Source organism: Phyllobates terribilis, unplaced genomic scaffold, assembly GCF_046119375.1.
Source record: "Phyllobates terribilis strain yellow unplaced genomic scaffold, ASM4611937v1 Scaffold_108__1_contigs__length_5656254, whole genome shotgun sequence".
Lineage (NCBI taxonomy): Eukaryota > Metazoa > Chordata > Amphibia > Anura > Dendrobatidae > Phyllobates > Phyllobates terribilis.
Genome location: NW_027362868.1, coordinates 5,496,827 through 5,641,005, shown reverse-complemented (window position 1 = coordinate 5,641,005; position 144,179 = coordinate 5,496,827).

Sequence of the window (144,179 nt, the reverse complement as noted above, 5' to 3'; positions counted from 1 at the left end):
TCTAATCTGAGCTGCTGTTAAACTGCGATTTCTGAAGCTGGTGACTCGGATAAACTTATCCTCAGAAGTAGAGGTGTCTCTTGGTCTTCCTTTCCTGGGGCGGTCCTCATGTGAGCCAGTTTCTTTGTAGCGCTTGATGGTTTTTGCAACTGCACTTGGGGACACTTTCAAAGTTTTCCCAATTTTTCGGACTGACTGACCTTCATTTCTTAAAGTAATGATGGTCACTCGTTTTTCTTTACTTAGCTGCTTTTTTCTTGCCATAATACAAATTCTAACAGTCTGTTCAGTAGGACTATCAGCTGTGTATCCACCAGACTTCTGCACAACACAACTGATGGTCCCAACCCCATTTATAAGGCAAGAAATCCCACTTATTAAACCTGACAAGGCATACCTGTGAAGTGAAAACAATTTCCGGTGACTACCTCTTGAAGCTCATCAAGAGAATGCTAAGAGTGTGCAAAGCAGTCATCAAAGCAAAAGGTGGCTACTTTGAAGAACCTAGTATATAAGACATATTTTCAGTTGTTTCACACTTTTTTGTTAAGTATATAATTCCACATGTGTTAATTCATAGTTTTGATGCCTTCAGTGTGAATGTACAATTTTCATAGTCATGAAAATACAGAAGAATCTTTAAATGAGAAGATGTGTCCAAACTTTTGGTCTGTACATCTAGCGGCGAGGAAGTGCCAGAAGGGCTGAAGGCTCATCCCACCCCACCCCTCCTGGGCTGAGAAGACAGGTGTCTCGATAGAAGACATATGTAAGGCTGCTACCTGGTCCTGTCCCTCTACATTCCATAGACACGATAGGTTAGATATAGGTGTATCGGCTGACCTCACCTTTGGGAGAAGAGTGTTCCAGGCTGTGGTCCTTCAATAGATTACTTCATCTCTGTAATTCTCTCGTGGTGCTGTCATGGTCGACCGATAAAATCTTAAATTACATACCGGTAATGGAATTTTTCGGAGACCATGACAGCACCCTTATATTTCCTCCTTTCACGTTTGTGGGAACACTCCCCTTTTATTAATTATAATATCACACTCAATAGGTGTCGTCTGGTATGGCAATTTTGTGATTGTTTGCTGTGTTTATTAACCTGGCAGTCCTCTCAATGCTCTGTAATCCCAACTGAGGCGGGAGAGAGGTGGCGCCCTTTTAAGCCTGTAGGTTTCCTCTCCTTGGTGGGCGGATCCCCTCTCTCGTGGTGCTGTCTCTGAAAAATCCCGTTACCGGTAAGTAACTTACGACTATACATTTGATGGAGCAATCAAAAAGTTGTACCCCAAAATGGTATTAAAAACGGTCTTAGAAAATTGAAACACGAGCCAAACAATTTGTTTGCAAAGTTTAGAATTTTTTAAAAGCAGTAAAATGTTTTCGTTTTCTTCTGCACCATTTCACTTTATTTGGAATTCATTGCCCTTTTTTTTCTATATGTTGCACAGTAAAGTGAATAGCGTCTTTCAAAAATGCTGTACTTTTGTCCCACAAAGTACACCTCAACCCTGCTGTATTGAATAGTGTCTGTGTTATTCACTATGTGATATGTGTTTTTTTATTGTATACTAATGTATAGTGAATAGTGATGATTGAGCGTGTTCTATGAACCCATTCAGCGAGCACACTGTCTAACAGCCGTGACACTTGCAGGCACGGCGACCTTAAAAGAAATGCCGAGCATGCCAAAATACTCGGCGAGCACCTGAGCGTGCTCGCCGAAGGGGTTGATAGAACACGCTCAATCATCACTAATAGTGACCAGATGCCTCTAAGGAATCTTTTTTGGCCTCTGTTTTACTGGTGCTTGAAGTGCAAATTTTTGTAGCTCTAATGATTAAGTAATATGCAACTATGTGAACTGCAATTGCCAATTAACAATTTAAGGGTATCCATCAGATATACCCCTCCCTCCAATTCCCATTCATGACCATGCAGGATTTGGAAAGCTAAATCCATAGACACCTCTATATCTTTTATCTGTTGCTGCATTTCTGAGTGCTCTGGGTGTAACGGAGCACTAACCAAGCCTCAGCCTTCCAAGGTTGCTTCCCTGCCCAGCACCAGCCTCTGTATCTTGATTGATAGCTCACTGTCAGTTTTTTGGGACGTCAGGCACCAAGCAAGGAAAATCAGTGAGCTAGACACTAGCACTGGGAAGGTAAGTATAATGTTATTTTCTCCAATCCCCTCCATGACAGCACACCTGGAGGTAGCCTCCCCATCCTAATTAGGGACAGGAAAACAAGAGGTTAAATAGCCCCTTCCCGCTACAATCCCCAGTGTTTTCCTGTCCCTATGGGATGAAGAGGTTACCTGGGGTGCCTGCAGCCGGCAAGCAGGGCCCTATTAAATTTACCTGCCGGGCTGCAGGGAGCGATCGCCTCCGACCTTCCTTCCTTTGCAGCTCCCGTGTCTCCTTGAGAGCGGGACCCCCCACACACACACTCGCCTGCGTGTAAAGCCGAGTAGGGTTTTGGGGGCTGGGGGCCTCCTGTAGCTCCCCGGCCGGAGTCTCCTCTGTCCTCCATGGCGGCGTGCCGGAAGTCAGGCTTTTGGCCAGCGGGACGTCACTTCTGGTGCGTTCCACCGTGGAACGCATGGAGCCGCGGCTGGAAATTCAAAAGGAGAAGCCGCGGTTTGCCCTGAAAATGAGGATCCTTCACCAGATAGGTGAAAATTTGGCACTGGATCTCGGTCTCCCCTATAAAAGACCCAGATGAGAAGACTCCATTAAGGTAGGACAGAATATTCTGCTACTATGGAGGGTGCTGTTCCAAAGCCTGCGTCTGCAGAGCCCAGCGCTAACCCGGCCCCAGTAAGTACTAGGTCCTAGGTTATTCCCCACTCTCTTTTGAGCAGGATCCTAAATATATTTTAAATCTCCCCTTTTTTTATTTTTAATTTAGGGAGACAAGGATCCGGCACCGACAGTGGGAGAAAGCACTACAGTTCGCAAATGTGCCATCTGTATAAAAAAGCTGGCTTCAGGGCATAAGAAACCCCTATGCTGGAAATGCACTGACAACATTGTGAAGGAAGAACAGCCTTCCCTTATGGAAGAAGTCAGGGGAATGGTTCGGCAGGAAATACAATCTTCCCTAGCCTCCTTCTCACAAGCCAGAGCTGAAGGTCCATCTCCCCCCAAAAGGAGAAAATATACGGTTAGGGAGACCTCTGATTCAGAATTAGGGTCTATGGAGGAACCGGAAGAAGGGGTCCTAAGTGAAGATCATGAGGAAGATAGGAAATATTACTTTTCGTCTGAGAATATGGAGGAATTGTTGTCGCAGGTGAGAGACACGATGCAGGTGGAAGAGGAGAAGGAAACCCGTACAGTTCAGGATGAAATGTTTGGCGGTCTGAAATCCAAGAAGAAGGTAGTGTTCCCTGTGCATGACAACATTTGGAGTCTTATTTTGGATGAATGGGAGTCACCTGAGAAAAGGCTTAGTATGGCAGGAGAAATGAAGGATAGATTCCCTCTAGATGAAAAGGCGGCTAAGCTATTGATGGAAGTCCCGAAGGTTGATGTACAGGTGGCAAGGGTTGCGAAGAAAACAACTCTTCCCTTTGAAGACTCGTCACAGCTCAAAAATCCTATGGATAGGAAGATGGACAGCCTTCTAAGGAAGGCATGGGAAACATCGGCGGCTTCACTGAAGACTAATATCGCTTCAACTTATGTAGCTCGTTCCATGTTCCTCTGGCTCCAACAACTAGAGGAACATCTCTGGAAAGGTACCACTCAAGAGGACCTCCTAGCATCTCTTCCTTTTCTGCAGAAGGCCACTGGATTCCTAGCGGATGCCTTGGCGGAGTCGGTCAAGATTGCGGCAAGATCGGCAGCATTATCAAATTCTATGAGAAGAGCTCTGTGGTTGAAGATGTGGAGTGGGGACAACGCATCAAAATCTAAGCTTTGTTCCATTCCATTTAAAGGAGAGTATATGTTTGGGGCGGTGCTAGACGAGTTGTTGGAGAAAGCATCCGACAAGAAGAAGTCTCTGCCAGAGCCAAAGAATCCAAAAAGTTTCAGAAAGAGACCATTTCTTCTCCCTCAACAACAACAGCAGCAAGCATTTCAGTACAGAGGCAAGGGTAAAACTGGTCGCTGGAGTTACACAAAAGGGGGAAGAGGTAGGAATATCTTTCAAGGTTCTAGGCAGGACAGACAATGACGCCAAGAAGGTAGGAGGCAGAATTGCGAGCTTCCTTCCTCAATGGCAGCTTATTGATTGGAAAAGGATTTGTCGTGGCAACAGTAGACCAGCCAGAGGCTTACTACCACGTGCCAATTCATCCGGATTACAGAAAATTTCTCAGATTTGCTGTAACTCAGAACCGAGAGGTACTTCATTTTCAATTCAATGTACTCCCCTTCGGCATTTCGTCAGCACCCCGCCTGTTTACAAAGATCATGGCAGAGGTAGTAGGTTTATCTAAGGAAACTGAATATCTGCATCGTCCCATATTTAGACAATTTTTTGGTGATGGTTCCCTCGGTTTCAAGTTTGGAAAGAGACCTCCAGATGACCCTCCAGATCCTGGAATCCTTGGGATGGTTGATAAACTACCAAAAGTCAGATCTGATTCCCTCCACCAGGAAGACCTCCTTGGGAATTCTCCTGGATTCTCAGCAACAAGCCTCTTTTCTGCCAAAAGAGAAGCAGATTCAGTTGAGGTCGAAAGTTTATGCACTAAAGAACCAGAGAGGAGTGTCATTAAGATTCGCCATGTCCGTCCTCGGGTCCATGACCTCATTTATTTAGACGGTACCTTGGGCTCAAGCGCATTCAAGGGTCCTTCAAAACTACATCCTTTCCTGTTGGGACAGATCTCCAAGTTCCCTCTCCAACAGAATTCATCTGCCAGAGAAGGTGAAAGCATCTTTAAATTGGTGGCTCTGTCCAGGAAATCTGGAGAAAAGTTCAGCATGGATTCAACTTCCCTTGTTATCCGTCAAAACAGACGCAAGCAAAAGAGGATGGGGAGCAGTAGTCTCCCACGTGGCCTTCCAAGAGGTCTGGTCGCAAGAAATAGCAGAGCAGTACTCAAACTTAAGAGAAATTAAAGTGGTGGAAGAAACCCTATGGGCAGCCACTACTGTGCTTCAGGGGTCGAATGTCAAAGTCTACTCGGACAATATGACAACTATAGCCCACTTGAGACATCAGGGAAGTACAAGAAACAGGAGGTTACAGATGATCTCCGAAAGGATCTTCCACTGGGCGGAGCATAATCTACTATCCTTATTGGCTCTGCATCTGAGGGGCTCCGACAACTATCATGCAGATCTTCTGAGCAGAAAATACATTCATCCAGGGGAGTGGAGCATGAACTCGAAGATATTTCAGATGATTGTTCAAAAGTGGGAATACCCAGATGTGGACCTGTTTGCGAACCAGGAAAACGCAAAAGTAAGAGCCTTTTTCTCTTTGAAACCCGAGGATTCAGCAACAGGGATAGATGCATTCGCTCACCCTTGGAAAGTTGGGCTCGCTAATGATTTTCCCCTGATTCTGTTAATACCAAGGACTTTACAAAGAATCAGGTCGGAAGGGCTCAAGACTATCCTAATAGTTCCAATGTGGCCAAAAAGAGCATGGTTCGGAACATTGAGCAGTCTAAGAATGGATGATCCATTGATGCTTCCTCGAATCCACGATCTGCTGCATTAGGGCCAGATTTTCCATCCGGCCCCTCAGAATTTGGCTCTAGCAGCTTGGCTTCTGAGACCGCCCTCTGAAAAGCCAGAGGCTTCTCAGTACAGGTGATCCAAATGTGGCGCCCTGCTGTGCATTGGTGCCACAGAACCCAGAAGGGTGCATGGATGGATTTCTCCACAAGAGGCCCTCACTAGATACAAACACCTCTACCTTCCAACTCATACCAGCAGAGCCCAGATAGGGATATATATAGGGAAGGTGGAGCCAGGCAGCTCAGTTGATTAGTGAGTGCTCAGAGTCAGAGCAGAGCAGGCAGGCTGAGAGAGAGCCTGAGAGCGTGCCGACACTCAGCGGTGAAGACGCAGCACGTCAGCTGCCTAGTAGTGAGGGCCCCGAGTGTGGCCGACGGCAAGGAGAAAAAGGGGAGTGAAACCAAGGGGGCAGAGGAGCACAATAAGCTCACCCCATTATATCTACCGGACACCGGATCCGCGCCTACAGGGACCCTTTACACCCAGTGGGGATAACCGGAATCCCAGGAGGACTACAAGTCCCTGACAAACCTGAAGGCTAGACACACACAGGATCAGGAACCACGAAGGCCCCGACGTCCAGGGAAAGTGGTTACCAACCAGAGGTCCTATTTCTGAGCATCTGGTGAAGTAAAAGCAGGACACATAAGCTAGGCCCAGTTGCAGGCTGGCCAGGAGCATACATAGGGACAGACACGGATCAGGAGGCCCTATACCTGCTCCCTGGGGAGAAGTCCAAAAGTGCGCCCTTCATCTGGAGTACCCTGGACCGTACCTAACAGCTGTACCAGTAAAGGAAATGAAGCAAATCCCCTGTCTCTGTCCGTTACTCCTGCTGTGCCATCGCTTTCCCTGCACCACAATGCTCAGCGCAACCTGCATCATTTATACTGCCCTGATGCCTGCTCCACCTGTGGGGAGCCGTTCCATCTCAAGCTGTCCTGACATCTGCCTCAGAGGACTGTTGCAGCGTTGGTGATCCTTACCAGACACCACAAGTGGCGTCACAACAAATTCCCTACAAATAATTCCTTTTGGCACTGACTGCCCTGGGCCAGCCACCGCGATAATCCCCGCAGGCAGTCTTAGGCCCGGCTGCCGGGTGCCCCGCGACACCCCTGGGGGCGAGTCACATACACTGCAGAAAAGCAGAAAACCAGTCACAATTTCCATCTATGGAAAAATCTAGAAAGCTTTCAAGCTATGGTATGAGCCTCGTCCATTAGATCCCTTTCGGCCTGACGTGGCCAGAATCTTGGATTTCCTACAGAACGGTCTGTCTAAAGGATTAAGACCAAGCACGCTGAAGGTCCAAGTCTCGCCTTTAAGTTCCTATTTTGATGCTGATTTGGCCCAAAACAGATGGATTAAGAGGTTCATGATAGTTGCTTCTTGGATTAATCCAACAAGAGCTAAAATAGTTCCACCTTGGGATCTCAACGTAGTTCTTAGAGGCCTAACTATGCATCCTTTCGAGCCAATAGCCGAGGCACACATAGACAAATTGTCTTGGAAAGCGGCATTGCTTATAGCTCTGACTACAGCCAGAAGAGTGAGTGAAATCCAAGCCCTGTCTATCAGAGAGACTTATTGTCGTATTTTGGAGGACAGGATCATCCTCCAGTTGGATCCTTCTTTTCTACCTAAAGTGTCGTCTAATTTTCATATGTCTCAGCCAATAATTCTTCCGTCATTCTGTCAAAATCCATCAAATAGCAAGGAAGAAGAATTCCACGCGTTGGATGTAAGAAGGACTATAATCCGCTATTTGAGGCAGACTGAAACCTGGAGGAAGGATCAGAACCTATTTGTCCAATATGGAAGCCCCAATAAAGGAAAGAAAATTGCAAAAATACGCTAGCAAATTGGATTAAGAAAGCAATTTGTGAAACATACATAGTTCAAGATTTGCCTCCTCTGAAATCCTTGAAAGCTCTTTCTACTAGAGCTATGTGGGTCTCCTGGGCGGAAAAAGCTAGTGCATCCATTGAGCAGATTTGCAGGGCAGCTACATGGTCGTCTGTCCATACCTTTGCTAAACATTATAGACTAGATGTAATATCTAATAGAGACTTAGCATTTGGAAGGAAAGTCCTTCAGGCTGTTGTCGCTCCCTAAAATTCATTCTTTGGTATTACTCCAGGTGTGCTGTCATGGAGGGGATTGGAGAAAATAGAATTAGACTTACCAGTAATTCGGTTTCTAAGACCCTCCACAACAGCATGGGTAGTTCCCTCCATTTCTTTGATTGGAAAAATCCTTAGTGTTAATAAATATTTAGAGCATTCATACTGTGTGGTCCTTTGAAAACACTGGGGATTGTATCAGGGAGGGGCTATTTAACATCTTGTTTTCCTGTCCCTAATTAGGATGGGGAGGCTACCTCCAGGTGTGCTGTCGTGGAGGGTCTTAGAAACAGAATTACCGGTAAGTCTAATTCTATTTTTTTTTTTTACCATTTTTATTCTTTTTTTCAACTATTAACTTGTTCACACTATATAAATACATGCCGGTTGCAAGGATTTATATAGTGTGACCAAGTTGTCAAGCACTTTCCAAGTGATGCTAAAATCGCTTGGAAAGCGGTTGACAACCCGCTTGCGGACATGCATGTGAAAAATGCTTCACTTACGTTTGTCCCTGGCAGGAAAAACGCATGTAAAATCTGCATGCGTTTTTTCTGCCAGGGAGATGCAGAAACACTCAGGAAAAATCCGGAGCATTTCTGCATCGTGGGCATGTGGCGCCCCTGAGGGTTCAGTCGCCACAGAGGTACTGCACCTCACCCAGAGGTGTGGTGTCTCCCTTCACTCAGGTAAGATGGGAGTGCTGCAGAGAACCCCCCAAAACACCTGCATCCAACATTACACTGCTTCAGACCGGCTGGAAGGGCAACATGCAGAGCGCAGCTGCTGAGCCCTGTCCCTGGCTGGAGTGGGGGAAACCCAAAGGTAGGGGGAACCAGTAGTGGGTGTGGGTGGAGGAAGCAGTTAGAAGGAGCACACAGTAGGTATATAATGGGAAGCAATCTTAGGGTGGCAGTTCAGAACAGAATGGTCAGTCAGTACAGTACAGACGGTCAGTGAGGACTGTCTGGGAGCAGAGGCTCAGCAGGAGCTCTGCTCCACCAGAAGGGCCCGGGATAGAGGCCCCGGAGGGGAGAAGGGAGTAGGCTCCATTCTAAGAAGGGATCCCAGGGGTACGGCGCGTGCAGGACAGCACCCATACGCCCCGCATCTGTCAGAAGACAGAGGGATCGGTTGCCCCATTCTAATCTCCAGGGGGTCAGGTTGGTCCCGGATCCGACGTACAGGAAGGACTTCAGCATACCCGAGCGGGATTGAGAGTGGGCAGCGCAGGGCAGCAGGGAGAAGGACCTAGTGTGAAGACGGTCAAAGTAGGAACACGAGAAAGTGGGGTTCTGCCAAGCATTCCTAAACTTCCTGAGGAAGGATTGAACCCCTGCCAGGGTGAACACGGCGCAACATGGGAGGCCTTCACCTGTAACTTGCACTTTTGTGTTTCCTGAAGAACTGTGAATTAAAATCTTGGACGACTGCACTGAGTTGCCTCCATCTATTCCTTCACTGGTGCCATTTCCCTCCCTGCACTACAACGCCCAGCGCACCCTCCATCTATTTACACTGCCCTGAGGCCCGCTCCACCTGTGGGGAGCCGTTCCATCTCTAGCTGCCCTAACATCTGCCTCAGAGGACTGTTGCAGCGCTGGTGATCCTCACCAGACACCACAGGTGGCTTCACGACAAATCCTATAAATAATCCCTTTTGCACTGACCGCCCCGGGCCAGCCACCGTGATATTCCCCAAAGCAGCCATACGGCCCGGCTGCCGTGTGCCCCGCGGCCCAGGGGGCAGCGAGTCACCACTTGGCGTCACGAACAGGATACGTGACCAGCCTGCCATCTGCGGGTAATGTGCGCCTAAAGAAGTGTTTTCTGCCTTGAATGTGGCGCCCGCCCCAGAAGAACGGGCGCCATTATGTGCGTGCTAAAGAACAACAGAATGGAACCTCCCGTCGTGGGCCGGGTCCCAGAATGGCTCCAAAAGCAGGCCCTGCCCCTTGCAACAGTGACTGTCCGCATAGATGTGTCCGTCAAAGCGGGGAGGCCGACACAGGGAGTGACCGACAGCAAAGTGCCATGGGACCGCCCCCGAAAGAGGAGAGGCGGTGGAGAGAAGCTGCGTAAAGACCGGGAGGTGTCAGGCCGAGCTGACGCAGTCGCGGGAGCAGGTCGGAGTGATGTCCCTGTCCCAAATGCGGCTGGCGCTGCTCCATCCCTGGTCCCCCTGCAGCCTGAGGCTGATGACCAGGCTGGGTCAGCCTGCAGAAACCAGGGGTTCCCCCGGAGGGGGCCCCACTGTTAAACTGTTTTAGTTAACTGGACTGTACATAAGTTGCCCGGAAGGGTGCAGTTGACTTCATGTTTGCTACCCAGTTACCCGTCAGGGTACAGAGACTGACAGGCTGAGGACTGTGAGAAGCCGGACGTTGACATTGTACATAGTTTAGCACTTCTTAAAGTGCATCCTATTGGTTTTATAATTACAAATATACCTCAGAACAAAAACCCGTTTGGCGTGGCGGAAGACGAGGTCCAGGATTGGATCGTCTATGCCCTGCAGCCATGCCCAGGGCCTACGTTGAGGGTTTGTGGACGGGTCCCTCATGCTGCTACTGTTGCACCCTGGTGCTGGAACTGTCTTGAAAATTGTTTTATATGACAATGCTCTTATGATGTTTTATAATGTAACCAGTAACATTAAAAGAAATGTGCCTCCCATAAAGGGAAGAAATGTTGTTTTATGGTCAAATATGCTGATGCATCTTAAAAATTTTGCATGTCAGTTATGCCTGGTTTTGCTCTGTTCCAGCCCGCGGACGTGCTGTGTTTTACCGGGGCGGGGGGAATGTGGCGCCCCTGAGTGTTCAGTCGCCACAGTGGTACTGCACCTCACCCAGAGGTGTGGTGTCTCCCTTCACTCAGGTAAGATGGGAGTGCTGCACAGAACCCCCCAAAACACCTGCATCCAACATGCAGAGTGCAGCTGCTGAGCCCTGTCCCTGGCTGGAGTGGGGGGAACCCAAAGGTAGGGGGAACCAGTAGTGGGTGTGGGTGGAGGAAGCCGTTAGAGGGAGCACTTATACAGTAGGTATATAATGGGAAGCCATCTTAGGGTGGCAGTTCAGAACAGAATGGTCAGTCAGTCTACCATTGGGCCCTATAAGACGTTCTTCATCTCCCGTTGCAGTGGGGTTTTTATTTGTCAAAAAAAAAGACTGGGGGTTGCGCCCCCGCCTTGATTTTCGTGAGTTTAATCGGATCACGGTCTGGGATGCATATCCTCTCCCTCTCATCCCCGACCTCTTTAGAAAAAAATTTGGCTCCTACGATTTGATTAAACTAGACCTCAGGGGGGCTTATAATCTCATTCACATTGAGGAGATGAGTGGAAGATGGCCTTCAATACTCCTGAGGGGCACTATGAAAAGCTTGTGATGGCATTTGGGTTGACTAATGCTCCCGCTTTCTTTCAACACTGTTAGTGACATTTTTAGTCATCTGGCAGGTAGATCACAACAAACCAATCTTGATGACATATTAATTTACTTACCTCCAGTCACATCAGGTACATATCAGGCAGGTCTTACAGATACTCAAAGATAATAAATTATTTGTCAAACCAGAGAAATGTATGTTCTCCATTCAGGGTTAGTTCTTATCATTCACCGTTTTTGCATGGATCTGGCCAAAGTCCGGACGGTACTGGATTGGTATTATATTCAAGACTTAAAGGCATAACAAAGTTTTTTGGGTTTCGCCAGCTACTACTGTAAGTTCATCAAAAACTTTTCGGTAGTGGCCAAACCTCTGATGGACGATTTTGCCAAATAGAAAAAAAAAATTAAGATTTTATTATTTTACTTTCCATTCTTGTAGCTAAACACAATCCAGCTAAGTTTAAAATTGAAATGAAGCCCCTGTACCCCCCTCTCTATGTGCTTCTGTACCAAGTCTTCCCTGGTCCAGGATGGTCTCTATATCACAGGCTCCAGCAATAACCTATTGACACATGATTGTGGCAGCCCTCACGTGCTGATATATCACAGTGCCAATAGAAGTGGGAAGCGGCACAGAAATCACAAAATAAAGGCAGTGTTTGTGGTAATGCAAGAATCCAGCAAGCAGAGTAATCCACACGTCATACAACAGCCCAACATGGATGATGAAAAGCTGCGTCTTCAGGCGTCTGTGTAAGAACATCACATTTTTGTTTTCCTTCCAGAATAAGCACCAAATGGAATAGCTGAATGCCAGGATACAGAGACCGGCGGGGGGCAGGGAAGCGCTGTCCGCTGGATTTTGTGCTGGTTTCACAAGCGGTCACCCTGCAGTTTTCTCCGGATAATGCTATGGAGACTTTTCACAACACATCTAATAATTGTGAACCTTCCACTCACATGTTTATTATCTTGTCCGCTGGTCAGACTGGGGGGGATGAAAGCTGGACAAGGGATGAAGAATGATCCTTATTACATATAATGGGTGCACTGAGCGATTGTGAAAAGTCACAGAGGACTGAGAGCAGAAGGGCAGAGGGTTTCCTCTTCCTCACAGGGACCAGCACAGAAGCCGGAGCAGAAGGGCAGAGGGTTTCCTCTTCCTCACAAGGACCAGCACAGAAGCCGGAGCAGAAGGGGAGACAAGGGCTGAGCCACTTACACAGACAGAAAGCTGAGGAGAGGAGGGCATGTTATTACTCCAGGATCCGCTCCATTCATTCCCTATGTGGCATTCAAGCGCTGAGCTCGGCTTTTCCGGAGCCCCATAGAGAATGAATGGAGCAGCAGTTGATCCCTGACTTTCCACTCCTTCCCGATCAGACGATGGCTCGCAGCGGTCAGACCCCACGATCAGTAAGTGATCACCGAGCCTGTGGATAAGTGATAACTTGTTTTCTACAGACATCCCCTTTAAGTAATGGAGCATGCCAGCAGAGAAGGTGGGAGGAGGCGCTGGTTACAGGGGAAACTTTACCTCTGGAGGCCGCATTTAGGGCATGTGAGGGGCGGACACTTCCCATATTCATCATTACTGAACCCCCGCTCTGTGCGGCTCTTATCTGAGCTGCAGGAGATGCAGCAGTTACTAATCAGCCGCTCTCTGTTCACTTGCAGCCGTCCGAGCTCTGCTGTGCCTGTTAGGGGTGAAGTTCGGGTCCTTCAAGGCAGCCTGCACAGCAGATCACAGCCCGAGCACAGCGTCTCCGGGTAAATCTCCACCTTGTGAGTTGCTTCTTGTGCAGCAGCCCCATGCAAGTTGCTCTGCTCTCCTCGGCCAGCTCCTGCTGAATACTGAGCTCCTCTGCCCAATCTAGGAGCTCAATAGCCCTGATCACGTAAGTGGTAGCCCAGCGCTGCTGGATCAGATTTACAAATGGCAAACTAATCAGCCCTAGGTATTTCTAATATGTGCAGAGCAGGTGACATAAGTCTGACCGGTGTCCTCATAGACCTTTCCTCAGCCGGGGTCTAATAGGAGCAGTAAAATGGCCGTCATGGGGTCCATTGTTAGATCTCAGCTGCCATAGAAACTCATTGGCACCATGATCATGCCTCCCTCTCCTGTCTAAAGTGCCTAAATGCTGTGGAAGCCCCCTACTGTGTCATACAATGGATTAAGCTGCCAGGATCAAGGTTGGCTCCACTGTGGGCAGCTGAGGCAGGAGCAGGACTGTGTTACACAGCCACACTTCTGCCGCAGATCTTGTAAGGACCTGCCTGATGATAATGTGTCCTATAGAGCAGGTCTTGGTACCGGACTGCCCTGTACATATTTACCACTAGCTGGGAACCAGTTACTTACAAGGTCTAGTTTCGAATGTGTTTCCAGGATCTGTAGTTATCAGCATTTTATCCTTAAGGCCGAGTTATAATATCACTGTAACACTCTCGCCCTGTACCTGTATACCTGCCCTGTGTGCTGCACAAAAGTATATAACAAAATGTGTGTACACAGATATCTCCTGAATGGTATTACTGCTAGATCTCCTGTACATAGAAATATGAGGTTCTTAGCGCACATTTTGAGCAAATTGTGCGAGCCCATCTGCCAACGTCAAGGCGACCTCTTCAGATGGGTCCCTACACTAACATTACACTAACTTACTAACTGGGACTAGTTTTTTGTATTATTATTATTACCACCATTTTTACTATTTATTATTACTGCATTAATGCAATTAATTGTAACTGTTATAAAACGAATTAAAAAAATGTAATTCTAATTTTTTTTTATTAATCTTGTGATTCTAATAATGGTATTACTAAAATCCCTATGCCTAAAGCTGTTGATCCAGAAGAAGGCAAAAACCCCAGGACACCTTCAGCCAATTTGTGTCACAGGGGAAAAATTCCTTCTTGACCCCGGGAAAAGGCGATCAGTCCTAGGACCCTGGATCAAACCTAATAATGTTATTACAAGTTATATAATATTACACTAATTATTGTACTACTGGAGTTATTTTAATTTGTTTTTATAAATCTATTTGATATGGTTATTATTACATTGTGCTATCTTATTACAGTATTATTCTTCTTTCCTATCACTACTAATACTGCCCTATACCTACAGTGTTGATCCAGAAGAAGGCAAAAACCCCAGGACACCTTCAGCCAATTTGTGTCACAGGGGAAAAATTCCTTCTTGACCCCGAGAAAAGGCGATCAGTCCTAGGACCCTGGATCACACTGCTATTCTACCTACTACTATTACTACTGTTATTTTATTACTTTCTTACTATTATCACTAGTATTATTACTCATATTACACTAATACGGATATACTACCACTATATTACTACCATCCCTTTCCCCCTAGGGATCTTAAGGTGCAGTTCTGTCCTCCTCCTCCTATTCTGTCCTCCTCCTCTTCCACCCTCCTCCACTTTCGTCCTCCTCCTCTTCCGTCCTCTTCCTCTTCCGTCCTCCTCCTCTTCTGTCCTCCTCCTCTTCCGTCCTCCTCCTCTTCCGTCCTCCTTCTCTTCCGTCCTCCTCCTCTTCTGTCCTCCGCCTCTTCCGTCCTCCGCCTCTTCTGTCCTCCGCCTCTTCCGTCCTCCGCCTTTTCTGTCCTCCGCCTCTTTCATCCTCTTCCTCTTCCGTCCTCTTCCTCTTACGTCCTCCTCCTCTTCGGTCCTCCTCATCTTCCGTCCTCCTCCTCTTCCGTCCTCCTTCTCTTCCGTCCTCCGCCTCTTCCGTCCTCCGCCTCTTCTGTCCTCTGCCTCTTCCATCCTCCGCCTCTTCCGTCCTCCGCCTCTTCCGTCCTCCTTCTCTTCCATCCTCCTCCTCTTCCGTCCTCCTCCTTTTCCGTCCTCCTCCTCTTCTGTCCTCCTCCTCTTCCGTCCTCCGCCTCTTCCGTCCTCCATCTCTTCCGTCTTCCGCCTCTTCCGTCCTCTTCCTCTTCCGTCCTCCTCCTGAGACGTAATAAATAGCATTAAAGCTGCAGTAATTATTTATATTATATATACACACTGCTCAAAAAAATAAAGGGAACACTCAAATAACACATCCTAGATCTGAATGAATGAAATATTCTCATTGAATACTTTGTTCTGTACAAAGTTGAATGTGTTGACAACAAAATCACACAAAAATCATCAATGGAAATCAAATTTATTAACCAATGGAGGCCTGGATTCGGAGTCACCCCCAAAATTAAAGTGGAAAAACACACTACAGGCTGATCCAACTTTGATGTAATGTCCTTAAAACAAGTCAAAATGAGGCTCAGTATTGTGTGTGGCTTCCACGTGCCTGTATAACCTCCCTACAATGCCTGGACATGCTCCTGATGAGGTTGCGGATGGTCTCCTGTGGGATCTCCTCCCAGACCTGGACTAAAGCATCCACCAACTCCTGGACAGTCTGTGGTGCTACGTGACATTGGTGGATGGAGTGAGACATGATGTCCCAGATGTGCTCAATGGGATTCAGGTCTGGGGAACGGGCGGGCTAGTCCATAGCTTCAATGCCTTCATCTTGCAGGAACTGCTGACATACTCCAGCCACATGAGGTCTGGCATTGGGCACAACCCCCATCTGTGGACGTCTGGCCCTCATCCCACTCTCATGGAGTCGGTTTCTAACCGTTTATGCAGACACATGCACATTTGTGGCCTGCTGGAGGTCATTTTGCATGGCTCTGGAAGTGCTCCTCCTGTTCCTCCTTGCACAAAGGCAGAGGTAGGGGTCCTGCTGCTGGGTTGTTGCCCTGCTATGGCCCCCTCCACGTCTCCTGGTGTACTGGCCTGTCTCCTGGTAGCGCCTCCAGCCTCTGGACACTACGCTGACAGACGCAGCAAACCTTCTTGCCACAGCTCGCAATGATGTGCCATCCTGGATGAGCTGCACTACCTGAGCAACTTCTGTGGGTTGTAGAGTCCGTCTCATGCTACCACGAGTGTGAAAGCACAACCAACATTCAAAAGTGACCAAAACATCAGCCAGAAAGAATTGGTACTGAGATGTGGTCTGTGGTCTCCACCTGCAGAACCACTCCTTTATTGAGTGTGTCTTGATAATTGCCAATAATTTCCATCTATTGTCTTCCATTTGCACAACAGCATGTGAAATTGATTGTCAATCAGTGTTGCTTCCTAAGTGGACAGTTTGATTTCACAGAAGTTTGATTTACTTGGAGTTATATTCTGTTGTTTAAGTGCTCCCTTTATTTTTTTGAGCAGTGTATATTTTCTCATGTCATGTATTTACTACTAAAAGTAATTTTTTACATTTAGGTTTCATTAAGTGTTTTACACCGACTATTACAGACTTATTGTTTCCCTGCACATTCAAGTTTTGTGTTTTCTTTGGGCATAGATCAGCTAATAGGCACTCAGGAAAAAAAAACAGATTAAAGATCTACAAACTCTCCCTTAAGACTAAGGAGCTCACTGATAGATTCTCAGTTAGCTAATTTTGCAGCCAGTAATAGACAGTGCAGCACAGATGCTACAGAAGGCAACATTTTTAATGAAACTCAATTACAGAAATCGATTTTAGCCCCAAATACTTGCATTAAAGTAAAAAAAATGGCCCCAAAGCTGGACAACCGCTTTAACTCCTTACCAACATCTGCCGTACATGTATGGTATAAGTCAGTAGCGGGTGTATGGAGCAGGGTCAGCTCGCCCCGTACATGGCAGATAATGGCTGTGACAAACAACCAGGACCTGCCTCTAACAGCTGCAAGTGGAGCGAAGATCTGCCCACCACTGTTAACCTGTTCAGTGCTGCTGTCAATCTCTAACAGCAGCATTAACAGCGCGCCAGCATTGGGACGCGTCGTTCCATACGCCCACCGGCGCTCCTGTGACGCGATCATAGGGCGCCGATGGACTGCTATGACATCCGGGGGTCTGCTGAAGCCTCCGTGCCTGTCATCATAAAGCTTCATTTGGGCTGTAAAGAAGACCGTGGTTTTGCTATATGGAGCATTACTGTGGTATCGCTGTATATAGCACAAGCAATCTGATGATGTATACAAATACAGTGAAAAAAAGTATATATATATTTATTAAAACCCCACACGTTCAACTCACCTCCCACTAAAAATAAAGATAATAAAAATATACACATTTTGTGGTATGGTCTCTTTCAGAGAAATACAATCTATCAAAATATAAAAAAACAAAACGATCAGTGAACACAGAAAAAAATTCAAAAAGACAAAATTGCATTTTTTCGTTCGCCTCAATACTGCAGAAAATCCTGTAAGAAGCGATGACCATGACATATGTGTCCCAAAATGTTATCAATAAAGTCCTCTTGCCCTTCAAAAAATAAGCCCCCACACAGCTCCATCAACCCGGAAACTGAAAATGTTTCGGGTCTCAGAAAAAATGGTGACAGCATCAAAAAAAAGTTTTTTCTTTTGCCAAAACTATTGGAGAAGTTTGGTCTTGCTGTAATCACACTGAGGAGTAGGATCCTATTACCAGGTCATTTTTACCACACAATGTGCGCCGTTAAAACCGTTCCCAGAAAAACAATGTCAGGCTTTTTTTTTTCGCACTTTTACTGCACTTGGAATGTTTTTCCCGTTTTCTAGGACTATGTGGTAAATGAATGGTGTCATTTATAAGGACAGCTCATCCTACAAAATAACAAGACCTCACACTATGTGGACAGATATCAAAAAGTTATAGCCCTTGGAAAAAGCGGAGGAAAAAACAAAAAAAAACATAAATTGGTTATGTCGGGAAGGGGTAAAGCTGAAGAAACGCATGTAAGAGCAGAATATGGAGGAAGGTCAGATATCACAGACTGGTGGATACTACCTGCTCCATCGCTTGCAGAATACTCCACCCCCATGGTGTCCGCTGATATCTTCTCTTGTAGAAACGTCTCCAAACTCTATAAAACATCGGGAACAGTCAGCAGAGGGTTTGATGATTGGCTCATATTGGCGATATACTCAGGGGCATTACTGGGGCCAGGGAAGATTGGGAATGAATAGCGTATTGACTGTTAGAGATGTGATCTCTTCCATTAAAGGGGATGTCTAGTTGGAACAAGTTATCACTGATCTCTGGATAGGTGATGACCTGTCCCAGTGGGAGCACCCCTTTATTATGTGGTATATATGGAGGATGTGATATCATGCAGAGTTCTAGCAGTATTACACTTCGGTCCGTTCTGCGTGCATCTGGGCCATTCCCTATGGAGGAGCGGAGCTGGGGGGAAATATCAGGATCTCGTCGCTGGATCCATCCAGATGGGAGATGTAACGAGTGCGGCGCCCCCCACTGGTGTCTCAGCGTATTATGTGTTGGGGAATAATAACTTATTGTCTGGTAAATGTGCTGATTCCTGTGAGTTGTGATCGCTGAGTGCGTGTGATGGGATGTGGCTCCGTCCGTTATATTATATCACGTCTTATACCTATAATCTCTCGCTGATCGCAGGTGTCTGTCTTCACACTCAGATGAGAAGGAACAAACTGACGATATAGGACTTTTTTTTTTTTTTCCAAATTCAAACCGAGCAATCCTATTGGCCGAGTATGAATGCAGTTACCATGGTGACAGAAGTAGCAGCAGATTTAAAGGGACAAAACACTAATATTGTACTAAAGTGTATTTTATTATATATTTCACATAACTGACTGGGTACACCTTGGTGTGGGTGGGATGGCTTTTTTTAAATCAAAAACCATGTTTACTAAGTACCCTATATTATATATATTCACTATTGCTTTTTACTTACTTATAGCAGGGTATATGCTCATATTGTTTCTATCCTAAGTTTATCTATTTTCTAATAGAGACATGACCAGTCCTCTTTAGAATTTTATAGTGACCCCATTGAGGTCATGGACTGATATTGGGGATTGCAGAGTTGGGGCAAGGTGACAGGTGACAGTAAGTGACATCAAATGAAGGCTATGGTGCATACACAGTAAATCAGTCGTGTTATTCCACAGAAATGCTGTTCTATAAGGCTGTGTGCCCACGTAGCATTTTTCAAGCGTTTATGCTGCGGAATTTCCGCAGCGGAAACGCTTGTAAAACGCTAGGTAATCCGCCCCCCATGGTCCCCAAGGGGATTCCGCATGTTCTATGCACATGCTGCGGATTTTTCCGCAGCGTTTATGCTGCGTACAAAAATCCGCAGCATGTCATTTAATTTTGCGGAAGTGCAGCGGAATTCCCGCCATTGACTTGCATTGAGACGCACAGAAACCGCGACTGTACATTTTTACAAGCGGCTTCTATGCGTCTCTAAGTGCGGATGGTACCCAGTTCTGGAGGAGAGGAGACTCTGATCCAGACCTGGGTACCATTGTACCTGTAAAAAAAAGAATAAAATAACAAATAAAGTTTATATTCACCTGTCCGGCGTCTTCTCTCTGAATGCCAGCAGCGCTGATGGACCTTCGGTGACGTCACAGTCATGTGACCGCAGGCCCTTCACCGCTCTGTCTCGCGATATGCCGGCAGCCGGGAACCAGCCAGGAAGCAGCGCTGCAGCCACGCCGGGGCCTCGGGGGTGAGTATAGCTTTATTTCTTTTAATTTTTGCGGTTCACACTGTATAAATCCATGCTGTTTCCATGGATTTATACAGTGTGACCGAGTTGTCAAGCACTTTCCAAGTGATGCTAATCGCCTGGAAAGTGCTTGTCAATCTGCATGCGGAAATGCATGTGGATCCGCATGTGGATCCGCATGTATTCTGCAGGAAAAACGCATGCACAATCTGCATGTACAATCTGCATGTGTTTTTTTCTGCCAGGGAGATGCAGAAATGCTGCAGAAATTTTCTGCTTCATTTCTGCATCGTGGGCACATAGCCTAAAACACAAAATATCTTCATATGGTGAGGAGTTGTGTTGTGTTTTCATCATTTACATTCTAGCGTGGTGATCACATAAAATGTAAAATTCCTATTAAATAATTACTGAATGACAGTAGCCTGTATCCCTGGAGGACAAGTCATTTACCGCTTCACCAGGTTTGATGTTCTAATGCATTTAGATGTTTCAGTATTTGTATATATGTATATTTTTTTTTTCCCCCCTTAAGGGTATTCAAGCGCAGACAGTGACCAACTTCTTCCTCGCCTTTGAAGCACAGCGTTCAATTATTCCTGTCGTAAACAAGGTAAAAAGCTTAGAGCCGAACACTATCAGACTCCTTCAGTCCCGCAGCAGGTAAATCTGTGAACATCGCCGGCACTCCTGCTGTTCCTAGTACCGATCCCTCTATGAGCGGCTGTGCAGTAATGAAGGCAGGATTCACCCCAAACTTGCTTGTCGTTTTTTTCGATTTCCAGTTCTGGTAATTAGTTATACACATGTGTATATCCAGTGGTCAACTCACAACCTGTGTATGGAAAATGAATTGTTTGCTGTATGCATCGCATTTGTAGGATGCACACTGTTCATTTCATTATGGAGCGGAGTAGGAGGAGACTTTCATTACTGTTCCCTTTACTTCCTCCCTGCTGATAGGAAATGCCATGCTGTTTGCTTGTGTCCTGTGATTACAGCAGCCTGCAACAGTTTTCAAGCGTGCACTTCCCGGCTCAGGCATCAAGCAGTAAATGATCAAATTAAAACGCTGCTATCCCTTTGTTAGTCACTTTTTTATCTTCTTCCCCCTTCTACGAATGCTGTAGTCCGTTATTCTAGAACTGCTCTGAAAATGGTTCTCTCTGGAGTGTTGGGATTTGGGTTTAGGGTGGGTTAGGGAATTGAAGTTCAGATACTTTGTTCATGTTTTATACTATGGAATTACTATGTCATGTATGTTATTTGAAAGATGGAAAATTTGTATTTGGAGTTTTTCAATAAAAATTATTTGATTAAAAAAAAATCATGAAATTAAAATTCCTCCCGTTCTTGAGAAAGAATAGGATTTTTACTAAGAGGTAAATTGCACGTTCCTTGTTTTACAGGCACTTTACATTTTTGTTAGTTTTGTGCGATTACACAATTCCTTTTAAAGGCCAGTGCCAGTTGTACATCTCTCCCTAAACTCTTGTTCAGCACTATATTTTATGCCAGTTTTATTATATGGTTTCTAGATTTTGTCCAGCTTTGATAAATAATTAGTATTTATACTTTTGCTTTTAGGCTGCGTGCCCACGTTGCGCATTACAAGCGTTTTTGATGCGGAATTTCCGCAGCGGAAATGCTTGTAAAACGCATGGTAATCCGCACCCCATGGTCCCCAAGGGGATTCCGCAAGTTCTATGCACATGCTGCGGATTTTTCCGCAGCTTTTATGCTGCGTTCAAAAATCCGCAGCATGTCAATTAATTTTGCATTTCCGCAAGCGGAATTGCCTTGTGCAATGCATTAAAAACGCAAGGCAATTCCGCATGTGGAATACGCGAGAAAAACGCACGAAAAACGCGCGATAAATGCGTGCGGAATTCCGCATGCGTTTTTCCGGGAGAGGACTTGCAGAAATGAAGCAGAAATTTTCTGCTTCATTTCTGCAACGTGGGCACATAGCCTGAGGCTGAGTTCACACGATGCGTTTTTCATGCATTTCCGCGGCGTTTTTGCAGTTGTGTAAACGCTGCGGAAACGCATGAAAAAAGCATGGTAGAAGGGCAGCAATGTTCCCCAATTGAAATCCGCATGTGCAGGTTTGCCTTGGTTAAAACTGCACAATCCTTTACTGGACTGGTCTACTAATGAGATTAAGTCTTGGAGTCCTAAGTGCTATGATAAATGTTGTAATGGTCGCATTGCAGCTGTGGAAAAAGGGGAATTATCTGTACCTATTCAGGATTTTTGGAAGGTTTTTTCAGAGGAGGAGTCGCAAGTTTTACCTCCTCATAGGGACTATGATTGCACCATTGAGTTTGTTTCTGGAGCTACTCTTCCCAAGAGTCGCTTATTAAATCTGACTATCCCTGAAAGAAAGGCCTTGGAGGAATACATACAGACGAGCTTGGCTGCTGGTCACATTAGACCTTCTAAGTCGCCTGTGGCCGTTGGATTTTTCTTTGTTAAAAAAAAAGATGGTGGTTTACGTCCATGTCTGGACTTTCGTGAAATTAATAAGATTACCGTACGCAATTCCTACCCATTGCCGTTAATTCCAGACTTGTTTAACCAGTTAGTGGGGACCAAGTGGTTCTATAAAATTGATCTCCGGGGGGCATACAATTTGTTACGAATGAAGGAGGGTGATGAATGGAAAACTGCTTTTAACACTCCGGTAGGTCATTTTGTGAATCTGGTGATGCCCTTCAGTCCTACCAATGCACCCGCGTTTTTTCAGAACCTTATTAATGACATCCTGAGACCTTTGATTGGCAAGAATGTGGTTGTGTATTTGGATGACATTCTGATTTATTCACCAGATCTGGATTCCCATTGGCAGAGCGTATGTGAGGTGTTGCAGTTATTGAGTGATAATTCACTTTTTGCTAAGCTGGAGAAATGTGAGTTCGCTGTGCAGAGAATTAGTTTTTTGGGCTACATTATCTCCAGCGAGGGCTTTGAGATGGACCCGGTGAAAGTTCAGGCTGTGCAGGAATGGCCTAGGCCTATTGGTCTGAAATCGATACAGAGATTTTTGGGTTTCGCCAATTATTACAGGAAATTCATTAAGAATTTTTCTATAATTGTTAAGCCACTGACTGATCTCACCAGGAAAGGTGCAAATACGGTCCAGTGGACTACTGAGGCCATTGAAGCTTTTGTGTATCTCAAGGAGAGGTTCAGTTCTGCCCCTATCCTTATGCAGCCTGATGAGACCAAGCCTTTTTTGGTCGAGGTTGATGCTTCTTCGGTGGGGGTCGGTGCAGTTTTGTCTCAGGAGAACAAGGATGGAGTACATCCCTGTGATTTTTTTTCAAAAAAATTTTCAGAAACCGAACTTAATTACGATGTTGGTAATCGGGAATTGTTGGCTATTAAACTTGCGTTTGAACATTGGCATCATTTCTTGGAAAGTGCTAAATTTCCTGTTCAGGTTTTCACAGATCATAAGAATTTGATCTATCTGGATGCTGCCAAACGCTTGAATGCCCGTCAAGCTAGGTGGGCACTTTTTTTTTCTCGGTTTAATTTTTCTGTTACCTATATCCCTGGTACTAGGAATGTTAAAGCCGATGCTTTATCTCGCAGCTTTTCCCCCATGGTTGGTACCGAGGAGGATGAGAGCATTTTACAGGAAGGAGTTGTGGTAGCAGCATTAGACTCTGTTTTGGAAGAAGGGATTCTGAAAGCCCAAGAGGATGCCCCATCTAACACTCCTCATGGGAGATTGTTTGTGCCTAGAACCTCTAGGAGAGATTTGTTTGTGGGGTATCATGAGTCTCGGTTGGCAGGTCATCCAGGAATTTCTGGGACTAAGAGACTTATCAGTCGCAGTTTTTGGTGGCCCGGGTGGCAGAAGGAAGTCATCAAGTGGGTGCGTCAGTGTGCGGTGTGTGCTAGGTCAAAGGCTTCCCATACCCCTGCTGCGGGGTTGCTTTGACCTCTGGAGGTTCCTAGTGCGCCTTGGACGCATTTGGCAATGGATTTTATTACTGACCTTCCTGTGTCCGAGGGTTTCACTGACATCTGGGTGGTCATGGACCGTTTTAGCAAGATGTGTCATTTGGTTCCATTCATTAAGCTACCCTGCGCTAAGACACTCGCTAAGGCGTTTGTTAAGGAAATTGTCAGGCACCATGGCGTTCCCACCCACATTGTTTCTGATAGGAGACCTCAGTTTGTGGCTCGCTTTTGGCGTGCTTTTTGTGACAGGTTGGGAGTCCATTTGTCATTTTCGTCTGGTTATCATCCTGAGTCTAATGGACAGACTGAAAGAAAGAACCAGGATGTGGAACAGTTTTTGCGTTGATTTGTGGCAGACAATCAAGAGAGGGGGTCTGAGTTTCTGCCACTCGCAGAATTTGCTCTTAACAACCATACATCCTCCTCTGCTGGGTGTTCTTTTTTTGTTGTACTGGGAGACATCCGTCTTTTGGTTCGTTCTCCAAATTGCGGTCGGCGGTGCCGGAGGAGGAGAATTTTTCCGGTGATTTGGAGAGAGTTTGGACTAATGTACGTTGTAACCTTCAAGAGGCTAACAAAAAGTCCAAGAAGTATTTTAACAGGAAATGTAAAGAGGTTTTGTTTACTGTGGGTGACATGGTTTGGTTGTCCTCAAAGAATCTGCGATTGAGGATTTCCTCTAAAAAATTGGGTCCGAAGTTTGTGGGGCCTTTTAAGGTGCTTCAGGTGGTTAACCAGTCTGCTGTTAGGTTGGAGGTTCCCTCCTCCTGGAAGATTAATCCTGTGTTTCATGTTTCCTTGTTGAAAAAGGCTGATGTATCGGATAGGGAGGCCACTGTCACAGTTCCTCCGGTGGTGGAAGACGGCGAATATGAAATTTCTCGTATCCTGAATTCCAGAGAGCATAGAGGGAGATTGCAGTATCTCGTCGCTTGGAAAGGTTTCGGTCCCGAGGAATAACTCCTGGGTTAAGGCGGATGATGTCTCTGCCCCTAGACTTGTCAGAGCTTTCCACAGGAGATTTCCAGATAGGCCTGGGCCTGGAGGATCCGGAGGATCCTCATAAAAGAGGGGGTACTGTTAGAACCCTCCTGTTTGTTTTTGTTTCTATCTTGTGTTTTGCGGTCATGTGACCATCTTCCTATTTATTCCAGCTCCGCCCTTCTGGCCTTGCTAGACTTCAGTGTTGTTTAGACTGTCTTTCTAGCCAGGTGCTTTTGTGCCTATCTATCTCTAGTTTGCTTGGTCCTCTGGACCTCTAGTACTTTTGTCAGTTTTTCTTTTGCTCTGCAGCAACTTCTGTTAGGAGGTGTCCCATTTTTGTCCCAGTCCTTAGTTCTTTTAGGGACCCCTTCCTTTCTCTATAGGTCTCCGTTCAGACTAGCCGAGGACGAAGGCGCGTCTGTTCACAAGGAACAGGTTGCCTGCTACAACGTAGGGACTCAGCTTAGTCTTACTGTGGGGACAGCTCTCCCCTTCTTTCCCTAGTTTATGTTGCAGATCATAATAATCTTGGATCTACTCATACTTAACAGACAGAACCTTCAGTGTTTCTCACTCACACACCACCTCCTCATCTCGCATCCTATCTGTCAGTGTTCCCCAAGGTTAAGTCATAGGACCCCTGCTCTTCTCCATCTACACCTTCGGCCTGGGACAGCTCATAGAGTCCCACGGCTTTCAGTATCATCTCTATGCTAACGACACACAGATTTACCTCTCTGGACCTGATATCACCTCCTTACTAACCAGAACCCCAAAATGTCTGTTCGCTATCTCATCCTTCTTCTCTGCTAGATTTCTAAAACTTAACATGGATAAAACAGAATTCATCATCTTTCCCCCATTTCACTCAGCCTCCCCATCTGACCTATCCATCAAAATCAATGGCTGTCCACTTTCCCCAGTCCCACAAGCTCGCTGCATCAGAGTAACCCTGGACTCTAACCTCTCCTTCAAGCCACATATCAAAGCCCTTTCCTCCTCCTGCCGACTCCAACTCAAAAACATGGATCCGCATATTCCTCAACCATGAATCTGCAAAAACACTAGTGCACGCCCTCATCATCTCCCGCCTCGACTACTACAACCTCCTGCTCTGTGGCCTCCCCGCTAACACTCCCGTACCCCTCCAATCTATCCTAAACTCTGCTGCCCGACTAATCCACCTGCCTTCCGCCTACTCCCCGGCCTCTCCTCTCTGTCAAATGGTTCACCGACTCCCCATTGCCCAGAGACTCCAGTTCAAAACCCTAACCGTGGCATACCAAGCCATCCACTACCTGTCTCCTCCATACATCTGTGACCTAGTCTCCCGGTACACACCTACACGCAACCTACGATCCTCACAAGATCTCCTTCTCTACTCCCCTCTTATCGTTTCTTCTCACAATTGCATACAAGATTTCTCCCGTGCATCCCCCCTACTCTAGAACTCTCTACCCCAAAACATCAGACTCTCGCCTACCGTGGAAACCTTCTAAAGGAACCTGAAAACCCACCTCTTCCGAAAAGCCTACAACCTGCAGTAATCATTGCTCCACCACACCGCTGCATGACCAGCTCTACCCTCACCTACTGTATCCTCACCCATCCCTTGAAGATTGTGAGACATCGCAGGTAGGGTTCTCTCTCCTCCAGTACCAGTATGCCATTGCGTTTTTGTTCAAGATTTTTGCAATTGTGTTTGCTATGTATACCCCCTTTTTCACATGTAAAGCACCATGGAATAAATGGAGCTAGAATAATAAATAATAATAATAATAATAATAAAGTGCCACACACAGTGTCCTGGTATCTCATCCATGCTCTTTCTATTTTATCTTTCATTTGCAGAGATATTAGCAATGAAAGTATTTGGCGCCTAATGAGTTAAAAAAAATTAAGTCCAAGTAGATGTTATCAGAGTTTTCACTGGGGGTGCGAAATTCTTCTCCCTGCATGATGCTGACCAATTATAAGCAGACAACAGCACTGAAAAGAAAGATGATCACATCCCCACCATAGCTTAGAGCAGATTTCTCAGTGTCTAAGATGTAAGGATACAGACCTGGTCTCCTGGGCTAACCTCCTGCATGATTAGAGCACACAACTGACTAATACCTTTCAGTTAAGGTCTCTGTGGGTGAAGGGGCAGCACAAGAGAGTTTAGTTGTGCAACATTACAAACCTTTTGTAACATACCTGGCGGCGTCCTTGCATAGTGGTCCATCTCCCACTGTGCAAGAGCGCGCACTTGATCTCCTGTCCAGAATGTCTCTCTGGCTTCCCTCCATGCTGTCTGTTTGTGTCTGTTTCTGCTGCTTAAGGGCGGCGCCCGATCACTTCCTGCTTTTTGTACCTGCTGTGGGTCACACCTCTTGTGCGTCCTCAGCCTATTGCTGTCTGTCACCTGGTATATAGCTCAGCTGCGCCCATCTATCCCTGCCTGAGCATAGTGTTTCTTTCAGTGTGTGCTTGCACTCTGAAGGTGCCAGGTCCCGTTCTGTGTTCTCTTGTCTGTCTATCCTGGAGGCTGTATTTCCAGGCCTGTCTGAACACGCTCCTAGCCTGTTCCTCCTGCCTTCTAGGGGCCGATTACCTAGACCTGTTCCTGTATCTTGTCTGACCTGTCTGAACACGCTCCTAGCCTGTTCCTCCTGCCTTCTAGGGGCCGATTACCTAGACCTGTTCCTGTATCTTGTCTGTCCTGTCTGAACACGCTCCTTGCCTGTTCGTCCTGCCTCTCTGGGGGCCGAATTCCCAGACCCGCTCCTGTATCCCGCTGCAGTGTCGGTCTCCTCCGTACACTCAGTTCCAGTCTGAACTCTCTCCTATCCTTTACCTGTTTTGCCTCTATGTCCGTTCCCTTCCTTTTTCTGCAGAGTCTGAACTCGTACCTAACTCCTGCTTGTTGTCTCTGTACTCCCGTTTGTGAGTTTGTGGTCCACTCGCTACTTCACTGCAAGTACCCTGTGGGTGTCTGGCTCTGCCTTTCCCTTCCTGTCTGTTCCGTGTGAACAGAGCCCTGTCCCCCCTACTCAGCCTAGCCTGCTCTGACTCCTTTGCTCACCGCTCCGGCGGTTCTAGCCTGCTCTGACTCCTTTGCTCACCGCTCCGGCGGTTCTAGCCTGCTCTGACTCCTTTGCTCACCGCTCCGGCGGTTCTAGTCTGCTCTGACTCCTTTGCTTACCGCTCCGGCGGTTCTAGCCTGCTCTGACTCCTTGCTCACTGCTCCGGCAGTCCTGTCCTGCCCTGCTTCTGCCCGCTGCTCCGGCAGTCCTGTCCTGCCCTGCTTCTGCCCGCTGCTCCGGCAGTCCTGTCTTGCCCTGCTTCTGCCCGCTGCTCCGGCAGTCCTGTCCTGCCCTGCTTCTGCCCGCTGCTCCGGCAGTCCTGTCCTGCCCTGCTTCTGCCCGCTGCTCCGGCAGTCCTGTCCTGCCCTGCTTGTGCTCGCTGCTCCTGCAGCCCTGTCCTGCTCTGTTCTTGCCCACCGCTTCGGGCGTTCCCTCTCTGCTGTGGTTGTCTACCGCATCTGCGGTTCTGTGACCCAGTCTGTACTGGGTCTTAACCTTTCTGTGCTCCAGCCCGTCCTTTCGGCCAGTACCTCTCTGCCTGCATACTCGCCTGTATCCACCCATCTGCATACCTGCCGTGTTTGCTTATATCCACCAGTCTGTGCCAGCCTAACCTGCCTGTTCCTGAGTCCCAGTGTGTACTGGGTCCTATCCCGCCTGTGTTCCTACCTGCTAGTGCCTCCCTGTCTGCACTCTAGCTGTGCTTGCCTGTACCCCTCTACCTGTATTGTTCCTGAGTCCCAGTGTGTACTGGGTCCTATCCCGCCTGTGTTCCTACCTGCTAGTGCCTCCCTGTCTGCACTCTAGCTGCGCTTGCCTTTACCCGCCTGCCTGCATACCAGTCGTGCCTGCCTATACCCTCCAGTCTGTGCGCCAGCCTAACCAGCCTGATCCAGTAATCCCTGTGTGGGTCAACCCCCGTGTCCGGAGTTTGACCTGGAGTAGCACCTGGTCCCTCTGCCCGGTTTCTCCCTGGTGCACTGGCGTCGTTTGCCGTCGTGCCATCTTGGTCGGATCGGCCAGATACTTAGTCACGCCCCTCCAGGCACTCTCCGGTTCATGGTCCAGTGGAATCACTACAATCACACGCACACGCCGCTCAGCCCGGGCGTGTGCATAACAGCATGCTCAGGCCATGGTTCCCGTTGAGCCCCACGGCCTTCGCTCTCTGAGAAGTTTTCCAGCGAATACATGCATTAAAATAAATAAATAATTTTTTTTTTTTTTCCTTTAGCTGAGTTCCAGGCGAATTACGCACCCGTCCAGATGGATCTATCTGCTCTCGTTCCCGCGGATCCGCTACGTTATTATGGGGATCCTAGACAAAGTCGTGCATTTGTGGAGCAATGCATGCTACACTTCAAGTTCTACCCTCTATGTTTTCCCACCGATCGGGTTAAGGTGGCATTCATTATGTCTTACCTGGCGGGTGATGCCTTGGAATGGATCAACCCCCTATATGAAACACAGGATCCGATCCTCCTGGACCTAATGGCCTTCCTGGTGGCCTTTCTAATGGTCTTCGATGATCCTAACCCGGAGGCTCCTGCTGAAGCTTCACTTCCCAATATCCCGGAGCAGCCCCAATGGGTAATGTGTGTGGGTAGCGCAATAGTCTTCCAGCCCAAAGAGACTTCTGCCCATCCAGACTCCACACAGGAGAACTTCCTGCACCCGGCATCAGATGCTTCACCCACTTTAACCGGTGTGCATGTCCAAGGATGCTCCAAAGTGGTAGTTACCCCCGAGTCTCTACACCCCTCCGACCAGGCGGAGGACCTCCAGTTGTCTCCTGAACCCTTCGGGGTGCTACCTGGTAGCGAAAGGACAGAGACTCTCCTATACTCTGTACCTGATACCTCGCTCGCTTCGTCCAGTGAGTCCAACCTAGTGTACTCCGAAGCAGAGGTTACTCCCGAGTCTCTACACCCCTCCGACCAGGCGGAGGACCTCCAGTTGTCTCCTGAACCCTTCGGGGTGCTACCTGGTAGCGAAAGGACAGAGACTCTCCTATACTCTGTACCTGATACCTCGCTCGCTTCGTCCAGTGAGTCCAACCTAGTGTACTCTGAAGCAGTGGTTACTCCCGAGTCTCTACACTCCTCTGACCAGGCGGAGGACCTCCAGTTGTCTCCAGAACCCTTCGGGGTGCCACCTGGTGGTAAATGGACAGAGACTTTCCTATATCCTGGATCTGATACCTCGCTTGCTTCGTCCAGTGAGTCCGACCTAGTGTACTCTGAAGCAGAGGTTACCCATGAGTCTCTACACCCCTCTGACCAGGCGGAGGACCGCCAGTTGTCTCCAGAACCCTTCGGGGTGCCACCTGGTGGAGAATGGACAGAGACTTTCCTATACTCGGTACCCGATACCTCGCCTGCTTCGTCCAGTGAGTCCGACCTAGTGTACTCTGAAGCAGATGTTTTCTCTGAGCCTCTGCACTCTTCTGACCCGGCGGAGGACCTCCAGTTGTTTCCTGAATCCTCCGGGGTACCACCAGAAAACAAAGAGACAGTGACTTTTCCTCATTATGTACCTGATAACCTGTCTATTTCTTCCTGTGAGCTTGACAAGATGTACCTCGAAGCAGAGATTACCCCCAAGTCTCTGTCCCCCTCCAACCCGGTGGAGGACTTCCAGTTGTCTCCTGTACCCTCTGGGGTGCCACCTGAAAATATGTGGAGAGAGACTTCCTTGTGTGCTGTTCCTGGTACTCCACCCGTTTCGTCTGTTGCTAAGGGTGGCTGGATGGGAGGTAGCATCCTAGCTACCCAGAGGAGACCAGTTTTTCCGGTGGACAGTGGAAGTGATCTCTTCGAAGTGAAGAATTGGCCCTCGAATTCCCTGCGGAAGATTCTGGCAGGCCTGAAGAAGAGGGGGCGTAAGGGGGGGGGTACTGTAACATACCTGGCGGCGTCCTTGCATAGTGGTCCATCTCCCACTGTGCAAGAGCGCGCACTTGATCTCCTGTCCAGAATGTCTCTCTGGCTTCCCTCCATGCTGTCTGTTTGTGTCTGTTTCTGCTGCTTAAGGGCGGCGCCCGATCACTTCCTGCTTTTTGTACCTGCTGTGGGTCACACCTCTTGTGCGTCCTCAGCCTATTGCTGTCTGTCACCTGGTATATAGCTCAGCTGCGCCCATCTATCCCTGCCTGAGCATAGTGTTTCTTTCAGTGTGTGCTTGCACTCTGAAGGTGCCAGGTCCCGTTCTGTGTTCTCTTGTCTGCCTATCCTGGAGGCTGTATTTCCAGGCCTGTCTGAACACGCTCCTAGCCTGTTCCTCCTGCCTTCTAGGGGCCGATTACCTAGACCTGTTCCTGTATCTTGTCTGACCTGTCTGAACACGCTCCTAGCCTGTTCCTCCTGCCTTCTAGGGGCCGATTACCTAGACCTGTTCCTGTATCTTGTCTGTCCTGTCTGAACACGCTCCTTGCCTGTTCGTCCTGCCTCTCTGGGGGCCGAATTCCCAGACCCGCTCCTGTATCCCGCTGCAGTGTCGGTCTCCTCCGTACACTCAGTTCCAGTCTGAACTCTCTCCTATCCTTTACCTGTTTTGCCTCTATGTCCATTCCCTTCCTTTTTCTGCAGAGTCTGAACTCGTACCTAACTCCTGCTTGTTGTCTCTGTACTCCCGTTTGTGAGTTTGTGGTCCACTCGCTACTTCACTGCAAGTACCCTGTGGGTGTCTGGCTCTGCCTTTCCCTTCCTGTCTGTTCCGTGTGAACAGAGCCCTGTCCCCCCTACTCAGCCTAGCCTGCTCTGACTCCTTTGCTCACCGCTCCGGCGGTTCTAGCCTGCTCTGACTCCTTTGCTCACCGCTCCGGCGGTTCTAGCCTGCTCTGACTCCTTTGCTCACCGCTCCGGCGGTTCTAGTCTGCTCTGACTCCTTTGCTTACCGCTCCAGCGGTTCTAGCCTGCTCTGACTCCTTGCTCACTGCTCCGGCAGTCCTGTCCTGCCCTGCTTCTGCCCGCTGCTCCGGCAGTCCTGTCCTGCCCTGCTTCTGCCCGCTGCTCCGGCAGTCCTGTCTTGCCCTGCTTCTGCCCGCTGCTCCGGCAGTCCTGTCCTGCCCTGCTTCTGCCCGCTGCTCCGGCAGTCCTGTCCTGCCCTGCTTTTGCCCGCTGCTCCGGCAGTCCTGTCGTGCCCTGCTTGTGCTCGCTGCTCCTGCAGCCCTGTCCTGCTCTGTTCTTGCCCACCGCTTCGGGCGTTCCCTCTCTGCTGTGGTTGTCTACCGCATCTGCGGTTCTGTGACCCAGTCTGTACTGGGTCTTAACCTTTCTGTGCTCCAGCCCGTCCTTTCGGCCAGTACCTCTCTGCCTGCATACTCGCCTGTATCCACCCATCTGCATACCTGCCGTGTTTGCTTATATCCACCAGTCTGTGCCAGCCTAACCTGCCTGTTCCTGAGTCCCAGTGTGTACTGGGTCCTATCCCGCCTGTGTTCCTACCTGCTAGTGCCTCCCTGTCTGCACTCTAGCTGTGCTTGCCTGTACCCCTCTACCTGTATTGTTCCTGAGTCCCAGTGTGTACTGGGTCCTATCCCGCCTGTGTTCCTACCTGCTAGTGCCTCCCTGTCTGCACTCTAGCTGCGCTTGCCTTTACCCGCCTGCCTGCATACCAGTCGTGCCTGCCTATACCCTCCAGTCTGTGCGCCAGCCTAACCAGCCTGATCCAGTAATCCCTGTGTGGGTCAACCCCCGTGTCCGGAGTTTGACCTGGAGTAGCACCTGGTCCCTCTGCCCGGTTTCTCCCTGGTGCACTGGCGTCGTTTGCCGTCGTGCCATCTTGGTCGGATCGGCCAGATACTTAGTCACGCCCCTCCAGGCACTCTCCGGTTCATGGTCCAGTGGAATCACTACAATCACACGCACACGCCGCTCAGCCCGGGCGTGTGCATAACACCTTTCTAACAGCTTTCCTCCTCTTATGGCACTCTCACCTCTGCTGTTCTGCGCCAATCCTAAACTGCCTGTCCAGAAATGAGAGCACAGTGTCAGTATCACACTTAGATCCGTTGTGCTCAACTTGTACTCATTCTGCAGTGAGATTAGAGCAGACTGTCATTGCATTTCACCATAGAAGTAACCCAGAACACACTGCTCCTGTGTGAGGTGTAATAACAGCCTAATATCACTGCAGAAAGAATACAAGTTGCTTGAGCACAGAAGACATAAGTGTGATACTGGCACACTCCATAATCAGGAGAGTCAATAAAAGGGTTTGTAATGTGACACAGAGAAACTCAGCTGTGCAGCTCCTTCCTTGTCTAAGAGCTGTTACCTCTGCTTTCTAATCATGCAGAAGGTTAGACCAGGAGATCAGGACTCTCCATCATTACACATCTTAGGCTAGGTTCCCACGATGAGCTTTTGGTGAGTTTTTGATGTTGCAGAATTTCTGCACCCATTATGATAGGTTACTTGCATTATTTCTAAAATATGCAGCGTAAAAACTCACTAAAAACTCATAGTGAGAACGTAGCTTTATACCCTAAGAAACCCGCTTTGAGCTATGGTGGGGGCGTGTTCTTCTTTTCTTTGAGTGTTGCTGCTTGCTTATGATTGGTCAGCATCATACAGGAGAAATCTGCAGCATATTTAAGGATTTCTCACAAGCCTCATTCGGGTAAGGCTGAGTGCCCACGTAGCGTTTTTCAAGCGTTTATGCTGCGGAATTTCCGCAGCATAAACGCTTGTGAAACGCTAGGTAATCCGCACCCCATGGTCCCCAAGGGGATTCCGCATGTTCTATGCACATGCTGCGGATTTTTCCGCAGCGTTTATGCTGCGTACAAAAATCTGCAGCATGTCATTTAATTTTGCAGAAGCGCAGCGGAAGCCCCGCCATTGACTTGCATTGAGACGCATAGAAACCGCGACTGTACATTTTTACAAGCGGCTTCTATGCGTCTCTATGTGCGGATGGTACCCAGTTCTGGAGGAGAGGAGACTCTCATCCAGACCTGGGTACCATTGTACCTGTAAAAAAAGAATAAAAAAACAAATAAAGTTTATATTCACCTGTCCGGCGGCTTCTCTCTGAATGCCGGCATCGCTTGAGGACCTGCGGTGACGTCACAGTCATGTGACCGCAGGCCCTTCACCGCTCTGTCTCGCGATATGCCGGCATCCAGGAACCAGACAGGAAGCAGCGCTGCAGCCACGTCGGGCATCAGGGGTGAGTATAGCTTTATTTGTTTTCATTTTTACGGTTCACACTATATAAATCCATGCTGTTTCCATGAATTTATACAGTGTGACCTAGTTGTCAAGCACTTTCCAAGTGATGCTAAAATCGCCTGGAAAGCACTTGTCAATCTGCATGCGTTTTTTCTGCCAGGGAGATGCAGAAATGCTGCAGAAATTTTCTGCTTCATTTCTGCATCGTGGGCACATAGCCTAAATGCAAAAAGGTAAATAAAATTACCAAAATTTCCACAACAAAAGTGTAGCTCTACCTACAGCGTATTCACACCCAGACTATAAGATTATGGCCGGTCTCTGGGTGGGTGTTTTTTTACACAGTAGTCAGAACCTACAACATTGTGGTGCCGTGCATTACATGGGCTATACTAAGGGAGTGCCTGTCAGCATAGAGCGAATACGTCCATATACCGACCAGCAGAAAGTGTAAGAGAAGAACTATAGAAGGATGGACCATAGTGGAGCATTCCGGACTGGTGCAACATAAGGAGCCAAAAGGCTTCCCCCCGGTATTCCATGCTATGTGCTTCTTATAAAGTGACATCTCTCCATAGACCCCTCTGTGAAGACCACCCCCTTATCCAGATGATAGAATCTCACTTCCACCATATATAATGCAGACTGGCCATTTTTTATTTTTTTTTCAGAAAATCACCAATTTTGGGTCGTCAGCTGTAAAAGAAGAAATGCTTTACACCAGTGCTGGGAACCTATGGCAGCGTGCAGAGGGGGCAGCAGAGCCCTCCTGGGGGGCACCATGGCCGCAGCACTAGCGCTACTGGATCGGGCCGGCGGGGGAGAACTCTGAGCCGCCGAGTGCCGGCACCAGCTCCGCTACTGCAGCTAGATGTGCGATCTCTCTCGGACGGAAACACATCGAGCTGGAGTGTATTGCAGCGCACGAACTAGCCAGGCCCGTGCGCTGCAATACACGCTGCCGGCCAATCAGAGGCCAGCGGCTGCCGGCCAATCAGAGGCCAGCATGACGTCGGCCGGTCAATCAGAGGCCAGCGGCTTCCGGTCAATCAGAGGCCAGCATGAATTCGGCCGGACAATCAGAGGCTAGCGGCTTCCGGACAATCAGAAGCGGCTGCCGGCCAATCAGAGGCCAGCATGACGTCGACCGGTCAATCAGAGGCCAGCGTCTGCCGGCCAATCAGAGGCCAGCATGACGTCGACCGGCCAATCAGAGGCCAGCGGCTTCCTTCCAATCAGAGGCCAGCATGAATTCGGCCAGCCAATCAGAGGCCTGCGGCTTCTGGCCAATCAGAGACCAGCATGACGTTGGCCGGCCAATCAGAGGCTAGTGGCTTCCGGACAATCAGAAGCGGCTGCCGGCAAATCAGAGGCCAGCATGACGTCGGCTGGCCAATCAGAGGCCAGCGGCCGCTGGCCTCTGATTGGCCAGCAGCGTGTACTGCAGCGCGCACGGACCTGGCTAGTACGTGCGCGGCAATACACTTCAGCTAGATGTGCCGACTACAGGAGAGGACTCTGCGCGGGAGAAGAAGGAAGGTGAGGAGGAGGGTTTATTATGTGTTTTTTTTTTTTTTTAATATGGGATGCACAATGGCTGGGGGGGAGAGGGAGCAAGTATGCATGGACTGAGGGGGGGGTGTGTCTCCCTTCACTCAGGTAAGATGGGAGTGCTGCACAGAACCCCCCAAAACACCTGCATCCAACATGCAGAGTGCAGCTGCTGAGCCCTGTCCCTGGCTGGAGTGGGGGGAACCCAAAGGTAGGGGGAACCAGTAGTGGGTGTGGGTGGAGGAAGCCGTTAGAGGGAGCACTTATACAGTAGGTATATAATGGGAAGCCATCTTAGGGTGGCAGTTCAGAACAGAATGGTCAGTCAGTCTACCATTGGGCCCTATAAGACGTTCTTCATCTCCCGTTGCAGTGGGGTTTTTATTTGTCAAAAAAAAAGACTGGGGGTTGCGCCCCCGCCTTGATTTTCGCGAGTTTAATCGGATCACGGTCTGGGATGCATATCCTCTCCCTCTCATCCCCGACCTCTTTAGAAAAAAATTTGGCTCCTACGATTTGATTAAACTAGACCTCAGGGGGGCTTATAATCTCATTCACATTGAGGAGATGAGTGGAAGATGGCCTTCAATACTCCTGAGGGGCACTATGAAAAGCTTGTGATGGCATTTGGGTTGACTAATGCTCCCGCTTTCTTTCAACACTGTTAGTGACATTTTTAGTCATCTGGCAGGTAGATCACAACAAACCAATCTTGATGACATATTAATTTACTTACCTCCAGTCACATCAGGTACATATCAGGCAGGTCTTACAGATACTCAAAGATAATAAATTATTTGTCAAACCAGAGAAATGTATGTTCTCCATTCAGGGTTAGTTCTTATCATTCACCGTTTTTGCATGGATCTGGCCAAAGTCCGGACGGTACTGGATTGGTATTATATTCAAGACTTAAAGGCGTTACAAAGTTTTTTGGGTTTCGCCAGCTACTACTGTAAGTTCATCAAAAACTTTTCGGTAGTGGCCAAACCTCTGATGGACGATTTTGCCAAATAGAAAAAAAAAATTAAGATTTTATTATTTTACTTTCCATTCTTGTAGCTAAACACAATCCAGCTAAGTTTAAAATTGAAATGAAGCCCCTGTACCCCCCTCTCTAGGTGCTTCTGTACCAAGTCTTCCCTGGTCCAGGATGGTCTCTATATCACAGGCTCCAGCAATAACCTATTGACACATGATTGTGGCAGCCCTCACATGCTGATATATCACAGTGCCAATAGAAGTGGGAAGCGGCACAGAAATCACAAAATAAAGGCAGTGTTTGTGGTAATGCAAGAATCCAGCAAGCAGAGTAATCCACACGTCATACAACAGCCCAACATGGATGATGAAAAGCTGCGTCTTCAGGCGTCTGTGTAAGAACATCACATTTTTGTTTTCCTTCCAGAATAAGCACCAAATGGAATAGCTGAATGCCAGGATACAGAGACGGGCGGGGGGCAGGGAAGCGCTGTCCGCTGGATTTTGTGCTGGTTTCACAAGCGGTCACCCTGCAGTTTTCTCCGGATAATGCTGTGGAGACTTTTCACAACACATCTAATAATTGTGAACCTTCCACTCACATGTTTATTATCTTGTCCGCTGGTCAGACTGGGGGGGATGAAAGCTGGACAAGGGATGAAGAATGATCCTTATTACATATAATGGGTGCACTGAGCGATTGTGAAAAGTCGCAGAGGACTGAGAGCAGAAGGGCAGAGGGTTTCCTCTTCCTCACAGGGACCAGCACAGAAGCCGGAGCAGAAGGGGAGACAAGGGCTGAGCCACTTACACAGACAGAAAGCTGAGGAGAGGAGGGCATGTTATTACTCCAGGATCCGCTCCATTCATTCCCTATGTGTCATTCAAGCGCTGAGCTCGGCTTTTCCGGAGCCCCATAGAGAATAAATGGAGCTGCAGTTGATCCCTGACTTTCCACTCCTTCCCGATCAGACGATGGCTCACAGCGGTCAGACCCCACGATCAGTAAGTGATCACCGAGCCTGTGGATAAGTGATAACTTGTTTTCTTCAGACATCCCCTTTAAGTAATGGAGCATGCCAGCAGAGAAGGTGGGAGGAGGCGCTGGTTACAGGGGAAACTTTACCTCTGGAGGCCGCATTTAGGGCATGTGAGGGGCGGACACTTCTCATATTCATCATTACTGAACCCCCGCTCTGTGCGGCTCTTATCTGAGCTGCAGGAGACGCAGCAGTTACTAATCAGCCGCTCTCCGTTCACTTGCAGCCGTCCGAGCTCTGCTGTGCCTGTTAGGGGTGAAGTTCGGGTCCTTGGAGGCATCTACTATGCAGCCTGCACAGCAGATCACAGCCCGAGCACAGCGTCTCCGGGTAAATCTCCACCTTGTGAGTTGCTTCTTGTGCAGCAGCCCCATGCAAGTTGCTCTGCTCTCCTCGGCCAGCTCCTGCTGAATACTGAGCTCCTCTGCCCAATCTAGGAGCTCAATAGCCCTGATCACGTCAGTGGTAGCCCAGCGCTGCTGGATCAGATTTACAAATGGCAAACTAATCAGCCCTAGGTATTTCTAATATGTGCAGAGCAGGCGACATAAGTCTGACCGGTGTCCTCATAGACCTTTCCTCAGCCGGGGTCTAATAGGAGCAGTAAAATGGCCATCATGGGGTCCATTGTTAGATCTCAGCTGCCATAGAAACTCATTGGCTCCATGATCATGCCTCCCTCTCCTGTCTAAAGTGCCTAAATGCTATGGAAGCCCCCTACTGTGTCATTCAATGGATTAAGCTGCCAGGATCAAGGTTGGCTCCACTGTGGGCAGCTGAGGCAGGAGCAGGACTGTGTTATACAGCCACACTTCTGCCGCAGATCTTGTAAGGACCTGCCTGATGATAATGTGTCCTATAGAGCAGGTCTTGGTACCGGACTGCCCTGTACATATTTACCACTAGCTGGGAACCAGTTACTTACAAGGTCTAGTTTCGAATGTGTTTCCAGGATCTGTAGTTATCAGCATTTTATCCTTAAGGCCGAGTTATAATATCACTGTAACACTCTCGCCCTGTACCTGTATACCTGCCCTGTGTGCTGCACAAAAGTATATAACAAAATGTGTGTACAGAGATATCTATCTCCTGAATGGTATTACTGCTAGATCTCCTGTACATAGAAATATGAGGTTCTTAGCGCACATTTCGAGCAAATTGTGCGAGCCCATCTGCCAACGTCAAGGCGACCTCTTCAGATGGGTCCCTACACTAACATTACACTAACTTACTAACTGGGACTAGTTTTTTGTATTATTATTATTACCACCATTTTTACTATTTATTATTATTGCATTAATGCAATTAATTGTAACTGTTATAAAACGAATTAAAAAAATGTAATTCTAATTTTTTTTTATTAATCTTGTGATTCTAATAATGGTATTACTAAAATCCCTATGCCTAAAGCTGTTGATCCAGAAGAAGGCAAAAACCCCAGGACACCTTCAGCCAATTTGTGTCACAGGGGAAAAATTCCTTCTTGACCCCGGGAAAAGGCGATCAGTCCTAGGACCCTGGATCAAACCTAATAATGTTATTACAAGTTATATAATATTACAATAATTATTGTACTACTGGAGTTATTTTAATTTGTTTTTATAAATCTATTTGATATGGTTATTATTACATTGTGCTATCTTATTACAGTATTATTCTTCTTTCCTTTCACTACTAATACTGCCCTATACCTACAGTGTTGATCCAGAAGAAGGCAAAAACCCCAGGACACCTTCAGCCAATTTGTGTCACAGGGGAAAAATTCCTTCTTGACCCCGGGAAAAGGCGATCAGTCCTAGGACCCTGGATCAAACCTATTAATGTTATTACAAGTTATATAATATTACACTAATTATTGTACTACTGGAGTTATTTTAATTTGTTTTTATAAATCTATTTGATATGGTTATTATTACATTGTGCTATCTTATTACAGTATTATTCTTCTTTCCTATCACTACTAATACTGCCCTATACCTACAGTGTTGATCCAGAAGAAGGCAAAAACCCCAGGATACCTTCAGCCAATTTGTGTCACAGGGGAAAAATTCCTTCTTGACCCCGAGAAAAGGCGATCAGTCCTAGGACCCTGGATCACACTGCTATTCTACCTACTACTATTACTACTGTTATTTTATTACTTTCTTACTATTATCACTAGTATTATTACTCATATTACACTAATACGGATATACTACCACTATATTACTACCATCCCTTTCCCCCTAGGGATCTTAAGGTGCAGTTCTGTCCTCCTCCTCCTATTCTGTCCTCCTCCTCTTCCATCCTCCTCCACTTTCGTCTTCCTCCTCTTCCGTCCTCTTCCTCTTCTGTCCTCCTCCTCTTCTGTCCTCCTCCTCTTCCGTCCTCCTCCTCTTCCGTCCTCCGCCTCTTCCGTCCTCCGCCTCTTCCATCCTCCGCCTCTTCCATCCTCCGCCTCTTCCGTCCTCCGCCTCTTCCGTCCTCCGCCTCTTCCGTCCTCCTCCTCTTCCGTCCTCCTCCTCTTCCGTCCTCTTCCTCTTACGTCCTCCTCCTCTTCGGTCCTCCTCATCTTCCATCCTCCTCCTCTTCCGTCCTCCGCCTCTTCCGTCCTCCATCTCTTCCGTCCTCCGCCTCTTCCGTCCTCTTCCTCTTCCGTCCTCCTCCTGAGACGTAATAAATAGCATTAAAGCTGCAGTAATTATTTATATTATATATACACACTGCTCAAAAAAATAAAGGGAACTCTCAAATAACACATCCTAGATCTGAATGAATGAAATATTCTCATTGAATAATTTGTTCTGTACAAAGTTGAATGTGTTGACAACAAAATCACACAAAAATCATCAATGGAAATCAAATTTATTAACCAATGGAGGCCTGGATTCGGAGTCACCCCCAAAATTAAAGTGGAAAAACACACTACAGGCTGATCCAACTTTGATGTAATGTCCTTAAAACAAGTCAAAATGAGGCTCAGTATTGTGTGTGGCCTCCACGTGCCTGTATAACCTCCCTACAACGCCTGGACATGCTCCTGATGAGGTTGCGGATGGTCTCCTGTGGGATCTCCTCCCAGACCTGGCCTAAAGCATCCACCAACTCCTGGACAGTCTGTGGTGCAATGTGACGTTGGTGTTATGTTCTGCTACCAGAGCTAAGGAAAGAGAGGAAATCTGTCCCTACGATAGAACTCAGCTGAATCCCTACGATGTAACAGGGAACCTGATCTTGCGATCAGACCTGCTAAAGTCCTAAGCTAGTCTGTACGGAGACCTATAGATGTGGGGAAGGAATCCCTACAAGTACTAAGGACTGGGAGGAAAATGGGACACCTCCTAACAGAAATAGTAGCAGACAGAAAAACAAACAAAATATATAGAACACTGAGGTCCGTAGACCAAGCAAACTAACAGAGTTAGATACAGAGCACAGGCTAGCTAGAAAGTAGTTATACAATGAAGTCCAGCAAAGCCAGAAGGGCGGAGCAGGATTAAATAGGCCAACGAGTTCATGTGACCAGCAAAGGAAAAAAAACCTAAGAGCAAGGTTCTAACAGTACCCCCCCCTTCTAAGAGGATCCTCCGGATCCCCTAGGACCAGGCTTATCAGGAAATCTCCTGTGAAACGCTCTGATAAGTCTGGACACGGAAACATCATCTGACCTCACCCAAGAGTTATCCTCGGGTCCGAAACCTTTCCAGGCCACCAGATACTGCAAACTACCTCTATACCGTCTAGAGTTAAGGATGCAAGAAATTTCATATTCCCCGTCCTCCACCACCGGAGGAACAGAGGCAGAGGCGTCACCATCCGACACAACAGCTTTTTTTAACAGAGAGACATGAAATACCGGATTAATTCTCCAGGAGGTAGGAACCTCCAACCTAACAGCAGATTGGTTGACAACCTGAAGCACCTTAAAGGGCCCTACAAACTTGGGACCCAATTTCTTAGAAGGAATCCTCAACCGCAGATTCCTAGAGGACAACCAAACCATGTCACCAACAGCGAACAAAACCTCCTGTCGTTTCCTATCAAAGTAGTCTTTAGATTTTCTGTTGGCCTCCTGAAGATTACCACGCACATCCGTCCAAACTCTCTCCAAATCACCGGAAAAATTCTCCTCCTCAGGCACGGCAGATCCCAACTTGGAGAACGACCCAAACGACGGATGTCTCCCAGAACAACAAAAAAAAGGCGAACAACCAGCAGAAGAAGATGTATGATTGTTCAGAGCAAATTCAGCAAGTGGCAGAAACTCAGACCACCCCTCTTGATTGTCTGCCACAAAACAAAGCAAGAACTGCTCAACATCCTGGTTTTTCCTTTCTGTCTGGCCATTAGATTCAGGATGATATCCGGACGAGAACGACAGATGAACTCCCAACCTGTCACAAAAGGCACGCCAAAAACGAGCCACGAACTGAGGACCCCTATCAGAAACAATGTCAGTAGGAACGCCATGAAGTCTGACAATTTCCTTGACAAAGGCCTTAGCGAGAGTTTTAGCGCAGGGCAGTTTGACGAAGGGAACCAAGTGACACATCTTGCTAAAACGGTCCACGACCACCCAGATGACAGTAAAACCCTCAGAGGGGGGAAGGTCAGTTATAAAGTCCATAGCCAAATGTGTCCAAGGAGCACTGGGAACCTCCAAAGGACAAAGCAACCCCGCAGCAGGAGTATGTGAGGACTTAGATCTAGCACATATAGTACATTGACGCACCCACTTAATGACTTCCTTCTGCCATCCAGGCCACCAAAAACTGCGACCCACCAGTCTCTTGGTCTCAGAGATTCCGGGATGACCTGCCAACCGAGATTCGTGACACTCAACAAACAAATCTCTCCTAAAGGTCCCAGGCACAAACAACCTCCCATGAGGAGTGTTAGATGGGGCATTCTCCTGTGCTTTAAGAATCTCATCTTCCAAAACGGAGTCCAAAGCAGCTATCACAACACCTTCTTGTAAAATGTTCTCCTCTTTCTCAGCACCGACTATGGTAGAAAAACTGCGAGACAAGGCATCCGCCTTAACATTCTTAGTACCAGGGATGTAAGTAACGGAGAAATTAAACCGCGAGAAAAACAGTGCCCACCTAGCCTGACGGGCATTCAGGCGCTTGGCAGCATCAAGATATATCAGATTTTTATGATCCGTAAGAACCTGAACGGGAAATTCCGCACCTTCCAAGAAGTGGCGCCAGTGTTCAAATGCGAGTTTAATAGCCAATAATTCCCGATTACCAATATCGTAATTCAGTTCAGTCTCCAAAAATTTTTTTGAAAAAAAGGCACAGGGATGTAATCCATCCCCGTTATCCTGAGACAATACTGCGCCAACCCCCACCGAAGAAGCATCAACCTCAACCAAAAACGGCTTAGTCACATCGGGCTGCATAAGGATGGGAGCAGAGGTGAACTTCTCCTTGAGATACACAAAAGCTTCAATGGCCTCAGAAGACCACTGAACCGCATCAGCACCTTTCCTGGTGAGATCGGTCAGAGGTTTGACAATACTAGAAAAATTTTTTATGAATTTTCTGTAATAATTGGCGAAACCTAAAAACCTCTGTATCGATTTCAAACCAATAGGCCTAGGCCATTCCTGTACAGCTTGAACTTTAACCAGGTCCATCTCAAAACCTTCGCTGGAGATAATGTAACCCAAAAAACTAATTCTCTGTACAGCGAACTCACATTTCTCCAGCTTAGCAAAAAGCGAATTGTCCATTAACAATTGTAATACCTCACGTACGCTCCGCCAATGAGACTCCAGATCCGGCGAATAAATCAAAATGTCATCCAAATACACAACCACATTTTTGCCGATCAAAGGTCTAAGGATGTCATTAATAAGATTCTGAAAAAATGCAGGAGCATTAGTAAGACCAAAAGGCATAACCAGATTCTCAAAATGACCCACAGGAGTGTTAAAAGCAGTCTTCCATTCGTCACCCTCCTTCATGCGCAACAGATTGTATGCCCCCTTAAGGTCAATTTTAGAGAACCACTTGGCCCCCATTAACTGGTTAAACAGATCAGGAATCAATGGCAGTGGGTAAGGATTGCGTACAGTAATTTTGTTAATCTCACGAAAATCCAGACAAGGACGTAAACCGCCGTCCTTTTTTTTTACAAAAAAAAATCCAACCGCCACAGGAGACTTAGAGGGCCTAATGTGACCGGCGGCCAAACTTGTCTGTATGTATTCATCCAAAACCTTCCTCTCAGGAATAGTAAGGTTAAATAAACGACTTTTAGGAAGAGTCGCTCCAGGGACAAATTCAATAGAACATTCATAGTCTCTATGGGGAGGCAAAACCTGCGATTCCTTCTCAGAAAAAACTCTCCAAAAATCCTGAATAGGAACAGGCAATTCTCCCCTATCCAAAGCTGCAATACGCCCGTTACAACACTTGTCATAACATTTATGGCTCCAGGATTTAATTTCATTGGTAGACCAATCCAGTACAGGATTGTGAAATTTTAACCAGGGCAATCCCAATATTACTGGAGAAGGCAAGTTATTCAAAACTACCAAATCCAATTTCTCATGGTGAACACCATTAATAGTGAGAGGAAATTCACAGACCTTGAGAGTAATATTCTTCAAAGGGGAACCATCCACAGAAACCACAGCAATGGGGGATGATAAAGGTTCGGGTTTTAAATTGAGTCTTTCCAAGAATCCCCCATCAATTACATTCAGAGTAGACCCACAATCAACAAACACCCGAAATTCCATTAATTTTTCCTGAGAAATCGTGGAAGCAGCTAAAAATACACCCCTGGAATTTAAACAGGCAATACGGGCATGACTGACCATTTTTTTTTCTTTCTTCATACGAAGCTCACAGCCTTTAATCAAATGACCAGATTTTCCGCAATAGAAACACAAGCCTTCAGAAAATCGACGGTCTTTTTCTTGAGAGCGAGGTGCCACCGATCCAATCTCCATCGATTCACCACTGTTAGTACACACATTCTCATAACCAGAAACTGACATAGCAGAGGATTTGCTCTCATTAACCCTTGCACGCAGTCTCCTATTCACCCGTATAGCTAATTGCATAGCCTGTTGCAAATCTTCAGGTGTAGGATAAGCAATTAGCAGGTCTTTAACCCTTTCATTGAGCCCAGCAAGAAATAGACTTTTCAGAGCAGAATCGTTTCACCCTGTTTGAGTAGACCAACGACGGAAATGAGTACAATATTTTTCCACATTACCTGATCCCTGTCTCAAACGTCTTAACTCAGTCTCAGCTGATGCGACACGATCAGGATCATCATATAATAGTCCCAAAGCAGAAAAAAAACTATCCACTGATCTGAAGCATGTATCACTAGGTTGCAAAGAAAAGGCCCACTCCTGAGGCTCTTTGCGCAAAAGTGACATTATGAACCCTATGCGCTGGGATTCATCCCCAGAGGACTTGGGTCTCAAACGAAAATACAATAAGCAAGCATTTTTAAATGAAAAAAATTCTCGGTGTTCACCAAAAAATAAATCCGGCAAACATACCTTAGGCTCCAAGAAATGTGCTCCTGGACAGTTACTCACGTGCTGACGGAGCTCGGCCACCTCCAGAGAGAGTCCCTGCAGGCGATGAGCCAAATCCTGAACCGACACCATGATGGAACAGAAAAATCTTTCCTTAGAGAATTTGCGGGCTGGACTTACTGTTATGTTCTGCTACCAGAGCTAAGGAAAGAGAGGAAATCTGTCCCTACGATAGAACTCAGCTGAATCCCTACAATGTAACAGGGAACCTGATCCTGCGATCAGACCTGCTAAAGTCCTAAGCTAGTCTGTACGGAGACCTATAGATGTGGGGAAGGAATCCCTACAAGTACTAAGGACTGGGAGGAAAATGGGACACCTCCTAACAGAAATAGTAGCAGACAGAAAAACAAACAAAATATATAGAACACTGAGGTCCGTAGACCAAGCAAACTAACAGAGTTAGATACAGAGCACAGGCTAGCTAGAAAGTAGTTATACAATGAAGTCCAGCAAAGCCAGAAGGGCGGAGCAGGATTAAATAGGCCAACGAGGTCATGTGACCAGCAAAGGAAAAAAAACCTAAGAGCAAGGTTCTAACAGTTGGTGGATGGAGTGAGACATGATGTCCCAGATGTGCTCAATGGGATTCAGGTCTGGGGAACGGGCGGGCTAGTCCATAGCTTCAATGCCTTCATCTTGCAGGAACTGCTGACATACTCCAGCCACATGAGGTCTGGCATTGGGCACAACCCCCATCTGTGGACGTCTGGCCCCCATCCCACTCTCATGGAGTCGGTTTCTAACCGTTTATGCAGACACATGCACATTTGTGGCCTGCTGGAGGTCATTTTGCATGGCTCTGGAAGTGCTCCTCCTGTTCCTCCTTGCACAAAGGCAGAGGTAGGGGTCCTGCTGCTGGGTTGTTGCCCTCCTATGGCCCCCTCCACGTCTCCTGGTGTACTGGCCTGTCTCCTGGTAGCGCCTCCAGCCTCTGGACACTACGCTGACAGACGCAGCAAACCTTCTTGCCACAGCTCGCAATGATGTGCCATCCTGGATGAGCTGCACTACCTGAGCAACTTCTGTGGGTTGTAGAGTCCGTCTCATGCTACCACGAGTGTGAAAGCACAACCAACATTCAAAAGTGACCAAAACATCAGCCAGAAAGCATTGGTACTGAGATGTGGTCTGTGGTCTCCACCTGCAGAACCACTCCTTTATTGAGTGTGTCTTGATAATTGCCAATAATTTCCATCTATTGTCTTCCATTTGCACAACAGCATGTGAAATTGATTGTCAATCAGTGTTGCTTCCTAAGTGGACAGTTTGATTTCACAGAAGTTTGATTTACTTGGAGTTATATTCTGTTGTTTAAGTGCTCCCTTTATTTTTTTGAGCAGTGTATATTTTCTCATGTCATGTATTTACTACTAAAAGTAATTTTTTACATTTAGGTTTCATTAAGTGTTTTACACCGACTATTACAGACTTATTGTTTCCCTGCACATTCAAGTTTTGTGTTTTCTTTGGGCATAGATCAGCTAATAGGCACTCAGGAAAAAAAAACTGATTAAAGATCTACAAACTCTCCCTTAAGACTAAGGAGCTCACTGATAGATTCTCAGTTAGCTAATTTTGCAGCCAGCAATAGACAGTGCAGCACAGATGCTACAGAAGGCAACATTTTTAATGAAACTCAATTACAGAAATCGATTTTAGTCCCAAATACTTGCATTAAAGTAAAAAAAATGGCCCCAAAGCTGGACAACCGCTTTAACTCCTTACCAACATCTGCCGTACATGTATGGTATAAGTCAGTAGCGGGTGTATGGAGTAGGGTCAGCTCGCCCCGTACATGGCAGATAATGGCTGTAACAAACAACCAGGACCTGCCTCTAACAGCTGCGAGTGGAGCGAAGATCTGCCCACCACTGTTAACCTGTTCAGTGCTGCTGTCAATCTCTAACAGCAGCATTAACAGCGCGCCAGCATTGGGACGCGTCGTTCCATACGCCCACCGGCGCTCCTGTGACGCGATCATAGGGCGCCGATGGACTGCTATGACATCCGGGGGTCTGCTGAAGCCTCCGTGTCTGTCATCATAACGCTTCATTTGGGCTGTAAAGAAGACCGTGGTTTTGCTATATGGAGCATTACTGTGGTATCGCTGTATATAGCACAAGCAATCAGATGATGTATACAAATACAGTGAAAAAAAGTATATATATATTTATTAAAACCCCACACGTTCAACTCACCTCCCACTAAAAATAAAGATAATAAAAATATACACATTTTGTGGTATGGTCTCTTTCAGAGAAATACAATCTATCAAAATATAAAAAAAAAAACGATCAGTGAACACAGAAAAAAATTCAAAAAGACAAAATTGCATTTTTTCGTTCGCCTCAATACTGCAGAAAATCCTGTAAGAAGCGATGACCATGACATATGTGTCCCAAAATGTTATCAATAAAGTCCTCTTGCCCTTCATAAAATAAGCCCCCACACAGCTCCATCAACCCGAAAACTGAAAATGTTTCGGGTCTCAGAAAAAAGCATCAAAAAAAAGTTTTTTTCTTTTGCCAAAACTATTGGAGAAGTTTGGTCTTGCTGTAATCACACTGAGGAGTAGGATCCTATTACCAGGTCATTTTTACCACACAATGTGCGCCGTTAAAACCGTTCCCAGAAAAACAATGTCAGGCTTTTTTTTTTCGCACTTTTACTGCACTTGGAATGTTTTTCCCGTTTTCTAGGACTATGTGGTAAATGAATGGTGTCATTTATAAGGACAGCTCATCCTACAAAATAACAAGACCTCACACTATGTGGACAGATATCAAAAAGTTAGAAAAGTTGGAAAAAGCGGAGGAAAAAACAGAAAAAAAACATAAATTGGTTATGTCGGGAAGGGGTAAAGCTGAAGAAACGCATGTAAGAGCAGAATATGGAGGAAGGTCAGATATCACAGACTGGTGGATACTACCTGCTCCATCGCTGGCAGAATACTCCACCCCCATGGTGTCCGCTGATATCTTCTCTTGTAGAAATGTCTCCAAACTCTATAAAACATCGGGAACAGTCAGCAGAGGGTTTGATGATTGGCTCATATTGGCGATATACTCAGGGGCATTACTGGGGCCAGGGAAGATTGGGAATGAATAGCGTATTGACTGTTAGAGATGTGATCTCTTCCATTAAAGGGGATGTCTAGTTGGAACAAGTTATCACTGATCTCTGGATAGGTGATGACCTGTCCCAGTGGGAGCACCCCTTTATTATGTGGTATATATGGTGGATGTGATATCATGCAGAGTTCTAGCAGTATTACACTTCGGTCCGTTCTGCGTGCATCTGGGCCATTCCCTATGGAGGAGCGGAGCTGGGGGGAAATATCAGGATCTCGTCGCTGGATCCATCCAGATGGGAGATGTAACGAGTGCGGCGCCCCCCACTGGTGTCTCAGCGTATCATGTGTTGGGGAATAATAACTTATTGTCTGGTAAATGTGCTGATTCCTGTGAGTTGTGGTCGCTGAGTGCGTGTGATGGGATGTGGCTCCGTTCGTTATATTATATCACGTCTTATACCTATAATCTCTCGCTGATCGCAGGTGTCTGTCTTCACACTCAGATGAGAAGGAACAAACTGACGATATAGGACTTTTTTTTTTTTTTCCAAATTCAAACCGAGCAATCTTATTGGCTGAGTATGAATGCAGTTACCATGGTGACAGAAGTAGCAGCAGATTTAAAGGGACAAAACACTAATATTGTACTAAAGTGTATTTTATTATATATTTCACATAACTGACTGGGTACACCTTGGTGCGGGTGGGATGGCTTTTTTTAAATCAAAAACCATGTTTACTAAGTACCCTATATTATATATATTCACTATTGCTTTTTACTTACTTATAGCAGGGTATATGCTCATATTGTTTCTATCCTAAGTTTATCTATTTTCTAATAGAGACATGACCAGTCCTCTTTAGAATTTTATAGTGACCCCATTGAGGTCATGGACTGATATTGGGGATTGCAGAGTTGGGGCAAGGTGACAGGTGACAGTAAGTGACATCAAATGAAGGCTATGGTGCATACACAGTAAATCAGTCGTGTTATTCCACAGAAATGCTGTTCTATAAAACACAAAATATCTTCATATGGTGAGGAGTTGTGTTGTGTTTTCATCATTTACATTCTAGCGTGGTGATCACATAAAATGTAAAATTCCTATGAAATAATTACTGAATGACAGTAGCCTGTATCCCTGGAGGACAAGTCATTTACCGCTTCACCAGGTTTGATGTTCTAATGCATTTAGATGTTTCAGTATTTGTATATATGTATATATATATTTTTTCCCCTCTTAAGGGTATTCAAGCGCAGACGGTGACCAACTTCTTCCTCGCCTTTGAAGCACAGCTTTCAATTATTCCTGTCGTAAACAAGGTAAAAAGCTTAGAGCCGAACACTATCAGACTCCTTCAGTCCCACAGCAGGTAAATCTGTGAACATCGCCGGCACTCCTGCTGTTCCTAGTACCGATCCCTCTATGAGCGGCTGTGCAGTAATGAAGGCAGGAGTCACCCAAACTTGCTCGTCTTTTTTTTCGATTTCCAGTTCTGGTAATTAGTTATACACATGTGTATATCCAGTGGTCAACTCAAAACCTGTGTATGGAAAATGAATTGTTTGCTGTATGCATCGCATTTGTAGGATGCACACTGTTCATTTCATTATGGAGCGGAGTAGGAGGAGACTTTCATTACTGTTCCCTTTACTTCCTCCCTGCTGATAGGAAATGCCATGCTGTTTGCTTGTGTCCTGTGATTACAGCAGCCTGCAACAGTTTTCAAGCGTGCACTTCCCGGCTCAGGCATCAAGCAGTAAATGATAAAATTAAAACGCTGCTATCCCTTTGTTAGTCACTTTTTTATCTTCTTCCCCTTCTACGAATGCTGTAGTCCGTTATTCTAGAACTGCTCTGAAAATGGTTCTCTCTGGAGTGTTGGGATTTGGGTTTAGGGTGGGTTAGGGAATTGAAGTTCAGATACTTTGTTCATGTTTTATACTATGGAATTACTATGTCATGTATGTTATTTGAAAGATGGAAAATTTGTATTTGGAGTTTTTCAATAAAAATTATTTGATTAAAAAAAAATCATGAAATTAAAATTCCTCCCGTTCTTGAGAAAGAATAGGATTTTCACTAAGAGGTAAATTGCACGTTCCTTGTTTTACAGGCACTTTACATTTTTGCTAGTTTTGTGCGATTACACAATCCCTTCTAAAGGCCAGTGCCAGTTGTACATCTCTCCCTAAACTCTTGTTCAGCACTATATTTTATGCCAGTTTTATTATATGGTTTCTAGATTTTGTCCAGCTTTGATAAATAATTAGTATTTATACTTTTGCTTTTAGATAGACTTGAAGAATGCAGATCCGGAGAGGGTGGAGAAACAAATTGAGAAGATGGTTGACATTCCCGCTAGTGACTGTATCCGGGTACAATGCGCTCCAGATCAAAATTCCTGTAGGCAAATTTAACTTCGCTGTCTGTACCTTGTCTTTTTTTTTTTTTTTCTACAAAATTTGGCTGGAAAAGGGGCAATGTAGCGAGGAATTCACATCAATTTTTGGTGTTAAAAAAACACGAAACTATTTTGTAACGCATCATTTTTGCGCAAAAATGTGCAGCTTCCTATTTTACAGCACTCTTGCAACTTTTAGAAATTGGGCTTGGAAAGCTAAACAGGTCTAAGAACGACGGGTGACGTTAAAAGTGGATAAAGATACACGGTGGCTCAGTGGATAAAGATACACGGTGACTCAATGGATAAAGATACACGGTGGCTCAGTGGATAAAGATACACGGTGGCTCAGTGGATAAAGATACACGGTGGCTCAGTGGATAAAGATACACGGTGGCTCAGTGGTTAGCATTGTTGTTTTGCAGCACTGGGATCCTGGTTTCAAATCCCACCAAGGACGACATCTGCAAGAAGTTTGTATGTTCTCCCCATGTTTGCGTCGGTTTCCTCCCACACTCCAAAGACATACTGATAGGGAATGTAGATTGTGAGCCCCAATGGGGACAGCAATGATAATGTCTGTAAAGCGCATCGGAATAGGTTGATGCTATATAAGTGAGTAAAATGAATAAATAAAGATGGAAGTGCTGCATAAACATTTATCAAACATCGTGCAACTCTTTGATACATTTGGCACAAATAATGGTAACACAACCACAAGCAAAACTGACCTGAGGAAGTCGCTTTATGATACATTTTTCGGAAAGAATTTGAAAGATTTAAAGCGTTAGAAATGAACAAGATTATCCAATATCACAGAAAAAGGAAAAGTCTCCAGATGTCTTTATGCCGGATGCCGGTATGTGTCCATACCTAAAGAAGAGCTGTCAGAAGAATGGGTAAGGAATCCTTTAGTAAACATAAATATCCATAGGGGTTTTGAGTGTTAAAAAAAAAAGATCATCTGAAAGATTTTGTGATCTGCGTTTACATGTGTTTACATGTGTAGTCCTCCTGCTAGGCAGGGACGCTGTTCCCCTCACCTCTCCGCTCCGTGCCCGGCGTCTTCCTCCCGCTCTGCTGGCAGCGCGCGCTGCTTCCCGGCCACGGTGCTTAGGGCGCACGCGGGCGCGCTCCCCCTCTCTTAAAGGGGCCGCGTGCGTCGTCCTAAGGAGTCCCCGGCCAATGGCCGGAGGACTTCACCATATATAAGGTACCTCCTCCAAAATGGAGGTGCCCGAGCAATGTTGTTGCAAAGCCTTCACTCTGCTTCAGCCCTCAGGTCCCGTTACCAGTTACCTGCCAGTCACCTGCCAGATTCCTGCTTGTTACCTGCCAGTCACCTGCCAGATTCCTGCTTGTTACCTGCCAGTCACCTGCCAGATTCCTGCTTGATACCTGCCTGATATCCGCTTACCTGCTTGCAAGACTGCGGTCCGACGGTCTGCCTTCCGACACCTGTCAGTCTGTCTATGGACCAGCCTGCCCGCTCACCTGGGAGCGCTCACCTGCTACCTGCCTGCTAGCCTACCTGGAGGCTCTGCCGTCACTTGCCGTGACCACCTGCCTGTCCAGAGATTCTTGCCCGCTCACCTGGGAGCGCTCACCTGCTACCTGCCTGCTAGCCTACCTGGAGGCTCTGCCGTCACTTGCCGTGACCACCTGCCGGTCCAGAGACTCTTGCCCGCTCAACTGGGAGCGTCCACCTGCTACCTGTCTGCTAGTCTACCTGGAGGCTCTGCCGTCACTTGCCGTGAACACCTGCCTGTCCAGAGACTCTTGCCCGCTCAACTGGGAGCGTCCACCTGCTACCTGTCTGCTAGTCTACCTGGAGGCTCTGCCGTCACTTGCCGTGACCACCTGCCCGTCCAGAGACTCTTGCCCGCTCACCTGGGAGCATCCACCTGCTACCTGTCTGCTAGTCTACCTGGAGGTTCTGCCGTCACTTGCCGTGACCACCTGCCTGTCCAGAGACTCTCGCCTGCTCACCTGGGAGCGCTCACCAGCCACCTGCCTGCTGTCCTTCTACCCAGAGACTGTCCCTGTCACTTGCCGTGACTACCTGCCCTTCTACCCAGAGACTGTCCCTGTCACTTGCCGTGACTACCTGCCCTTCTACCCAGAGACTGTCCCTGTCACTTGCCGTGACTACCTGCCCTTCTACCCAGAGACTGTCCCTGTCACTTGCTGTGACTACCTGCCCGTCTTCCCTGGGAGCCACCCGCTTCCTTACAAGGAATAGTAATAGTATAGTTGCTCAGAGGTTCCACCTCCCAGACCCGTTACAGTTTGCTCGGGCCATGGAACCCGGTGGCACCCAAGCTCCCTCGCTCTCGGACCTATGTCATGAACTTTCCCGTCAGAGGTCCCAACAGGAGTCCATCCTGAGTCACCTGCGTGGTGTTAACTCCCGCCTGGACACATTGACTACCTCTTCCGGAGCTGCCTCCACTCGCACACTTACTACCCCGGAACCGCCGCAGCCCATCAACACCATGGCATCTCTTCCCGGTCCCCGCCTCTCCGCCCCTCCTCGTTTTGGCGGAGATCCCAGCCAGGCACAGGGCTTCATTAACCAGTGCACTCTGCACTTCGAACTGTTGACACACCAGTTTTCCAGCGACCGAGCCAGAGTAGCCTTCATCATGTCCCATCTCACGGGAGAGGCACTGGCTTGGCTAAATCCTCTATGGGAGAGAGGAGACCCCCTGGTGTCCAACCTGCCAGCCTTTCTCACGGCCTTCCGGAAAGTCTTCAACGAACCAGGACGGAAGACCTCATCCGCATCATCTCTGCTACGCCTCCGTCAAGGAAATCTCTCCGTGGGCCAATACGCCATACGGTTCCGTACCCTTGCTTCGGAGCTGGCCTGGGATAACGACGCCCTGGTGTCTGTCTTTTGGGAGGGTCTGTCCGGCCGTATTAAAGATGAACTCGCCGGTCGGGACATTCCTACCACTCTCGACGACTTAATAACACTTGCCACCCGGATTGACATCCGGTTCCAGGAGCGCGCCAAAGAGGTCACCCGTGAGAGGAGGTTTCCACGTCTAGCCCCTACCTTCCAGAAACCTGTCACTTCTCCCGTTACTACCCAGGCGCACTCACCTGAGCCTATGCAGGTCGACCAGACCAAGATGGTCAAAACCCGTCAAGAGTTACGCCGAGCCGAGGGGAGCTGCTTCTACTGTGGCAGTAAGGAGCACCGGATCCGTTCCTGCCCGGAGAGGTCGGGAAACGCCTGTGTCTAGGATCGCTCAGAGAGGTCGTCCTAGACAAGAGTAAACCCTCTCCATCTCTGTTGCTGTCGGTCTCTATCATCTGCGAGGAGAACCGTTATTTTGAACTAGCCCAACTTGACTCTGGAGCTGCCGGAAATCTCATTTCTCAGTCTCTGGTAGAGAAATACCGCATTCCCACCAAACCTCTAGCTGTACCCTTATCTGTCGCTGCCGTGGATGGGGGCCTCTTACCACATCCCATCCAACTCATCACCGAATCCATAACCCTGCAGGTGGGAATGCTGCACTCTGAGAGCATCTTCTTTCATGTTCTGCCTGGACTCTCTCACGCCCTCTTATTAGGCCTACCTTGGCTTCAGAGACATGCACCCGTGCTTGATTGGCAGACCGGAGAAGTCCTTCGCTGGGGACAGGACTGCCATAAGACTTGCTTAGTTCCCGTCCATCCTGTCCGTCCTTCTCCTACTCCAGCCAATCTACCTGGTCTTCCGGCTCCTTATTGGTCGTATGCGGACGTCTTTAATAAAAAGGAGGCAGAGATATTACCCCCTCATAGACCATACGACTGCCCAATCGACCTGATGCCCGGCGCTACTCCTCCCCGTGGGCGCATTTACCCTTTGTCTGCTGCTGAGACCCGATCCATGTCAGAATATATTGAGGAGAATCTGGCCCGGGGATTCATCCGGAAATCTACTTCCCCGGCGGGAGCAGGCTTCTTCTTCATCAAAAAGGACGGCTCACTCCGTCCCTGTATAGACTATAGAGGCCTTAACCAGATCACGGTGAAGAATAAATACCCCCTTCCGCTCATTCCGGAATTATTTGACCGTCTGAGGGGGGCTAGAATCTTCACCAAGCTGGACCTCCGTGGGGCGTATAACCTGGTCCGTATCCGTCAGGGGGATGAATGGAAGACAGCATTCAACACCCGGGACGGCCACTATGAATACCTGGTAATGCCCTTCGGTCTCTGTAACGCTCCCGCCGTCTTTCAAGAGTTGGTCAATGACATCTTCCGGGACCTTCTCTACTCCTGCGTAGTGGTGTACCTGGACGACATCTTGGTCTTCTCTCCGGATCTCCCCACACACCGGAGGGATGTTCGTCAGGTTCTGCTCAGGCTCAGGCAGAACCACCTCTACGCTAAATATGAGAAGTGCCTCTTTGAGCAGACCTCGCTTCCGTTTCTGGGCTACATAATCTCTCAGACCGGCCTACGAATGGATCCTGAGAAACTGTCTGCCATCCAGAAGTAGCCCCGACCAGAGGGGTTGAAAGCTATTCAGCGGTTCCTGGGTTTCGCCAACTACTACCGCCTCTTCATACCGCACTTCTCTTCCCGGACTGCCCCAATCTCTGCGCTCACCAGTAAGGGCACTAATTACAGAAAATGGCCGCCCGAAGCAGAGGAAGCCTTTCTTTCCTTAAAACAGGCTTCCTCTTCCGCCCCGGTGCTGCATCGTCCGGACGGCAACAAACAATTCTTCCTGGAAGTTGACGCCTCCTCCTCTGGAGCCGGAGCGGTACTTACCCAAAAGTCGCCTTCCGGAAGAATGGTAACTTGCGGCTTCTTCTCCAAACTCTTCTCCTCTTCTGAGCGCAATTATTCTATAGGAGATCGAGAGTTATTGGCCATTAAGCTGGCACTGGAGGAGTGGCGTTACCTGCTCGAGGGGGCTCTTCACCCGTTAATTATTTACACGGACCACAAGAACTTGGCTTACCTGCAGAGTGCCCAGAGACTTAACCCGCGCTAAGCCCGGTGGTCCTTGTTTTTTGCCCGCTTTGATTTCGTTCTTCATTTTCGCCCGGCAGACAAAAACATCAAAGCTGACGCCTTGTCCCGATCCTTCCTGGTGTCTGACCTAGAGGAGGAACCGAAGCACAAAATTGATCCTGCCAGAGTAATGCAGGTGGCTCCCGTGAATCTAAATCGTCTCCGTCCCGGTAAGATGTTCGTAACAGTACCTGATCGGAAGAAGGTCCTACTCTGGGGTCACTCATCTAGAGATGAGCGGTGTTCGACTAGAACTGTTCGCCAATCTCAAATTCGAGCTGTTTTGGGCGGTGTTCGAGTTGTTCGACGAACCCGAATGATTTGCAAAAAATTCGGCTGTTCGAGGTTATGTTCGATAACTGTTCGTGCACCAAAAGCGTGTCCTGCATGTCTGGCGCTATTTAGAGCACCAATCATGCAGGGATTGTCTGCCACTCACTGTAATGCCACAGCCATGGTGGTTGTGGCATTACAGTGATTGCCCAAATCGATGGGAACAGTGCCAACAGTGAAACATGAAAAGCCGGCAATTCAGCAGCGGCATACACCTGTACCCGACAATTTAGAACCGAAAGAATAGAGCTTCACACATAGATTAGATAGATATAAACATGTCAGCCACATATATACGAAGTACAGTGAAAGTGCTGCTTACTGTACTTGTCATTTAGCGTAAAGGATTTATCAAAAAAAATAATAGTGTTTTCATGCACCGTCTCTTTAAAAAAGCCGGCCGGCAATTCAGCAGCGGTACCCGACAATTTAGAATAGAAAGAATAGAGAATCACACATAGATTAGATATAGAAACATGTCAGCCACATATATACGAAGTACAGTGAAAGTGCTGCTTACTGTACTTGTCATTTAGCGTAAAGGATTTATCAAAAAAAATAATAGTGTTTTCATGCACCGTCTCTTTAAAAAAGCCGGCCGGCAATTCAGCAGCGGTACCCGACAATTTATAACAGACAGAATAGAACTTCACACATAGATTAGATAGATAGAAACATGTCAGTCACATATATATGAAGTACAGTGATAGTGTTGGTTACTGTACTTGTCATTTAGTATTAAAATAAAGGATTTATTATTAAAAAAATTGGCGTGGGGTTCCCCTTAATTTTAGGCTCTAGCGGAGGTTAAGCAGACGGCTGGGGCAGATGTTTGAAGCCTGGGAAGGGGGTAATACCCACGGAGCTTCCCAGGCTACTAATATCAGCCCCCAGCTGAATACATAGCCTTTACTAGCTATTAAAATGGGGGACCCCCCAAAAAAAATGACGTGGGGTCCCCCCTAATTTAATAGCTAGCAAAGGCTAGGCAGACAGCTGGGGGCTGATATTAATAGCCCAGGAAGGGAGCCATGAATATTGGCCCCCTCCCAGGCTAGAAACACCAGCCGTCAGCCGCCCCAGAAATGGCGCATTCATAGGATGCGCCAATTCTGGCACTTAGCCTCGCTCTTCCACGCTGCCCTGGTGCGGTGGCAGTGGGGTAATAGGGTTGGGGTTGATGTCAGCTTATAATGCCAGCTGACATCAAGCCCAGGTTAGTAATGGAGAGGCGTCTATAAGACACCCCCATTACTAACCCCATAGTCAAAGTTAAAAAAAACACAAACACCCAGAATAAAGTCCTTTAATTGAAATAAAGACACAATCCTTTATTGTTCTAAATTAAACCATACTTACCATCACGCCCATTCCAGCTGAAGCCAACGATCTCCTGCAATAAAAGAAAAATAATAAACCAACCTCATCCTTACCTTTCCATGGTTCCCACGACAGCTTCAGCTCTGCTACATCGAGATGACAGGCTGGACCGCAGCAGAACGCTGCCATCCAGCCTCTCAACCCGCAGACACTGAGAAGCGCAGGCTTGCTTGCGCTGCTCAGCGTCTCTCTGTGACGACATCCAGATGAGCCGAGTTCATGTCCAATGAACTCGGCTCACCTCATGCACGTCACTGACAGCGTGGGAAAATTCTCACGTGGAAGCGGTGAGTGCAGGAGAATTCTCCCACGCTGTCAGTGACGTGCATAAGGTGAGCTCATGTCCAATGAACTCAGCTCACCTCCTGCACGTCACTGACAGCGTGGGAGAATTCTCCTGCACTCAGCGCTTCAGTGTGAGAATTCTCCCACGCTGAAGCGCTGAGTGCAGGAGAATTTTCCCACGCTGTCAGTGACGTGCATGAGGTGAGCCGAGTTCATTGGACATTAACTCGGCTCATCTGGATGACGTCACAGAGAGACACTGTGGAGCGCAAGCAAGCCTGCGCTTCTCAGTGTCTGCGGGATGACAGGCTGGATGGCAGCGTTCTGCTGCGGTCCAGCCTGTCATCTCGATGTAGCAGAGCTGAAGCTGTCATGGGAACCATGGAAAGGTAAGGATGATGTTGCTTTATTATTTTTCTTTTATTTCAGGAGATCGTTGGCTTCAGCTGGAATGGGCGTGATGGTAAGTATGGTTTAATTTAGAACAATAAAGAATTGTGTGTTTATTTCAATTAAAGGACTTTTTTCTGGGTGTTGTGTTTTTTTAAAATACTTTACTAGAAATTCATGGTGGTCATGTCTAATATTGGCGTGACCCCATGAATTTCGGGCTTAGGGCCAGCTGATAATGCCAAGCTGGCCCTAACCCCTTTATTACCCAGTGAGCCACCGCATCAGGGCCCTGGATGAGTTGGGTACAGCGCCAGAAGATGGCGCTTCTATGAACGCGCCATTTTCCGGGGTGGCTGCGGACTGCAATTTGCAGCGGGGGTGGCCCAGAAAGCTTGGGCCTCCCTGCGCTGCGGATTCCAGCCCCCAGCTGCCTAGTTGTACCTGGCTGGACACAAAAACAGGGCAAAGCCCCACGTCAATTTTCTTTAAATTATTTCATGAAATAATTAAGAAAAAAAGGACTTCCCTATATTGTTGTGTCCGGCCAGGTACAAATAGGCAGCTGGTGGTTGGGGGCAGCCCGTTCCTGCCTGCTGTACCTGGCTGGACACAAATATAGTGCGAAGCCCCACATCAATTTTTTTTAAATTATTTCATGAATTTCCTGAAATAATTAAAAAAAAAGTACGTTGGGCTTCGCCCTATTTTTGTGTCCAGCCAGGTACAACTAGGCAGCTGGGGGCTGGAATCTGCAGCGCAGGGAGGCCCAAGCTTTCTGGGCCCCCCCCCGCTACAAATTGCAGTCCGCAGCCACCCCGGAAAATGGCGCGTTCATAGAAGCGCCATCTTCTGGCGCTGTACCCAACTCATCCAGGGCCCTGGTGCGGTGGCTCACTGGGTAATAAAGGGGTTAGGGCCAGCTTGGTATTATCAGCTGGCCCCAAGCCCAAAATTCATGGGGTCACGCCAGTATTAGACATGACCGCCATGAATTTCTAGTAAAGTATTTAAAAAAAACACAACACCCAGAATAAAGTCCTTTAATTGAAATAAAGACACAATTCTTTATTGTTCTAAATTAAACCATACTTACCATCACGCCCATTCCAGCTGAAGCCAACGATCTCCTGCAATAAAAGAAAAATAATAAACCAACCTCATCCTTACCTTTCCATGGTTCCCACGACAGCTTCAGCTCTGCTACATCGAGATGACTGGCTGGACCGCAGCAGAACGCTGCCATCCAGTCTGTCATCCCGCAGACACTGAGAAGCGCAGGCATGCTTGCGCTCCTCACTGTCTCGCTGTGACGGCATCCAGATGAGCCGAGGTCATGTCCAATGAACTCGGCTCACCTCATGCACGTCACTGACAGCGTGGGAAAATTCTCACGCTGAAGTGCTGAGTGCAGGAGAATTCTCCCACGCTGTCAGTGATGTACATGAGGTGAGCTCATGTCCAATGAACTCAGCTCACCTCCTGCACGTCACTGACAGCGTGGGAAAATTCTCCTGCAATCAGCGCTTCAGCGTGAGAATTTTCCCACGCTGTCAGTGACGTGCATGAGGTGAGCCGAGTTCATTGGACATGAACTCGGCTCATCTGGATGTCGTCACAGAGAGACGCTGAGCAGCGCAAGCAAGCCTGCGCTTCTCAGTGTCTGCGGGATGACAGGCTGGATGGCAGCGTTCTGCTGCGGTCCAGCCTGTCATCTCGATGTAGCAGAGCTGAAGCTGTCATGGGAACCATGGAAAGGTAAGGATGAGGTTGCTTTATTATTTTTCTTTTATTGCAGGAGATCGTTGGCTTCAGCTGGAATGGGCGTGATGGTAAGTATGGTTTAATTTAGAACAATAAAGGATTGTGTCTTTATTTCAATTAAAGGACTTTATTCTGGGTGTTTGTGTTTTTTTTAACTTTGACTATGGGGTTAGTAATGGGGGTGTCTTATAGACGCCTCTCCATTACTAACCTGGGCTTGATGTCAGCTGGCATTATAAGCTGACATCAACCCCAACCCTATTACCCCCTGCCACCGCACCAGGGCAGCGTGGAAGAGCGAGGCTAAGTGCCAGAATTGGCGCATCCTATGAATGCGCCATTTCTGGGGCGGCTGACGGCTGGTGTTTCTAGCCTGGGAGGGGGCCAATATTCATGGCTCCCTTCCTGGGCTATTAATATCAGCCCCCAGCTGTCTGCCTAGCCTTTGCTAGCTATTAAATTAGGGGGGACCCCACGTCATTTTTTTTGGGGGGTCCCCCATTTTAATAGCTAGTAAAGGCTATGTATTCAGCTGGGGGCTGATATTAGTAGCCTGGGAAGCTCCGTGGGTATTACCCCCTTCCCAGGCTTCAAACATCTGCCCCAGCCGTCTGCTTAACCTCCGCTAGAGCCTAAAATTAAGGGGAACCCCACGCCAATTTTTTAAATAATAAATCCTTTATTTTAATACTAAATGACAAGTACAGTAACCAACACTATCACTGTACTTCATATATATGTGACTGACATGTTTCTATCTATCTAATCTATGTGTGATGCTCTATCTTTCTGTTCTAAATTGTCGGGTACCGCTGCTGAATTGCCGGCCGGCTTTTTTAAAGAGACAGTGCATGAAAACACTATTATTTTTTTTAAATAAATCCTTTACACTAAATGACAAGTACAGTAAGCAACACTATCACTGTACTTATTATATATGTGACTGACATGTTTCTATCTATCTAATCTATGTGTGAAGCTCTATTCTTTCTGTTCTAAATTGTCGGGTACAGATGCTGAATTGCCGGCCGGCTTTTTTAAAGAGACGGTGCATGAAAACACTAATATTTTTTTTAATAAATCCTTTACACTAAATGACAAGTGCAGTAACCAACACTGTCACTGTGCTTCTTATATGTGTGACTGACATGTTTCTATCTATCTAATCTATGTGTGAGGCTCTATTCCTTCTTGTCTAAATTGTCGGGTACCGGTGTATGCCGCTGCTGAATTTGCCGGCCGGCTTTTTTAAAGAGAGTGTCTTCTGAGCAGTTTGTCAGCTTTTGGACACCTTTGCAGGTGTTTTCTATGTGTTTCTATGTGTTTTTGTTTGCCTGCCATTGGTTTTAACGGTGTTCGACGGTGTTCTAAGGTGTTCGACGAACAGTTCGACGAACAGTTCCTCGAACATCCCGGTGTTCGACGAACCGAACCGAACCCGAACACTACGGGGGTGGCTCAACACTACACTCATCTAAGCTAGCTGGCCACGCCGGTCAGAAAAAGACTCTCCAGCTTATTACCCGGCATTACTGGTGGCCTACCCTGCACAAGGATGTAATAGACTTTGTTTCAGCCTGTGTGTCCTGCGCCCGCAACAAAGTTCCGAGACACCTGCCAGCCGGTCGCCTCCTTCCTCTTCCAGTACCTGCTGCCTGGTGGCAGCATATAGCTATGACCTTTATAACGGATCTCCCTGTCTCTGCCGGTTGTATGGTCATTTGGGTGGTCGCTGACCGCTTTTCCAAGATGGCGCACTTCATTCCCCTGCCGGGTCTCCCGTCTGCACCCGAACTGGCTAAAGACTTTATCCGCCACATCTTCCGTCTCCATGGCCTGCCCCTCCACATCGTGTCGGATCGTGGGGTTCAGTTCACCTCACGCTTCTGGAGAGCCACATGTAAGCTGCTTGACGTTACCCTGGACTTCTCCACTTACCACCCACAGTCCAATGGGCAAGTGGAGCGGATCAATCAGATCCTGACCAGTTACCTCCGGCACTTCGTTAATGCCCACCATTCGGACTGGGTGGATCTCCTACCATGGGCTGAATTCTCTTACAATAATCACGAGAGCGAATCTTCCTCCAAATCCCCGTTTTTTGTAGTCTTCGGTCAGCATCCTCGGATCCCATTTCCCGTCTCCACCTCGGTGGACAATCCGGCTGCGGAATCTCTCATTAGCAAATTCTCCTCCATTTGGGAGAGTACCCGATCCGCACTCCTTCAGTCGTCCGAGCGGATGAAAAAACACGCTGACAAAAAACGACTGGATCCTCCACAATTCCGTCCTGGAGATAAAGTCTGGCTCTCGTCCAAGTATGTCCGGCTCAAGATTCCCTCCTACAAGTTAGGGCCTCGGTTCATCGACCCACTGGAAGTTATCAAACAAATCAATCCGGTGGCCTATAAATTGAAACTCCCGGCCAACTTACGGATCCCTAACTCCTTCCATGTATCTCTCCTCAAACCCGTGGTACTTAACTCTTTTTCCAAGTCTACAGGTATGCCCCCTGCTCCGGTTTCCGCTGAGAACGAGTTTGAGGTAGAGAACATTCTGGCCACCAAATGGGTAAGAGGAAAAACCTTTTTTCTGGTAGATTGGAAGGGGTTTAGTCCTGAGGAGAGAACGTGGGAGCCCCGGGAGAACATCCATGCCCCTCTCATCCTTGATAAATTTCTCTCTGGCTTAAAAAAGCAGGGGCCTAAAGGGGGGGGTACTGTAGCGTCGGCGTCCCTGCCTCCTGCTAGGCAGGGATGCTGTTCCCCTCACCTCTCCGTGCCCGGCGTCTTCCTCCCGCTCTGCTGGCAGCGCGCGCTGCTTCCCGGCCACGGTGCTTAGGGCGCGCGCGGGCGCGCTCCCCCTCTCTTAAAGGGGCCGCGCGCGCCGTCCTAAGGAGTCCCCGGCCAATGGCCGGAGGACTTCACCATATATAAGGCACCTCCTCCAAAATGGAGGTGCCCGAGCAATGTTGTTGCAAAGCCTTCACTCTGCTTCAGACCTCAGGTCCCGTTACCAGTTACCTGCCAGTCACCTGCCAGATTCCTGCTTGTTACCTGCCAGTCACCTGCCAGATTCCTGCTTGATACCTGCCTGATATCCGCTTACCTGCTTGCAAGCCTGCGGTCCGACGGTCTGCCTTCCGACACCTGTCAGTCTGTCTATGGACCAGCCTGCCCGCTCACCTGGGAGCGCTCACCTGCTACCTGCCTGCTAGCCTACCTGGAGGCTCTGCCGTCACTTGCCGTGACCACCTGCCTGTCCAGAGACTCTTGCCCGCTCACCTGGGAGCGCTCACCTGCTACCTGCCTGCTAGCCTACCTGGAGGCTCTGCCGTCACTTGCCGTGACCACCTGCCCGTCCAGAGACTCTTGCCCGCTCAACTGGGAGCATCCACCTGCTACCTGTCTGCTAGTCTACCTGGAGGATCTGCCGTCACTTGCCGTGACCACCTGTCTGTCCAGAGACTCTTGCCCGCTCAACTGGTAGCGTCCACCTGCTACCTGTCTGCTAGTCTACCTGGAGGCTCTGCCGTCACTTGCCGTGACCACCTGCCTGTCCAGAGACTCTCGCCTGCTCACCTGGGAGCATCCACCTGCTACCTGTCTGCTAGTCTACCTGGAGGTTCTGCCGTCACTTGCCGTGACCACCTGCCTGTCCAGAGACTCTCGCCTGCTCACCTGGGAGCGCTCACCAGCCACCTGCCTGCTGTCCTTCTACCCAGAGACTGTCCCTGTCACTTGCCGTGACTACCTGCCCTTCTACCCAGAGACTGTCCCTGTCACTTGCCGTGACTACCTGCCCTTCTACCCAGAGACTGTCCCTGTCACTTGCTGTGACTACCTGCCCGTCTTCCCTGGGGGCCACCCGCTTCCTTACAAGGACCGCCCCCTTGTATAGTTGCTCAGAGGTTCCACCTCCCAAACCCCATTGCAACATGATTGTAATAACATTACAGCCCCATTCAGACTTACAGGTTTTACCCATGAGAAACTGAGCAGAACGATATACAGGTTTGTGGGAGAAGATTCAGTATAAATTGTAATTCATTCATTAGATTTGAGAGTCCTCAGTGGTTGATACCTTTAATGGCTAACTGAAAAGATGGTAACAAATTGCAAGCTTTCCAAACTGCTCAGGCCTCTTCATCAGGCAGACCTGAGTAGTCTGGAAAGCTTGCAATTTGTTACCATCTTTTCCATTAGCCATTAAAAGGTATCAACCACTGAGGACTCTCAAATCTAAATACTCTTCTATCTACTGGCTAACACAGTACAAAGATAGATATTTTTCCTGTATCAATTTATTCAGTGGAATCCTGCTGTTTGTATAGATGAGTCCAGTGGGTGGTCATGCTGGTGATTGACAGCTATCTTTGCCTGCATGGTCATACAGGGAACTGTCAATCACTTAGGACCGCCCACTGGACTAGTATAAATACTGCAGGACTTTCTCTGCATAAAATGCAAGTCTTACTGACTCTCTTCCCACAGATATGTCTATCAGTCTGATCAACTTCTCTGCTCTACAACATCCCCCTACAGATCTTATACCATTTCAACATGACAGGTTCCTTTAATCACCTGCAGATGACATAAGTAGCCATGTTCTGTGTGGCTTACGGAGGGGCTTGATTGCTTGTCAGCTTCAAACAGGTTTCATTTCTTGTGATTCATTGGAGCCGAGTTCTAAACTGTATTAAGAAATTAATTTCTCTGTTTATTTCTATTAGATCTCGGCAAAGCTTGGAACAAATGTGGAAAGTGTTCTTCAAGAAGTTGTCAGGAGGCTTCCACTGTGAGTATGGACTAATGTGGCTCTATCCATCTTCTCTTTATTAAAGGGAACCTGTCACCTTGAAAAATGCTATGTACCTGCAGGTATAGGGTTAATCTGCAGATAAATATTGTTACAATGTTGCCCGGCCGCCTTATTGATAATGCAGGTACCGGGAGAAAATTAACTTCTTTCCTCCCTGCAGCTGCCGGCCTTCACTCATCGTTGTGCACGGAGCGGCTACAGTCTTGGATCACAGCACCGCTCACTATATCGGAGGTGACGGCTGTAAACCTGGCCCGGATTTTGATTGACAGCTTGCTCTGCACAGATGCGCTGCAGAACCACTTACAATCTGAGTGAAGGAGAGTAGTATGTTCACAGATAGAGAATATGGCTCATCCACGTGCGGATCTGCTCCACGTCCGATTACATATTTGTGGGAGAAACCCTAGTGGCAGCCTCATATTTCTGACATGGATCCTCTAGCACTATTTGCGAAACTGCGGCTCCCAGCATAACTTGATGAGAGACCGTCAGCCTGCTGGGATCTGTAGTTTCACAAGCTGCGGACCTCCGCTCACTCCAGCACTGGTCGGCATTTTCAGCACGTGAACGTACGCCATGCTTTCCGGAGACACAAGGGTGTAGATAACTTTATCAAACCCTTGACTGTAAGTTTGCTGAACCCTAAGTGGATTCGATTGTTCCCACAGTTTCAGTTTTGGACCATTTAAGGGGAATTTACAGGGTTCTGGCCACTGACCAGGGGGATCAGTATCCCTGTATGTCTTTGTATATACTTGATAAAGACCTATAACAGGTCGAAACGTTATGTGATGGCAGAATAAACTTTGTCTTTTGGAATTCATCACCCCGGACTGAACGCGGTTTACTTACCTTTATACCCCTTAACAGGATGTCTTATTTTTGTGTTTTAGTCCCAAGATTGAAAAGGGCAGCCCTCTTAAAGCCCTGCTGTTTGACTCAACGTTTGATCACTACAGAGGCGTGGTAGCCAGCATCGCCCTGTGTGGAGGTGACGTGTGTAAAGGCAATAAATCGTGTCTGCCCACTCTGGCAAGTGCTATGAAGTCAATGAGGTTGGCATACTGACCCCAGAGGAAGTACCAGCTGAAAAACTAAGTTTTTTTTAATAATCTTATTAGCCTTTCCCTCTGTCTTCACCAATCAGTCCTCTGTATTGATGATCAGATCAAAGATCTAGACAGGGATTGTCTCACGCTGCATCTCCTTCCTGATTGTATCACTGAGAAGACAGAAGCTGCCCCATCCCATTCTCCAAGAAATGCAGAACCCAATGCATCTGCTGTCCGTGATCCGCTTATTGTCAGAGGACATCATTAGGGACTGCATTTTCTCATTGCTTAAGAAATTGTTGGGGGATCCTGCTAATTGCTGAATAATAAAACTGCAGCAACGCTCCATTTAAGGCAGTGTTTCCCAAACTCCAGTCCTCATGGCCCCCAACAGGTCAGGTTTTCAGGATTTCCTCAGTATTACACATGTGATGAAAGTATCATCAAGGAATCAGGAATTCTCTCACCTGTGCAATACTATAGAAATCCTGAAGACATGACCTGTGGGGGGCCGTGGGGACTGGAGTTTGGGAAACACTGATTTTAAAGGGACTGTCAGCACAGAATGACTGTTGAAACCAAGTACAAGCGCTCCATGGATCACGGCGTGGGCCAATCATTTATATACACCTTCCAACCTGCTTGTTTTACCTCTGTCTCCTTCCTTCTCTGGTTCTATGAAGCCAGAGCTGTCAATCAAAGAAGAGGAGGGTGTGGATAGAGGGAAAACAAGCAGGTGGGAAGGTGTATATAAATGATTGGCCCCGAAGCACCGAGAGTTGGGACTTAGTTTGAACAGTCATTCTGTGCTGACAGTCCCTTTAGGTGGACGAGATCCAGATGCAGCTCATTTCATCACGTAAGGTTGTTTACCCACTATGCGCTCTCCACGGCATCTCCAGACTCTGTCTCGTCTGTCGCATGAGCTCAGTGTGAACCTGCTTTCATCTATGAAGAGCACAGGGCGCCAGTGGCGACTTTGCCAATCCTGGTGTTCTGTGGAAAATGCCAAGTGTCCTTCACGGTGTTGGGCTGTGAGCACCACCCCTATCTGTGGACGTTGGGCCCTCATACCACCCTCATGGAGTCTGTTTCAAACCGTTGGTGCAGACACATGCACATTTGTGGCCTGCTGGAGGTCATTTTGAAGGACTCTGGCAGTGCTCCTCCTGTTCCTCCTTGCACAAAGGCGGAGGTAGCGGTCCTGCTGCTGGGTTGTTGCCCTCCTACGGCCCCCTCCACGTCTCCTGGTGTACTGGCCTGTCTCCTGGCAGCGCCTCCAGGCTCTGGACACTACGCTGACAGATGCAGCAAACCTTCTTGCCACAGCTTGCATTGATGTGCCATGTTGGATGAGCTGCACTACCTGAGCAACTTCTGTGGGTTGTAGAGTCCGTCTCATGCTACCACGAGTGTGAAAGCACAACCAACATTCAAAAGTGACCAAAACATCAGCCAGAAAGCATTGGTACTGAGATGTGATCTGTGGTCCCCACCTGCAGAACCACTCCTTTATTGAGGGTGTCTTGATAATTGCCAATAATTTCCATCTATTGACTATTCCATTTGCACAACAGCATGTGAAATTGATTGTCAATCAGTGTTGCTTCCTAAGTGGACAGTTTGATTTCACAGAAGTTTGATTTACTTGGAGTTATATTCTGTTGTTTAAGTGCTCCCTTTATTTTTTTGAGCAGTTTACTTTTTCCCCCACTGTATATAGAGAAGATGCACAGCCCAAAAAGGATGTTCTGTGTACCTATGTTCCCTGGAACTTGTAGGGTCTTATTTGTGGACCTAGGAAGGGAAAATATTAAAAAATCCCCAAATCACCTCCCAAACCAGTGCCCTCTTATACTCATTGCTGTGTATCCCGCCATTATTCTGACATCAACATCTGGCAGGGGGGTCATGTGAGCACTACTTCTTCTGGCTTAGATGAAATATGAATGCTGCAACCAAATCAGAAGCTGCAACACTCATGCGTTGCCCCCACCGGTTGTTAACCTCATGTAACCAGTGGGGTATGCAGCGCTGGTCTGGAGATATCAATTTCTTTTAGTTTTCTCACCTCCCTTGGCCCATCAATAGTTGGTGTCTAGTAGTGGATAACCCAATTAAAGGGTTATTTCCCTCTCAGATATATCCACCGAAGAAGCCATAAATGGCTAATAGATGTTGGCTCCACCTCTGTAGCCCCCCGCAGCTATCGAGATAAGGCTGTATCTCTAGGTAATATGAACATAGAAGTGGCTGTGCATGATAGGCTTTCTCCATTCACTTCTATGGAGGTTCAGAATAATACAAAGGGTTGTAGATGTGTTAATAAAGACTACAATGGAAGTCTACTAACAATACACGGGCACTGATTCCCTGTGGGCACCTGAGATCAGCCACTGAAGCTGTAGGGGGCAGTGTTAGCTTATATGTGCACATTTATATGGAGGGTGTTTGTACATATCCCTATGGACCTGTCCCACATCTATGGATTATTTTACATAAATGAACACTGTCCCATTGTGCAGCAAAGGTCTATACAATAAGCTGTGTACACCGCTGTCTAATGAGGATAATAGAACTGTACTGGTTATTGTATCATTATGGGATCTAATTGATGGCTGTCGTAGCGCAGTGTTTTAATAATTAATTTACTACATCTTTTTACAGAAAACCACATTGGCAGCACGGCATATACAGTAAAATGTTACATGCATATCACATCAAGTGAAAAATCCCCATGGAAATGCCTCTACTAAAGCACGCTGCTATAAAAAACACTCTGTAAAGTAAGTCCACGCTGCAGCATGAATATAACGGGCCAACTAGAAAACAGGTTTGGCAAAAAAATGTATCCATCAGATAGATGTCAACTGTATACTTTTATAATATAGATCTGGACAGGGGTATATATAGCATAGACAAGATTGGGTTTATTAAGGATTGCATTCATACGACAACCCTACAAGGGAACCAGTCACGTGAAAGAAAGGCTATTAACCTGCAGATATGCAGTTAATCTGCAGGTTAATGGTCAAATGTATATAGAGGTCTCAAAAAGTCAGAAATCATAAAGGGATCTAATAATAAAATGTAACCTTTATTTATACAATGCTAAAAAGACATAAATATGATCTAGGACATAAACAAAAACTGCACCCAAAACGTGAAAATATATGAAAGAAAAATATTATTTTTAAAACCAATTCAAATAGCTGTATGTGAACCTCTCTGATGACCCTCAAATGCTCCCATGAAGGGAGGAAAAAAAGCCCCATGTTTAGGAAGTTGGTGAAATGACGTTGAAGGGAAAGGATCTAGGCTGAGGTCCTGGACCCATGGGTGAATGGCCTATGGAGTTTGAAGATCGGTTGATCACTAGGCTGGATAAATATGCTACAGTTGTGGAATCTGTCGTCTGGATTTGATGAACTTTCTTAAGGACTGTTGCTACTGGATACCTGTGTCTCTATTGTTTTATCTTGTCGTCTGGAGGAGCGAGGAATGTGAATACAAACTATACTGGTTGGCGATACGAAATCTGTGAGCCAACCAAAAGTGGTGAAATAGTGAGTATCGCCTGGTACAAAGGCAGTTGAACTACCGCCCCAGGAAGGGTATCTTGTGCACTGGGGGCAATGTATTTTGGCCATTTACCTAGAGTTGTAGTAAAACCTTGGATGTAAGAGATAAACTATTGTTGCATCGTTAACTTGTCTAGGTGATTATTGCAACCCACAACCTCAGATCTTCACATACAGGATTAGAAAAACATTATTGTTTTCTTTCAAAAGCAATATCACATCTGTCCATAGATTGTGACTGGCATTGGACTTCAGCTCTACTGAAATAAATGGAGCTGAGCTGCAATACCACACTGAACCTGTAGACAGGTTGTGGTGCTGTTTTTAGACAAAAAAACACAAGTTTCTAATCATGGACAACACCTTTGAAGACTTAGGCTGCGTGCTCACCAGGGCTGTGGAGTCGGTAAGCCACAGTTGCGACTCCGACTCCTGGATTTTATCAGGTTCCGCCTCCTACTCCGGCTCCGACTCCTTCATAAATGGCCAATTCGTAACAATAAATTTACTGTTGTAAAATATTAACATCGTGCTTATTCAGTTTCTCACCATCATATAAGTAATCAGACCACTTAGAGCAAAAACTATATTTATTAGAATACAATTAGAATATAGCAAATAACTTTTATAAACTTTTGTAAGTAAATATGCAATAAACACTGTTATGCAGTTAATAAGAAGAAATCTATAAATTTGTCCTCAGAAAAAGTATTACCTCTGTCAGATCCTCCTTCATGGATGCCCTCTAATCTGATCTAATTATTTTGAGAGCAGAGAACAACCTCTCTACACTAACTTGGGTTGGTGGCAAAGCAGTAACCACTCGGGCAACATCTCTGACAATGTCAGGATACAGAGGAATCGCTTGTTGCACTGTTATTTTTGATATACGGTCAAATTTCTCAATTTCTTTTAGTGCACATGAAAAATTCTGCTGAAATGTACTGGCTGTGTTCTTTGATGGGGATGACTCTTCTTCTATGCGGGAACGCTTTGCACGGTCCTTGTGATTCAAATATTTTTCGAAATTAAATTCTTCATCAGTTGATGATGAGGGTGAAGATGTGGCAGGACGACCAAACTCTTCTTGTTCCTCCTGACTGTTCTGCAACCCTTTCATCCTTACTGCTATTTCAAACAGAGCTTCTTTTCCTTTAGTTAGCTGTTGATCATCTAGAAGAATCCGATGCATTGGGTCTACATAAACAGCTGCCAAAAGAATGGTATTTTGTAATAGTAGCTCCTCTCTCCTTTCATTGATGTAGCAATGCCACTTGCAATTAACCCTCCTCTTTGGGACAGGCGAAACATCAGGTTCTTCCACTCCTTTAAGAAAATACCTGGAGTTAAGTCCTCTGCTTGTCATTTTTTAATCACTGTAAATGGGTGCTCTAGCAATTTTTCCAGCTCAGTCACCTGATTCCACTGACTTTCATTTAGCGTCAGATGAGGGTTAGCCATGTCTACAAGAAAGGTTTTCAGTTCAACCAAGCGCTGAATCATTAAGTAAGTACTGCCCCATCGTGTGGCTTGATCAATAATTGCCCCTTTTCCAGCACGTCTCTTCAAAATTGAGTCAACTTTAGGGGTTCTGGCAACAGTAGCCAATTTTCTCCCCTTGCCAATCAGTGCAGCAGCCTGTCCTTCTTGCAGACTGTCTCTTATAGCCAGCTGTAGCGTACGCACAACACAGCGCATGTGATGAATGAAAGAACGGATTGTCACAGTTTCAACAAGATCATCTAAACTATCATGTTGCTGTTCATCTGAAGCAACTTCAGTTTGCTCCTCAGTTACAATACTGTGTTCCTCTATTTCAAACATTTCTGTGTCTGTGGACCCAGAATGTTCTTCTAGCTGCTGGTCACCATCATTACTCTCATTCATTAGCTTAATAGTACTTATCATATTTGAAGCATTGAACTTGCTCTTTTTTAAGTTCATAGTCTTGCAGAACCTTTTCCACCAAGACCTGGAGAAACTCACTGGTGTGATGAGCTTTGGTGTCTTTTACTGCCAATGTCTTGGTAACTATTTCATTTTTGTCACAAACAAATCGGACATTGATGGCAAAATAGTTCACTCTGTGACGTGTGCAGGCATCCATTTTAAGAAGCAGAAAGCGTCCCTTGAGAGTTTTTTTAAGCTCTTCCTTTTGTTTAAAAGCTTCTTCGATTACTAATTTTCTAATACTCTCTCTCTCCAGAGAAACACCAAGCTTGCGGGCCATTTCCCCATTCAGACACATAAAAGCTGGTCGTGAAAATAATGAAATAGGCACACTATCCTTTACAACAAGCTCTATGATCTGTTTTTTTAAATGTATCTACTGTCATTGTCACAGTAACTTTGTCACTGACAAAATATCTGATGGCTGCAAAGTTCTCTGCTCCTTTGTTTGGCTGGAAGAGCTGGGCACTGGTTCATTGGTTTGGATGCAGTCTTTCTCATCCACTGCTTTCAGTACTTCTGGATGAAAGCACTGTAAATGTCTCTTTAGATTAGAAGCTCTGGTAGGAGCATTTTTATCTTTGTCTGAATATGCACTGATCTTGGCTTCACAGCATTTGTTTTCGTCTGGATCATTTGTCATACACTGACAGACATAATGTTTTCTATCTTGAGTGATGGTGAAATGTTCAAATACAGCTGATTTAATGTGACGCTTCTTTGACATTCTCAGGTTTTTAATTCTGCGTTTCACAATCCAAATGACAATTGTTTTTCCTAAAAACAATTGTACAAAATTATTGCCAGGTCGTACAACTGATATAGTGGTCAGTAATACTGTTATTCCTCATGTACTCACAGTTAACTGATGCAAAGTTTGTTGAAAGGATATTACTTCTTACAGTCTTCCTCTTCTGAGTAGCAGCTGTGAGATGCTTGGAAGACACACACCTAGTAAACATCTAGTCTAGAGGAGGAGCTTTACTACTAAGAATTTGCAACACATTTTCACTTTCAGTTTCATACATTGTAAGTAGGGGGGTTGGGGCAGCATGAGGTTAACCAAGTATAAGATTAGATAAGGGCAGTGGAGAACAGTGACACACAAGAAGTAAGAAATGTCTCTATCTCCAGCAGAACTGCTTATCACTGTTGTTCATAGTTTGATAGAACATATATATTTAAGTAACATTTATAAAATTCATATGAAAGTTCAATTATGAAATATTAATACATTTTTTTAAAGCTGGAGTCGGAGTCGGTACATTTCTACCGACTTCGACTCCAACCAAAACTAACTCTGACTCCACGACTCCGACTCCACAGCCCTGGATGTAACAGCAGAATAGTGAGTGCAGCTATGGAGGTAACTGGTAGATAGGACATGATGTAACAGCAGAATAGTGAGTGCAGCTCTGGAGGATAAGACATGATGTAACAGCAGAATAGTGACTGCAGCTCTGGAGGCAACTGGAGGATAAGACACGATGTAACAACAGAATAGTGAGTGCATCTCTGTAGGTGAATGGAGGATAAGACAGGATGTAACAGTAGATAAAAGACTGCAGCTCTGGAGGTGACTGGAGGATAAGACACGATGTAACGGCAGAATAGTGACAGCAGCTCTGGAGGTGACTGGAGGATAAGACACGATGTAACAGCAGAATAGGGAGTGCATTTCTGGAGGGAATGGAGTATAAGACAGGATGTAACAGTAGATAAGACTGCAGCTCTGGAGGTGACTGGAGGATAAGACACGATGTAACGGCAGAATAGTGACAGCAGCTCTGGAGGTGACTGGAGGATAAGACACGATGTAACAGCAGAATAGGGAGTGCATTTCTGGAGGGAATGGAGTATAAGACAGGATGTAACAGTAGATAAGACTGCAGCTCTGGAGGTGACTGGAGGATAAGACACGATGTAACGGCAGAATAGTGACAGCAGCTCTGGAGGTGACTGGAGGATAAGACCTGATGTAACAGCAGAATAGTGACAGCAGCTCTGGAGGTAACTGAAGTATAAGACACGATGAAACAGCAGAATAGTGAGTGCAGCTCTGGAGGTGATTGGAGGATAAGACATAATGTAACAGTAGAATAGTGATTGCAGCTCTGGAGGTGACAGGAGGATAAGACACAATGTAACAGCAGATTAATGATTGCAGCTCTGGAGGTGACTGGAGGATAAGACCTGATGTAACAGCAGAATAGTGACAGCAGCTCTGGAGGTAACTGAAGTATAAGACACGATGTAACAGCCGAATAGTGAGTGCAGCTCTGGAGGTGACTGGAGGATAAGACCTGATGTAACAGCAGAATAGTGACAGCAGCTCTGGAGGTAACTGGAGTATAAGACACGATGTAACAGCAGAATAGTCAGTGCAGCTCTGGAGGTGACTGGTAGATAGAACATGAGGTAACAGCAGAATAGTGAGTGCAGCTCTGGAGGTGACTGGAGGATAAGACACAATGTAACAGCAGAAAAGTGAATGCAGCTCTTGAGGTGACTGGAGGATAAGACATGAAGTAACAGCATAATAGTGAGTGCAGCTCTGGAGGTGACTGGAGGACAAGACACGATGTAACAGCAGAATAGTGACTGCAGCTCTGGAGGTGACTGGAGGATAAGACACCATGTAACAGCAGAACAGTGATTGCATCTCTGGAGGTGAATGGAGGATAAGACATGATGTAACAACAGAATAGTGACAGCAGCTCTGGAGGTGACTGGAGGATAAGACATGATGTAACAGCAGAATAGTGACTTCAGCTCTGTAGGTGACTGGAGGGATAGGACATGATGTAACAGCAGAATAGTGACTGCAGCTCTGGAGATGAGTGGAGGATAAGACATGAAGTAACAGCATAATAGTGAGTGCAGCTCTGGAGGTGACTGGAGGACAAGACACGATGTAACAGGAGAATAGTGACTGCAGCTCATGAGGTGACTGGAGGATAACACACGATGTAGCAACAGAATAGTGACTGCAGCTCTGGAGGTGACTGGAGGATAAGACATGATGTAACAGCAGAATAGTGAGTGCATCTCTGGAGGTGAACGGAGGATAAGACCTGATGTAACAACAGAACAGTGACAGCAGCTCTGGAAGTGACTGGAGGATAAGACCTGATGTAACATCACAATAGTGACTGCAGCTCTGGAGGTGAGTGGAGGATAAGACATGATGTAACAGCAGAATAGTGAGTGCAGCTCTGGAGTTGACTGGAGGATAAGATACGATGTAACAGCAGAATAGTGAGTGCAGCTCTGGAGGTGACTGGAGGATAAGAAATGATGTAACAGTGGAATAGTGACTGCAGCTCTGGAGGTGGCTGGAGGATAAGACACGATGTAACAGCAGAATAGTGACTGCAGCTCTGGAGGTGACTGGAGGATAAGACACGATGTAACGGCAGAATAGTGACTGCAGCTCTGGAGGTGACTGGAGGATAAGACATGATGTAACAGCAGAATAGTGAGTGCAGCTCTGGAGGTGGCTGGAGGATAGGACATGATGTAACAGCAGAATAGTGACTGCAGCTCTGGAGATGAGTGGAGGATAAGACATGAAGTAACAGCATAATAGTGAGTGCAGCTCTGGAGGTGACTGGAGGACAAGACACGATGTAACAGGAGAATAGTGACTGCAGCTCATGAGGTGACTGGAGGATTAGACATGATGTAACAGCAGAATAGTGACTGCAGCTCTGGAGGTGACTGGAGGATAAGACAAGATGTAACAGCAGAATAGTGAGTGCATCTCTGGAGGTGAACGGAGGATAACACCTGATGTAACAACAGAATAGTGACAGCAGCTCTGGAGGTGACTGGAGGATAAGACCTAATGTAACATCAGAATAGTGACTGCAGCTCTGGAGGTGAGTGGAGGATAAGACATGATGTAACAGCAGAATAGTGAGTGCAGCTCTGGAGGTGGCTGGAGGATAAGACATGATTTAAAAGCAGAATAGTGAGTGCAGCTCTGGAGTTGACTGGAGGATAAGATACGATGTAACAGCAGAATAGTGAGTGCAGCTCTGGAGGTGACTGAAGGATAAGACATGATGTAACAGTGGAATAGTGATTGCAGCTCTGGAGGTGACAAGGGGATAAGACACGATGTAACAGCAGAATAATGATTGCAGCTCTGGAGGTGACAAGGGGATAAGACACGATCTAACAGCAGAATAATGATTGCAGCTCTGGAGGTGGCTGGAGGATAAGACCTGATGTAACAGCAGAATAGTGACTGCAGCTCTGGAGGTGACTGGAAGATAAGACATGATTTAACAGCAGAATGGTGAGTGCAGCTCTGTAGGTGACTGGAGGATAAGACATGATGTAACAGCAGAATGGTGAATTCAGCTCTGGAGGTAACTGGAGGATAAGACATGATGTAACAGTAGAAGAGTGAGTGCATCTCTGGAAGTGAATGGAGGATAAGACCTGATGTAACAGCAGAATAGTGACAGCAGCTCTGGAGGTGACTGGAGGATAAGACATGATGTAACAGCAGAATAGTGAGTGCAGCTCTGGAAGTGAGTGGAGGATAAGACCTGATGTAACAGCAGAATAGTGACTGCAGCTCTGGAGGTGGCTGGAGGATAAGACACGATGTAACAGCAGAATAGTGACTGCAGCTCTGGAGGTGACTGGAGGATAAGACACGATGTAACGGCAGACTAGTGACTGCAGCTCTGGAGGTGACTGGAGGATAAGACACGATGTAACAGCAGAATAGTGAGTGCAGCTCTGGAGGTGGCTGGAGGATAAGACATGATGTAACAGCAGAATAGTGAGTGCAGCTCTGGAGGTGGCTGGAGGATAAGACATGATGTTACAGCAGAACAGTGACTGCAGCTCTGGAGGTGACTGAAGGATAAGACATGAAGTAACAGCAGAATAGTGAGTGCAGCTCTGGAGTTGACTGGACGATAAGATACGATGTAACAGCAGAATAGAGAGTGCAGCTCTTGAGGTGATTGGAGGAATATAGATGATGTAACAGCAGAATAGTGACTGCAGCTCTGGAGGTGACTGGAGGATAAGACCTGATGTAACAGCAGAATAGTGACTGCAGCTCTGGAGGTGACTGGAAGATAAGACATGATTTAACAGCAGAATGGTGAGTGCAGCTCTGTAGGTGACTGGAGGATAAGACATGATGTAACAGCAGAATGGTGAATTCAGCTCTGGAGGTAACTGGAGGATAAGACACGATGTAACAGTAGAAGAGTGAGTGCATCTCTGGAAGTGAATGGAGGATAAGACCTGATGTAACAGCAGAATAGTGACAGCAGCTCTGGAGGTGACTGGAGGATAAGACATGATGTAACAGCAGAATAGTGAGTGCAGCTCTGGAAGTGAGTGGAGGATAAGACCTGATGTAACAGCAGAATAGTGACTGCAGCTCTGGAGGTGACTGGAGGATAAGACACGATGTAACGGCAGACTAGTGACTGCAGCTCTGGAGGTGACTGGAGGATAAGACACGATGTAACAGCAGAATAGTGAGTGCAGCTCTGGAGGTGGCTGGAGGATAAGACATGATGTAACAGCAGAATAGTGAGTGCAGCTCTGGAGGTGGCTGGAGGATAAGACATGATGTTACAGCAGAACAGTGACTGCAGCTCTGGAGGTGACTGAAGGATAAGACATGAAGTAACAGCAGAATAGTGAGTGCAGCTCTGGAGTTGACTGGACGATAAGATACGATGTAACAGCAGAATAGAGAGTGCAGCTCTTGAGGTGATTGGAGGAATATAGATGATGTAACAGCAGAATAGTGACTGCAGCTCTGGAGGTGACTGGAGGATAAGACCTGATGTAACAGCAGAATAGTGACTGCAGCTCTGGAGCTGACAGGAAGATAAGACATGATGTAACAGCAGAATGGTGAATTCAGCTCTGGAGGTAACTGGAGGATAATACACGATGTAACAGTAGAATAGTGACTGTAGCTCTGGAGGTGGCAGGAGGAAAATAGATGATGTAACAGCAGAATAGTGATTGCAGCTCTGGAGGTGACTGGAGGATAAGACATGATGTAACAGCAGAATAGTGAGTGCAGCTCTGGAGGTGACTGGAGGATAAGACATGATGTAACAGCAGAATAGTGAGTGCAGCTCTGGAGGTGACTGGAGCATAAGACACGATGTAACAGCAGAATAGTCAGTGCAGCTCTGGAGGTGACTGGTAGATAGGACATGAGGTAACAGCAGAATAGTGAGTTCAGCTCTGGAGGTGACTGGAGGATAAGACATGATGTAACAGCAGAATAGTGAGTGCAGTTCTTGAGGTGACTGGAGGATAAGACACAATGTAACAGCAGAAAAGTGAGTGCAGCTCTTGAGGTGACTGGAGGATAAGACATGAAGTAGCAGCATACTAGTGAGTGCAGCTCTGGAGGTGACTGGAGGACAAGACACGATGTAACAGCAGAATAGTGACTGCAGCTCTGGAAGTGACTGGAGGATAAGACACCATGTAACAGCAGAACAGTGATTGCATCTCTGGAGGTGAATGGAGGATAAGACATGATGTAACAACAGAATAGTGACAGCAGCTCTGGAGGTGACTGGAGGATAAGACATGAAGTAACAGCAGAATAGTGACTTCAGCTCTGGAGTTGACTGGAGGATAGGACATGATGTAACAGCAGAATAGTGACTGCAGCTCTGGAGATGAGTGGAGGATAAGACATGAAGTAAGAGCATAATAGTGAGTGCAGCTCTGGAGGTGACTGGAGGACAAGACACGATGTAACAGGAGAATAGTGACTGCAGCTCATGAGGTGACTGGAGGATAAGACATGATGTAACAGCAGAATAGTGACTGCATCTCTTGAGGTGACTGGAGGATAACACACGATGTAGCAGCAGAATAGTGACTGCAGCTCTGGAGGTGACTGGAGGATAAGACAAGATGTAACAGCAGAATAGTGAGTGCATCTCTGGAGGTGAACGGAGGATAAGACCTGATGTAACAACAGAATAGTGACAGCAGCTCTGGAGGTGACTGGAGGATAAGACCTGATGTAACATCAGAATAGTGACTGCAGCTCTGGAGGTGAGTGGAGGATAAGACATGATGTAACAGCAGAATAGTGAGTGCAGCTCTGGAGGTGGCTGGAGGATAAGACATGATTTAAAAGCAGAATAGTGAGTGCAGCTCTGGAGTTGACTGGAGGACAAGATACGATGTAACAGCAGAATAGTGAGTGCAGCTCTGGAGGTGACTGGAGGATAAGACATGATGTAACAGCAGAATAGTGACAGCAGCTCTGGAGGTAACTGGAGTATAAGACACGATGTAACAGCAGAATAGTCAGTGCAGCTCTGGAGGTGACTGGTAGATAGAACATGAGGTAACAGCAGAATAGTGAGTGCAGCTCTGGAGGTGACTGGAGGATAAGACACAATGTAACAGCAGAAAAGTGAATGCAGCTCTTGAGGTGACTGGAGTATAAGACATGAAGTAACAGCATAATAGTGAGTGCAGCTCTGGAGGTGACTGGAGGACAAGACACGATGTAACAGCAGAATAGTGACTGCAGCTCTGGAGGTGACTGGAGGATAAGACACCATGTAACAGCAGAACAGTGATTGCATCTCTGGAGGTGAATGGAGGATAAGACATGATGTAACAACAGAATAGTGACAGCAGCTCTGGAGGTGACTGGAGGATAAGACATGATGTAACAGCAGAATAGTGACTTCAGCTCTGGAGGTGACTGGAGGATAGGACATGATGTAACAGCAGAATAGTGACTGCAGCTCTGGAGATGAGTGGAGGATAAGACATGAAGTAACAGCATAATAGTGAGTGCAGCTCTGGAGGTGACTGGAGGACAAGACACGATGTAACAGGAGAATAGTGACTGCAGCTCATGAGGTGACTGGAGGATAAGACATGATGTAACAGCAGAATAGTGACTGCATCTCTTGAGGTGACTGGAGGATAACACACGATGTAGCAGCAGAATAGTGACTGCAGCTCTGGAGGTGACTGGAGGATAAGACAAGATGTAACAGCAGAATAGTGAGTGCATCTCTGGAGGTGAACGGAGGATAAGACCTGATGTAACAACAGAACAGTGACAGCAGCTCTGGAAGTGACTGGAGGATAAGACCTGATGTAACATCACAATAGTGACTGCAGCTCTGGAGGTGAGTGGAGGATAAGACATGATGTAACAGCAGAATAGTGAGTGCAGCTCTGGAGTTGACTGGAGGATAAGAAACGATGTAACAGCAGAATAGTGAGTGCAGCTCTGGAGGTGACTGGAGGATAAGAAATGATGTAACAGTGGAATAGTGACTGCAGCTCTGGAGGTGGCTGGAGGATAAGACACGATGTAACAGCAGAATAGTGACTGCAGCTCTGGAGGTGACAGGAGGATAAGACACGATGTAACGGCAGAATAGTGACTGCAGCTCTGGAGGTGACTGGAGGATAAGACATGATGTAACAGCAGAATAGTGAGTGCAGCTGTGGAGGTGGCTGGAGGATAGGACATGATGTAACAGCAGAATAGTGACTGCAGCTCTGGAGATGAGTGGAGGATAAGACATGAAGTAACAGCATAATAGTGAGTGCAGCTCTGGAGGTGACTGGAGGACAAGACACGATGTAACAGGAGAATAGTGACTGCAGCTCATGAGGTGACTGGAGGATAAGACATGATGTAACAGCAGAATAGTGACTGCAGCTCTGGAGGTGACTGGAGGATAAGACAAGATGTAACAGCAGAATAGTGAGTGCATCTCTGGAGGTGAACGGAGGATAAGACCTGATGTAACAACAGAATAGTGACAGCAGCTCTGGAGGTGACTGGAGGATAAGACCTAATGTAACATCAGAATAGTGACTGCAGCTCTGGAGGTGAGTGGAGGATAAGACATGATGTAACAGCAGAATAGTGAGTGCAGCTCTGGAGGTGGCTGGAGGATAAGACATGATTTAAAAGCAGAATAGTGAGTGCAGCTCTGGAGTTGACTGGAGGATAAGATACGATGTAACAGCAGAATAGTGAGTGCAGCTCTGGAGGTGACTGAAGGATAAGACATGATGTAACAGTGGAATAGTGATTGCAGCTCTGGAGGTGACAAGGGGATAAGACACGATGTAACAGCAGAATAATGATTGCAGCTCTGGAGGTGACAAGGGGATAAGACACGATCTAACAGCAGAATAATGATTGCAGCTCTGGAGGTGGCTGGAGGATAAGACCTGATGTAACAGCAGAATAGTGACTGCAGCTCTGGAGGTGACTGGAAGATAAGAAATGATTTAACAGCAGAATGGTGAGTGCAGCTCTGTAGGTGACTGGAGGATAAGACATAATGTAACAGCAGAATGGTGAATTCAGCTCTGGAGGTAACTGGAGGATAAGACATGATGTAACAGTAGAAGAGTGAGTGCATCTCTGGAAGTGAATGGAGGATAAGACCTGATGTAACAGCAGAATAGTGACAGCAGCTCTGGAGGTGACTGGAGGATAAGACATGATGTAACAGCAGAATAGTGAGTGCAGCTCTGGAAGTGAGTGGAGGATAAGACCTGATGTAACAGAAGAATAGTGAATGCAGCTCTGGAGGTGGCTGGAGGATAAGACACGATGTAACAGCAGAATAGTGACTGCAGCTCTGGAGGTGACTGGAGGATAAGACACGATGTAACGGCAGACTAGTGACTGCAGCTCTGGAGGTGACTGGAGGATAAGACACGATGTAACAGCAGAATAGTGAGTGCAGCTCTGGAGGTGGCTGGAGGATAAGACATGATGTAACAGCAGAATAGTGAGTGCAGCTCTGGAGGTGGCTGGAGGAAAAGACATGATGTTACAGCAGAACAGTGACTGCAGCTCTGGAGGTGACTGAAGGATAAGACATGAAGTAACAGCAGAATAGTGAGTGCAGCTCTGGAGTTGACTGGACGATAAGATACGATGTAACAGCAGAATAGAGAGTGCAGCTCTTGAGGTGATTGGAGGAATATAGATGATGTAACAGCAGAATAGTGACTGCAGCTCTGCAGGTGACTGGAGGATAAGACCTGATGTAACAGCAGAATAGTGACTGCAGCTCTGGAGGTGACTGGAAGATAAGACATGATTTAACAGCAGAATGGTGAGTGCAGCTCTGTAGGTGACTGGAGGATAAGACATGATGTAACAGCAGAATGGTGAATTCAGCTCTGGAGGTAACTGGAGGATAAGACACGATGTAACAGTAGAAGAGTGAGTGCATCTCTGGAAGTGAATGGAGGATAAGACCTGATGTAACAGCAGAATAGTGACAGCAGCTCTGGAGGTGACTGGAGGATAAGACATGATGTAACAGCAGAATAGTGAGTGCAGCTCTGGAAGTGAGTGGAGGATAAGACCTGATGTAACAGCAGAATAGTGACTGCAGCTCTGGAGGTGACTGGAGGATAAGACACGATGTAACGGCAGACTAGTGACTGCAGCTCTGGAGGTGACTGGAGGATAAGACACGATGTAACAGCAGAATAGTGAGTGCAGCTCTGGAGGTGGCTGGAGGATAAGACATGATGTAACAGCAGAATAGTGAGTGCAGCTCTGGAGGTGGCTGGAGGATAAGACATGATGTTACAGAAGAACAGTGACTGCAGCTCTGGAGGTGACTGGACGATAAGATACGATGTAACAGCAGAATAGAGAGTGCAGCTCTTGAGGCGACAGGAAGATAAGACATGATGTAACAGCAGAATGGTGAATTCAGCTCTGGAGGTAACTGGAGGATAATACACGATGTAACAGTAGAATAGTGACTGTAGCTCTGGAGGTGGCTGGAGGATAATAGATGATGTAACAGCAGAATAGTGATTGCAGCTCTGGAGGTGACTGGAGGATAAGACATGATGTAACAGCAGAATAGTGAGTGCAGCTCTGGAGGTGACTGGAGGATAAGACATGATGTAACAGCAGAATAGTGACAGCAGCTCTGGAGGTAACTGGAGTATAAGACACGATGTAACAGCAGAATAGTGAGTGCAGCTCTGGAGGTGACTGGAGCATAAGACACGATGTAACAGCAGAATAGTCAGTGCAGCTCTGGAGGTGACTGGTAGATAGGACATGAGGTAACAGCAGAATAGTGAGTTCAGCTCTGGAGGTGACTGGAGGATAAGACATGATGTAACAGCAGAATAGTGAGTGCAGTTCTTGAGGTGACTGGAGGATAAGACACAATGTAACAGCAGAAAAGTGAGTGCAGCTCTTGAGGTGACTGGAGGATAAGACATGAAGTAGCAGCATACTAGTGAGTGCAGCTCTGGAGGTGACTGGAGGACAAGACACGATGTAACAGCAGAATAGTGACTGCAGCTCTGGAAGTGACTGGAGGATAAGACACCATGTAACAGCAGAACAGTGATTGCATCTCTGGAGGTGAATGGAGGATAAGACATGATGTAACAACAGAATAGTGACAGCAGCTCTGGAGGTGACTGGAGGATAAGACATGATGTAACAGCAGAATAGTGACTTCAGCTCTGGAGTTGACTGGAGGATAGGACATGATGTAACAGCAGAATAGTGACTGCAGCTCTGGAGATGAGTGGAGGATAAGACATGAAGTAACAGCATAATAGTGAGTGCAGCTCTGGAGGTGACTGGAGGACAAGACACGATGTAACAGGAGAATAGTGACTGCAGCTCATGAGGTGACTGGAGGATAAGACATGATGTAACAGCAGAATAGTGACTGCATCTCTTGAGGTGACTGGAGGATAACACACGATGTAGCAGCAGAATAGTGACTGCAGCTCTGGAGGTGACTGGAGGATAAGACAAGATGTAACAGCAGAATAGTGAGTGCATCTCTGGAGGTGAACGGAGGATAAGACCTGATGTAACAACAGAATAGTGACAGCAGCTCTGGAGGTGACTGGAGGATAAGACCTGATGTAACATCAGAATAGTGACTGCAGCTCTGGAGGTGAGTGGAGGATAAGACATGATGTAACAGCAGAATAGTGAGTGCAGCTCTGGAGGTGGCTGGAGGATAAGACATGATTTAAAAGCAGAATAGTGAGTGCAGCTCTGGAGTTGACTGGAGGACAAGATACGATGTAACAGCAGAATAGTGAGTGCAGCTCTGGAGGTGACTGGAGGATAAGACATGATGTAACAGTGGAATAGTGACTGCAGCTCTGGAGGTGGGTGGAGGATAAGACACGATGTAACAGCAGAATAGTGACTGCAGCTCTGGAGGTGACTGGAGGATAAGACACGATGTAACGGCAGTATAGTGACTGCAGCTCTGGAGGTGACTGGAGGATAAGACATGATGTAACAGCAGAATAGTGAGTGCAGCTCTGGAGGTGGCTGGAGGATAGGACATGATGTAACAGCAGAATAGTGACTGCAGCTCTGGAGATGAGTGGAGGATAAGACATGAAGTAACAGCATAATAGTGAGTGCAGCTCTGGAGGTGACTGGAGGACAAGACCCGATGTAACAGGAGAATAGTGAGTGCAGCTCATGAGGTGACTGGAGGATAAAACATGATGTAACAGTAGAATAGTGACTGCAGCTCTGGAGGTGACTGGAGGATAAGACAAGATGTAACAGCAGAATAGTGAGTGCATCTCTGGAGGTGAACGGAGGATAAGACCTGATGTAACAACAGAATAGTGACAGCAGCTCTGGAGGTGACTGGAGGATAAGACCTAATGTAACATCAGAATAGTGACTGCAGGTCTGGAGGTGAGTGGAGGATAAGACATGATGTAACAGCAGAATAGTGAGTGCAGCTCTGGAGGTGGCTGGAGGATAAGACATGATTTAAAAGCAGAATAGTGAGTGCAGCTCTGGAGTTGACTGGAGGATAAGATACGATGTAACAGCAGAATAGTGAGTGCAGCTCTGGAGGTGACTGGAGGATAAGACATGATGTAACAGTGGAATAGTGATTGCAGCTCTGGAGGTGACAAGGGGATAAGACACGATGTAACAGCAGAATAATGATTGCAGCTCTGGAGGTGACAAGGGGATAAGACACGATCTAACAGCAGAATAATGATTGCAGCTCTGGAGGTGACTGGAGGATAAGACCTGATGTAACAGCAGAATAGTGACTGCAGCTCTGGAGGTGACTGGAAGATAAGACATGATTTAACAGCAGAATGGTGAGTGCAGCTCTGTAGGTGACTGGAGGATAAGACATGATGTAACAGCAGAATGGTGAATTCAGCTCTGGAGGTAACTGGAGGATAAGACATGATGTAACAGTAGAAGAGTGAGTGCATCTCTGGAAGTGAATGGAGGATAAGACCTGATGTAACAGCAGAATAGTGACAGCAGCTCTGGAGGTGACTGGAGGATAAGACATGATGTAACAGCAGAATAGTGAGTGCAGCTCTGGAAGTGAGTGGAGGATAAGACCTGATGTAACAGAAGAATAGTGAATGCAGCTCTGGAGGTGGCTGGAGGATAAGACACGATGTAACAGCAGAATAGTGACTGCAGCTCTGGAGGTGACTGGAGGATAAGACACGATGTAACGGCAGACTAGTGACTGCAGCTCTGGAGGTGACTGGAGGATAAGACACGATGTAACAGCAGAATAGTGAGTGCAGCTCTGGAGGTGGCTGGAGGATAAGACATGATGTAACAGCAGAATAGTGAGTGCAGCTCTGGAGGTGGCTGGAGGATAAGACATGATGTTACAGCAGAACAGTGACTGCAGCTCTGGAGGTGACTGAAGGATAAGACATGAAGTAACAGCAGAATAGTGAGTGCAGCTCTGGAGTTGACTGGACGATAAGATACGATGTAACAGCAGAATAGAGAGTGCAGCTCTTGAGGTGATTGGAGGAATATAGATGATGTAACAGCAGAATAGTGACTGCAGCTCTGCAGGTGACTGGAGGATAAGACCTGATGTAACAGCAGAATAGTGACTGCAGCTCTGGAGGTGACTGGAAGATAAGACATGATTTAACAGCAGAATGGTGAGTGCAGCTCTGTAGGTGACTGGAGGATAAGACATGATGTAACAGCAGAATGGTGAATTCAGCTCTGGAGGTAACTGGAGGATAAGACACGATGTAACAGTAGAAGAGTGAGTGCATCTCTGGAAGTGAATGGAGGATAAGACCTGATGTAACAGCAGAATAGTGACAGCAGCTCTGGAGGTGACTGGAGGATAAGACATGATGTAACAGCAGAATAGTGAGTGCAGCTCTGGAAGTGAGTGGAGGATAAGACCTGATGTAACAGCAGAATAGTGACTGCAGCTCTGGAGGTGACTGGAGGATAAGACACGATGTAACGGCAGACTAGTGACTGCAGCTCTGGAGGTGACTGGAGGATAAGACACGATGTAACAGCAGAATAGTGAGTGCAGCTCTGGAGGTGGCTGGAGGATAAGACATGATGTAACAGCAGAATAGTGAGTGCAGCTCTGGAGGTGGCTGGAGGATAAGACATGATGTTACAGCAGAACAGTGACTGCAGCTCTGGAGGTGACAGAAGGATAAGACATGAAGTAACAGCAGAATAGTGAGTGCAGCTCTGGAGTTGACTGGACGATAAGATACGATGTAACAGCAGAATAGAGAGTGCAGCTCTTGAGGTGACAGGAAGATAAGACATGATGTAACAGCAGAATGGTGAATTCAGCTCTGGAGGTAACTGGAGGATAATACACGATGTAACAGTAGAATAGTGACTGTAGCTCTGGAGGTGGCTGGAGGATAATAGATGATGTAACAGCAGAATAATGATTGCAGCTCTGGAGGTGACAAGGGGATAAGACACGATCTAACAGCAGAATAATGATTGCAGCTCTGGAGGTGACTGGAGGATAAGACCTGATGTAACAGCAGAATAGTGACTGCAGCTCTGGAGGTGACTGGAAGATAAGACATGATTTAACAGCAGAATGGTGAGTGCAGCTCTGTAGGTGACTGGAGGATAAGACATGATGTAACAGCAGAATGGTGAATTCAGCTCTGGAGGTAACTGGAGGATAAGACACGATGTAACAGTAGAAGAGTGAGTGCATCTCTGGAAGTGAATGGAGGATAAGACCTGATGTAACAGCAGAATAGTGACAGCAGCTCTGGAGGTGACTGGAGGATAAGACATGATGTAACAGCAGAATAGTGAGTGCAGCTCTGGAAGTGAGTGGAGGATAAGACCTGATGTAACAGCAGAATAGTGACTGCAGCTCTGGAGGTGACTGGAGGATAAGACACGATGTAACGGCAGACTAGTGACTGCAGCTCTGGAGGTGACTGGAGGATAAGACACGATGTAACAGCAGAATAGTGAGTGCAGCTCTGGAGGTGGCTGGAGGATAAGACATGATGTAACAGCAGAATAGTGAGTGCAGCTCTGGAGGTGGCTGGAGGATAAGACATGATGTTACAGCAGAACAGTGACTGCAGCTCTGGAGGTGACTGAAGGATAAGACATGAAGTAACAGCAGAATAGTGAGTGCAGCTCTGGAGTTGACTGGACGATAAGATACGATGTAACAGCAGAATAGAGAGTGCAGCTCTTGAGGTGATTGGAGGAATATAGATGATGTAACAGCAGAATAGTGACTGCAGCTCTGGAGGTGACTGGAGGATAAGACCTGATGTAACAGCAGAATAGTGACTGCAGCTCTGGAGCTGACAGGAAGATAAGACATGATGTAACAGCAGAATGGTGAATTCAGCTCTGGAGGTAACTGGAGGATAATACACGATGTAACAGTAGAATAGTGACTGTAGCTCTGGAGGTGGCAGGAGGATAATAGATGATGTAACAGCAGAATAGTGATTGCAGCTCTGGAGGTGACTGGAGGATAAGACATGATGTAACAGCAGAATAGTGAGTGCAGCTCTGGAGGTGACTGGAGGATAAGACATGATGTAACAGCAGAATAGTGACAGCAGCTCTGGAGGTAACTGGAGTATAAGACACGATGTAACAGCAGAATAGTGAGTGCAGCTCTGGAGGTGACTGGAGCATAAGACACGATGTAACAGCAGAATAGTCAGTGCAGCTCTGGAGGTGACTGGTAGATAGGACATGAGGTAACAGCAGAATAGTGAGTTCAGCTCTGGAGGTGACTGGAGGATAAGACATGATGTAACAGCAGAATAGTGAGTGCAGTTCTTGAGGTGACTGGAGGATAAGACACAATGTAACAGCAGAACAGTGATTGCATCTCTGGAGGTGAATGGAGGATAAGACATGATGTAACAACAGAATAGTGACAGCAGCTCTGGAGGTGACTGGAGGATAAGACATGATGTAACAGCAGAATAGTGACTTCAGCTCTGGAGGTGACTGGAGGATAGGACATGATGTAACAGCAGAATAGTGACTGCAGCTCTGGAGATGAGTGGAGGATAAGACATGAAGTAACAGCATAATAGTGAGTGCAGCTCTGGAGGTGACTGGAGGACAAGACACGATGTAACAGGAGAATAGTGACTGCAGCTCATGAGGTGACTGGAGGATAAGACATGATGTAACAGCAGAATAGTGACTGCATCTCTTGAGGTGACTGGAGGATAACACACGATGTAGCAGCAGAATAGTGACTGCAGCTCTGGAGGTGACTGGAGGATAAGACAAGATGTAACAGCAGAATAGTGAGTGCATCTCTGGAGGTGAACGGAGGATAAGACCTGATGTAACAACAGAACAGTGACAGCAGCTCTGGAAGTGACTGGAGGATAAGACCTGATGTAACATCACAATAGTGACTGCAGCTCTGGAGGTGAGTGGAGGATAAGACATGATGTAACAGCAGAATAGTGAGTGCAGCTCTGGAGTTGACTGGAGGATAAGAAACGATGTAACAGCAGAATAGTGAGTGCAGCTCTGGAGGTGACTGGAGGATAAGAAATGATGTAACAGTGGAATAGTGACTGCAGCTCTGGAGGTGGCTGGAGGATAAGACACGATGTAACAGCAGAATAGTGACTGCAGCTCTGGAGGTGACTGGAGGATAAGACACGATGTAACGGCAGAATAGTGACTGCAGCTCTGGAGGTGACTGGAGGATAAGACATGATGTAACAGCAGAATAGTGAGTGCAGCTGTGGAGGTGGCTGGAGGATAGGACATGATGTAACAGCAGAATAGTGACTGCAGCTCTGGAGATGAGTGGAGGATAAGACATGAAGTAACAGCATAATAGTGAGTGCAGCTCTGGAGGTGACTGGAGGACAAGACACGATGTAACAGGAGAATAGTGACTGCAGCTCATGAGGTGACTGGAGGATAAGACATGATGTAACAGCAGAATAGTGACTGCAGCTCTGGAGGTGACTGGAGGATAAGACAAGATGTAACAGCAGAATAGTGAGTGCATCTCTGGAGGTGAACGGAGGATAAGACCTGATGTAACAACATAATAGTGACAGCAGCTCTGGAGGTGACTGGAGGATAAGACCTAATGTAACATCAGAATAGTGACTGCAGCTCTGGAGGTGAGTGGAGGATAAGACATGATGTAACAGCAGAATAGTGAGTGCAGCTCTGGAGGTGGCTGGAGGATAAGACATGATTTAAAAGCAGAATAGTGAGTGCAGCTCTGGAGTTGACTGGAGGATAAGATACGATGTAACAGCAGAATAGTGAGTGCAGCTCTGGAGGTGACTGAAGGATAAGACATGATGTAACAGTGGAATAGTGATTGCAGCTCTGGAGGTGACAAGGGGATAAGACACGATGTAACAGCAGAATAATGATTGCAGCTCTGGAGGTGACAAGAGGATAAGACATGATGTAACAGCAGAATAGTGAGTGCAGCTCTGGAAGTGAGTGGAGGATAAGACCTGATGTAACAGAAGAATAGTGAATGCAGCTCTGGAGGTGGCTGGAGGATAAGACACGATGTAACAGCAGAATAGTGACTGCAGCTCTGGAGGTAACTGGAGGATAAGACACGATGTAACGGCAGACTAGTGACTGCAGCTCTGGAGGTGACTGGAGGATAAGACACGATGTAACAGCAGAATAGTGAGTGCAGCTCTGGAGGTGGCTGGAGGATAAGACATGATGTAACAGCAGAATAGTGAGTGCAGCTCTGGAGGTGGCTGGAGGATAAGACATGATGTTACAGCAGAACAGTGACTGCAGCTCTGGAGGTGACTGAAGGATAAGACATGAAGTAACAGCAGAATAGTGAGTGCAGCTCTGGAGTTGACTGGACGATAAGATACGATGTAACAGCAGAATAGAGAGTGCAGCTCTTGAGGTGATTGGAGGAATATAGATGATGTAACAGCAGAATAGTGACTGCAGCTCTGCAGGTGACTGGAGGATAAGACCTGATGTAACAGCAGAATAGTGACTGCAGCTCTGGAGGTGACTGGAAGATAAGACATGATTTAACAGCAGAATGGTGAGTGCAGCTCTGTAGGTGACTGGAGGATAAGACATGATGTAACAGCAGAATGGTGAATTCAGCTCTGGAGGTAACTGGAGGATAAGACACGATGTAACAGTAGAAGAGTGAGTGCATCTCTGGAAGTGAATGGAGGATAAGACCTGATGTAACAGCAGAATAGTGACAGCAGCTCTGGAGGTGACTGGAGGATAAGACATGATGTAACAGCAGAATAGTGAGTGCAGCTCTGGAAGTGAGTGGAGGATAAGACCTGATGTAACAGCAGAATAGTGACTGCAGCTCTGGAGGTGACTGGAGGATAAGACACGATGTAACGGCAGACTAGTGACTGCAGCTCTGGAGGTGACTGGAGGATAAGACACGATGTAACAGCAGAATAGTGAGTGCAGCTCTGGAGGTGGCTGGAGGATAAGACATGATGTAACAGCAGAATAGTGAGTGCAGCTCTGGAGGTGGCTGGAGGATAAGACATGATGTTACAGAAGAACAGTGACTGCAGCTCTGGAGGTGACTGGACGATAAGATACGATGTAACAGCAGAATAGAGAGTGCAGCTCTTGAGGCGACAGGAAGATAAGACATGATGTAACAGCAGAATGGTGAATTCAGCTCTGGAGGTAACTGGAGGATAATACACGATGTAACAGTAGAATAGTGACTGTAGCTCTGGAGGTGGCTGGAGGATAATAGATGATGTAACAGCAGAATAGTGATTGCAGCTCTGGAGGTGACTGGAGGATAAGACATGATGTAACAGCAGAATAGTGAGTGCAGCTCTGGAGGTGACTGGAGGATAAGACATGATGTAACAGCAGAATAGTGACAGCAGCTCTGGAGGTAACTGGAGTATAAGACACGATGTAACAGCAGAATAGTGAGTGCAGCTCTGGAGGTGACTGGAGCATAAGACACGATGTAACAGCAGAATAGTCAGTGCAGCTCTGGAGGTGACTGGTAGATAGGACATGAGGTAACAGCAGAATAGTGAGTTCAGCTCTGGAGGTGAGTGGAGGATAAGACATGATGTAACAGCAGAATAGTGAGTGCAGTTCTTGAGGTGACTGGAGGATAAGACACAATGTAACAGCAGAAAAGTGAGTGCAGCTCTTGAGGTGACTGGAGGATAAGACATGAAGTAGCAGCATACTAGTGAGTGCAGCTCTGGAGGTGACTGGAGGACAAGACACGATGTAACAGCAGAATAGTGACTGCAGCTCTGGAAGTGACTGGAGGATAAGACACCATGTAACAGCAGAACAGTGATTGCATCTCTGGAGGTGAATGGAGGATAAGACATGATGTAACAAGAGAATAGTGACAGCAGCTCTGGAGGTGACTGGAGGATAAGACATGATGTAACAGCAGAATAGTGACTTCAGCTCTGGAGTTGACTGGAGGATAGGACATGATGTAACAGCAGAATAGTGACTGCAGCTCTGGAGATGAGTGGAGGATAAGACATGAAGTAACAGCATAATAGTGAGTGCAGCTCTGGAGGTGACTGGAGGACAAGACACGATGTAACAGGAGAATAGTGACTGCAGCTCATGAGGTGACTGGAGGATAAGACATGATGTAACAGCAGAATAGTGACTGCATCTCTTGAGGTGACTGGAGGATAACACACGATGTAGCAGCAGAATAGTGACTGCAGCTCTGGAGGTGACTGGAGGATAAGACAAGATGTAACAGCAGAATAGTGAGTGCATCTCTGGAGGTGAACGGAGGATAAGACCTGATGTAACAACAGAATAGTGACAGCAGCTCTGGAGGTGACTGGAGGATAAGACCTGATGTAACATCAGAATAGTGACTGCAGCTCTGGAGGTGAGTGGAGGATAAGACATGATGTAACAGCAGAATAGTGAGTGCAGCTCTGGAGGTGGCTGGAGGATAAGACATGATTTAAAAGCAGAATAGTGAGTGCAGCTCTGGAGTTGACTGGAGGACAAGATACGATGTAACAGCAGAATAGTGAGTGCAGCTCTGGAGGTGACTGGAGGATAAGACATGATGTAACAGTGGAATAGTGACTGCAGCTCTGGAGGTGGGTGGAGGATAAGACACGATGTAACAGCAGAATAGTGACTGCAGCTCTGGAGGTGACTGGAGGATAAGACACGATGTAACGGCAGTATAGTGACTGCAGCTCTGGAGGTGACTGGAGGATAAGACATGATGTAACAGCAGAATAGTGAGTGCAGCTCTGGAGGTGGCTGGAGGATAGGACATGATGTAACAGCAGAATAGTGACTGCAGCTCTGGAGATGAGTGGAGGATAAGACATGAAGTAACAGCATAATAGTGAGTGCAGCTCTGGAGGTGACTGGAGGACAAGACCCGATGTAACAGGAGAATAGTGAGTGCAGCTCATGAGGTGACTGGAGGATAAAACATGATGTAACAGTAGAATAGTGACTGCAGCTCTGGAGGTGACTGGAGGATAAGACAAGATGTAACAGCAGAATAGTGAGTGCATCTCTGGAGGTGAACGGAGGATAAGACCTGATGTAACAACAGAATAGTGACAGCAGCTCTGGAGGTGACTGGAGGATAAGACCTAATGTAACATCAGAATAGTGACTGCAGCTCTGGAGGTGAGTGGAGGATAAGACATGATGTAACAGCAGAATAGTGAGTGCAGCTCTGGAGGTGGCTGGAGGGTAAGACATGATTTAAAAGCAGAATAGTGAGTGCAGCTCTGGAGTTGACTGGAGGATAAGATACGATGTAACAGCAGAATAGTGAGTGCAGCTCTGGAGGTGACTGGAGGATAAGACATGATGTAACAGTGGAATAGTGATTGCAGCTCTGGAGGTGACAAGGGGATAAGACACGATGTAACAGCAGAATAATGATTGCAGCTCTGGAGGTGACAAGGGGATAAGACACGATCTGACAGCAGAATAATGATTGCAGCTCTGGAGGTGACTGGAGGATAAGACCTGATGTAACAGCAGAATAGTGACTGCAGCTCTGGAGGTGACTGGAAGATAAGACATGATTTAACAGCAGAATGGTGAGTGCAGCTCTGTAGGTGACTGGAGGATAAGACATGATGTAACAGCAGAATGGTGAATTCAGCTCTGGAGGTAACTGGAGGATAAGACATGATGTAACAGTAGAAGAGTGAGTGCATCTCTGGAAGTGAATGGAGGATAAGACCTGATGTAACAGCAGAATAGTGACAGCAGCTCTGGAGGTGACTGGAGGATAAGACATGATGTAACAGCAGAATAGTGAGTGCAGCTCTGGAAGTGAGTGGAGGATAAGACCTGATGTAAGAGAAGAATAGTGAATGCAGCTCTGGAGGTGGCTGGAGGATAAGACACGATGTAACAGCAGAATAGTGACTGCAGCTCTGGAGGTGACTGGAGGATAAGACACGATGTAACGGCAGACTAGTGACTGCAGCTCTGGAGGTGACTGGAGGATAAGACACGATGTAACAGCAGAATAGTGAGTGCAGCTCTGGAGGTGGCTGGAGGATAAGACATGATGTAACAGCAGAATAGTGAGTGCAGCTCTGGAGGTGGCTGGAGGATAAGACATGATGTTACAGCAGAACAGTGACTGCAGCTCTGGAGGTGACTGAAGGATAAGACATGAAGTAACAGCAGAATAGTGAGTGCAGCTCTGGAGTTGACTGGACGATAAGATACGATGTAACAGCAGAATAGAGAGTGCAGCTCTTGAGGTGATTGGAGGAATATAGATGATGTAACAGCAGAATAGTGACTGCAGCTCTGCAGGTGACTGGAGGATAAGACCTGATGTAACAGCAGAATAGTGACTGCAGCTCTGGAGGTGACTGGAAGATAAGACATGATTTAACAGCAGAATGGTGAGTGCAGCTCTGTAGGTGACTGGAGGATAAGACATGATGTAACAGCAGAATGGTGAATTCAGCTCTGGAGGTAACTGGAGGATAAGACACGATGTAACAGTAGAAGAGTGAGTGCATCTCTGGAAGTGAATGGAGGATAAGACCTGATGTAACAGCAGAATAGTGACAGCAGCTCTGGAGGTGACTGGAGGATAAGACATGATGTAACAGCAGAATAGTGAGTGCAGCTCTGGAAGTGAGTGGAGGATAAGACCTGATGTAACAGCAGAATAGTGACTGCAGCTCTGGAGGTGACTGGAGGATAAGACACGATGTAACGGCAGACTAGTGACTGCAGCTCTGGAGGTGACTGGAGGATAAGACACGATGTAACAGCAGAATAGTGAGTGCAGCTCTGGAGGTGGCTGGAGGATAAGACATGATGTAACAGCAGAATAGTGAGTGCAGCTCTGGAGGTGGCTGGAGGATAAGACATGATGTTACAGCAGAACAGTGACTGCAGCTCTGGAGGTGACAGAAGGATAAGACATGAAGTAACAGCAGAATAGTGAGTGCAGCTCTGGAGTTGACTGGACGATAAGATACGATGTAACAGCAGAATAGAGAGTGCAGCTCTTGAGGTGACAGGAAGATAAGACATGATGTAACAGCAGAATGGTGAATTCAGCTCTGGAGGTAACTGGAGGATAATACACGATGTAACAGTAGAATAGTGACTGTAGCTCTGGAGGTGGCTGGAGGATAATAGATGATGTAACAGCAGAATAATGATTGCAGCTCTGGAGGTGACAAGGGGATAAGACACGATCTAACAGCAGAATAATGATTGCAGCTCTGGAGGTGACTGGAGGATAAGACCTGATGTAACAGCAGAATAGTGACTGCAGCTCTGGAGGTGACTGGAAGATAAGACATGATTTAACAGCAGAATGGTGAGTGCAGCTCTGTAGGTGACTGGAGGATAAGACATGATGTAACAGCAGAATGGTGAATTCAGCTCTGGAGGTAACTGGAGGATAAGACACGATGTAACAGTAGAAGAGTGAGTGCATCTCTGGAAGTGAATGGAGGATAAGACCTGATGTAACAGCAGAATAGTGACAGCAGCTCTGGAGGTGACTGGAGGATAAGACATGATGTAACAGCAGAATAGTGAGTGCAGCTCTGGAAGTGAGTGGAGGATAAGACCTGATGTAACAGCAGAATAGTGACTGCAGCTCTGGAGGTGAGTGGAGGATAAGACACGATGTAACAGCAGAATAGTGACTGCAGCTCTGGAGGTGACTGGAGGATAAGACACGATGTAACGGCAGACTAGTGACTGCAGCTCTGGAGGTGACTGGAGGATAAGACACGATGTAACAGCAGAATAGTGAGTGCAGCTCTGGAGGTGGCTGGAGGATAAGACATGATGTAACAGCAGAATAGTGAGTGCAGCTCTGGAGGTGGCTGGAGGATAAGACATGATGTTACAGCAGAACAGTGACTGCAGCTCTGGAGGTGACTGAAGGATAAGACATGAAGTAACAGCAGAATAGTGAGTGCAGCTCTGGAGTTGACTGGACGATAAGATACGATGTAACAGCAGAATAGAGAGTGCAGCTCTTGAGGTGATTGGAGGAATATAGATGATGTAACAGCAGAATAGTGACTGCAGCTCTGGAGGTGACTGGAGGATAAGACCTGATGTAACAGCAGAATAGTGACTGCAGCTCTGGAGGTGACAGGAAGATAAGACATGATGTAACAGCAGAATGGTGAATTCAGCTCTGGAGGTAACTGGAGGATAATACACGATGTAACAGTAGAATAGTGACTGTAGCTCTGGAGGTGGCTGGAGGATAATAGATGATGTAACAGCAGAATAGTGATTGCAGCTCTGGAGGTGACTGGAGGATAAGACATGATGTAACAGCAGAATAGTGAGTGCAGCTCTGGAGGTGACTGGAGGATAAGACATGATGTAACAGCAGAATAGTGACAGCAGCTCTGGAGGTAACTGGAGTATAAGACACGATGTAACAGCAGAATAGTGAGTGCAGCTCTGGAGGTGACTGGAGCATAAGACACGATGTAACAGCAGAATAGTCAGTGCAGCTCTGGAGGTGACTGGTAGATAGGACATGAGGTAACAGCAGAATAGTGAGTTCAGCTCTGGAGGTGACTGGAGGATAAGACATGATGTAACAGCAGAATAGTGAGTGCAGTTCTTGAGGTGACTGGAGGATAAGACACAATGTAACAGCAGAAAAGTGAGTGCAGCTCTTGAGGTGACTGGAGGATAAGACATGAAGTAGCAGCATACTAGTGAGTGGAGCTCTGGAGGTGACTGGAGGACAAGACACGATGTAACAGCAGAATAGTGACTGCAGCTCTGGAGGTGACTGGAGGATAAGACACCATGTAACAGCAGAACAGTGATTGCATCTCTGGAGGTGAATGGAGGATAAGACATGATGTAACAACAGAATAGTGACAGCAGCTCTGGAGGGGACTGGAGGATAAGACATGATGTAACAGCAGAATAGTGACTGCAGCTCTGGAGATGAGTGGAGTATAAGACATGAAGTAACAGCATAATAGTGAGTGCAGCTCTGGAGGTGACTGGAGAACAAGACACGATGTAACAGGAGAATAGTGACTGCAGCTCATGAGGTGACTGGAGGATAAGACATGATGTAACAGCAGAATAGTGACTGCATCTCTTGAGGTGACTGGAGGATAACACACGATGTAGCAGCAGAATAGTGACTGCAGCTCTGGAGGTGACTGGAGGATAAGACAAGATGTAACAGCAGAATAGTGAGTGCATCTCTGGAGGTGAACGGAGGATAAGACCTGATGTAACAACAGAATAGTGACAGCAGCTCTGGAGGTGACTGGAGGATAAGACCTGATGTAACATCAGAATAGTGACTGCAGCTCTGGAGGTGAGTGGAGGATAAGACATGATGTAACAGCAGAATAGTGAGTGCAGCTCTGGAGGTGGCTGGAGGATAAGACATGATTTAAAAGCAGAATAGTGAGTGCAGCTCTGGAGTTGACTGGAGGACAAGATACGATGTAACAGCAGAATAGTGAGTGCAGCTCTGGAGGTGACTGGAGGATAAGACATGATGTAACAGTGGAATAGTGACTGCAGCTCTGGAGGTGGCTGGAGGATAAGACACGATGTAACAGCAGAATAGTGACTGCAGCTCTGGAGGTGACTGGAGGATAAGACACGATGTAACGGCAGAATAGTGACTGCAGCTCTGGAGGTGACTGGAGGATAAGACATGATGTAACAGCAGAATAGTGAGTGCAGCTCTGGAGGTGGCTGGAGGATAGGACATGATGTAACAGCAGAATAGTGACTGCAGCTCTGGAGATGAGTGGAGGATAAGACATGAAGTAACAGCATAATAGTGAGTGCAGCTCTGGAGGTGACTGGAGGACAAGACCCGATGTAACAGGAGAATAGTGAGTGCAGCTCATGAGGTGACTGGAGGATAAGACATGATGTAACAGCAGAATAGTGACTGCAGCTCTGGAGGTGACTGGAGGATAAGACAAGATGTAGCAGCAGAATAGTGAGTGCATCTCTGGAGGTGAACGGAGGATAAGACCTGATGTAACAACAGAATAGTGACAGCAGCTCTGGAGATGACTGGAGGATAAGACCTAATGTAACATCAGAATAGTGACTGCAGCTCTGGAGGTGAGTGGAGGATAAGACATGATGTAACAGCAGAATAGTGAGTGCAGCTCTGGAGGTGGCTGGAGGATAAGACATGATTTAAAAGCAGAATAGTGAGTGCAGCTCTGGAGTTGACTGGAGGATAAGATACGATGTAACAGCAGAATAGTGAGTGCAGCTCTGGAGGTGACTGGAGGATAAGACATGAAGTAACAGTGGAATAGTGATTGCAGCTCTGGAGGTGACAAGGGGATAAGACACGATGTAACAGCAGAATAATGATTGCAGCTCTGGAGGTGACAAGGGGATAAGACACGATCTAACAGCAGAATAATGATTGCAGCTCTGGAGGTGACTGGAGGATAAGACCTGATGTAACAGCAGAATAGTGACTGCAGCTCTGGAGGTGACTGGAAGATAAGACATGATTTAACAGCAGAATGGTGAATTCAGCTCTGGAGGTGACTGGAGGATAAGACATGATGTAACAGCAGAATAGTGAGTGCAGCTCTGGAAGTGAGTGGAGGATAAGACCTGATGTAACAGCAGAATAGTGACTGCAGCTCTGGAGGTGGCTGGAGGATAAGACACGATGTAACAGCAGAATAGTGACTGCAGCTCTGGAGGTGACTGGAGGATAAGACATGATGTAACAGTGGAATAGTGATTGCAGCTCTGGAGGTGACAAGGGGATAAGACACGATGTAACAGCAGAATAGTGAGTGCAGCTCTGGAGGTGACTGGAGCATAAGACACGATGTAACAGCAGAATAGTCAGTGCAGCTCTGGAGGTGACTGGTAGATAGGACATGAGGTAACAGCAGAATAGTGAGTGCAGTTCTTGAGGTGACTGGAGGATAAGACACAATGTAACAGCAGAAAAGTGAGTGCAGCTCTTGAGGTGACTGGAGGATAAGACATGAAGTAGCAGCATAATAGTGAGTGCAGCTCTGGAGGTGACTGGAGGACAAGACACGATGTAACAGCAGAATAGTGACTGCAGCTCTGGAAGTGACTGGAGGATAAGACACCATGTAACAGCAGAACAGTGATTGCATCTCTGGAGGTGAATGGAGGATAAGAAACGATTTAACAACAGAATAGTGACAGCAGCTCTGGAGGTGACTGGAGGATAAGACATGATGTAACAGCAGAATAGTGACTGCAGCTCTGGAGATGAGTGGAGGATAAGACATGAAGTAACAGCATAATAGTGAGTGCAGCTCTGGAGGTGACTGGAGGACAAGACACGATGTAACAGCAGAATAGTGACTGCAGCTCATGAGGTGACTGGAGGATAAGACATGATGTAACAGCAGAATAGTGACTGCAGCTCTTGAGGTGACTGGAGGATAAGACACGATGTAACAGCAGAATAGTGACTGCAGATCTGGAGGTGACTGGAGGATAAGACAAGATGTAACAGCAGAATAGTGACTGCAGCTCTGGAAGTGACTGGAGGATAAGACACGATGTAACGGCAGAATAGTGACTGCAGCTCTGGAGGAGACTGGAGGATAAGACATGATGTAACAGCAGAATAGTGAGTGCAGCTCTGGAGGTGGCTGGAGGATAAAACAAGATTTAACAGCAAAATAGTGAGTGCAGCTCTGGAGTTGACTGGAGGATAAGATACGATGTAACAGCAGAATAGTGAGTGCAGCTCTGGAGGTGACTGGAGGATAAGACATGATGTAACAGCGGAATAGTGATTGCAGCTCTAGAGGTGACAGGACGATAAGACACGATGTAACAGCAGAATAATGATTGCAGCTCTGGAGGTGACTGGAGGATAAGACCTGATGTAACAGCAGAATAGTGACTGCAGCTCTGGAGGTGACTGGAAGATAAGACATGACGTAACAGCAGAATGGTGAGTGCAGCTCTGTAGGTGACTGGATGAAAAGACATGATGTAACAGCAGAATGGTGAATTCAGCTCTGGAGGTAACTGGAGGATAAGACACGATGTAACAGTAGAATAGTGAGTGCATCTCTGGAGGTGAATGGAGGATAAGACCTGATGTAACAGCAGAATAGTGACAGCAGCTCTGGAGGTGACTGGAGGATAAGACATGATGTAACAGCAGAATAGTGAGTGCAGCTCTGGAGGTGACTGGAGGATAAGACATGATATAACAGCAGAATAGTGACAGCAGCTCTGGAGGTAACTGGAGTATAAGACACGATGTAACAGCAGAATAGTGAGTGCAGCTCTGGAGGTGACTGGAGGATAAGACACGATGTAACAGCAGAATAGTCAGTGCAGCTCTGGAGGTGACTGGTAGATAGGACATGAGGTAACAGCAGAATAGTGAGTGCAGCTCTGGAGGTGACTGGAGGATAAGACATGATGTAACAGCAGAATAGTGAGTGCAGATCTGGAGGTGAGTGGAGGATAAGACCTGATGTAACAGCAGAATAGTGACTGCATCTCTTGAGGTGACTGGAGGATAAGACACAATGCAACAGCAGAAAAGAGAGTGCAGCTCTTGAGGTGACTGGAGGATAAGACATGAAGTAACAGCATAATAGTGAGTGCAGCTCTGGAGGTGACTGGAGGACAAGACACGATGTAACAGCAGAATAGTGACTGCAGCTCTGGAGGTGACTGGAGGATAAGACACCATGTAACAGCAGAATAGTGACAGCAGCTCTGGAGGTAACTGGAGTATAAGACACGATGTAACAGCATAATAGTGAGTGCAGCTGTGGAGGTGAATGGAGGATAAGAAACGATGTAACAACAGAATAGTGACAGCAGCTCTGGAGCTGACTGGCGGATAAGACATGATGTAACAGCAGAATAGTGACTGCAGCTCTGGAGGTGACTGGAGGATAGGACACGATGTAAGAGCAGAATAGTGACTGCAGCTCTGGAGGTGACTGGAGGATAAGACATGATGTAACAGCAGAATAGTGACTGCAGCTTTTGAGGTGACTGGAGGATAAGACAAGATGTAACGGCAGAATAGTGAGTGCATCTCTGGAGGTGAACGGAGGATAAGACCTGATGTAACAACAGAATAGTGACAGCAGCTCTGGAGGTGACTGGAGGATAAGACCTGATGTAACATCAGAATAGTGACTGCAGCTCTGGAGGTGAGTGGAGGATAAGACCTGATGTAACAGCAGAATAGTGACTGCAGCTCTGGAGGTGGCTGGAGGATAAGACACGATGTAACAGCAGAATAGTGACTGCAGCTCTGGAGGTGGCTGGAGGATAAGACACGATGTAACGGCAGAATAGTGACTGCAGCTCTGGAGGAGACTGGAGGATAAGACATGATGTAACAGCAGAATAGTGAGTGCAGCTCTGGAGGTGGCTGGAGGATAAGACATGATTTAACAGCAGAATAGTGAGTGCAGCTCTGGAGTTGACTGGAGGATAAGATACGATGTAACAGCAGAATAGTGAGTGCAGCTCTGGAGGTGACTGGAGGATAAGACATGATGTAACAGTGGAATAGTGATTGCAGCTCTGGAGGTGACAGGAGGATAAGACACGATGTAACAGCAGAATAATGATTGCAGCTCTGGAGGTGACTGGAGGATAAGATCTGATGTAACAGCAGAATAGTGACTGCAGCTCTGGAGGTGAGTGGAGGATAAGACCTGATGTAACAGCAGAATATTGACTGCAGCTCTGGAGGTGGCTGGAGGATAAGACACGATGTAACAGCAGAATAGTGACTGCAGCTCTGGAGGTGACTGGAGGATAAGACACGATGTAACGGCAGAATAGTGACTGCAGCTCTGGAGGAGACTGGAGGATAAGACATGATGTAACAGCAGAATAGTGACTGCAGCTCTGAAGGTGGCTGGAGGATAAGACATGATTTAACAGCAGAATAGTGAGTGCAGCTCTGGAGTTGACTGGAGGATAAGATACGATGTAACAGCAGAATAGTGAGTGCAGCTCTGGAGGTGACTGGAGGATAAGACATGATGTAACAGTGGAATAGTGATTGCAGCTCTGGAGGTGAATGGAGGATAAGACCTGATGTAGCAGCAGAATAGTGACTGCAGCTCTGGAGGTGACTGGAGGATAAGACATGATGTAGCAGCAGAATAGTGACTGCAGCTCTGGAGGTGAGTGGAGGATAAGGCCTGAGGTAACAGCAGAATAGTGACTGCAGCTCTGGAGGTGGCTGGAGGATAAGACACCATGTAACAGCAGAATAGTGACTGCAGCTCTGGAGGAGACTGGAGGATAGGACACGATGTAACAGCAGAATAGTGAGTGCAGCTCTGTAGGTGACTGGAGGATAAGACATGATGTAACAGCAGAATAGTGACTGCAGCTCTGGAGATGACTGGAGGATAAGACATGATGTAACAGCAGAATAGTGACTGCAGCTCTGTAGGTGACTGGAGGACAAGACACGATGTAACAGCAAAATAGTGACTGCAGCTCATGAGGTGACTGGAGGATAAGACATGATGTAACAGCAGAATAGTGACTGCAGCTCTTGAGTTGACTGGAGGATAAGACACGATGTAACAGCAGAATAGTGACTGCAGCTCTGGAGGTGACTGGAGGATAAGACAAGATGTAACAGCAGAATAGTGAGTGCATCTCTGGAGGTGAACGGAGGATAAGACCTGATGTAACAACAGAATAGTGACAGCAGCTCTGGAGGTGACTGGAGGATAAGACCTGATGTAACATCAGAATAGTGACTGCAGCTCTGGAGGTGAGTGGAGGATAAGACCTGATGTAACAGCAGAATATTGACTGCAGCTCTGGAGGTGGCTGGAGGATAAGACACGATGTAACAGCAGAATAGTGACTGCAGCTCTGGAGGTGACTGGAGGATAAGACACGATGTAACGGCAGAATAGTGACTGCAGCTCTGGAGGAGACTGGAGGATAAGACATGATGTAACAGCAGAATAGTGACTGCAGCTCTGAAGGTGGCTGGAGGGTAAGACATGATTTAACAGCAGAATAGTGAGTGCAGCTCTGGAGTTGACTGGAGGATAAGATACGATGTAACAGCAGAATAGTGAGTGCAGCTCTGGAGGTGACTGGAGGATAAGACATGATGTAACAGCAGAATAATGATTGCAGCTCTGGAGGTGGCTGGAGGATAAGACACCATGTAACAGAGAATAGTGAGTGCATCTCTGGAGGTGAATGGAGGATAAGACCTGATGTAACAGCAGAATAGTGACAGCAGCTCTAGAGGTGACTGGAGGATAAGACATGATGTAACAGCAGAATAGTGACTGCAGCTCTGGAGGTGAGTGGAGGATAAGACCTGATGTGACAGCAGAATAGTGACTGCAGCTCTGGAGGTGGCTGGAGGATAAGACACCATGTAACAGCAGAATAGTGACTGCAGCTCTGGAGGTGACTGGAGGATAAGACACGATGTAATGGCAGAATAGTGAGTGCAGCTCTGGAGGTGACTGGAGGATAAGACATGATGTAATAGCAGAATAGTGAGTGCAGCTCTGGAGGTGGCTGGAGGATAAGACATGATGTAACAGCAGAATAGTGAGTGCAGCTCTGGAGGTGACTGGAGGATAAGACCTGATGTAACAGCAGAATAGTGACTGCAGCTCTGGAGGTGGCTGGAGGATAAGACACCATGTAACAGCAGAATAGTGACTGCAGCTCTGGAGGTGACTGAAGGATAAGACACGATGTAACAGCAGAATAGTGAGTGCAGCTCTGGAGGTGACTGGAGGATAAGACATGATGTAAAAGCAGAATAGTGACTGCAGCTCTGGAGATGAGTGGAGGATAAGACATGAAGTAACAGCATAATAGTGAGTGCAGCTCTGGAGGTGACTGGAGGACAAGACACGATGTAACAGCAGAATAGTGACTGCAGCTCATGAGGTGACTGGAGGATAAGACATGATGTAACAGCAGAATAGTGACTGCAGCTCTGGAGGTGACTGGAAGTTAAGACATGATTTAACAGCAGAATGGTGAATTCAGCTCTGGAGGTAACTGGAGGATAAGACACGATGTAACAGTAGAATAGTGAGTGCATCTCTGGAGGTGAATGGAGGATAAGACCTGATGTAACAGCAGAATAGTGACAGCAGCTCTGGAGGTCACTGGAGGATAAGACATGATGTAACAGCAGAATAGTGAGTGCAGCTCTGGAGGTGAGTGGAGGATAAGACCTGATGTAACAGCAGAATAGTGACTGCAGCTCTGGAGGTGGCTGGAGGATAAGACACGATGTAACAGCAGAATAGTGACTGCAGCTCTGGAGGATAAGACACGATGTAACGGCAGAATAGTGACTGCAGCTCTGGACATGACTGGAGGATAAGACATGATGTAACAGCAGAATAGTGAGTGCAGCTCTGGAGGTGGCTGGAGGATAAGACATGATGTAACAGCAGAATAGTGAGTGCAGCTCTGGAGTTGACTGGAGGATAAGATACGATGTAACAGCAGAATAGTGAGTGCAGCTCTGGAGGTGACTGGAGGATAAGACATGATGTAACAGTGGAATAGTGATTGCAGCTCTGGAGGTGAATGGAGGATAAGACCTGATGTAGCAGCAGAATAGTGACTGCAGCTCTGGAGGTGACTGGAGGATAAGACATGATGTAGCAGCAGAATAGTGACTGCAGCTCTGGAGGTGAGTGGAGGATAAGGCCTGAGGTAACAGCAGAATAGTGACTGCAGCTCTGGAGGTGGCTGGAGGATAAGACACCATGTAACAGCAGAATAGTGACTGCAGCTCTGGAGGAGATTGGAGGATAGGACACGATGTAACAGCAGAATAGTGAGTGCAGCTCTGTAGGTGACTGGAGGATAAGACATGATGTAACAGCAGAATAGTGACTGCAGCTCTGGAGATGACTGGAGGATAAGACATGATGTAACAGCAGAATAGTGACTGCAGCTCTGTAGGTGACTGGAGGACAAGACATGATGTAACAGCAGAATAGTGACTGCAGCTCTGGAGGTGAATGGAGGATAAGACATGATGTAGCAGCAGAATAGTGACTGCAGCTCTGGAGGTGAGTGGAGGATAAGGCCTGAGGTAACAGCAGAATAGTGACTGCAGCTCTGGAGGTGGCTGGAGGATAAGACACCATGTAACAGCAGAATAGTGACTGCAGCTCTGGAGGAGACTGGAGGATAGGACACGATGTAACAGCAGAATAGTGAGTGCAGCTCTGTAGGTGACTGGAGGATAAGACATGATGTAACAGCAGAATAGTGACTGCAGCTCTGGAGGTGACTGGAGGATAAGACAAGATGTAACAGCAGAATAGTGAGTGCATCTCTGGAGGTGAACGGAGGATAAGACCTGATGTAACAACAGAATAGTGACAGCAGCTCTGGAGGTGACTGGAGTATAAGACCTGATGTAACATCAGAATAGTGACTGCAGCTCTGGAGGTGAGTGGAGGATAAGACCTGATGTAACAGCAGAATATTGACTGCAGCTCTGGAGGTGGCTGGAGGATAAGACACGATGTAACAGCAGAATAGTGACTGCAGCTCTGGAGGTGACTGGAGGATAAGACACGATGTAACGGCAGAATAGTGACTGCAGCTCTGGAGGAGACTGGAGGATAAGACATGATGTAACAGCAGAATAGTGACTGCAGCTCTGAAGGTGGCTGGAGGGTAAGACATGATTTAACAGCAGAATAGTGAGTGCAGCTCTGGAGGTGACTGGAGGATAAGACATGATGTAACAGTGGAATAGTGATTGCAGCTCTGGAGGTGACAGGAGGATAAGACACGATGTAACAGCAGAATAATGATTGCAGCTCTGGAGGTGGCTGGAGGATAAGACACCATGTAACAGAGAATAGTGAGTGCATCTCTGGAGGTGAATGGAGGATAAGACCTGATGTAACAGCAGAATAGTGACAGCAGCTCTAGAGGTGACTGGAGGATAAGACATGATGTAACAGCAGAATAGTGACTGCAGCTCTGGAGGTGAGTGGAGGATAAGACCTGATGTGACAGCAGAATAGTGACTGCAGCTCTGGAGGTGGCTGGAGGATAAGACACCATGTAACAGCAGAATAGTGACTGCAGCTCTGGAGGTGACTGGAGGATAAGACACGATGTAATGGCAGAATAGTGACTGCAGCTCTGGAGGTGACTGGAGGATAAGACATGATGTAATAGCAGAATAGTGAGTGCAGCTCTGGAGGTGGCTGGAGGATAAGACATGATGTAACAGCAGAATAGTGAGTGCAGCTCTGGAGGTGAGTGGAGGATAAGACCTGATGTAACAGCAGAATAGTGACTGCAGCTCTGGAGGTGGCTGGAGGATAAGACACCATGTAACAGCAGAATAGTGACTGCAGCTCATGAGGTGACTGGAGGATAAGACATGATGTAACAGCAGAATAGTGACTGCAGCTCTGGAGGTGACTGGAAGTTAAGACATGATTTAACAGCAGAATGGTGAATTCAGCTCTGGAGGTAACTGGAGGATAAGACACGATGTAACAGTAGAATAGTGAGTGCATCTCTGGAGGTGAATGGAGGATAAGACCTGATGTAACAGCAGAATAGTGACAGCAGCTCTGGAGGTGACTGGAGGATAAGACATGATGTAACAGCAGAATAGTGAGTGCAGCTCTGGAGGTGAGTGGAGGATAAGACCTGATGTAACAGCAGAATAGTGACTGCAGCTCTGGAGGTGGTTGGAGGATAAGACACGATGTAACAGCAGAATAGTGACTGCAGCTCTGGAGGTGACTGGAGGATAAGACACGATGTAAGGGCAGAATAGTGACTGCAGCTCTGGACATGACTGGAGTATAAGACATGATGTAACAGCAGAATAGTGAGTGCAGCTCTGGAGGTGGCTGGTGGATAAGACATGATGTAACAGCAGAACAGTGACTGCAGCTCTGGAGGTGACTGAAGGATAAGACATGAAATAACAGCAGAATAGTGAGTGCAGCTCTGGAGTTGACTGGACAATAAGATATGATGTAACAGCAGAATAGAGAGTGCAGCTTTTGAGGTGATTGGAGGAATATAGATGATGTAACAGCAGAATAGTGACTGCAGCTCTGGAGGTGACTGGAGGATAAGACAGGATGTAACAGTAGAATAGTGATTGCAGCTCTGGAGGTGACAGGAGGATAAGACACGATGTAACAGCAGAATAGTGACTGCAGCTCTGGAGGTGACAGGAAGATAAGACACAATGTAACAGCAGAATGGTGAATTCAGCTCTGGAGGATAATACACGATGTAACAGTAGAATAGTGACTGTAGCTCTGGAGGTGGCTGGAGGATAATAGATGATGTAACAGCAGAATAGTGACTGCAGCTCTGGAGGTGACTGGAGGATAAGACATGATGTAAGAGCAGAATAGTGAGTGCAGCTCTGGAGGTGGCTGGAGGATAATAGATGATGTAACAGCAGAATAGTGACTGCAGCTCTGGAGGTGACTGGAGGATAAGACATGATGTAACAGCAGAATAGTGAGTGCAGCTCTGGAGGTGACTGGAGGATAAGACATGATGTAACAGCAGAATAGTGACAACAGCTCTGGAGGTAACTGGAGTATAAGACACGATGTAACAGCAGAATAGTGAGTGCAGCTCTGGAGGTGACTGGAGGATAAGACATGAGGTAACAGCAGAATAGTGAGTGCAGCTCTGGAGGTGACTGGAGGATAAGACATGATGTAACAGCAGAATAGTGAGTGCAGTTCTTGAGGTGACTGGAGGATAAGACACAATGCAACAGCAGAAAAGCGAGTGCAGCTCTTGAGGTGACTGGAGGATAAGACATGAAGTAACAGCATAATAGTGAGTGCAGCTCTGGCGGTGACTGGAGGACAAAACATGATGTAACAGCAGAATAGTGACTGCAGCTCTGGAGGTGACTGGAGGATAAGACACCATGTAACAGCAGAATAGTGACTGCAGCTCTGGAGGTGACTGGAGGATAAGACATGATGTAACAGCAGAATAGTGACTGCAGCTCTGGAGGTGACTGGAGGATAGGACACGATGTAACAGCAGAATAGTGAGTGCAGCTCTGGAGGTGACTGGAGGATAAGACATGATGTAACAGCAGAATAGTGACTGCAGCTCTGGAGATGAGTGGAGGATAAGACATGAAGTAACAGCATAATAGTGAGTGCAGCTCTGGAGGTGACTGGAGGACAAGACACGATGTAACAGCAGAATAGTGACTGCAGCTCATGAGGTGACTGGAGGATAAGACATGATGTAACAGCAGAATAGTGACTGCAGCTCTTGAGGTGACTGGAGGATAAGACACGATGTAACAGCAGAATAATGATTGCAGCTCTGGAGCTGGCTGGAGGATAAGACACCATGTAACAGAGAATAGTGAGTGCATCTCTGGAGGTGAATGGAGGATAAGACCTGATGTAACAGCAGAATAGTGACAGCAGCTCTGGAGGTGACTGGAGGATAAGACATGATGTAACAGCAGAATAGTGACTGCAGCTCTGGAGGTGGCTGGAGGATAAGACACCATGTAACAGCAGAATAGTGAGTGCAGCTCTGGAGGTGACTGAAGGATAGGACACGATGTAACAGCAGAATAGTGAGTGCAGCTCTGGAGGTGACTGGAGGAAAAGACATGAAGTAACAGCATAATAGTGAGTGCAGCTCTGGAGGTGACTGGAGGATAAGACATGATGTAACAGCAGAATGGTGAATTCAGCTCTGGAGGTAACTGGAGGATAACACACGATTTAACAGTAGAATATTGAGTGCATCTCTGGAGGTGAATGGAGGATAAGACCTGATGTAGCAGCAGAATAGTGACTGCAGCTCTGGAGGTGACTGGAGGATAAGACATGATGTAGCAGCAGAATAGTGACTGCAGCTCTGGAGGTGAGTGGAGGATAAGGCCTGATGTAACAGCAGAATAGTGACTGCAGCTCTGGAGGTGGCTGGAGGATAAGACACCATGTAACAGCAGAATAGTGACTGCAGCTCTGGAGGAGACTGGAGGATAGGACACGATGTAACAGCAGAATAGTGAGTGCAGCTCTGTAGGTGACTGGAGGATAAGACATGATGTAACAGCAGAATAGTGACTGCAGCTCTGGAGATGACTGGAGGATAAGACATGATGTAACAGCAGAATAGTGACTGCAGCTCTGTAGGTGACTGGAGGACAAGACACGATGTAACAGCAGAATAGTGACTGCAGCTCATGAGGTGACTGGAGGATAAGACATGATGTAACAGCAGAATAGTGACTGCAGCTCTTGAGTTGACTGGAGGATAAGACACGATGTAACAGCAGAATAGTGACTGCAGCTCTGGAGGTGACTGGAGGATAGGACACGATGTAACAGCAGAATAGTGAGTGCAGCTCTGGAGGTGACTGGAGGATAAGACATGATGTAACAGCAGAATAGTGAGTGCAGCTCTGGAGGTGACTGGAGGATAAGACACGATTTAACAGCAGAATAGTGATTGCAGCTCTGGAGGTGACTGGAGGATAAGACACGATGTAACAGCAGAATAGTGACTGCAGCTCTGGAGGAGACTGGAGGATAAGACATGATGTAACAGCAGAATAGTGAGTGCAGTTTTTGAGGTGACTGGAGGATAAGACACAATGCAACAGCAGAAAAGTGAGTGCAGCTCTTGAGGTGACTGGAGGATAAGACATGAAGTAACAGCATAATAGTGAGTGCAGCTCTGGAGGTGACTGGAGGACAAGACACGATGTAACAGCAGAATAGTGAGTGCAGCTCTGGAGGTGACTGGAGGATAAGACACCATGTAACAGCAGAACAGTGATTGCATCTCTGGAGGTGAATGGAGGATAAGACACGATGTAACAGCAGAATAGTGACTGCAGCTCTGGAGGAGACTGGAGGATAAGACATGATGTAACAGCAGAATAGTGAGTGCAGTTTTTGAGGTGACTGGAGGATAAGACACAATGCAACAGCAGAAAAGTGAGTGCAGCTCTTGAGGTGACTGGAGGATAAGACATGAAGTAACAGCATAATAGTGAGTGCAGCTCTGGAGGTGACTGGAGGACAAGACACGATGTAACAGCAGAATAGTGACTGCAGCTCTGGAGGTGACTGGAGGATAAGACACCATGTAACAGCAGAACAGTGATTGCATCTCTGGAGGTGAATGGAGGATAAGAAACGATGTAACAACAGAATAGTGACAGCAGCTCTGGAGGTGACTGGAGGATAAGACATGATGTAACAGCAGAATAGTGACTGCAGCTCTGGAGGTGACTGGAGGATAGGACACAATGTAACAGCAGAATAGTGAGTGCAGCTCTGGAGGTGACTGGAGGATAAGACATGATGTAACAGCAGAATAGTGACTGCAACTCTGGAGATGAGTGGAGGATAAGACATGAAGTAACAGCATAATAGTGAGTGCAGCTCTGGAGGTGACTGGAGGACAAGACACGATGTAACAGCAGAATAGTGACTGCAGCTCATGAGGTGACTGGAGGATAAGACATGATGTAACAGCAGAATAGTGACTGCAGCTCTTGAGGTGACTGGAGGATAAGACACGATGTAACAGCAGAATAATGATTGCAGCTCTGGAGGTGGCTGGAGGATAAGACACCATGTAACAGAGAATAGTGAGTGCATCTCTGGAGGTGAATGGAGGATAAGACCTGATGTAACAGCAGAATAGTGACAGCAGCTCTGGAGGTGACTGGAGGATAAGACATGATGTAACAGCAGAATAGTGACTGCAGCTCTGGAGGTGAGTGGAGGATAAGACCTGATGTGACAGCAGAATAGTGACTGCAGCTCTGGAGGTGGCTGGAGGATAAGACACCATGTAACAGCAGAATAGTGACTGCAGCTCTGGAGGTCACTGGAGGATAAGACACGATGTAATGGCAGAATAGTGACTGCAGCTCTGGAGGTGACTGGAGGATAAGACATGATGTAATAGCAGAATAGTGAGTGCAGCTCTGGAGGTGACTGGAGGATAAGACATGATGTAACAGCAGAATAGTGACTGCAGCTCTGGAGATGAGTGGAGGATAGGACACGATGTAACAGCAGAATAGTGAGTGCAGCTCTGGAGGTGACTGGAGGATAAGACATGATGTAACAGCAGAATAGTGACTGCAGCTCTGGAGATGAGTGGAGGATAAGACATGAAGTAACAGCATAATAGTGAGTGCAGCTCTGGAGGTGACTGGAGGATAAGACATGATGTAACAGCAGAATGGTGAATTCAGCTCTGGAGGTAACTGGAGGATAAGACACGATTTAACAGTAGAATATTGAGTGCATCTCTGGAGGTGAATGGAGGATAAGACCTGATGTAGCAGCAGAATAGTGACTGCAGCTCTGGAGGTGACTGGAGGATAAGACATGATGTAGCAGCAGAATAGTGACTGCAGCTCTGGAGGTGGCTGGAGGATAAGACACCATGTAACAGCAGAATAGTGACTGCAGCTCTGGAGGAGACTGGAGGATAGGACACGATGGAACAGCAGAATAGTGAGTGCAGCTCTGTAGGTGACTGGAGGATAAGACATGATGTAACAGCAGAATAGTGACTGCAGCTCTGGAGGTGACTGGAGGATAAGACAAGATGTAACAGCAGAATAGGGAGTGCATCTCTGGAGGTGAACGGAGGATAAGACCTGATGTAACAACAGAATAGTGACAGCAGCTCTGGAGGTGACTGGAGGATAAGACCTGATGTAACATCAGAATAGTGACTGCAGCTCTGGAGGTGAGTGGAGGATAAGACCTGATGTAACAGCAGAATATTGACTGCAGCTCTGGAGGTGACTGGAGGATAAGACACGATGTAACGGCAGAATAGTGACTGCAGCTCTGGAGGAGACTGGAGGATAAGACATGATGTAACAGCAGAATAGTGACTGCAGCTCTGAAGGTGGCTGGAGGATAAGACATGATGTAACAGTGGAATAGTGATTGCAGCTCTGGAGGTGACAGGAGGATAAGACACGATGTAACAGCAGAATAGTGAGTGCAGCTCTGGAGGTGACTGGAGGATAAGACACGATTTAACAGCAGAATAGTGATTGCAGCTCTGGAGGTGACTGGAGGATAAGACACGATGTAACAGCAGAATAGTGACTGCAGCTCTGGAGGAGACTGGAGGATAAGACATGATGTAACAGCAGAATAGTGAGTGCAGTTTTTGAGGTGACTGGAGGATAAGACACAATGCAACAGCAGAAAAGTGAGTGCAGCTCTTGAGGTGACTGGAGGATAAGACATGAAGTAACAGCATAATAGTGAGTGCAGCTCTGGAGGTGACTGGAGGACAAGACACGATGTAACAGCAGAATAGTGACTGCAGCTCTGGAGGTGACTGGAGGATAAGACACCATGTAACAGCAGAACAGTGATTGCATCTCTGGAGGTGAATGGAGGATAAGAAACGATGTAACAACAGAATAGTGACAGCAGCTCTGGAGGTGACTGGAGGATAAGACATGATGTAACAGCAGAATAGTGACTGCAGCTCTGGAGGTGACTGGAGGATAGGACACAATGTAACAGCAGAATAGTGAGTGCAGCTCTGGAGGTGACTGGAGGATAAGACATGATGTAACAGCAGAATAGTGACTGCAACTCTGGAGATGAGTGGAGGATAAGACATGAAGTAACAGCATAATAGTGAGTGCAGCTCTGGAGGTGACTGGAGGACAAGACACGATGTAACAGCAGAATAGTGACTGCAGCTCATGAGGTGACTGGAGGATAAGACATGATGTAACAGCAGAATAGTGACTGCAGCTCTTGAGGTGACTGGAGGATAAGACACGATGTAACAGCAGAATAATGATTGCAGCTCTGGAGGTGGCTGGAGGATAAGACACCATGTAACAGAGAATAGTGAGTGCATCTCTGGAGGTGAATGGAGGATAAGACCTGATGTAACAGCAGAATAGTGACAGCAGCTCTGGAGGTGACTGGAGGATAAGACATGATGTAGCAGCAGAATAGTGACTGCAGCTCTGGAGATGAGTGGAGGATAAGACATGAAGTAACAGCATAATAGTGAGTGCAGCTCTGGAGGTGACTGGAGGATAAGACATGATGTAACAGCAGAATGGTGAATTCAGCTCTGGAGGTAACTGGAGGATAAGACACGATTTAACAGTAGAATATTGAGTGCATCTCTGGAGGTGAATGGAGGATAAGACCTGATGTAGCAGCAGAATAGTGACTGCAGCTCTGGAGGTGACTGGAGGATAAGACATGATGTAGCAGCAGAATAGTGACTGCAGCTCTGGAGGTGGCTGGAGGATAAGACACCATGTAACAGCAGAATAGTGACTGCAGCTCTGGAGGAGACTGGAGGATAGGACACGATGGAACAGCAGAATAGTGAGTGCAGCTCTGTAGGTGACTGGAGGATAAGACATGATGTAACAGCAGAATAGTGACTGCAGCTCTGGAGGTGACTGGAGGATAAGACAAGATGTAACAGCAGAATAGGGAGTGCATCTCTGGAGGTGAACGGAGGATAAGACCTGATGTAACAACAGAATAGTGACAGCAGCTCTGGAGGTGACTGGAGGATAAGACCTGATGTAACATCAGAATAGTGACTGCAGCTCTGGAGGTGAGTGGAGGATAAGACCTGATGTAACAGCAGAATATTGACTGCAGCTCTGGAGGTGACTGGAGGATAAGACACGATGTAACGGCAGAATAGTGACTGCAGCTCTGGAGGAGACTGGAGGATAAGACATGATGTAACAGCAGAATAGTGACTGCAGCTCTGAAGGTGGCTGGAGGATAAGACATGATGTAACAGTGGAATAGTGATTGCAGCTCTGGAGGTGACAGGAGGATAAGACACGATTTAACAGCAGAATAGTGATTGCAGCTCTGGAGGTGACTGGAGGATAAGACACGATGTAACAGCAGAATAGTGACTGCAGCTCTGGAGGAGACTGGAGGATAAGACATGATGTAACAGCAGAATAGTGAGTGCAGTTTTTGAGGTGACTGGAGGATAAGACACAATGCAACAGCAGAAAAGTGAGTGCAGCTCTTGAGGTGACTGGAGGATAAGACATGAAGTAACAGCATAATAGTGAGTGCAGCTCTGGAGGTGACTGGAGGACAAGACACGATGTAACAGCAGAATAGTGACTGCAGCTCTGGAGGTGACTGGAGGATAAGACACCATGTAACAGCAGAACAGTGATTGCATCTCTGGAGGTGAATGGAGGATAAGAAACGATGTAACAACAGAATAGTGACAGCAGCTCTGGAGGTGACTGGAGGATAAGACATGATGTAACAGCAGAATAGTGACTGCAGCTCTGGAGGTGACTGGAGGATAGGACACAATGTAACAGCAGAATAGTGAGTGCAGCTCTGGAGGTGACTGGAGGATAAGACATGATGTAACAGCAGAATAGAGACTGCAACTCTGGAGATGAGTGGAGGATAAGACATGAAGTAACAGCATAATAGTGAGTGCAGCTCTGGAGGTGACTGGAGGACAAGACACGATGTAACAGCAGAATAGTGACTGCAGCTCATGAGGTGACTGGAGGATAAGACATGATGTAACAGCAGAATAGTGACTGCAGCTCTTGAGGTGACTGGAGGATAAGACACGATGTAACAGCAGAATAATGATTGCAGCTCTGGAGGTGGCTGGAGGATAAGACACCATGTAACAGAGAATAGTGAGTGCATCTCTGGAGGTGAACGGAGGATAAGACCTGATGTAACAGCAGAATAGTGACAGCAGCTCTGGAGGTGACTGGAGGATAAGACATGATGTAACAGCAGAATAGTGACTGCAGCTCTGGAGGTGAGTGGAGGATAAGACCTGATGTGACAGCAGAATAGTGACTGCAGCTCTGGAGGTGGCTGGAGGATAAGACACCATGTAACAGCAGAATAGTGACTGCAGCTCTGGAGGTCACTGGAGGATAAGACACGATGTAATGGCAGAATAGTGACTGCAGCTCTGGAGGTGACTGGAGGATAAGACATGATGTAATAGCAGAATAGTGAGTGCAGCTCTGGAGGTGACTGGAGGATAAGACATGATGTAACAGCAGAATAGTGACTGCAGCTCTGGAGATGAGTGGAGGATAGGACACGATGTAACAGCAGAATAGTGAGTGCAGCTCTGGAGGTGACTGGAGGATAAGACATGATGTAACAGCAGAATAGTGACTGCAGCTCTGGAGATGAGTGGAGGATAAGACATGAAGTAACAGCATAATAGTGAGTGCAGCTCTGGAGGTGACTGGAGGATAAGACATGATGTAACAGCAGAATGGTGAATTCAGCTCTGGAGGTAACTGGAGGATAAGACACGATTTAACAGTAGAATATTGAGTGCATCTCTGGAGGTGAATGGAGGATAAGACCTGATGTAGCAGCAGAATAGTGACTGCAGCTCTGGAGGTGACTGGAGGATAAGACATGATGTAGCAGCAGAATAGTGACTGCAGCTCTGGAGGTGGCTGGAGGATAAGACACCATGTAACAGCAGAATAGTGACTGCAGCTCTGGAGGAGACTGGAGGATAGGACACGATGGAACAGCAGAATAGTGAGTGCAGCTCTGTAGGTGACTGGAGGATAAGACATGATGTAACAGCAGAATAGTGACTGCAGCTCTGGAGGTGACTGGAGGATAAGACAAGATGTAACAGCAGAATAGGGAGTGCATCTCTGGAGGTGAACGGAGGATAAGACCTGATGTAACAACAGAATAGTGACAGCAGCTCTGGAGGTGACTGGAGGATAAGACCTGATGTAACATCAGAATAGTGACTGCAGCTCTGGAGGTGAGTGGAGGATAAGACCTGATGTAACAGCAGAATATTGACTGCAGCTCTGGAGGTGACTGGAGGATAAGACACGATGTAACGGCAGAATAGTGACTGCAGCTCTGGAGGAGACTGGAGGATAAGACATGATGTAACAGCAGAATAGTGACTGCAGCTCTGAAGGTGGCTGGAGGATAAGACATGATGTAACAGTGGAATAGTGATTGCAGCTCTGGAGGTGACAGGAGGATAAGACACGATGTAACAGCAGAATAATGATTGCAGCTCTGGAGGTGGCTGGAGGATAAGACACCATGTAACAGAGAATAGTGAGTGCATCTCTGGAGGTGAATGGAGGATAAGACCTGATGTAACAGCAGAATAGTGACAGCAGCTCTAGAGGTGACTGGAGGATAAGACATGATGTAACAGCAGAATAGTGACTGCAGCTCTGGAGGTGAGTGGAGGATAAGACCTGATGTGACAGCAGAATAGTGACTGCAGCTCTGGAGGTGACTGAAGGATAGGACACGATGTAACAGCAGAATAGTGAGTGCAGCTCTGGAGGTGACTGGAGGATAAGACATGATGTAACAGCAGAATAGTGACTGCAGCTCTGGAGATGAGTGGAGGATAAGACATGAAGTAACAGCATAATAGTGAGTGCAGCTCTGGAGGTGACTGGAGGATAAGACATGATGTAACAGCAGAATGGTGAATTCAGCTCTGGAGGTAACTGGAGGATAAGACACGATTTAACAGTAGAATATTGAGTGCATCTCTGGAGGTGAATGGAGGATAAGACCTGATGTAGCAGCAGAATAGTGACTGCAGCTCTGGAGGTGACTGGCGGATAAGACATAATGTAGCAGCAGAATAGTGACTGCAGCTCTGGAGGTGAGTGGAGGATAAGGCCTGATGTAACAGCAGAATAGTGACAGCAGCTCTGGAGGTGGCTGGAGGATAAGATAACATGTAACAGCAGAATAGTGTCTGCAGCTCTTGAGTTGACTGGAGGATAAGACACGATGTAACAGCAGAATAGTGACTGCAGCTCTGGAGGTGACTGGAGGATAAGACAAGATGTAACAGCAGAATAGTGAGTGCATCTCTGGAGGGGAACGGAGGATAAGACCTGATGTAACAACAGAATAGTGACAGCAGCTCTGGAGGTGACTGGAGGATAAGACCTGAAGTAACATCAGAATAGTGACTGCAGCTCTGGAGGTGAGTGGAGGATAAGACCTGATGTAACAGCAGAATATTGACTGCAGCTCTGGAGGTGGCTGGAGGATAAGACACGATGTAACAGCAGAATAGTGACTGCAGCTCTGGAGGTGACTGGAGGATAAGACACGATGTAACGGCAGAATAGTGACTGCAGCTCTGGAGGAGACTGGAGGATAAGACATGATGTAACAGCAGAATAGTGACTGCAGCTCTGAAGGTGGCTGGAGGATAAGACATGATTTAACAGCAGAATAGTGAGTGCAGCTCTGGAGTTGACTGGAGGATAAGATACGATGTAACAGCAGAATAGTGAGTGCAGCTCTGGAGGTGACTGGAGGATAAGACATGATGTAACAGTGGAATAGTGATTGCAGCTCTGGAGGTGACAGGAGGATAAGACACGATGTAACAGCAGAATAATGATTGCAGCTCTGGAGGTGGCTGGAGGATAAGACACCATGTAACAGAGAATAGTGAGTGCATCTCTGGAGGTGAATGGAGGATAAGACCTGATGTAACAGCAGAATAGTGACAGCAGCTCTAGAGGTGACTGGAGGATAAGACATGATGTAACAGCAGAATAGTGACTGCAGCTCTGGAGGTGAGTGGAGGATAAGAACTGATGTGACAGCAGAATAGTGACTGCAGCTCTGGAGGTGGCTGGAGGATAAGACCTGATGTAACAGCAGAATAGTGACAGCAGCTCTGGAGGTGACTGGAGGATAGGACACGATGTAACAGCAGAATAGTGAGTGCAGCTCTGGAGGTGACTGGAGGACAAGACACGATGTAACAGCAGAATAGTGACTGCAGCTCATGAGGTGACTGGAGGATAAGACATGATGTGACAGCAGAATAGTGACTGCAGCTCTGGAGGTGACTGGAAGATAAGACATGATTTAACAGCAGAATGGTGAATTCAGCTCTGGAGGTAACTGGAGGATAAGACACGATGTAACAGTAGAATAGTGAGTGCATCTCTGGAGGTGAATGGAGGATAAGACCTGATGTAACAGCAGAATAGTGACAGCAGCTCTGGAGGTGACTGGAGGATAAGACATGATGTAACAGCAGAATAGTGACTGCAGCTCTGGAGGTGAGTGGAGGATAAGACCTGATGTGACAGCAGAATAGTGACTGCAGCTCTGGAGGTGGCTGGAGGATAAGACCTGATGTAACAGCAGAATAGTGACAGCAGCTCTGGAGGTGACTGGAGGATAAGACACGATGTAATGGCAGAATAGTGACTGCAGCTCTGGAGGTGACTGGAGGATAAGACATGATGTAATAGCAGAATAGTGAGTGCAGCTCTGGAGGTGGCTGGAGGATAAGACATGATGTAACAGCAGAATAGTGAGTGCAGCTCTGGAGGTGAGTGGAGGATAAGACCTGATATAACAGCAGAATAGTGACTGCAGCTCTGGAGGTGGCTGGAGGATAAGACACCATGTAACAGCAGAATAGTGACTGCAGCTCTGGAGGTGACTGAAGGATAGGACACGATGTAACAGCAGAATAGTGAGTGCAGCTCTGGAGGTGACTGGAGGATAAGACATGATGTAACAGCAGAATAGTGACTGCAGCTCTGGAGATGAGTGGAGGATAAGACATGAAGTAACAGCATAATAGTGAGTGCAGCTCTGGAGGTGACTGGAGGACAAGACACGATGTAACAGCAGAATAGAGAGTGCAGCTTTTGAGGTGATTGGAGGAATATAGATGATGTAACAGCAGAATAGTGACTGCAGCTCTGGAGGTGACTGGAGGATAAGACAGGATGTAACAGTAGAATAGTGATTGCAGCTCTGGAGGTGACAGGAGGATAAGACACGATGTAACAGCAAAATAGTGACTGCAGCTCTGGAGGTGACAGGAAGATAAGACACAATGTAACAGCAGAATGGTGAATTCAGCTCTGGAGCATAATACACGATGTAACAGTAGAATAGTGACTGTAGCTCTGGAGGTGGCTGGAGGATAATAGATGATGTAACAGCAGAATAGTGACTGCAGCTCTGGAGGTGACTGGAGGATAAGACATGATGTAACAGCAGAATAGTGAGTGCAGCTCTGGAGGTGACTGGAGGATAAGACATGATGTAACAGCAGAATAGTGACAACAGCTCTCGAGGTAACTGGAGTATAAGACACGATGTAACAGCAGAATAGTGAGTGCAGTCCTGGAGGTGACTGGAGGATAAGACACGATGTAACAGCAGAATAGTCAGTGCAGCTCTGGAGGTGACTGGAGGATAAGACATGAGGTAACAGCAGAATAGTGAGTGCAGCTCTGGAGGTGACTGGAGGATAAGACATGATGTAACAGCAGAATAGTGAGTGCAGTTCTTGAGGTGACTGGAGGATAAGACACAATGCAACAGCAGAAAAGTGAGTGCAGCTCTTGAGGTGACTGGAGGATAAGACATGAAGTAACAGCATAATAGTGAGTGCAGCTCTGGCGGTGACTGGAGGACAAGACACGATGTAACAGCAGAATAGTGACTGCAGCTCTGGAGGGGACTGGAGGATAAGACACCATGTAACAGCAGAACAGTGATTGCATCTCTGGAGGTGAATGGAGGATAAGAAACGATGTAACAACAGAATAATGACAGCAGCTCTGGAGGTGACTGGAGGATAAGACATGATGTAACAGCAGAATAGTGACTGCAGCTCTGGAGGTGACTGGAGGATAGGACACGATGTAACAGCAGAATAGTGAGTGCAGCTCTGGAGGTGACTGGAGGATAAGACACGATGTAACGGCAGAATAGTGACTGCAGCTCTGGACATGACTGGAGGATAAGACATGATGTAACAGCAGAATAGTGAGTGCAGCTCTGGAGGTGGCTGGAGGATAAGACATGATGTAACAGCAGAACAGTGACTGCAGCTCTGGAGGTGACTGAAGGATAAGACATGAAATAACAGCAGAATAGTGAGTGCAGCTCTGGAGTTGACTGGACAATAAGATATGATGTAACAGCAGAATAGAGAGTGCAGCTTTTGAGGTGATTGGAGGAATATAGATGATGTAACAGCAGAATAGTGACTGCAGCTCTGGAGGTGACTGGAGGATAAGACAGGATGTAACAGTAGAATATTGATTGCAGCTCTGGAGGTGACAGGAGGATAAGACACGATGTAACAGCAGAATAGTGACTGCAGCTCTGGAGGTGACAGGAAGATAAGACACAATGTAACAGCAGAATGGTGAATTCAGCTCTGGAGCATAATACACGATGTAACAGTAGAATAGTGACTGTAGCTCTGGAGGTGGCTGGAGGATAATAGATGATGTAACAGCAGAATAGTGACTGCAGCTCTGGAGGTGACTGGAGGATAAGACATGATGTAACAGCAGAATAGTGAGTGCAGCTCTGGAGGTGACTGGAGGATAAGACATGATGTAACAGCAGAATAGTGACAACAGCTCTCGAGGTAACTGGAGTATAAGACACGATGTAACAGCAGAATAGTGAGTGCAGCTCTGGAGGTGACTGGAGGATAAGACACGATGTAACAGCAGAATAGTCAGTGCAGCTCTGGAGGTGACTGGAGGATAAGACATGAGGTAACAGCAGAATAGTGAGTGCAGCTCTGGAGGTGACTGGAGGATAAGACATGATGTAACAGCAGAATAGTGAGTGCAGTTCTTGAGGTGACTGGAGGATAAGACACAATGCAACAGCAGAAAAGTGAGTGCAGCTCTTGAGGTGACTGGAGGATAAGACATGAAGTAACAGTATAATAGTGAGTGCAGCTCTGGCGGTGACTGGAGGACAAGACACGATGTAACAGCAGAATAGTGACTGCAGCTCTGGAGGGGACTGGAGGATAAGACACCATGTAACAGCAGAACAGTGATTGCATCTCTGGAGGTGAATGGAGGATAAGAAACGATGTAACAACAGAATAATGACAGCAGCTCTGGAGGTGACTGGAGGATAAGACATGATGTAACAGCAGAATAGTGACTGCAGCTCTGGAGGTGACTGGAGGATAAGACAGGATGTAACAGTAGAATATTGATTGCAGCTCTGGAGGTGACAGGAGGATAAGACACGATGTAACAGCAGAATAGTGACTGCAGCTCTGGAGGTGACAGGAAGATAAGACACAATGTAACAGCAGAATGGTGAATTCAGCTCTGGAGCATAATACACGATGTAACAGTAGAATAGTGACTGTAGCTCTGGAGGTGGCTGGAGGATAATAGATGATGTAACAGCAGAATAGTGACTGCAGCTCTGGAGGTGACTGGAGGATAAGACATGATGTAACAGCAGAATAGTGAGTGCAGCTCTGGAGGTGACTGGAGGATAAGACATGATGTAACAGCAGAATAGTGACAACAGCTCTCGAGGTAACTGGAGTATAAGACACGATGTAACAGCAGAATAGTGAGCGCAGCTCTGGAGGTGACTGGAGGATAAGACACGATGTAACAGCAGAATAGTCAGTGCAGCTCTGGAGGTGACTGGAGGATAAGACATGAGGTAACAGCAGAATAGTGAGTGCAGCTCTGGAGGTGACTGGAGGATAAGACATGATGTAACAGCAGAATAGTGAGTGCAGTTCTTGAGGTGACTGGAGGATAAGACACAATGCAACAGCAGAAAAGTGAGTGCAGCTCTTGAGGTGACTGGAGGATAAGACATGAAGTAACAGTATAATAGTGAGTGCAGCTCTGGCGGTGACTGGAGGACAAGACACGATGTAACAGCAGAATAGTGACTGCAGCTCTGGAGGGGACTGGAGGATAAGACACCATGTAACAGCAGAACAGTGATTGCATCTCTGGAGGTGAATGGAGGATAAGAAACGATGTAACAACAGAATAATGACAGCAGCTCTGGAGGTGACTGGAGGATAAGACATGATGTAACAGCAGAATAGTGACTGCAGCTCTGGAGGTGACTGGAGGATAGGACACGATGTAACAGCAGAATAGTGAGTGCAGCTCTGGAGGTGACTGGAGGATAAGACATGATGTAACAGCAGAATAGTGAGTGCAGCTCTGGAGGTGACTGGAGGATAAGACAAGATGTAACAGCAGAATAGTGATTGCAGCTCTGGAGGTGACTGGAGGATAAGACACGATGTAACAGCAGAATAGTGACTGCAGCTCTGGAGGAGACTGGAGGATAAGACACGATGTAACAGCAGAATAGTGAGTGCAGCTCTGGAGGTGACTGGAGGATAAGACATGAGGTAACAGCAGAATAGTGAGTGCAGCTCTGGAGGTGACTGGAGGATAAGACATGATGTAACAGCAGAATAGTGAGTGCAGTTCTTGAGGTGACTGGAGGATAAGACACAATGCAACAGCAGAAAAGTGAGTGCAGCTCTTGAGGTGACTGGAGGATAAGACATGAAGTAACAGCATAATAGTGAGTGCAGCTCTGGAGGTGACTGGAGGACAAGACACGATGTAACAGCAGAATAGTGACTGCAGCTCTGGAGGTGACTGGAGGATAAGACACCATGTAACAGCAGAACAGTGATTGCATCTCTGGAGGTGAATGGAGGATAAGAAACGATGTAACAACAGAATAGTGACAGCAGCTCTGGAGGTGACTGGAGGATAAGACATGATGTAACAGCAGAATAGTGACTGCAGCTCTGGAGGTGACTGGAGGATAAGACATGATGTAACAGCAGAATAGTGACTGCAGCTCTGGAGATGAGTGGAGGATAAGACATGAAGTAACAGCATAATAGTGAGTGCAGCTCTGGAGGTGACTGGAGGACAAGACACGATGTAACAGCAGAATAGTGACTGCAGCTCTTGAGGTGACTGGAGGATAAGACACGATGTAACAGCAGAATAGTGACTGCAGCTCTGGAGGTGACTGGAGGATAAGACAAGATGTAACAGCAGAATAGTGAGTGCATCTCTGGAGGTGAACGGAGGATAAGACCTGATGTAACAACAGAATAGTGACAGCAGCTCTGGAGGTGACTGGAGGATAAGACCTGATGTAACATCAGAATAGTGACTGCAGCTCTGGAGGTGAGTGGAGGATAAGACCTGATGTAACAGCAGAATAGTGACTGCAGCTCTGGAGGTGGCTGGAGGATAAGACACGATGTAACAGCAGAATAATGAGTGCAGCTCTGGAGGAGACTGGAGGATAAGACATGATGTAACAGCAGAATAGTGAGTGCAGCTCTGGAGGTGGCTGGAGGATAAGACATGATTTAACAGCAGAATAATGAGTGCAGCTCTGGAGTTGACTGGAGGATAAGATACGATGTAACAGCAGAATAGTGAGTGCAGCTCTGGAGGTGACTGGAGGATAAGACATGATGTAACAGTGGAATAGTGATTGCAGCTCTGGAGGTGACAGGAGGATAAGACACGATGTAACAGCAGAATAATGATTGCAGCTCTGGAGGTGACTGGAGGATAGGACATGATGTAACAGCAGAATAGTGAGTGCAGCTCTGGAGGTGACTGGAGGATAAGACATGATGTAACAGCAGAATAGTGACTGCAGCTCTGGAGATGAGTGGAGGATAAGACATGAAGTAACAGCATAATAGTGAGTGCAGCTCTGGAGGTGACTGGAGGACAAGACACGATGTAACAGCAGAATAGTGACTGCAGCTCATGAGGTGACTGGAGGATAAGACATGATGTAACAGCAGAATAGTGACTGCAGCTCTGGAGGTGACTGGAAGATAAGACATGATTTAACAGCAGAATGGTGAATTCAGCTCTGGAGGTAACTGGAGGATAAGACACGATGTAACAGTAGAATAGTGAGTGCATCTCTGGAGGTGAATGGAGGATAAGACCTGATGTAACAGCAGAATAGTGACTGCAGCTCTGGAGGTGGCTGGAGGATAAGACACGATGTAACAGCAGAATAGTGACTGCAGCTCTGGAGGTGACTGGAGGATAAGACACGATGTAACGGCAGAATAGTGACTGCAGCTCTGAACATGACTGGAGGATAAGACATGATGTAACAGCAGAATAGTGAGTGCAGCTCTGAAGGTGGCTGGAGGATAAGACATGATGTAACAGCAGAACAGTGACTGCAGCTCTGGAGGTGACTGAAGGATAAGACATGAAATAACAGCAGAATAGTGAGTGCAGCTCTGGAGTTGACTGGACAATAAGATACGATGTAACAGCAGAATAGAGAGTGCAGCTTTTGAGGTGATTGGAGGAATATAGATGATGTAACAGCAGAATAGTGACTGCAGCTCTGGAGGTGACTGGAGGATAAGACAGGATGTAACAGTAGAATAGTGATTGCAGCTCTGGAGGTGACAGGAGGATAAGACACGATGTAACAGCAGAATATTGACTGCAGCTCTGGAGGTGACAGGAAGATAAGACACAATGTAACAGCAGAATGGTGAATTCAGCTCTGGAGGATAATACACGATGTAACAGTAGAATAGTGACTGTAGCTCTGGAGGTGGCTGGAGGATAATAGATGATGTAACAGCAGAATAGTGACTGCACCTCTGGAGGTGACTGGAGGATAAGACATGATGTAACAGCAGAATAGTGAGTGCAGCTCTGGAGGTGACTGGAGGATAAGACATGATGTAACAGCAGAATAGTGACAGCAGCTCTGGAGGTAACTGGAGTATAAGACACGATGTAACAGCAGAATAGTGAGTGCAGCTCTGGAGGTGACTGGAGGATAAGACACGATGTAACAGCAGAATAGTCAGTGCAGCTCTGGAGGTGACTGGAGGATAAGACATGAGGTAACAGCAGAATAGTGAGTGCAGCTCTGGAGGTGAACGGAGGATAAGACCTGATGGAACAACAGAATAGTGACAGCAGCTCTGGAGGTGACTGGAGGATAAGACCTGATGTAACATCAGAATAGTAACTGCAGCTCTGGAGGTGAGTGGAGGATAAGACCTGATGTAACAGCAGAATAGTGACTGCAGCTCTGGAGGTGGCTGGAGGATAAGACATGATGTAACAGCAGAATAGTGACTGCAGCTCTGGAGGTGACTGGAGGATAAGACACGATGTAACAGCAGAATAGTGAGTGCAGCTCTGGAGGTGACTGGAGGATAAGACATGATGTAACAGTGGAATAGTGATTGCAGCTCTGGAGGTGACAGGAGGATAAGACACGATGTAACAGCAGAATAATGATTGCAGCTCTGGAGGTGACTGGAGGATAGGACACGATGTAACAGCAGAATAGTGAGTGCAGCTCATGAGGTGACTGGAGGATAAGACATGAAGTAACAGCATAATAGTGAGTGCAGCTCTGGAGGTGACTGCAGGACAAGACACGATGTAACAGCAGAATAGTGACTGCAGCTTATGAGGTGACTGGAAGATAAGACATGATTTAACAGCAGAATGGTGAATTCAGCTCTGGAGGTAACTGGAGGATAAGACACGATGTAACAGTAGAATAGTGAGTGCATCTCTGGAGGTGAATGGAGGATAAGACCTGATGTAACAGCAGAATAGTGACAGCAGCTCTGGAGGTGACTGGAGGATAAGACATGATGTAACAGCAGAATAGTGAGTGCAGCTCTGGAGGTGAGTGGAGGATAAGACCTGATGTAACAGCAGAATAGTGACTGCAGCTCTGGAGGTGGCTGGAGGATAAGACATGATGTAACAGCAGAATAGTGACTGCAGCTCTGGAGGTGACTGGAGGATAAGAAATGAAATAACAGCAGAATAGTGAGTGCAGCTCTGGAGTTGACTGGACAATAAGATACGATGTAACAGCAGAATAGAGAGTGCAGCTTTTGAGGTGATTGGAGGAATATAGATGATGTAACAGCAGAATAGTGACTGCAGCTCTGGAGGTGACTGGAGGATAAGACAGGATGTAACAGTAGAATAGTGATTGCAGCTCTGGAGGTGACAGGAGGATAAGACACGATGTAACAGCAGAATAGTGACTGCAGCTCTGGAGGTGACAGGAAGATAAGACACAATGTAACAGCAGAATGGTGAATTCAGCTCTGGAGGATAATACACGATGTAACAGTAGAATAGTGACTGTAGCTCTGGAGGTGGCTGGAGGATAATAGATGATGTAACAGCAGAATAGTGACTGCAGCTCTGGAGGTGACTGGAGGATAAGACATGATGTAACAGCAGAATAGTGAGTGCAGCTCTGGAGGTGACTGGAGGATAAGACATGATGTAACAGCAGAATAGTGACAGCAGCTCTGGAGGTAACTGGAGTATAAGACACGATGTAACAGCAGAATAGTGAGTGCAGCTCTGGAGGTGACTGGAGGATAAGACACGATGTAACAGCAGAATAGTCAGTGCAGCTCTGGAGGTGACTGGAGGATAAGACATGAGGTAACAGCAGAATAGTGAGTGCAGCTCTGGAGGTGACTGGAGGATAAGACATGATGTAACAGCAGAATAGTGAGTGCAGCTCTTGAGGTGACTAGAGGATAAGACATGAAGTAACAGCATAATAGTGAGTGCAGCTTTGGAGGTGACTGGAGGATAAGACATGATGTAACAGCAGAATAGTCAGTGCAGCTCTTGAGGTGACTGGAGGATAAGACATGATGTAACAGCAGAATAGTGACTGCAGCTCTGGAGGTGACTGGAGGATAAGACATGAAGTAACAGCATAATAGTGAGTGCAGCTCTGGACGTGACTGGAGGACAAGACACGATGTAACAGCAGAATAGTGACTGCAGCTCTGGAGGTGACTGGAGGATAAGACACCATGTAACAGCAGAACAGTGATTGCATCTCTGGAGGTGAATGGAGGATAAGAAACGATGTAACAACAGAATAATGACAGCAGCTCTGGAGGTGACTGGAGGATAAGACATGATGTAACAGCAGAATAGTGACTGCAGCTCTGGAGGTGACTGGAGGATAGGACACGATGTAACAGCAGAATAGTGAGTGCAGCTCTGGAGGTGACTGGAGGATAAGACATGATGTAACAGCAGAATAGTGAGTGCAGCTCTGGAGGTGACTGGAGGATAAGACAAGATGTAACAGCAGAATAGTGATTGCAGCTCTGGAGGTGACTGGAGGATAAGACACGATGTAACAGCAGAATAGTGACTGCAGCTCTGGAGGAGACTGGAGGATAAGACACGATGTAACAGCAGAATAGTGAGTGCAGCTCTGGAGGTGACTGGAGGATAAGACATGAGGTAACAGCAGAATAGTGAGTGCAGCTCTGGAGGTGACTGGAGGATAAGACATGATGTAACAGCAGAATAGTGAGTGCAGTTCTTGAGGTGACTGGAGGATAAGACACAATGCAACAGCAGAAAAGTGAGTGCAGCTCTTGAGGTGACTGGAGGATAAGACATGAAGTAACAGCATAATAGTGAGTGCAGCTCTGGAGGTGACTGGAGGACAAGACACGATGTAACAGCAGAATAGTGACTGCAGCTCTGGAGGTGACTGGAGGATAAGACACCATGTAACAGCAGAACAGTGATTGCATCTCTGGAGGTGAATGGAGGATAAGAAACGATGTAACAACAGAATAGTGACAGCAGCTCTGGAGGTGACTGGAGGATAAGACATGATGTAACAGCAGAATAGTGACTGCAGCTCTGGAGGTGACTGGAGGATAAGACATGATGTAACAGCAGAATAGTGACTGCAGCACTGGAGATGAGTGGAGGATAAGACATGAAGTAACAGCATAATAGTGAGTGCAGCTCTGGAGGTGACTGGAGGACAAGACACGATGTAACAGCAGAATAGTGACTGCAGCTCTTGAGGTGACTGGAGGATAAGACACGATGTAACAGCAGAATAGTGACTGCAGCTCTGGAGGTGACTGGAGGATAAGACAAGATGTAACAGCAGAATAGTGAGTGCATCTCTGGAGGTGAACGGAGGATAAGACCTGATGTAACAACAGAATAGTGACAGCAGCTCTGGAGGTGACTGGAGGATAAGACCTGATGTAACATCAGAATAGTGACTGCAGCTCTGGAGGTGAGTGGAGGATAAGACCTGATGTAACAGCAGAATAGTGACTGCAGCTCTGGAGGTGGCTGGAGGATAAGACACGATGTAACAGCAGAATAATGAGTGCAGCTCTGGAGGAGACTGGAGGATAAGACATGATGTAACAGCAGAATAGTGAGTGCAGCTCTGGAGGTGGCTGGAGGATAAGACATGATTTAACAGCAGAATAATGAGTGCAGCTCTGGAGTTGACTGGAGGATAAGATACGATGTAACAGCAGAATAGTGAGTGCAGCTCTGGAGGTGACTGGAGGATAAGACATGATGTAACAGTGGAATAGTGATTGCAGCTCTGGAGGTGACAGGAGGATAAGACACGATGTAACAGCAGAATAATGATTGCAGCTCTGGAGGTGACTGGAGGATAGGACATGATGTAACAGCAGAATAGTGAGTGCAGCTCTGGAGGTGACTGGAGGATAAGACATGATGTAACAGCAGAATAGTGACTGCAGCTCTGGAGATGAGTGGAGGATAAGACATGAAGTAACAGCATAATAGTGAGTGCAGCTCTGGAGGTGACTGGAGGACAAGACACGATGTAACAGCAGAATAGTGACTGCAGCTCATGAGGTGACTGGAGGATAAGACATGATGTAACAGCAGAATAGTGACTGCAGCTCTGGAGGTGACTGGAAGATAAGACATGATTTAACAGCAGAATGGTGAATTCAGCTCTGGAGGTAACTGGAGGATAAGACACGATGTAACAGTAGAATAGTGAGTGCATCTCTGGAGGTGAATGGAGGATAAGACCTGATGTAACAGCAGAATAGTGACTGCAGCTCTGGAGGTGGCTGGAGGATAAGACACGATGTAACAGCAGAATAGTGACTGCAGCTCTGGAGGTGACTGGAGGATAAGACACGATGTAACGGCAGAATAGTGACTGCAGCTCTGAACATGACTGGAGGATAAGACATGATGTAACAGCAGAATAGTGAGTGCAGCTCTGAAGGTGGCTGGAGGATAAGACATGATGTAACAGCAGAACAGTGACTGCAGCTCTGGAGGTGACTGAAGGATAAGACATGAAATAACAGCAGAATAGTGAGTGCAGCTCTGGAGTTGACTGGACAATAAGATACGATGTAACAGCAGAATAGAGAGTGCAGCTTTTGAGGTGATTGGAGGAATATAGATGATGTAACAGCAGAATAGTGACTGCAGCTCTGGAGGTGACTGGAGGATAAGACAGGATGTAACAGTAGAATAGTGATTGCAGCTCTGGAGGTGACAGGAGGATAAGACACGATGTAACAGCAGAATATTGACTGCAGCTCTGGAGGTGACAGGAAGATAAGACACAATGTAACAGCAGAATGGTGAATTCAGCTCTGGAGGATAATACACGATGTAACAGTAGAATAGTGACTGTAGCTCTGGAGGTGGCTGGAGGATAATAGATGATGTAACAGCAGAATAGTGACTGCACCTCTGGAGGTGACTGGAGGATAAGACATGATGTAACAGCAGAATAGTGAGTGCAGCTCTGGAGGTGACTGGAGGATAAGACATGATGTAACAGCAGAATAGTGACAGCAGCTCTGGAGGTAACTGGAGTATAAGACACGATGTAACAGCAGAATAGTGAGTGCAGCTCTGGAGGTGACTGGAGGATAAGACACGATGTAACAGCAGAATAGTCAGTGCAGCTCTGGAGGTGACTGGAGGATAAGACATGAGGTAACAGCAGAATAGTGAGTGCAGCTCTGGAGGTGAACGGAGGATAAGACCTGATGGAACAACAGAATAGTGACAGCAGCTCTGGAGGTGACTGGAGGATAAGACCTGATGTAACATCAGAATAGTGACTGCAGCTCTGGAGGTGAGTGGAGGATAAGACCTGATGTAACAGCAGAATAGTGACTGCAGCTCTGGAGGTGGCTGGAGGATAAGACATGATGTAACAGCAGAATAGTGACTGCAGCTCTGGAGGTGACTGGAGGATAAGACACGATGTAACAGCAGAATAGTGAGTGCAGCTCTGGAGGTGACTGGAGGATAAGACATGATGTAACAGTGGAATAGTGATTGCAGCTCTGGAGGTGACAGGAGGATAAGACACGATGTAACAGCAGAATAATGATTGCAGCTCTGGAGGTGACTGGAGGATAGGACACGATGTAACAGCAGAATAGTGAGTGCAGCTCATGAGGTGACTGGAGGATAAGACATGAAGTAACAGCATAATAGTGAGTGCAGCTCTGGAGGTGACTGGAGGACAAGACACGATGTAACAGCAGAATAGTGACTGCAGCTTATGAGGTGACTGGAAGATAAGACATGATTTAACAGCAGAATGGTGAATTCAGCTCTGGAGGTAACTGGAGGATAAGACACGATGTAACAGTAGAATAGTGAGTGCATCTCTGGAGGTGAATGGAGGATAAGACCTGATGTAACAGCAGAATAGTGACAGCAGCTCTGGAGGTGACTGGAGGATAAGACATGATGTAACAGCAGAATAGTGAGTGCAGCTCTGGAGGTGAGTGGAGGATAAGACCTGATGTAACAGCAGAATAGTGACTGCAGCTCTGGAGGTGGCTGGAGGATAAGACATGATGTAACAGCAGAATAGTGACTGCAGCTCTGGAGGTGACTGGAGGATAAGAAATGAAATAACAGCAGAATAGTGAGTGCAGCTCTGGAGTTGACTGGACAATAAGATACGATGTAACAGCAGAATAGAGAGTGCAGCTTTTGAGGTGATTGGAGGAATATAGATGATGTAACAGCAGAATAGTGACTGCAGCTCTGGAGGTGACTGGAGGATAAGACAGGATGTAACAGTAGAATAGTGATTGCAGCTCTGGAGGTGACAGGAGGATAAGACACGATGTAACAGCAGAATAGTGACTGCAGCTCTGGAGGTGACAGGAAGATAAGACACAATGTAACAGCAGAATGGTGAATTCAGCTCTGGAGGATAATACACGATGTAACAGTAGAATAGTGACTGTAGCTCTGGAGGTGGCTGGAGGATAATAGATGATGTAACAGCAGAATAGTGACTGCAGCTCTGGAGGTGACTGGAGGATAAGACATGATGTAACAGCAGAATAGTGAGTGCAGCTCTGGAGGTGACTGGAGGATAAGACATGATGTAACAGCAGAATAGTGACAGCAGCTCTGGAGGTAACTGGAGTATAAGACACGATGTAACAGCAGAATAGTGAGTGCAGCTCTGGAGGTGACTGGAGGATAAGACACGATGTAACAGCAGAATAGTCAGTGCAGCTCTGGAGGTGACTGGAGGATAAGACATGAGGTAACAGCAGAATAGTGAGTGCAGCTCTGGAGGTGACTGGAGGATAAGACATGATGTAACAGCAGAATAGTGAGTGCAGCTCTTGAGGTGACTGGAGGATAAGACATGAAGTAACAGCATAATAGTGAGTGCAGCTTTGGAGGTGACTGGAGGATAAGACATGATGTAACAGCAGAATAGTCAGTGCAGCTCTTGAGGTGACTGGAGGATAAGACATGATGTAACAGCAGAATAGTGACTGCAGCTCTGGAGGTGACTGGAGGATAAGACATGAAGTAACAGCATAATAGTGAGTGCAGCTCTGGACGTGACTGGAGGACAAGACACGATGTAACAGCAGAATAGTGACTGCAGCTCTGGAGGTGACTGGAGGATAAGACACCATGTAACAGCAGAACAGTGATTGCATCTCTGGAGGTGAATGGAGGATAAGAAACGATGTAACAACAGAATAGTGACAGCAGCTCTGGAGGTGACTGGAGGATAAGACATGATGTAACAGCAGAATAGTGACTGTAGCTCTGGAGGTGACTGGAGGATAGGACACGATGTAACAGCAGAATAGTGAGTGCAGCTCTGGAGGTGACTGGAGGATAAGACATGATGTAACAGCAGAATAGTGACTGCAGCTCTGGAGATGAGTGGAGGATAAGACATGAAGTAACAGCATAATAGTGAGTGCAGCTCTGGAGGTGACTGGAGGACAAGACACGATGTAACAGCAGAATAGTGACTGCAGCTCATGAGGTGACTGGAGGATAAGACACGATGTAACAGCAGAATAGTGAGTGCATCTCTGGAGGTGAACGGAGGATAAGACCTGATGTAACAACAGAATAGTGACAGCAGCTCTGGAGGTGGCTGGAGGATAAGACACGATGTAACAGCTGAATAGTGACTGCAGCTCTGGAGGTGACTGGAGGATAAGACACGATGTAACGGCAGAATAGTGACTGCAGCTCTGGAGGAGACTGGAGGATAAGACATGATGTAACAGCAGAATAGTGAGTGCAGCTCTGGAGGTGGCTGGAGGATAAGACATGATTTAACAGCAGAATAATGAGTGCAGCTCTGGAGTTGACTGGAGGATAAGATACGATGTAACAGCAGAATAGTGAGTACAGCTCTGGAGGTGACTGGAGGATAAGACATGATGTAACAGTGGAATAGTGATTGCAGCTCGGGAGGTGACAGGAGTATAAGACACGATGTAACAGCAGAATAATGATTGCAGCTCTGGAGGTGACTGGAGGATAAGATCTGATGTAACAGCAGAATAGTGACTGCAGCTCTGGAGGTAACTGGAAGATAAGACATGACTTAACAGCAGAATGGTGAGTGCAGCTCTGTAGGTGACTGGAGGATAAGACATGATGTAACAGCAGAATGGTGAATTCAGCTCTGGAGGTAACTGGAGGATAAGACACGATTTAACAGTAGAATAGTGAGTGCATCTCTGGAGGTGAATGGAGGATAAGACCTGATGTAACAGCAGAATAGTGACAGCAGCTCTGGAAGTGACTGGAGGATAAGACATGATGTAGCAGCAGAATAGTGACTGCAGCTCTGGAGGTGAGTGGAGGATAAGGCCTGATGTAACAGCAGAATAGTGACTGCAGCTCTGGAGGTGGCTGGAGGATAAGACACCTTGTAACAGCAGAATAGTGACTGCAGCTCTGGAGGTGACTGGAGGATAGGACACGATGTAACAGCAGAATAGTGAGTGCAGCTCTATAGGTGACTGGAGGAAAAGACATGATGTAACAGCAGAATAGTGACTGCAGCTCTGGAGATGACTGGAGGACAAGACACGATGTAACAGCAGAATAGTGACTGCAGCTCATGAGGTGACTGGAGGATAAGACATGATGTAACAGCAGAATAGTGACTGCAGCTCTTGAGGTGACTGGAGGATAAGACACGATGTAACAGCAGAATAGTGACTGCAGCTCTGGAGGTGACTGGAGGATAAGACAAGATGTAACAACAGAATAGTGACAGCAGCTCTGGAGGTGGCTGGAGGATAAGACACGATGTAACAGCAGAATAGTGACTGCAGCTCTGGAGATGACTGGAGGACAAGACACGATGTAACAGCAGAATAGTGACTGGAGCTCATGAGGTGACTGGAGGATAAGACATGATGTAACAGCAGAATAGTGACTGCAGCTCTTGAGGTGACTGGAGGATAAGACACGATGTAACAGCAGAATAGTGAGTGCATCTCTGGAGGTGAACGGAGTATAAGACCTGATGTAACAACAGAATAGTGACAGCAGCTCTGGAGGTGACTGGAGGATAAGACCTGATGTAACATCAGAATAGTGACTGCAGCTCTGGAGGTGAGTGGAGGATAAGACCTGATGTAACAGCAGAATATTGACTGCAGCTCTGGAGGTGGCTGGAGGATAAGACACGATGTAACAGCAGAATAGTGACTGCAGCTCTGGAGGTGACTGGAGGATAAGACACGATGTAACGGCAGAATAGTGACTGCAGCTCTGGAGGAGACTGGAGGATAAGACATGATGTAACAGCAGAATAGTGAGTGCAGCTCTGAAGGTGGTTGGAGGATAAGACATGATTTAACAGCAGAATAGTGAGTGCAGCTCTGGAGTTGACTGGAGGATAAGATACGATGTAACAACAGAATAGTGAGTGTAGCTCTGGAGGTGACTGGAGGATAAGACCTGATGTAACAGCAGAATAGTGAGTGCAGCTCTGGAGGTGACTGGAGGATAGGACACGATGTAACAGCAGAATAGTGAGTGCAGCTCTGGAAGTGACTGGAAGATAAGACATGATTTAACAGCAGAATGGTGAGTGCATCTCTGGAGGTGAATGGAGGATAAGACCTGATGTAACAGCAGAATAGTGACAGCAGCTCTGGAGGTTACTGGAGGAAAAGACATGATGTAACAGCAGAATAGTGAGTGCAGCTCTGGAGGTGAGTGGAGGATAAGACCTGATGTTACAGCAGAATAGTGACTGCAGCTCTGGAGGTGGCTGGAGGATAAGACACGATGTAACAGCAGAATAGTGACTGCAGCTCTGGAGGTGACTGGAGGATAAGACACGATGTAATGGCAGAATAGTGACTGCAGCTTTGGACGTGACTGGAGGATAAGACATGATGTAACAGCAGAATAGTGAGTGCAGCTCTGGAGGTGGCTGGAGGATAAGACATGATGTAACAGCAGAACAGTGACTGCAGCTCTGGAGGAGACTGAAGGATAAGACATGAAGTAACAGCAGAATAGAGAGTGCAGCTCTTGAGGTGATTGGAGGAATATAGATGATGTAACATCAGAATAGTGACTGCAGCTGTGGAGGTGACTGGAGGATAAGACAGGATGTAACAGTAGAAAAGTGATTGCAGCTCTGGAGGTGACAGGAGGATAGGACACGATGTAACAGCAGAATAATGATTGCAGCTCTGGAGGTGACTGGAGGATAAGACCTGATGTAACAGAAGAATAGTGACTGCAGCTCTGGAGGTGACAGGAAGATAAGACATGATGTAACAGCAGAATGGTGAATTCAGCTCTGGAGGATAATACACGATGTAACAGTAGAATAGTGACTGTAGCTCTGGAGGTGGCTGGAGGATAATAGATGATGTAACAGCAGAATAGTAACTGCAGCTCTGGAGGTGACTGGAGGATAAGACATGATGTAACAGCAGAATAGTGAGTGCAGCTCTGGAGGTGACTGGAGAATAAGACATGATGTAACAGCAGAATAGTGACAGCAGCTCTGGTGGTAACTGGAGTATAAGACACGATGTAACAGCAGAATAGTGAGTGCAGCTCTGGAGGTGACTGGAGGATAAGACACGATGTAACAGCAGAATAGTCAGTGCAGTTCTGGAGGTGACTGGTAGATAGGACATGAGGTAACAGCAGAATAGTGAGTGCAGCTCTGGAGGTGACTGGAGGATAAGACATGATGTAACAGCAGAAAAGTGAGTGCAGCTCTTGAGGTGACTGGAGGATAAGACATAAAGTAACAGCATAATAGTGAGTGCTGCTCTGGAGGTGACTGGAGGACAAGACACGATGTAACAGCAGAATAGTGACTGCAGCTCTGGAGGTGACTGGAGGATAAGACACCATGTAACAGCAGAACAGCGATTGCATCTCTGGAGGTGAATGGAGGATAAGGAACGATGTAACAACAGAATAGTGGCAGCAGCTCTGGAGGTGACTGGAGGATAAGACATGATGTAACAGCAGAATAGTGACTGCAGCTCTGGAGGTTACTGGAGGATAGGACAGGATGTAACAGCAGAATAGTGAGTGCAGCTCTGGAGGTGACTGGAGGATAAGACATAATGTAACAGCAGAATAGTGACTGCAGCTCTGGAGATGAGTGGAGGATAAGACATGAAGTAAGAGCATAATAGTGAGTGCAGCTCTGGAGGTGACTGGAGGACAAGACACGATGTAACAGCAGAATAGTGACTGCAGCTCATGAGGTGACTGGAGGATAAGACATGATGTAACAGCAGAATAGTGACTGCAGCTCTTGAGGTGACTGGAGGATAAGACACGATGTAACAGCAGAATAGTGACTGCAGCTCTGGAGGTGACTGGAGGATAAGACAAGATGTAACAGCAGAATAGTGAGTGCATCTCTGAAGGTGAACGGAGGATAAGACCTGATGTAACAACAGAATAGTGACAGCAGCTCTGGAGGTGACTGGAGGATAAGACCTGATGTAACATCAGAATAGTGACTGCAGCTCTGGAGGTGAGTGGAGGATAAGACCTGATGTAACAGCAGAATAGTGACTGCAGCTCTGGAGGTGGCTGGAGGATAAGACACGATGTAACAGCAGAATAGTGACTGCAGCTCTGTATGTGACTGGAGGATAAGACACGATGTAACGGCAGAATAGTGACTGCAGCTCTGGAGGAGACTGGAGGATAAGACATGACTTAACAGCAGAATGGTGAGTGCAGCTCTGTAGGTGACTGGAGGATAAGACATGATGTAACAGCAGAATGGTGAATTCAGCTCTGGAGGTAACTGGAGGATAAGACACGATGTAACAGTAGAATAGTGAGTGCATCTCTGGAGGTGAATGAAGGATAAGACCTGATGTAACAGCAGAATAGTGACAGCAGCTCTGGAGGTGACTGGAGGATAAGACATGATGTAACAGCAGAATAGTGAGTGCAGCTCTGGAGGTGACTGGAGGATAAGACATGATGTAACAGCAGAATAGTGACAGGAGCTCTGGAGGTGACTGGAGGATAAGACACGATGTAACAGCAGAATAGTCAGTGCAGCTCTGGAGGTGACTGGTAGATAGGACATGAGGTAACAGCAGAATAGTGAGTGCAGCTCTGGAGGTGACTGGAGGATAAGACATGATGTAACAGCAAAATAGTGAGTGCAGTTCTTGAGGTGACTGGAGGATAAGACACAATGTAACAGCAGAAAAGTGAGTGCAGCTCTTGAGGTGACTGGAGGATAAGACATGAAGTAACAGCAGAATAGTGAGTGCAGCTCTGGAGGTGACTGGAGGATAAGACATGATGTAACAGCAGAATAGTGACTGCAGCTCTGGAGATGAGTGGAGCATAAGACATGAAGTAACAGCATAATAGTGAGTGCAGCTCTGGAGGTGACTGGAGGACAAGACACGATGTAACAGCAGAATAGTGACTGCAGCTCATGAGGTGACTGGAGGATAAGACCTGATGTAACAACAGAATAGTGACAGCAGCTCTGGAGGTGACTGGAGGATAAGACCTGATGTAACATCAGAATAGTGACTGCAGCTCTGGAGGTGAGTGGAGGATAAGACCTGATGTAACAGCAGAATAGTGACTGCAGCTCTGGAGGTGGCTGGAGGATAAGACACGATGTAACAGCAGAATAGTGACTGCAGCTCTGGATGTGACTGGAGGATAAGACACGATGTAACGGCAGAATAGTGACTGCAGCTCTGGAGGAGACTGGAGGATAAGACATGATGTAACAGCAGAATAGTGAGTGCAGCTCTGGAGGTGGCTGGAGGATAAGACATGATTTAACAGCAGAATAGTGAGTGCAGCTCTGGAGTTGACTGGAGGATAAGATACGATGTAACAGCAGAATAGTGAGTGCAGCTCTGGAGGTGACTGGAGGATAAGATCTGATGTAACAACAGAATACTGACTGCAGCTCTGGAGGTAACTGGAAGATAAGACATGACTTAACAGCAGAATGGTGAGTGCAGCTCTGTAGGTGACTGGAGGATAAGACATGATGTAACAGCAGAATAGTGAGTGCATCTCTGAAGGTGAACGGAGGATAAGACCTGATGTAACAACAGAATAGTGACAGCAGCTCTGGAGGTGACTGGAGGATAAGACCTGATGTAACATCAGAATAGTGACTGCAGCTCTGGAGGTGAGTGGAGGATAAGACCTGATGTAACAGCAGAATAGTGACTGCAGCTCTGGAGGTGGCTGGAGGATAAGACACGATGTAACAGCAGAATAGTGACTGCAGCTCTGTATGTGACTGGAGGATAAGACACGATGTAACGGCAGAATAGTGACTGCAGCTCTGGAGGAGACTGGAGGATAAGACATGATGTAACAGCAGAATAGTGAGTGCAGCTCTGGAGGTGGCTGGAGGATAAGACATGATTTAACAGCAGAATAGTGAGTGCAGCTCTGGAGTTGACTGGAGGATAAGATACGATGTAACAGCAGAAGAGTGAGTGCAGCTCTGGAGGTGACTGGAGGATCAGATCTGATGTAACAACAGAATACTGACTGCAGCTCTGGAGGTAACTGGAAGATAAGACATGACTTAACAGCAGAATGGTGAGTGCAGCTCTGTAGGTGACTGGAGGATAAGACATGATGTAACAGCAGAATAGTGAGTGCATCTCTGAAGGTGAACGGAGGATAAGACCTGATGTAACAACAGAATAGTGACAGCAGCTCTGGAGGTGACTGGAGGATAAGACCTGATGTAACATCAGAATAGTGACTGCAGCTCTGGAGGTGAGTGGAGGATAAGACCTGATGTAACAGCAGAATAGTGACTGCAGCTCTGGAGGTGGCTGGAGGATAAGACACGATGTAACAGCAGAATAGTGACTGCAGCTCTGTATGTGACTGGAGGATAAGACACGATGTAACGGCAGAATAGTGACTGCAGCTCTGGAGGAGACTGGAGGATAAGACCTGATGTAACAACAGAATACTGACTGCAGCTCTGGAGGTAACTGGAAGATAAGACATGACTTAACAGCAGAATGGTGAGTGCAGCTCTGTAGATGACTGGAGGATAAGACATGATGTAACAGCAGAATGGTGAATTCAGCTCTGGAGGTGACTGGAGGATAAGACACGATTTAACAGTAGAATAGTGAGTGCATCTCTGGAGGTGAATGGAGCATAAGACATGATGTAGCAGCAGAATAGTGACTGCAGCTCTGGAGGTGAGTGGAGGATAAGACCTGATGTAACAGCAGAATAGTGACTGCAGCTCTAGAGGTGGCTGGAGGATAAGACACCATGTAACAGCAGAATAGTGACTGCAGCTATGAAGGTGACTGGAGGATAGGACACGATGTAACAGCAGAATAGTGAGTGCAGCTCTGGAGGTGACTGGAGGATAAGACATGATGTAACAGCAGAATAGTGAGTGCAGCTCTGAAGGTGGCTGGAGGATAAGACATGATTTAAAAGCAGAAGAGTGAGTGCAGCTCTGGAGTTGACTGGAGGATAGGATACGATGTAACAGAAGAATAGTGAGTGCAGCTCTGGAAGTGACTGGAGGATAAGACATGATGTAACAGTGGAATAGTGATTGCAGCTCTGGAGGTGACAGGAGGATAAGACACGATGTAACAGCAGAATAATGATTGCAGCTCTGGAGGTGGCTGGAGGATAAGACACCATGTAACAGAGAATAGTGAGTGCATCTCTGGAGGTGAATGGAGGATAAGACCTGATGTAACAGCAGAATAGTGACAGCAGCTCTGGAGGTGACTGGAGGATAAGACATGATGTAACAGCAGAATAGTGACTGCAGCTCTGGAGGTGGCTGAAGGATAAGACACCATGTAACAGCAGAATAGTGACTGCAGCTCTGGAGGTGACTGGAGGATAAGACACGATGTAACGGCAGAATAGTGACTGCAGCTCTGGAGGTGACTGGAGGATAAGACATGATGTAATAGCCGAATAGTGAGTGCAGCTCTGGAGGTGGCTGGAGGATAAGACACGATGTAACAGCAGAATAGTGACTGCAGCTCTGGAGGTGGCTGGAGGATAATACACTATGTAACAGCAGAATAGTGTAGCTCTGAAGGTGACTGGAGGATAACACATGATGTAACAGCAGAATGGTGACTTCAGCTCTGGAGGTGACAGGAGGATAAGACCTGATGTAACAGCAGAATAGTGACTACAGCTCAGGAGGTGACTGGAGGATAAGACACGATGTAACAGCAGAAAAGAGACTACAGCTCTGGAGGTGGCTGGAGGATAAGACATGATGTAACAGCAGAATAGTGACTACAGCTCTGGAGGTGACTGGAGGATAAGACACAATGTAACAGCAGAATGATGAGTGCAGCTCTGGAGGATAAGAGGCGATGTAACAGCAGAATAGTGAGTGCACATCTGGAGGTGACTGGAGGATAAGACCTGATGTAACAGCAGAATAGTGAGTGCAGATCTGGAGGTGACTGGAGGATAAGACCTGATGTAACAGCAGAATAGTGACGCAGCTCTGGAGGTGACTGGAGGATAAGACACGATGTAACAGCAGAATAGTGAGTGCAGCTCTGGAGGTGACTGGCGGATAAAACATGATGTAACAGCAGAATAGTGAGTGCAGCTCTGGAGGTGACTGGAGGATAAGACACGATGTAACAGCAGAATAGTGAGAGCAGCTCTGGAGGTGACTGGAGTATAAGACGTGATGTAACAGCAGAATAGTGAGTGCAGCTCTGGAGGTGACTGGAGTATAAGACACGATGTAACAGCAGAATAGTGACTGCAGCTCTGGAGGTGACTGGAGGATAAGATACGATGTAACAAAATAATAGTGAGTGCAGCTCTTGACGTGACTGAAGGATAAGACACGATGTAACAGCAGAATAGTGACTGCAGCTCTGGAGGTGTCTGGAGGATAAGACACGATGTAACAGCAGAATAGTGAGTGCAGCTCTGGAGGTGAACGGAGGATAAGACACGATGTAACAGCAGAATAGTGACTGCAGCTCTGGAGGTGACTGGAGGATAAGACATGAAGTAACAGCATAATAGTGAGTGCAGCTCTGGAGGTGACTGGAGGACAAGACACGATGTAACAGCAGAATAGTGACTGCAGCTCATGAGGTGACTGGAGGATAAGACACGATGTAACAGCAGAATAGTGACTGCAGCTCTGGAGGTGACTGGAGGATAAGACAAGATGTAACAGCAGAATAGTGAGTGCATCTCTGAAGGTGAACGGAGGATAAGACCTGATGTAACAACAGAATAGTGACAGCAGCTCTGGAGGTGACTGGAGGATAAGACCTGATGTAACATCAGAATAGTGACTGCAGCTCTGGAGGTGAGTGGAGGATAAGACCTGATGTAACAGCAGAATAGTGACTGCAGCTCTGGAGGTGGCTGGAGGATAAGACACGATGTAACAGCAGAATAGTGACTGCAGCTCTGTATGTGACTGGAGGATAAGACACAATGTAACGGCAGAATAGTGACTGCAGCTCTGGAGGAGACTGGAGGATAAGACATGATGTAACAGCAGAATAGTGAGTGCAGCTCTGGAGGTGGCTGGAGGATAAGACATGATTTAACAGCAGAATGGTGAGTGCAGCTCTGTAGGTGACTGGAGGATAAGACATGATTTAACAGCAGAATGGTGAATTCAGCTCTGGAGGTAACTGGAGGATAAGACACGATGTAACAGTAGAATAGTGAGTGCATCTCTGGAGGTGAATGAAGGATAAGACCTGATGTAACAGCAGAATAGTGACAGCAGCTCTGGAGGTGACTGGAGGATAAGACATGATGTAACAGCAGAATAGTGAGTGCAGCTCTGGAGGTGACTGGAGGATAAGACATGATGTAACAGCAGAATAGTGACAGGAGCTCTGGAGGTAACTGGAGTATAAGACACGATGTAACAGCAGAATAGTGAGTGCAGCTCTGGAGGTGACTGGAGGATAAGACACGATGTAACAGCAGAATAGTCAGTGCAGCTCTGGAGGTGACTGGTAGATAGGACATGAGGTAACAGCAGAATAGTGAGTGCAGCTCTGGAGGTGACTGGAGGATAAGACATGATGTAACAGCAAAATAGTGAGTGCAGTTCTTGAGGTGACTGGAGGATAAGACACAATGTAACAGCAGAAAAGTGAGTGCAGCTCTTGAGGTGACTGGAGGATAAGACATGAAGTAACAGCATAATAGTGAGTGCAGCTCTGGAGGTGACTGGAGGATAAGACATGATGTAACAGCAGAATAGTGACTGCAGCTCTGGAGATGAGTGGAGGATAAGACATGAAGTAACAGCATAATAGTGAGTGCAGCTCTGGAGGTGACTGGAGGACAAGACACGATGTAACAGCAGAATAGTGACTGCAGCTCATGAGGTGACTGGAGGATAAGACCTGATGTAACAACAGAATAGTGACAGCAGCTCTGGAGGTGACTGGAGGATAAGACCTGATGTAACATCAGAATAGTGACTGCAGCTCTGGAGGTGAGTGGAGGATAAGACCTGATGTAACAGCAGAATAGTGACTGCAGCTCTGGAGGTGGCTGGAGGATAAGACACGATGTAACAGCAGAATAGTGACTGAAGCTCTGGATGTGACTGGAGGATAAGACACGATGTAACGGCAGAATAGTGACTGCAGCTCTGGAGGAGACTGGAGGATAAGACATGATGTAACAGCAGAATAGTGAGTGCAGCTCTGGAGGTGGCTGGAGGATAAGACATGATTTAACAGCAGAATAGTGAGTGCAGCTCTGGAGTTGACTGGAGGATAAGATACGATGTAACAGCAGAATAGTGAGTGCAGCTCTGGAGGTGACTGGAGGATAAGACATGATGTAACAGTGGAATAGTGATTGCAGCTCTGGAGGTGACAGGAGGATAAGACACGATGTAACAGCAGAATAATGATTGCAGCTCTGGAGGTGACTGGAGGATAAGATCTGATGTAACAACAGAATACTGACTGCAGCTCTGTAGGTGACTGGAGGATAAGACATGATGTAACAGCAGAATGGTGAATTCAGCTCTGGAGGTAACTGGAGGATAAGACACGATTTAACAGTAGAATAGTGAGTGCATCTCTGGAGGTGAATGGAGGATAAGACCTGATGTAACAGCAGAATAGTGACAGCAGCTCTGGAGGTGACTGGAGGATAAGACATGATGTAGCAGCAGAATAGTGACTGCAGCTCTGGAGGTGAGTGGAGGATAAGACCTGATGTAACAGCAGAATAGTGACTGCAGCTCTAGAGGTGGCTGGAGGATAAGACACCATGTAACAGCAGAATAGTGACTGCAGCTCTGGAGGAGACTGGAGGATAGGACACGATGTAACAGCAGAATAGTGAGTGCAGCTCTGGAGGTGACTGGAGGATAAGACATGATGTAACAGCAGAATAGTGAGTGCAGCTCTGAAGGTGGCTGGAGGATAAGACATGATTTAAAAGCAGAAGAGTGAGTGCAGCTCTGGAGTTGACTGGAGGATAGGATACGATGTAACAGAAGAATAGTGAGTGCAGCTCTGGAGGTGACTGGAGGATAAGACATGATGTAACAGTGGAATAGTGATTGCAGCTCTGGAGGTGACAGGAGGATAAGACACGATGTAACAGCAGAATAATGATTGCAGCTCTGGAGGAGGCTGGAGGATAAGACACCATGTAACAGAGAATAGTGAGTGCATCTCTGGAGGTGAATGGAGGATAAGACCTGATGTAACAGCAGAATAGTGACAGCAGCTCTGGAGGTGACTGGAGGATAAGACATGATGTAACAGCAGAATAGTGACTGCAGCTCTGGAGGTGGCTGGAGGATAAGACACCATGTAACAGCAGAATAGTGACTGCAGCTCTGGAGGTGACTGGAGGATAAGACACGATGTAACGGCAGAATAGTGACTGCAGCTCTGGAGGTGACTGGAGGATAAGACATGATGTAATAGCCGAATAGTGAGTGCAGCTCTGGAGGTGGCTGGAGGATAAGACATGAAGTAACAGCAGAATAGAGAGTGCAGCTCTTGAGGTGACTGGAGGAATATAGATGATGTAACAGCAGAATAGTGAGTGCAGCTCTGGAGGTGACTGGAGGATAAGACAGGATGTAACAGTAGAATAGTGATTGCAGCTCTGGAGGTGACAGGAGGATAAGACACAATGTAACAGCAGAATAATGATTGCCGCTCTGGAGGTGACTAGAGGATAAGACCTGATGTAACAGCAGAATAGTGACTGCAGCTCTGGAGGTGACAGGAGGATAAGACATGATGTAACAGCAGAATAGTGACTGCAGCTCTGGAGGTGGCTGGAGGATAATACACTATGTAACAGCAGAATAGTGTAGCTCTGAAGGTGACTGGAGGATAACACATGATGTAACAGCAGAATGGTGACTTCAGCTCTGGAGGTGACAGGAGGATAAGACCTGATGTAACAGCAGAATAGTGACTACAGCTCAGGAGGTGACTGGAGGATAAGACACGATGTAACAGCAGAAAAGAGACTACAGCTCTGGAGGTGGCTGGAGGATAAGACATGATGTAACAACAGAATAGTGACTACAGCTCTGGAGGTGACTGGAGGATAAGACACAATGTAACAGCAGAATGATGAGTGCAGCTCTGGAGGATAAGAGGCGATGTAACAGCAGAATAGTGAGTGCACATCTGGAGGTGACTGGAGGATAAGACCTGATGTAACAGCAGAATAGTGAGTGCAGATCTGGAGGTGACTGGAGGATAAGACCTGATGTAACAGCAGAATAGTGACGCAGCTCTGGAGGTGACTGGAGGATAAGACACGAGGTAACAGCAGAATAGTGAGTGCAGCTCTGGAGGTGACTGGCGGATAAAACATGATGTAACAGCAGAATAGTGAGTGCAGCTCTGGAGGTGACTGGAGGATAAGACACGATGTAACAGCAGAATAGTGAGAGCAGTTCTGGAGGTGACTGGAGTATAAGACGTGATGTAACAGCAGAATAGTGAGTGCAGCTCTGGAGGTGACTGGAGTATAAGACACGATGTAACAGCAGAATAGTGACTGCAGCTCTGGAGGTGACTGGAGGATAAGATACGATGTAACAAAATAATAGTGAGTGCAGCTCTTGACGTGACTGAAGGATAAGACACGATGTAACAGCAGAATAGTGACTGCAGCTCTGGAGGTGTCTGGAGGATAAGACACGATGTAACAGCAGAATAGTGAGTGCAGCTCTGGAGGTGAACGGAGGATAAGACACGATGTAACAGCAGAAAAGTGACTGCAGCTCTGGAGGTGACTGGAGGATAAGACATGAAGTAACAGCATAATAGTGAGTGCAGCTCTGGAGGTGACTGGAGGACAAGACACGATGTAACAGCAGAATAGTGACTGCAGCTCATGAGGTGACTGGAGGATAAGACATTATGTAACAGCAGAATAGTGACTGCAGCTCTTGAGGTGACTGGAGGATAAGACACGATGTAACAGCAGAATAGTGACTGCAGCTCTGGAGGTGACTGGAGGATAAGACAAGATGTAACAGCAGAATAGTGAGTGCATCTCTGGAGGTGAACGGAGGATAAGACCTGATGTAACATCAGAATAGTGACTGCAGCTCTGGAGGTGAGTGGAGGATAATACCTAATGTAAC